Raw genomic sequence first — 144,179 nt, 5'->3', positions numbered from 1 at the left:
AGTCTCCTTAGACTCAAACAATATTCAGAAAGGGTAACGGAGCACAAATTATTTGGTTTCAGTTTTGGATTATGCTGGTCTTCGTTCTTATAGTGTGGCTGTAAAACTCAGATTTTGGTCTAAGACTTCTAAATTTTAAGAATGGAAAACTCCACCATGTGTGGTTTGGTTTGGTTTTTGGTTTGTTTGGTTGGGTTTTTTGTTTGTTTTGGGTTTTGTTTGCTTGTTTGTTTGTTTGTTTTTACTTTTTTGCCTCTCAAACTACAGGAAGAGCAAAATGAAAGGACTGAGTGAAAACAGTTGTTCATTTGAGGTATATCCAGCAATATTAAACACTTCTATTATTATTTAATATTCTGTTAATTTTTGCATAGGGTTGGTCAAGGTCTTTTCATAGTGCATAAAATTGAGGCCAAAATGATATGGGATTGACTGGAAGCCAAAGGAGAAAAAAAAGTGTAATCAGTATTAGATGTAAGCGTATGGAAGGCAGAGCTATGTGGAGCAGCTTGAAGATGACAAAGATACTAAGCTCGAAGTAGCCAAGCAGGGGAGACAGAAAGTAAGTCAGTAATAAAACTCTGGAGTTCACGTGCTAGAAGTGGAGGGGGTATCTCTGAGGTCAAGGAGGCTCAGAGGGCAGAATGGAGATGACCAAGAGCAATGTAACCTGGAGAGCTGAAGATGATGGAAGATACAGCATTGGCCAGATATTGGAGTGTAGTAGTGCCAAATAGTTAATTAGAGCTGTAAATACACTGCAATGTTTGGAGTCTTAAGCTGACATTTGATATCACCCTTAAGTTTTTAATAGTAAATTCTATATCCTGTTTCCATATGGACGTGATCTCAATGTTGTAACATAGCCTTCCTGGTACCAAAATGTGAAAATCCGTTTTCAAAATTAAGCTCAAAAAAGCAGTAGGTAGTGTTACCCACATGCTCCGTCCTATCAAGTGCACCATGCTTGTTAGCTCAACAGCCAGATAAAAGTTCCTTAGGCATATATAAGCCTATATGAAAAGTGTCTGCTCCATATGTTACATATAGCTGAACACTCAAGGGAATAAGGTCTGTGTCTGGGAACCGGATAGTACAACTTTCTATCCTTGACCCAGTGCTTGCCCTTTCTAACGAACAAACAAAAGCCTCCCTCAAAGAAATGTGGTTTATGAGCTGTTTTTAGCTCTAGAAGCAAACAAAACAAAACAAAACAAAAAAAGTACTCCATATGTTCTTATTCCTACTTATAGCAGCATCAGCTTTGGGTGCTGCAGGATGAGCGCGGTGCTTTGTTCCTTGCAGCTTTTGGCAGCCGTGATCCCCTGGCAGCCGCAGGGCCAGGGCAGCCCGTTGTCCACTTACAAAGTTTTGCACTTGGACACAACCAATCAGTCTGAGTTTATAATCTTTGAAATGACAGTATCTGAGATATTCTCCCTAAATGCTGAGGCGCAGCTGCCTGATGGGGGAGAGGGTGCTTGCAGGATGGGGAGGTTGTTAACAGTTGTCTTGGCTCTGCTTGGTTATTGACCTGTCCTGATGGTCTTAACTATACGACCTGTCTGTGATGGTTTTCATTCTTTTGTCCTAAAGGAGTATTTTGATATGAAAGGCAGAAATTGTGTCATGTGAAAAGATGTGAGGAGTTTGGCGCATCAAGACTGAGGTAATACAAGAGCCAAATGTAACCTAATGGCAGTAAACTCCCTGCTGTCCTCTTGGATTACGGAGGGGAGAAGGAGTCTCCTCTGAAAAGCAGCTTGGGGCAGTTTGATTCCTCCTCCAGAAGGCAATCTGTGGCAGGACCAACTTTCCTGAGCCAGTGGAGAGAGATAAAATAAGATCAGCCTTGTTAAACTGAGGTTACTCGTGTGAGCATCCCCCTGGCCCATGCTTGCTCTGTTTGTGCTCGTGGTTTCCGGCATCTTTAAAGATCAACTCCCCTATATCTGACTTCAGATCAGCTGCAAGAGCCTCCAGCTCTCAGAGGACCTGTGATGTGTATTTTAGTTCCTTTAGTTCAAGTAGTCCCTTTGACTCATCAGCTGGACAAAGCCATACTGTGAAAGACCAGTTTCTGGTGGTGTTCCAGTGTAAGACACTGAAAAAGAGCTGTTGTGCTACAAGCAGGAGGTAAAAGAAAAAAAAAACAAAACCAAACAAAACCAGCAAGCCTTGTAGCAGATGGTACCACCTGTGTCCATCTAAACGTAGCCAAAGCAGTATGCAATTTGAGTGGAGAAACCTGGAAAATCTGATGACTCAGTCTGAAGAAATAAGGAGACAACAGTGAGTGAGATTTCTGGCTCATGTCCCAAGCCTCTTATGAAAAAGGCTTCCTATTTTATAAGACAGAAAACTGAGTATAGTTTGGTGGCATAATTCTCTGGCATTGCTGATTACCAGCTACAGACTAAAATGCCTGGTGTACCCATGTGAGAGCTGACACTTCAGTAGTCTGATGACTCTCTGCCAGTTCCCAGGCTATGGTTGAACCTTTTTTTCCAATAAATAAGTTTGTGATGTTATTAGAAGGGGCCATACCTTTATTACTGGAGGCATAACTGGATGGACACAACAGTCAGAACTGACAGCATTCAGTTCTTTTTCCAGGCTCAGCCAAATAGTTGAGATGTGAACCAACTGCACATGATGTGCCGAAAGCACGGTTTGGCTATACTTGCAAAAATGCTCTGAAGGAAAGAGACAATATGGATGTATAAAGGGAATTCCTCTGCAGGAAGGAGTCTTGCTTCCTCGCTGACTGCCTCCATCTCCTTTCTTCTCAGCTGTTGTGGACAATATAATGATCTTTCACATCCGTTTGCACTTCCTTTTACCTCTGTATTTCCTGTTCCTTTATATGCTTAACTTGCACCAGTTCTGTTGTTTTTTCCCTTTCTCAGCAAGATATAGGAAGAAATCTGCCCTTTCCCTTGATTCTAAAGTCTAAAATTTTTGTCTGTCTCTTGGGTTGGCTGCTGTACTTATACTCCCTCCTACGACTTCCCTCAGTCCCAGTCCAAACCCACACTCTCCAGTTAGGCTGTATCATACAGCTGTGATCTAAACATCTCACACAGATCTTCTCCTGTGTCCTTCATATCACAGTTTTACTCATCTTTCACCCAGTGAGAGTGCAGGTTTGTTCAGAGAGCTTTTCCCTGGAATCTCGTGCAGTGCTGAGCCATTTGTATTATCAGGAGGCTGCAGGAAGAGATGAATGTCCATAGTCTTAAAGGATGTGTTACCACAGCAACTAGATATGAGCAATGAAAACAATACATTAAATCTCATCAAAGATTAACAAAATAAACTTAGTTTAGTACTGGGCAGCCTCAAGGAACACGAAAGGAAAATAACAGCCCTGCTGTTGTTTGTGTCTTACCTCTCCAGGGAGCCAGTGTTAGGCAAGGCTCAAAGTCAGTGTCAGCTGGGATGAGATGGCTTTGGTGACAAGGTGGTGGATTTTGCTGGGTGTTTGAGTCTCTCTCAACTGGGAGCTGCCATGTGATGATCTTTTAGTGTGTGTGTGTGTGTTGGCATTCACTGCAGACTGTTTGACTGGGCATCGTGTGTTTTACTGAAAGCTAAGTAGAGAAATATCTGCGGGTAAGGAATAGATTGGGGCATTCAGTCTGTTGACAGGGATAATTTTGAGGGCACTTATCCTCTTGACATTCGTGGTGAACAATCTACATGAACCCTTTTTTATCACTTTTTGGCATATATAGTGATGTTAAACGTTATCAGATGGTATTATATCCTTCCCTAGAGGGACAGATGCTGTTTCTCTTCCATTCTTAAATGTTTGATCGTAGGAGGTGCTGACTACTGCCATTGATATGAGCATGTTCAAGCTCTAGCTAAAGAAGCGCCAAATCATACAATACCCCATCTGTAATGCCAGGCATTCTTTCTGGTAATATATCAGTTGAACTCTCAGTTCTTCGGTAATTAGTTGTACATCTGTGAGCAACTGTCCATCTGATTTGTTATCCGAGCAGCTATTGAAAATACAGAACATTGCCCCATTTAGCCTCAGGATTTCAAGTTACGGTGTGCTAAAGTTGTGTTTAAAATGTAATAAAATTGATGATACATAAACACATTACAAGTTTATGGGACACTATAGACAATCTTAAATCAGTATTTTAAAGTTCATAAATTTAAGGTGATTGAGCATAGCTTAATGCTTGTGAATAGATTTTTAATTGCTGCCTTCTTTTATTTAGTAAGAAGATTAAACACTATCCTGGAGAATAACTTGACTGCAGTGAAGAAGACTTAGTGGAAAAGTGAATGTAAGTATTTTACAGCATGTGTCAATTATTTATGTTTGCAAACCATTGACACTGATGATATTATAGATGATGCTAAACTGGCAGCCTAATTTACCAGAAAAAGCCCTTTCAGTATGGTGAGAATACCAGATCTCATCATTTTGTGTGCGAGGTGTAAAATGTCTATTACGTGTTTTTTTTAGTATGGGTCTGTAGGCTTTAAATACCTAAGTGCTTCAGGGCCACATGCTGTTAGTGATTTGTGTGCTTATGAACTGTTTGCAGGAAAAATGTCAACATGACATTGTCACTGAGTGCCCTTAAAAGGAAAGAAAAAAAACCAAAACACCACCACTACCCCCTGTATAAGTACCCACAGGAATCCTTAAATTCTGCATCATGGACATATTTTCCATTTCCAAAAGAATTTAGTCTAACTTGGAATAACACAGCTAGGATAAAATGTTTTTCTGTATGCTTGCACCAAATACATGAGTTTATAGTAGAAGAAGATTGCAGTGCAGATTGGCAATTCAATTTAGAGTGAAATACAGCGGCTGCAAGTTCTAGGCTAAGTGCATCATTGCTCACTTGAGGTCACTTTTTCAAACCTGGAGTCAATAGTTCTCTAACAAGAAGAGCTTTAGTTCATTTTCTAGACCCTTTTGAAACTGTTACTTTGCTGGCGAACACACAGTTATTTTTTTTTTTTTTAAAGCAATTGCTTTCCATAGCTGTATTTCATAATATCATGAACTCCCTAACTGTGTGTGTGCACATGTATATGCACATATATATTTGTGTGTGAAGCAAAGCCATATCTCTGCAAGTCATACCCCAGGAGGCTTCGAGTGGCTCTGGTGTGCGGGGCAGTGATAGCCATGACTTGTAGCTGCCACAGATTTGTTCCAGTATTTTTTCACATTACATTTTTCCCACGATCTCACCTTCCATTTCCCAGAGCCTGCATGATGAGTTTGGAAGCAGCCATCTAAGCCTTTCCAAATGCTGGATAAAGTACAGAATTAATGACTTACATGTCAAGTAGGACGGTGATCCTGCCTTAAATGTCTAACAAGCTAAGAGAGTTTTAATTTTAGCCTTTGGGCTTTTATAAACTTGTCTTCTGAAATTACTAACTGACCAATAGTACTGAAACAGTGAGATACTGCAGGAACGTTGCGAAATGCAGTCTGCTTTATATAGAGCTGTCTGCTGATATGGGGTTGCTTGAAATAAAGATCCTCAGATTTGACAACATTGTACCGAAACTAAAGATTTACATATGAGGCTGTGTATTGACACTCTACATTACTTGTATCCGGCTCAGTTTGAAACCTGTATGGGCTTATGTGACATAAAATCAAATTCTTAAAACTTTCCGGTGTGTATTGAACAAAACAGAACAACATTTGAAGGCATTTACTGGGACCAGTTACTTTAGTTGCTTCAGGGTCCTAAAAGTACATCTCAAGTGACCTTGTTCGGGCCAGTGGCAGTTCTTGAACAATTCCTTATGTGTGTGATGAGTTTGTGCATGTAAGAGATTTTCTTGAGTTAATTTCACATAATTCTCACCAACTCAATCTTCAACGGTTTCTCCTGGGAAATTTGGGAAGAGGTACTGTTATCTGCAGTTCTCAATTTTTTTAGAAATAAGCAGAATATTTTGGCAGATTTTGTTTGGAATTTTTAAGTGCCTATTTAGCAGGGGAGCACCATTGGGTTGAAGTATGGGATGAATTGTTAAAGATATCTGCCTAGTTAAAATGTCATTTCATATAAGTATGTGTGCAAAAACAAATAAAAGACATGAAGTAGAGCTATATTTCAGCGAGTAGTAGACTACTGACAACATGATTATTAGCTGGTCCTGGAACTGGCAGAGGTATAAACACATCCTTGTGGAGAGATGGATACCAGCACTTTGCCCTTGATGTAAAAATAAATGGTATCTCCAATAGATGTTATTTTTCTGATATTTAAATTTTATTCATGTGTAGACTGAGCTTCTCAATTAAAACCTTCTTGATCTGGCTCTTGCAGCTATCTGACATTAAAATTATAGATTTACTCTTCTAAACTTGAATAATTTTCAAATTTAATTTGCCTCACATTGGCTGAGATTTTTGCAGTAACACCAAATTTAAAAGTTTATGTGGAGAGGAAAAAATACCTTTTAATATCTACTGCTGTTATTGTATCGCAGAAGTGGCTACGAAGATATTATAATACAAAAAGTGAACAGAGCCCAAGAGAGAAAACAAAGCACTTAACAGGACCCAAGAGTAATAGTGGCTCTACTTGTACTCACAAAACTGGAGGTAGAGCCCTGAAACTATGTAATCCAGTATATTCTCTTACGATCATCCTTTTTTATGTGTAGTGCTTCCAGAGGTATTTATTACATTTTTTTCTTTTACTTAAAATTGAAAATTAATTCTGAAACTTGGGTTCGAAGTACATTGAAGTGATTTGATAGGATAGCTGGTAGGATTTTGGCTTTGGTTACCCATAAAGCCAGAAAATGGAATAAACTTGCAGAAACTTCCTCATTGTCTTCCAGCGCACTTCTGGACTGACCTTTCATAGAGCTGGAAACCAAAGTTGAGGTGCTGGAGGAGTCCAGTGAAATGTTGGTTTGCTGAGCTTCTTTACCTTGTCGAAAGGCCAGAGGAGATGGGAAAGTGATTTTTTTTTTTTTCTTCCCCCCACAAAAAAAATAGGGAAAGGCTGGGAAAAAATGTAAAATGGACTAGTGGGGTTACTAAGCTGCTAATTTTATTGCATTAGGCTGATGATACATCAAAATAATCTTGAGGTAGTGAGTGCAAGGAAAAGGAAGGGGAGCATGTACCTCTGGGCGTCAGGAGCAGGCACCGGCAGGTAGAGCGCAGGGTGGGGGGAAAAACACCCAGCCCTAATTAGATACCAAAATTAGGTTCTTGCTGCTCATTTTGTAATCTGAGATCCCTGCAACAAGTTCTTAATGTAGCATCAAGAATTTTTTTCACTGTTCTCAACAGTATTTCTTATGTAAAAATGTGCGCATTGTCACTGTAAATAGCCTGGTTCAAACACCCTTGTGAAGGGTGAGGACCACAGCATGTCGTCATGTGCTGCCTCTAATCTCTGCTTGCTGATAGGCAGGTTCTTTCTGCAAAGTCTACAGAGATGCTTTTTAGACTGTTAGGATTAAAAAGTAGTTGCTCAAAACCAGTGCCCATCCCAGAAGTGCCCACCTTAGTTTCAGGATCCATCTGGGTATTATAAAATTAATTATTGTTTATAAGAACTTAGCTTCTGTATTGTGGATGCTATAAATAATTCTCAGCAGCCTTTGGATAGCATGGTAAATAAGGCACAGAGCCACACTGGATAATGAGGAGAAAAATAAACATTGAAGAGTTGCTAGTTCATTAAGTACTGTCTATGCTGTGCATGAAATGAGGCAGGGGAACGGGTGGAGTGTCCCCTCGTAGAGACTATCATAAAGGATTTGCATAAGGAACTTTAATTCTAGTATTTTCTAGATGTGACAATCAGTCAGACTTGAGTCCCCAGCATGACCTCTAAGACTCATCTTCAGATCCATAGGACTTTAGTCATGAAAATGTTTGTTCAGTATCTTTTGCATGGGTTGGGCAGCAGGCGAGAATGAGACATGGGCTTTGCAAAATGTTCTCGCAGAAGTTCTGCTTTCATCACCCTGAGACCCTAAAAGGCGTTCAGGAGGACTACACAGGGATTGCATTTATCTTCATGCTTGTGCTTTCTGGCATGTTTTCCAGTATCTGTGTCCCATTTCTTTTTCCTTCGACCAGCATGAGTAGCCTGTGGCAGCAAGTGGGGCTGTAAGCATCAGCAGTAGCAGTCACAGCAGAGCCCTATGTCATGATCTCCGCGGTGTGCAGAGCAGCTTACCTGGAGACTTATGCTGCTGTTTTCCCATATGCTACAAAGTACCATCTTTTATTTCCCTCCAATCTGGATTTATATTCACTGGGCCGTGTAAAGGCCAAATGTCATTCCTTTGCTGATAGACCTTTATGACAAGAATGCCCGTGGTGACAGTCCTGCCCTTACTATTGAGTGCGGAGGGGCTGGGGGAGAGTGGGCTCCCCAGGTAAACTGTGGCTTCCATCTTTTTCTGCAGCAACCTACATGGGTGACCCGTCTAACAAAAGCATCATGCAGCTTTGGACGTATTTCATGTCACTGGCTGCAGATGGAACTGGAATAGGGTTTTGCCCATATGTTGGCACCTTTCCCTTGATGGTGAAGTGAGACCGCGCTTTATTCGTAGATGCAGTACTTGAATATCTGCAATGTGTTATCAGCTTCTCATACTTCACTTTGAGACCTGCCATGTAAAAATACTAGTAGGTTAGTTTTACAAAAAGGTGGTTTATTGGGGGGTGGGTGTATCTGTTCTCCCTAAAATCAGACCTAAGTCTACAGGTCTGGCTACAAGACCCACAGAAGAGAAGATTCTTGCAACAAAACACAACTTTTTATTTAGAGGTATACATTAATCTTCTTTGGGAAATAGATCTGCATGTCAATCTCTCTCTCTCTCCCTTTCTCTCTCTCCCTTTCTCTCTCTCCCTTTCTCTCTCTCCCTTTCTCTCTCTCCCTTTCTCTCTCTCCCTTTCTCTCTCTCCCTTTCTATCTCTATTTCTCTGAAATAACCTCCTGGGGAATACATAGAAAAACAAACAGTAGATTCTTTGCCATTTTAGGAGAGGAATGGAAACAAATTCAACTTCAAAATACTAATACTGGCTATTTTAAATGGAAAATGATCCTTCCTTAATTAATACTTGGCAAAGCATTTTAAAGATCAAAGTGTCAATATTAGCTAATTCTCATGACACACCTGTCAGGTAAGTAAAAATTATATCCATTTATAGCCCAGGAAGCTGAAATACTGTCTAACATCAGCATTTTCACAGTTGCTACCTAGTTAATTTACTGAAATAACTAGTCTAATTCTCAGAGGTTCTGCATATTCTTAGTTGTCCTAAATCACACTTGGATCTTGAGAGTATTCACACTTTCAAAACTGAGTGCAAGTATTTTGGTATAGAAACCTGGGTATGGCAGCTGAACCCAAGGCATCCACATTTAAAGCTTTTTCCAAATTTAAGTATCTCTAAAAAGTTTGTAGAAGGTGGAACTGGCATGCAGTTGATTCCCAGGCTGGACTTGGGCTCCTGCCCTGCCCAGCTCTCACAGCTTAAGGCACAGGGTTGTTTCTCAGTGGAGCTGCAAACAGTGTGAGATTATAGTTGGGTCTCCAAAACCCATCTAAATCCTTAGACTTTTTTTGTCAGGAAGGTGGGTATACAAGCAGTGTTTGGAGAGGGTGCTGGAAGTGGAAGCAAAAGAAGAAAAATAGTGTGTGATGGCAGTTAATTTTTCTACCTCCTCCTTTTGCTTGTTGCCTCATTATGTCTCTCATGGCTCTTTCTCCTTTTGTTACGTTATCAGCAGAGTGGTATAATTGGGGCTGGAGGACACATTTTTTTTACTGCCTTGTTGAGCAGTGACCAAAAAAGAAATACAGGATTTTAAACAAGTGCTGTCTCCTCTTCAGTATGCAGTACAACTTGTTTCCAGGTGGTGTTTTAGTGGGAGCAGTGGTGGTTTTCAAATGCCTTGCTTTGTCTGTACAAACAGTTTTTGTAACTCGTTTGCTCTGTTCAGTGTGGCAATGCCCAGCCCTGAATACGGCGCAAAAATAAAGACAGCGTCACTCCATCGCAGTCTGTTCTCCCTCTTGCAGGAGCAGGTGGGAACGGACAAAACCCCAGCCAAAGGCTGTGGATGGGTTGGCATTTAAAGGAGGGAAAAGCTAAAGCTACAAAAAGGGGTCTGAGGGGTTTGGACAGCCTGGAGCAGACGTGCACGGCTAAATTAGGAGTTGGAATTGCCCGACTTTCAAATTCAGAGGACTTGTTTGCTGTCTTAGCCCTGCAAATAGTGAATAAGTGCTACTGCTAATAATAAAGCCCAGAACAGGAGCAGTGAAGGATTAAAACCCAAAAATGATGACTCACCCTCCCCTCTACCCCCTCCCCAGTTTCAGTCCTCACTAAACCACTTTACCTCAGCAAAGCCCTGGTGGCTTTGCGTTTATAAATAATCATGTGTTTGAAATGTTAAAATGTGTAGGCAGGGATTAAAAGAATATGTGATGCTACAGTATTAAAACAGTGCAGACCTCTGCAAGGGAATTGTGAAGGAAAATTAAAACGTAGTTATTTTTGGCAAGGGCTCCTGCATCCCGGGGAGATCAAGAGGAAGCAAAAAACAGTTTACCCAAGCCTAACAAAACTGAGTAGAAAAGTTAGGTGCAGTAAAATAGGACTTCACATCGGTTGGTTGTTAAAGCTAAATTAGAAGTTTTGGGGTTATGTCAGTTGGGGTGGGGAAGCAGGGGGGAGATTCACGGGAAATTTCCATCAAAGGTACCAGCCTAAACTGTCCTCCTGTTCCTCATGTAAGGGTTGGTGAATGCAACTGCTTGGTTGTCACTCCTGTCGGAACAGTTTTCTTTCTTCTCCTAATCCATGGTGGGACTGAGAGGTGGATGGACACCTGTAACACTCTCAACTCAGCGTGTCAGCCCACAGGATTTTACAGAATAAGCAGGTTGCGGTGCCCGTTTGCAGTATTATACTGGAACCTCACAGAAGTGAGAATATTTGCACCAGGTTTCTTGTGTTTTGAAATGAAAATTGAGAATTGTTCCCCCTTAGAAATGTGTTACAGACTTGGAACTCTTGCAAATTAGTTGTCAGCATTGACTCTAACATTGATTCTGGAGTTTGAATGTAGTTTTTAGTGTCATTCTTGGATGCTACCTTAGCTTTATCTCCATAAACCTTTGACTCCTGGTGAAAACGAGCCCTTTTGTGGGACTGTTGATGTTGGAGTCGGTGAAATCAGCCTCCTCATCCCCCTTCTTTTTAATTTTAGGCGAGTGAATGTTACCAGTGTGAACAGGCACAGATAAGGGCTCTGTTCTGCTGCTTTTCTTCCTCCTGATATTGCTGCTGTTGCCTGCTTGTTGGTACAGGGGAAGCGCCTGAATGCTGTGTCTGTAGCAACTACACAATTACTAATAAATGAACAATTTTAGGAGGTCCTGTTCACTTCAGGTCAGATTAATTTTTGAGACACTCCAGAGCGCAGGGAGCAGGGCTTTGGGGGGATCTCCTCGGGGTTGCAGGGCACAGCGCCTTCTGCTCCTCAGGCTGGAGCAGCTGCTCCCCACATCCCCGCACAGAGCGTCCAGACCACAGCCTGGCTTCTGCAAAAGCCCACGTGGAGCTTCTGATGGCCCTGGGTTTGGTGCAGGAACAGCCTGGCTGTGACGAGTCTCTTCAGACCTAGCGGTCCAAGGGCCACAGGCAGGACTTGTGCTTGGTTCCTGCCTCACATCCTCTTGTGTTGTGGCAGCAATGCTGTTGTTTGAGCAGTTGTCTGGGTGAGCTGGTATGTCGCTTTGCTAAATGGAACCGGTTTGCGATAACGTGTTGATTTGTATGGACAACGGCACCTCCACTGCTCTTAAGCTTTGCTGTTACTCTTGTGCCAAACATGAAAAGGTGCCATGTGCTCTCTTTTTAAATTCTGTTTATATGAACCTGTTTATAAGCCCAGCTTGTGTTCTTGTTTTGTTTTTCTCCCTGCTTTAATACATTTAAATGTGTTAGTTGAGAAAAATCTCTGTAATAATCTGTAGTTCAATTAATGTGATATTTAATTAAAGGATTTAACAAGGATAAAAGCAAATATTAAGTACTTGTCTGCTTATTATTTTAGGGCTACATTCAAGGCAATCCTCAGCCTTATTTCATTCAGTTAATGCAATACATGCAAAATACATTATATTTAAAAATAGCTGTTCCTTTGGTCATCTAGACAATATTCTAGTGTCCTGTTACCGCAGCACTCAATTTGATCAAGCACAATGTCATGAAGTAATGTCAAGACATAAAAATAATTCATAGCTATGAAATTTCTTATTATCTGTCAGTAAGCCAATGACTTTGTAAACAGAAGTCTTCTGGGGATGCACGAAATAAAGTCTTGTTTATCCTTGCTGGTTTTCTTTAAAATTACATCAGTTTAATTTGTGACTAGTTAAATCAGTTGGATTAAATTACAGTTCCTGGGAACTTCTGAGTTTGCAAAACATTGTAACTCTCATGTTTGTACACAGCTCATGTTTTCTTTAAAATGTGCCTGGAAATTTCCAGACAACTGAAAGGACCTGCCAGGATTTTCTTCAAAGCTCAACCTGTGTTTTCAGAAAGCATGTGTTTCAGAGCTTTTTCTTTTTTTCCTTTGAACTTGGAGGAAGAATGTATGGTGCTGGTTGCACTGAGGAGGCAGAAGATTTGCATCGCTTTGAGAGCTGTGGCTGGTTATTTTTTGTACATAAACACAGAGATGTGTTTATTTCTTAAAAAAAAAAAAAAATCCTCCTGTGTAAATGATGGTTTCACAAATTATAGTACCTGTTACGGGCAATGTTATAGGGATTTATACTCCGATACCTTCGTCTTCCCTTCCATTCTTGAGCTGTTTTCTGGTGAGATCCTCTTAGTGCACATCAGAGAAGTCCTGCAGGCACCACAGTGGATGACAAAGGACCCTCACTCAGAACAGAAAGCTGGGGCACAGTTTTGACTTTGGCATCCTTTGCATCAGTTCTGTATACACAAATCTCCTCCATAGGCCACTGGCCATTTGGCTCTTCAGGGTACTCATAGAGGGACAAAAAGGGTCACAATACCGTTTCTGTTGTAACAAGCAGAAACATAGAGTGGAGTAGATGTCGGAGGTGGTCAAGCAGATTCTTGAAGCCCTTTAGCACTTCTTACAGCCAGTGTCTTTCGAAAGAGTGAGCCGTATCATTCTGTACAGGAGAAACTTCTCTGGACTAGTTTGATCTCTGCTCTGCAGTGGCATTGATTGCAAGTGCTTCATCAGAAGTGTCCAGAAATGGAATGACTAGAAAAGTCTGCTTGGTCACAAAGCCAAGGAGATCCTGTTCAAAGGCCAAGATGATGCTGGGAAGGAAAGGTGTGTGTGGTGGTTAACCCAGGAACGAGCTGATTAATTGCATTCCCGGGTTTTTCACACCCTTGGGTGAACTCACGTCAGGCCATCCATCTATATGTGAATTCTTTGGTTGATTGACTTGAAAGATATATTGGATAGTGTTTGTTTATAGCAGTCCAAGCTGCAGGATATGGATTTTAACTGGCATATAAATATTTGTGGTGCTACCCTGGGTTAGCTTTGCAGGATGTATATCCTTCCTTCTTGAGCTGCAACATATGGGAACATTCTACCTGTTTGCGTGATTATAGATATTGCCTAAAGGAGCTCTATGCAAAGAAGTTACCTCCCTGAGGAGAGATATATGTGAGCAAAGATTTTACAGCTGGGGGCAAGCTATGCTAAGAGAAGTTGTTCTTTGAAAATATGCCTTTGAAGCATATATAGGACCAGGAGGAAAAGAACAAGTAAATGATGTAGACAGGGAGTAGAAACAAAAAAAAACTAAAGAAAGGAAAATGTTCCAAATACATCTATTTTGCATGACTTGAGTAAAATTCAGTATGTTAACATTATTATAAGCAAATGCGGTACCGTGAAAATAGTCATCTTATACAAAAGTGGGCATTTATTCTCACAAAAGAATGATGAACAGAGATAACATCCTCTCCCAGAAAGCCTGTCTGTTGTCTTTTACAAGGTGAGGGGCAGCATTTTTTTCTTCAATTGTAGGAAACCTACTGGAGGTGTTTTACTTAAATTGTGTCAGGATGTGTTTATACAGTCACTTTAGTGGTCCATGCTGTTGTTGAACCAAGGTTGTTTGGTTCTCCCATCTCTCCTAGCTGCTCATTTGTGCCACTTCCATGGGTGACGTAAGTATGGGTGCAAACAAACCTCAAGCCCAAGCAAGAGCTGAAAACTCACCCGGCCAAGAGCTGACAAATGGGTAGTTCCTGCTGGAGCAGCTCCATGAATGTCTTCTTACCACCTCTTGCAGGCCAGTACTAGCCCAGGCTAGGGACTACTGCACTTCGAGGCAACATAAACTCTCTCTAGTGATGAAAGAGGTATCAACTGATCTTCCCCTATGTTAGGCAAAGTATAACATTTGCCCCAGTTCTTTCTTTGAAATGAACAGCAGGACAACCAATGGAGACGGGGACAAGCTGCTTGCTGCCAGATTCACTAGATAAAACTGGAACTCTGACTTTGTGGGACAGCAGAGGAAAAAGGTGTCCCACAAGAGGAATTAGGCGTGCTGTGAACTTCATGCATCTGTTAAGCAGCTGAGAGGAGCCTTTCCTGTCACTCCAGCTGCTGAATAACTGGGGAGAGGAAAGGGAAGATAAGGCATATTTGATGTTTCGTGACACATGGTTTTGAGGAAAGCATCTCTGCAGTGATACTTTTTGACTTGTTCGTCCAACTTCTTTACTGAAGTTGAACTACATTTATTGTCTTTGGCATTAATCTAATACATCAAACATTCTTGGGAAAGGTAAATAACTGACAGCCCATGTGTAGTTAATTCATCCACATGCTTAAAAGATTTGCGGTGTCCTTGTAAAATGTTGTCATACAAGTAGTGGGTGGTAGAGTGCATGCTGTTATAGTACAGAAAGTAGAGCCTTTCAAGTAAATTCCCTAAGCAGATGCACATTACAGCATACATTATGTTTTCTGGAAGTGGCTGAAATTGCACAGGGGTCTTGATTTTTCCATTCACTGGCCCTGGAAAAGGCACCTAAGAGATGGAAATTAGTACAAATCAATCTCATAAGTGCAAATTTTCTTAAAGTTCTTGTCTGTCAGTGTGTGAGTGATCTTGATAAATTAGATTACTAAATGATTTTGTTCATGACAAGTTTGCTTTCACTATGGGTGAAATATGCAAAATACTATCTAAATAAAGACTAAGTCAAGCTGCTAAATGCTTCCGGGAGTAATCAGAAGTTTTCTGGCTTGTGCCTTGATTTGAAGGCTGTCTGTCAGCCTTGATCTTTATTCGTGGTAAATAAAACCTCTTCCCTGAAGAGATCAAGCTATGAGCACATAAGGACCATAATATTATGCCTCCTGCAATCAGTGATTTTGTAGGGATCTTGTTAAAGTTCAAGTTCTTTCCCTGCAGTAGAGCAGAAATACCAGTTTGTGCTGGAAATAAATCAGTCACTGTTAAAGGGGATCAGGAAAGCTTAAAATACAGGGAGGAGGCTGCTTAAGGCGAGTGTCAGCACCCTTTGGGAGAGAAGGAGCTGAAGATAAAATGATAAATACCGAAGATTGTAGTTGGGTCTCTCCCGCAGCCCTTCCTCCAGCCACAGCTGTTGGTCCGTGTGATGCCCAGGGAGGTGGCAGCCTGGGGGGAGCACAGAGAATTCACACAATGAGTGGACAGCAAAGCAAGACAAACCAAGGGATCCGAGTGAGGAGTCACACATGCATTGAGTAAACTCTTGTGCATCATACAGATTAGGGGAATTTACTCCGCCTGACCCTTTCTCTGTCCATTGTCAATGGGACTGTGAGAATGTGAATATGCTGAAGGAACCAAACCTCCATGAAGATCCTCTCAGCAGGTGGCCTTCCACAGTGATGAGTATCAGGAGCCAGTCCAAAGGCAGCAGGTAAAGTGCTGCCTGTGGCCATAAGCAACAGATCACACACTAAATTTTTTGAGCGGGGACGGAGTGAGTCTTTGAAGCAATTAGTGCTGTACCAACCCAGGAAGGTTTGATGGAAGTTAAAGCGGATCTGACTGAAAAGCTCCATGCTCGTTCAGGAGGAGGCAGCTTTTCGTAACATGATTAAGTAGGTACATTAAGATCTCATAGGTGATGATGTAGAGAGGACTAACGAAGTCTGTTGTAACAGTAATAAGAAGCGCAGGTCGAAACTATCATGTATTTGGGGAAAAGAAACTACCATATGCAAGTGGCTGAGAATCAAGCTATGTGGGATTAACCGATCTCAGCTCTTTTAGGCACTAAAGGGCCTGGTGTTGTTTGATAATAAGCTCTGACTGAAACATGCTGCCTAATGGCAAAACATTGATTGACTCTCATTTAGTAGTATTTCTGGACTGTGGCGTATCTGACATGGACAGATTTTGAATGTGGAGTCTCCTTTTGCTGGTTTATTTCTGTGTGTATGACCACTATAACACAGCACTTTTGCAGAGCAGGAGTTAAAGCACCATACAACAGGTTTCTCAACTATATATCAAGATCGTACATCACTTGACAGAGTGTTGCTTTCACATTCGCACGAGTGTAATTCCTTTTTGTTGAAAATGGAGTATGAGAATAAAACTACCATAAGGACCAACAGATGATATAAAGTATTTGGTGACAATTTGAATTGCTCAGATACTTAAGAATTGTTGAATTAGATGTTTTCATGAAATAATGAAAAGTAGTGCTCTAAAAAGTAAATGTTAGATTTTAGTTATCTACTGAATGTTGCTGCTCTACAGTGTTAGATTATTAAAGGCATCTCTGTTTTTTTTAATCTGCTTAGTTATTCCTTGTCCTCTGTTCTTATTGCACAAATCAGGATTTTTGCAGTACAGTGGCAGAGGATTTATCCTGTGCCAAATAGCAATCCCTGAGCTGAGACAGGGTTAGAAATTCTTGGTTTTATTCCCTCGACCACCCCGGTTTAGAGTTAGGACTGTGGATACTGTGCTTCTTTCCTACAGACCTCTCAGTTCTAAAAATATCTGTTTTCCAAAAGCTTCTGTTTGCGAGTGCGTATGTATGCTTATTACACATAATTTCCCTGTTGCTTTTGCTTGGGTGTCATTTCTTTGTCCTGCTTTGGTTCCCTCTGAATTTTGAGCTGAGCTCCCAGGGGATGAGTGTGCTGGAGATCACCATGGCAACACTCCGAAAACCACACACTGCAGGCGCCCGACTTCGCCCCGTTATCCCTGCGAGAGCTCTGATGATCTGTGGACTTGCAGACTTATTCAGGAGCTGCGAGAGGGACGGAGTCAGTGGCTGAGAGCTGCGGGTACTTCGCTTATTAAAAACATTTCCTATGTAAATTGAGGAACTCTGGGTATTGTTTGCTGATGTACAGCACTGACATCCAGCATTTTTGTAGCTTACCACTGAGATTTCCCTTAGCGGACTGTAAACCCCCCTTTTTTTTTTCTCCACATAATTCTAATATTAGTCTCTTAGGTCTTCTCTCTCCCCATTTTCACTCAAGACTACTCTGGGAGCCATTGCGAGGGCAAAGATTGTTATCGTGGTAAAAGCTTAAAGATGGTTGATGATAAAACATGTCATAAAGATTATGATGATGCAGAGTTTAAAAAAAGGTGAGTGCTTATATCCCTGCTGTTCCCAAATCTTTTCTCAGGAGAAAAAGACAACATTCAAGGAAGAGCTATTTTATAGATTAGTATTTCATGGTAGTGGTTGGGAGAGAATGGATTCTCTCTAGCAGCAGGAAATAACAGAAGCAGGATAAAAGTGTATTGCCTTCTGAGACAAGAAATAGGAGCTCTAGGTTGTGTTCTGACAGGGTAAGTGTGACATTAGTTTTGTTTTGTATTGCTGAATAAGTAGTACGGTGTATCCTAGCACATTGAGGGGGTTTTTGTGTTTTTTCTTGCTTTTTTCCTTTCTTCTGTAAGTACTATCTCAGCCCACCAGCTGTAAGGCTAGACCACCAGAAAGATGTGGACTTGTAGTGCTCAGAGCAGTGACTAATTCAAGTGTGATCAGTAGCCTTGAATAAGGTGCCTCCACTTCTAGTCATTGCATGGGGAGTGCTAAGCCCATCAGAGCACGATTCAAGAACCAGCAGGATGCCAAGCAGGAATGCCCAAAATAGTTGGCAAGGACTGCTTAGGAAAAAAATGTTTTTTGATACCTTCCTTATGAAGGGTTTTTCCAATCACATTTGTGCACACATAGAGCTCAATACCCATGTTAATCTTGGTTTCACAGCTCAGACTCTTGCACAGTGAGGTCTCCAGTGCTGTTCTTTAGGAGAAAATGGAGCAAGGCTCACTCTCACTTCTTTCGAAATGCATTGAACGAGGAACATGATGCAAACACTGGTGCTCTTTCCTTTACATCCATTCTCAAGTGTAGGATCTGGGTTCGTTGCATTCCTCAACTTGAGAAAGCAGGGGGGCTGAGGCATCAGAACCAACCCCCTTCCCATAGGGATAACTAAGAGGAGGCTGTGGTGGGTGTCCCCACTCCTCCTTTTCCTCACCCTTTCTAACTTGGCAGAAAAAAGAATGGAAAGCTCCTGGCCCAGGGTGGGAGTGTGTACAGGGAGCAGCGGGGGAAGAGAGGAGCTCAGATTCCCACTCTGAAAATGGGTTACACATTCTGTATTAATCACTGGGTTAAATGCATAAGCTGGTCCTGCGCCAGGAGCCCTGATCACCCGCACAACTCACTGCCCTAGAAGTCAGGTTTCCCTCAACCCGTTGCTATAAACACCTAAGTGTTTCTTGTACAGCACCGGATCAAGGAGCCCCACTTCAGGCAAAGGCATCTAGCAGCAAAGCATCAGAGAGATGGGTGCAGATGCAGCACTCAGCAGCCTGAACTGAGATTTCCCAATTCCTAATAGTAAGTGTTCTTGTTACAAAGCTGCTGTACAAACACCGCAGCATTATTCACGTGCTCCCAGCCTCCACTCCCTCCAGCCAAGGGTGTTGGTTCTTCTTGAAAGTAGGTGGCTCTGGCATATAAGTGCAGAGATCCCCACTGCTGGGCTTAAGTGCTCAAAATCCTAGATTGAGCTTCTACTGGAGATAAGTATAATAATGTTTAGTCTGAGGTTCCCAAACAGGCCTGGAGCATGAGAAAAAGAGCAGAACTACTGACTGCTGACAGGGTGAAGGCAGTTCAAATTCTATAGAATCCAGAATTCTGGTGAATTTGGGGGAAAAAAAAAAGAAAAAACTAACAGTATACATAGGCAGAAGTTATGAGAACAGCACTCTGGTATGACAAATAAACCTTAGGAATGCTACTTTTATTTTTTTTGTTGTTATAGAACTAAGAATGGCTTATTTCAACATGTAACCATTAACGTGGAATAAATTGGACAATTTCCTTCTAAGGCAAATTAATTAAGTAAAATGACACATGCCTCTTTGAAAGAAGCCGTAAAAGTGATGCCACATATTTTAACCAGTTTATAGAGCAGAACTTCATCAGCTCAGGAGGTGTTATAACTTTCCTATAAATGCTGACCAAAGAGCCCAGCACTTTTTAAGAGACTCAACTGAAGAGGAACAAAGTTCATGGGTTATTTTAATTTCCTGTTTGTCTATTTAAAGTTCATATTTTAAAAATGGGACTGAAAAAGCATATTCCTGCATTTTTGAAGAATCGCATTCCCCAGATTTCATCGAGATAAAACTTTTAAAAACTTAATGTTAAAAAAAGAATTTATTGGTGGTGATGTGGTTCTAGGCAAGCCCTGAACTCCAAGTGCAGTTAACAGGGATGCCGTAAGTAAAAAGTGTTATACCTGAGCCCTATTTTTTAACTGTTAGTCTAAGATGAAAATGTGGAGGTTATGTGGGCCAGCACTCTGCCAGAATGCATAATGTAAACAGGATGAAACAAAGGGGAGCTTATGGAATCTCAGCATGGACAAAGTTTTAAGAAGTGCTGACTTCCTACTAAAACTTTTAGCATCAGCATTAATTGAATCCAATGTATTTCTTTTCCTTTGCCATTCTTACTGAAATAGGATTGTTTATATTTTTTTTGAGCAAGCTAATGGCACGGTTATTTACTGCTTACCCCTGCTAGGCAGAAACAGCATGTTAGAGAACCAGCCTCCTCCTTTCACCCCTAAACCACAATTATTAGAATAATGGTGAGACTATTGATGCTTTATAGAAAAGTTTCTTCCAGATGAGAAAGCGAGGGGTTTAACTCAAAGAGGCTTCTGATTCCTTTCCTATGCTGAGATGTATAGCTCTCTTGAGGTACGCAGTACTTGATTCTGCCAGTTCCGGAGGGCTCTGCAGAGAAAGGAGGGCAAAAAGATCTTCAGAAGCTTCCCCAGAATACCACTTTTTTGTGCTGACCAGGATTAATACCCAGTACTGTTTGTTACACGTCTCTTCCTAAAAATGTAAATTTCTTATCCTTGAGGTTCTTGCACTAACTCATTATTTGAATGTGTCTTGACTTTGATATGGAAAAGCAATTTCTTCTGTGTATAAACCATTATTGGGAAAATACATTTTGCTGCTCATGTAGTGAAAGAATTCTTCAATTCAACCCTGTTTCCCCACCTCAGCCCTGTTTCTAATGATGCTTTCACCTAGCAAATCCAGGCCTTGAAGAGAATAATGCAGTAGGTAACACTTTTAATCAGTGTAGGAAATATGAAACAGCAGGGAATGGATTTCCAACTGTGCAAACAAGAAGGAGGAAAAAAAAAAAGTGAAAGCTGTTTTTTTTCATTTCTTTCTCCTTAGATTGGTCTTACCCGTGGGGCTTTTATTGTGCCACAGTTGCATGCTTATCAATAATTGTTTCCTAATTCTGCTTCGTTTCTGCACTGATGTAGTATAAAATGTTGAGCTCCATACAGCCAGTCAATTTTCAAGATGCCATGTGGACAACAGAAACCAGTGTGCTGTTAGTAATCTGTTAAAAGGATAATTTTCCTCTTGTATCGGTGTTTAATTGGATGGAATCTCTAGTCTTAATAGCACCTACATCACATAAATACCATTCTTGTTGAGGTGTGACAATAGACAGGGAAGGGCTGCTCATTTGAACAAGAAACTTCTCTCTAATTATTCCAAGCCATACCTGAGCGGGGAAAAAGAGGTTTACCAAAATAATTTCAAAAGTCAGAGCTGGATACTTGCTTGTGGCAGCTGTTCATTTACACTGGGGTGTTATTAAATGACTTGTAAAGTGAACGTGTGTTTGGGAAGGCTCATGCCGAGGGGTGTTTTGGCGGGACAAGGGATGTGGCAGTTGCTTGTCAGTCACAAGCAAGCTCCTGCAGACTTCACACCTCAGCATCGGGCTGTGTCTGTCTGTTCTGAACCTCAGTGGGGCCCCTGTACCTGATCATGATGTAAAAATAGCGGTTGTCTGAAGCTGCGTCACCCAAGGCCGGAGCAAAGGCCAGCACTCAGCTGAAGCCAGGCTGTAGGACAGGCATGGTGTCCTTACAGCAGCTTCCATCTTTTCTATGGTGTTTATTTATTATTATTTTTAATTTCCAGCATGTGCTGCAAAAATTAAATATGTCGCGTATTTGTGTTCAGTGTATATGGAGGAAGGTTGTTGAGGAGCAGGGAGAGTTAAATTCTTGGAGGCAACTGGAAGACTGGTAGCTCTGGGTGAGTGAGTGGTTCTATCAATGGTTGGGGTGGGAGCGACAGGTGGAGTATCCGTGGTGTGGGTCAGGGAGGCTACTAGAAATGAGGATCATACATATGATCATACATCATACACAGCGAACCCCAGCTGGGGTACTGTGTCCAGCTCTGCGGTCCTCAGGACAGAAGGACACAGACCTGTTGGAGTAAGTCCAGAAGAAGGCCATAAATATAGTCAGATGAATAGAACACCTCTCCTATGGAGAGATGCTGAGATAATTGGGGTTCTTCAGCCTGGAGAAGGCTCCACGGAGCCCTTATTGTGGCCTTTCAATATACAGTGGGGGCTTACAGACTTTTTACCCAGGCTAGTAGGGACAGGACAAGGCATAACAGTTTTAAACTGAAAGAGGGTAAATTTAGATTGGAAGTATGAGGAAACTCTTTTTCTGTGAGAGTGGTGAAACACTGCAACAGGCTGCCCAGAGAAGCTGTAGCTGCCCCATCACTCGAAGTGTCCTACGTCAGGTTGGATGGGGCTTTGAACAGCCTGATCAAGTGAAAGATGTCCCTGCCCATGGCAAGGGGGGTGGACTAGGTGGTCTTTGAAGGTCCCTTGTAATCCAGGCCATTCCATGATTCTAAAAAGCTGGCATCCTCTCCAAATGAAGAAAATTAGAAGAGATTTTTAACTCCAGCAGGTTGAATACAGAAGTTTCAATGCAATAAGGCAGGCTAAAAAGGCTTTTGAAGAGTGACTTACCAGTAGATTAAACTAATACTCAAACCTCCTTTGGACATGCCAGGAACAAAAAGCTCAGTGTAGGGCCAACTGGTGGCTGGGATTTGAAAAGATGCTCAGAGAGGATGAGGCCCTTACAGATATTACGTTCTTTCTTGCTGTATCCTGTTCCCTCTGGAAGAGGCACGAGAATTTTCATAGGTTTCATGAGGATTCCTCAGTTTACAATGGACCACAGCACTGTTTCTCTTAAAGTAAGACTGACATTGCTCTAAAGTGTAGTGTATAGTTGTATAAAAATACAATTACCACTTCCTGTACCCCTTTATATGCATTTTCACGTATGCTGGATCTAATATTGTGCATGTATATTATTCTGTCTTAATTTATGTTTACAAGAACAGTAACAAAGGCTTTTCCCATGTTCTTTGTGGTTACATGGCACATTACACACTATCGCCTCCTCTCTGGCATTGTCTTCAAGGTAAAAAGCAAAAATAGAAATGAAGAAGTGAAGCTGCTCTTATGGTAACTCTGTCTTATCTTGCTATTGCTCAAAGCTGAAGTCCTGTGGGGTGGGTGGCATGGTGGAGTGCTGGCACAGGCTCGCTTGAGAACCTGTCTCAATGGGAAGTGAACATGTCATATATCTCATGTCTGTGCAGAAAAAAGATGAGTTTAAATACACAAAAAGGAAATATTTTTGAGTATCCAGCTCCACACAGAAGAGCTAAGACCTTTCCTTCTTTCTCTGCTGTTACTGGACTCTGGCATTAAGGCTTTAACATGCAGAAATGTAGTTTTTAGAGTAATTATTGTGGAGCCATTAGGAAGTGACTTATTTCTAAGTTATCTCTCGCTGTTATTCACTGTCCTCTTTCTTGATCCTGCTTTCCTGATTCCTTATTTACCTTTTCTTTGTTCAAATAAATAGGATCCATTTAAGATATAGGCAATTAGGGCTAAAAAGAGACAGGTTAGAAAGCCATTTCATTCCAAACATCTTTTTGAAAGGATCAGCTTTGCTCAAGACCTCACGACTGTCACCCACTGTTGTATGAAGGGAGCACCAAACACTTGGATGTTTCATTGCTGGATGCAGTACAGTGCAAAGCTTCTGAAAACTTCCAGTCATTAAACTTTGCTAAACAACATAAAGCTCCTTGCAAAGAATGGTGCTGCTACTTCAGTGAGCTGGCCACCATCCAGCCCCAATAATTACCTTCTGCCTATCTAAATTGCTCTGTTTATTTAATTGGACAAGGTCATATGTCAAAAGGTGTTGGGTAGGGTTGGTGATGTTAGGACAATAGGTACTGTGTCACCCGACTCATTCAGGGCTGGGTGAAACAATTCCTATGTGCAGATCTTAATGGTTTTGTGCAAATCACTCTGAAGCTTGCAAAGGACTTCATCAATCAACCAGCAGTTCCAGTAAGTTTAAATAAAGTATTATTAATGAAAGTACTGATCCCTGTCAGGCTATCTAGACCACTGTAGGAGTTGTATGAGTATTGTTATAGTACTCCAGAATGTATATGAGTGTGAAAGAGAGAGGCCTGGCTTGTACTGGAAATCAGGTTTCTCCATAGGCATCTAGCAAAGGTTTATGGCCATCACATACTGACATTGTGCTGGAGGGGAGAAGTACCATTGATTGTTCTAGACAAAAGGTGGTTCTCTCTTCCAAGTGTTTTTATTTTGTTGTTGTTTGGTTAGTTTTGTGGGGTTTGTTTGTTTGTTTTTGTTTGGTGTGTTTTGTGTTCTGTTTGTGTGTTTGTTTCCTGTCACACTGCTGTTTAAAGGCTAATACAAACCTTAATAAAGCTTTACATTTGTGTCATTAGTAAGATACCCAGTGCACTTCCTCAGGCTCTGTTAACCGTGCTTGCAGTGCGGAAGGGACCCCTCCCGCAGCTATTGGATTCAGACCATGGTGTTTCAGGTGCCTGATACACTGAAATCAGTTGTCTAACACAAAACATGGCAGACTGCTTTGTCAGCAGTTCTTAAACTTATTCTCAGGATTTGACCTAGACTGGAAGGATGTGAGAAAGACACTACAAGTTGAGGAACGTTTTCAAATAAGCAAACAACGGTCCTGCTGAGCAGAGCTGTTTTGGAGGGGGAAGATGTTTGTCTAATCACCTAATGGAGCTGGTGCATTTTTTCCAGATATACTCAGATGGAACTGTGGCTTCTGAAATCAGTGGTGTAATTGTCTTACTTTTTTTTCTTTTGTGTATGGAGGTTGAGATCCAGCCCCCTCCCGCAGCTCTTCCTGTGGTGCTGAGCACGCTTTACATACTGGTGAGACTGGGCAAGGTGACCTTGATTTGCTCTTTGAACTATAACCTCCTCAGTTTGAACTTCTACAGTGCTTTAATACCAAACCACTGCCTCCCTTGCTGGATGCACTGTGCAGTGGGAGACAGTTCAAATCCATTGCCAGAAAGTGAGAGAGGCTTCATTAATGTCTGCAGCATTTGAATCCCACCAGTGTTACTAGTAGTGTTACTACTAGATAGTGTTACTATCTTTAGTGTCAGGGATCAATTATTTCAAAGAAATAACAAATGCACCCAACACAGGCAATTCTTATCCCCATTCCACTTAGGAGGTAGTTTCCCCATAGCTGTGTCATCTGGGTGGTTGTACTGGGAGGGGGGGGTGTCCCAGAGGTTGACCAGTTTCTCAGGAGACTTAAAAAGTAAATGACTTCTCACCATCTTCTCGTTTCATTCTTTCTGCAAATCTTTGTGCACTATTAATGCTTTTACTTTTCAAAGGCTTGTTTGAATTCCCAGGTTGGTTTAATGTTGCTGAATGATTATATCAATTTAGCTGAATACTCGTATTTGGCATAAACCTAACTATGTCTAAATTAATATTTATACTCAGTCTAAACAAATCTAAATGTTAAGTATTGACTTAAAAGTATTTAAGTGCCTTATTTGAAAACCCTATTTAAAAACCAAATGAGACAAATAAGTATAGGTAAAGTTGAAAGCTAAATAAGCGTGCTCACCTGACTGCACTTTTACAGCCTACTAGATATCATACCATAGGAAAAGCACTGCAAATCTGTGGATGCTGGGGCTAAAAATGTGTTGTCTTTTTTTCCCCTGAAGTCTGTTTAGTGCTTTCACAAAAATCAGAGAGTAGGGTGGCTGGGCATATACTGGGCAACGTGGAATAATTTGCACAACAGTTTCCCTACTGCACAACTGTAGCTCTTTCTAAATGCACAGCAGTAGTGCTCTTGCTTACCATTTTTTAATGGCCGTGTATTGCTAGACCCGAGGCCAGGAGACCTTCACTGAAAATGTATTACCCTTGCTTTGCCTGCATGGAAATCCTGCCCACCATGACACTGTGAAGCAAGCACAGTGGCAATGGAGACCAGAGTGAGTGGCAGAGTCCTGGCTCCATCCTTCTGAGTGTGGGCTGGCAGAGCTGTGGGACGGTGCTGGACTTCAGGCCTTCCCTTGGCTGCTGTGAGCAGGGACCAGTGAGAGCTCAGTGACTGTCCTTCATAGACACTCTGACTGGAAAACTAGACGGAGACACACATTTCTGTCTGAAATGCTTATCAGTTTTCTGCCTGAAAAAGTTTACCCGAAACTTTAAGGAAAGTGTAATATTGCAACTAATTTTACCAATGTGCTGGAGATGTCTGGATGCTTGTATTGGTTTTTTTGAATCTTGCCATGAGTTCTCGTTTATATAGAGAGTTTTTCACCTATGTGCCACATGCGCTTTGCAAACAGATGAAGACATTGTACCCAGTGTTGCAGCCTGGGAACGGAAGCACTGTGGTTTCACCTCACTCAGCTTCATGGTGGAGCAGCCTCCTTGCTCGAGCCCCTTGTCCAGCTTTGTTCCATTTTTCAGCACCAACCCTTCTCTGTGCCACCTTTCTTGGAGTTCGCTTGCCAATCCCGTTAACTGTATCAGATGGCATTGTACTCAGCCTGAATGAGCTCTGGCTTTTTACAGATGCTGATAACAGAACTGCTCCAGAGACCAAGCCTTGGTGAGTTACAACGCCTTGAACTCTCAGAGCAAGCAAACATGGATTTCAGAGATACTCAAAGAACAATCTTCATAATCTCAGACATCCTCACATTTTAGTAGTTGAAGTAACTAATTTCTGAATATCTCTGTAATGTCAGTTGCAGTTCAGACCTGCTCTTCTTCCGTCAGACAAATGGGGAATAGTGTAATTGAGCTTCCTACTGGCTTTTCTTTATGTTATTGTTTAAGTAGTATAAGAAGGCTAGTGAGAGAAAGTTGTGCTCGGATACACATGTGCAACTCCTGCTGTTTTTTGTGAAAGATGGTGTGTATTTATTTGGCAGCAGATTGTACTAAAAAAATCATTTGCAAAACATTGTAGGATATACAAGTCATTGATGTCTTGGAGTGAAGCTTCCTCTGATGTGACTCCACAGGTTCTGTAAGTCTGCAGCTAAAACCTGTCGGTAATTTGTCTCTTGTTGTGACTCAATCATACTGCGATTTCCGGGTGTGGAAATGGGATTTCTGGCCACCAGGATGGATTTCCATCTTTGTTTTGGAAGGGAAAACTCCTCCACAGGGGAGTTTCCAATGCTTCAAAGCCTTCCTGTGCCCAGCGGGTTCCAGCCTCGTGTGTTTAACAAACCTCCACGTTTACCTTCCTGCCACAAGCTCAGTGGCGGGCATACTGAAAGCCTGGAGATACGACGTTGCTGATGGCAGTCCTAAACGCACAGAATATTAGCATCTGAATATCTTTAGAAATTCACACTGAAAAGACCAGGCCAAGGGGTAGGAATTTTTAGATTTGTGTACCAGTCTGTCATGGCTACAGATTGCTGGTACCTCACGTCCAGGGCATGCGGCAGGAACGAGCAAATATCTCTCTACTATGGTGTGACTGATAATACTCTGTAAGCATCATACATTTCCACTAATTGGATGCTATTATTACCTGATGCATAGGTCATTATTCCTAATTAATTAAAGGCCAAGAAGGTACTTACTACTTTATTATACAAGGTGCAGATGACGTCTGCTTGGAAAATGAAAATGTGGCAGTTTGAGGATTTTATATAAAACCAGATCAATTCTACAAATCTGATATCTAGACAGATCCTAATAAGCCTGATGAAAATTAGAGGAATTAGATCAGCTTAAAGCTAATAAAATGTGATAGAAATGTTCAAAGTTGTCTGCAAAAATGCTTTCAGGCAGAAGGATTAGCATGAAGCGTATTTTTACAAGGATTAGGGAGAATATTTTACACAGTAAACTAGCCCATAAAATTTTGCCTTTTTTCTTAAGCCTATAGGACTTCACTTATGAAATACACAGCCTGAAGAAAAAGTTGCAGTCTTTGGCTATTGCAATAATAGTTTGTTCTTTTCTTATGCACCATATGTAAAACCCTGAGTGCTCCTGAAACAACTGAGCTGTGCTATCTTGTTATTTGGAAATAATACTATCCAAATCAATACTTCGAAATAAATATATTAAACACTATAATTCTGACTCTTCTTCAGTTGCTTTGTAAGGGAATGTAGGTTCTGTTTTCAATGATGTCATATTTGGAGGCATATTTCCTATTATCCATACACATCAGTGCTATAAACTTAATGTTTTAATGTAGCCCTATAAATTTTCAACTTATTTGCTTTCAAACAGTTAAAGGCAAGTGTTTATGCGTGATGATCATGTTTGAAGACTTTTCTAGATGTTTATTCGCCATTAGAAAGGTTGCAGGCTGTGTTTGAATTTAGAGTTTATCTACTGTAAAAGATTCTAAATAGAGCAGCCACTGTAAATTCAAATTTGAAATATATATATATATACTGAAGTACCCCACATACAAAGCAAACATTGTAAAATACACTTGGATTAGACCTTTTAACCACATCAGTGAGTGCCAGGAAAGAAACATTTAGCCTAAGAGCTCAGAAGATACATGATGAAAGCTGCCCAACAGAAGTCTTTGGAGGGTGCCTGAATAATTAGGGTTGTGGGATGAGACTGGTCATGCAAGGAGGAGGATTTACACTGCTCTCTGTTTGCACTCGTATAGTGTAGCTGGCACTTGTGGCTTTCCTAACTCATGTGTCCAAATGTGCTTACCAGTGAGAAGAAAAATGTTCCCCCAGCTGCTGAGCAGTCTCGCAGTGGCCTCCCTGTCCTGCCACAAACACACAGAAAAAAGATCTGACAACCAGAATTCAACCATGCTCTGTGGCAGCAGAGGCTACAGCAATGGGGAGCAGGTGGCCTTGGTCTCATCACCAGGACCACACCTGCCATTTTATATCAGGTCTGCGGGAAGCCCGTAGTTTTGATGGAGACCTCTTTTCCATTTGTTAGCATTGGCTGTTTTGTGGGGCGTACTTTTGCGTTTATTCAAACATCAAAATGAAGTGGGGCTGAGAAGTGAGGTCACCATAGGCAGGACTTTGTGTGAGGCAAATGCTGTGTCCAGCCTGTCCTGCAGCTTCTCTGGTTAGAAAGTAGTAAGTTTGCATGGCTTTACCCATGGGTTTGCATCTTCTGTCCTGTGTTTTTTCGTAGGGATACCTTGGCAGCACTTATTTAACCAGCAATTTAAAGGTGCACTGTGCTGCCAGAAGCATGAAAAATGCTGTTCCTTTATTTGAGTGTGGTTAGCCCAGCTCATCAATCAAGGACCGAGAGGGTTTAGAGTTACCAGCTTTTAGGAAGAGTCAACTTTGAGTGTTTAGAAACTGAAACCAGATGCTTTATTCACAGCACAAACAGGTTCTCCCACCCACCTCCTTCCCCCCTCCCCCCCAAAAAAAACCCAATTTGATAATTGTTTGATTGCAAAATTAACAGGCAGATAAATAAATCCCCCAAGCCATGGGTTGTTATTGGTAGGACTGGAAGGGCCAGTCTGCTTGTCTGGTGCTATTTACTTGCATGTATCTCAAATTGCATCCTCTGATCTTTAGGAGCATGACTTGTGGTTCTTGAAAGCCTTTGAGGAGACAGGAGAAAACTGTAAATCTGGGACCAGTAATTATAGGGACAAATTCTGGGACTTAAGCCTATGGGTTTTTTCAGAGCAGAGGGGTAAAGACCATATGTATATGTATGCACTTACAGCACAGCAGCATTTCCCACTAAAAATTGCAGCCCGCAGAGGGGAGTCCTGTTCAGTACTTAAAGGGGGCGTATGAAAAAGGCTTTTTACCAAGACCTGTAGTGACAGGACAAGGGGTAAATGTTTTAAACTGAGAGTTGGTTTAGATTTGACATAAGAAAGAAATTCTTTATGATGAGTGTGGTGACACTCTGGAAGAGGTTGCCCAGAGAGGCTGTGTATGTCCCATCATTGGAAGTGTTCAAGGCCAGCTTGGATGGGACTTCGAGCAACCTGGTGTAATGAAAGATGAACCTGCCTATGGCAGGGGATTGGACTAGATCACCTTTGAAGGTCCCTTCCAACCCAAACTATTCTATGATTCTAAATCCCGTTAGAGCCCTCAGGCCAGGCCATAAACAGTTTCTGGCCTGGTTGGCAGGTTCAGCAGGAGTGAGTCTTCAGCCTACCTGCATGAACTGCCTGGTTTTATTCATATTTGTTCCACATACATTAGAGCTGCTCTGCAGATATTGTGCTGTGTTTAGTATGGCTGAGAACTTCCAATTTTAAAGGACAGACCTCTATTTTGGAGGGCTTAGGCAGGGACTGGTGTGAAATGGCTGGTCATGTATTATATTTTCATCACGCATTGGATCGTGCTCCTTTTTTGAAATAAAGTGCTTCTGGAGATGAAATCATGTTGGGCAGTTCTGAAGCTAGGAAAACACATTTTATGACTGTGTTGTGCATCCATAAAAAGGGGATTTTATAATGCTTTTTGCCGACAGGCCCTTAAATAGCCAGGCACAGGAAGGTGCTGCTGTCAGGTCCATGCAAATTACTGGTTAACTGGCTATATAAATTTGGAGTGAAATGTAATGAATAGAAACATAGAAGAGGTGCACACAGTGTCTGTCCAGGAAGATTCGATCAGTGCGAACCAGCGCTGCTCTGTTAGAGCCAGGGACACTCTGTTCATTTAGATGAGCCTCTTGGGTTTATTTTAAAAAAAAAAATAGAAAAAGGTAAACACAAGTCAAAATGCTGCAATTCTGTTTTGTCTTTGCTCGCCTGTGGTAGCCCAAAGCCACAATGGATAAATGAATAAGCACAATCAAATGTGACTTGGTAACACACAGCCTGTTCTATATCTGTTTGCATCTCTGGTGCTTAACCCTTTATACTATGCATGGTGTTTATTTTAGCATGTTCCATTTCCTGCAAGCCCTCTTTCTTGTGGATTCTGTTTCACTCATCTTCCTACTACCTTAAAAGCCTTTCCAAATATTTACTACATGCCCTTTCTTGATAAACTTCTCTGAACTCTTTCTGCCCTGTTGTCATGTGTCTCTCCATCTTGTCCTGCTCCCCTCGCAGCTGCGGGGGTTACCTGTCTGGGACAGAAGCAGCCCCCCCTGTTTGTTGTTTCTGCTGGGGTTGCTTCACCTGCATGAGGTACCGCTGCCCCTCCTTGGCTCCCTGCAGCAGGACACCAGTTCACCCAGTAACGTCTCTTCTGTACATATGTTCCCTCTTCCTCCCCAGGCTGCAGTGAACATTAAAATCAGCATGTGCCACAAAGTTAGGTATGTCTCGCTGCATTTTTCTTCTCTTTGAAAAAGCAGGAGGAAACAAAAGAGGAGGAAAAAGCAGTCAAGAAACAGGTGTTTCCAGGTGAGGGTTGAAAAGAGATAGAAAGTCAATAAGGCAGTGTGTCTGAGCTCCTCACCAAGGACTGAAAATCACCTGAGGTTCTTGTTTTTTGGTTTTTTTTCTTCTACCTCCCACTTTGTCATCAGAGACTTCCCATTAGAGTGGTCAAGCTGTAGTAGCAGCACCCACAGGAGAGGAAAACCTAGAGGCTGTGCATGAGAAGAGGAGAAGGTGGGGGGAGGAGCTGTAAGAAGACGTGAAAAGATGTGTAAGGGAGGAAAAATAAAAGGGTGTTTTAAAAACTGTCATGAACATTAATTTGAAGAGCAGAGATCAAAAAAAAACCCACTTTAATCTCAGAGCAATCAAAATGAGCAACACCAGCATGGACATACATATGGTCCAAATGAAAGCTTAAAGAATTTTGAGAAAGATGAACCAGGCAAACCCTTGTAATTTATCTCCAGCAGCAGAAGCCAGAAAATTCTCCATTCCTCAGCTATGTGTTTCTTGGCTCCCAGCATTCAATAAACTTTCTGTTTCAAGAATTTTCCTCATCCTCCTCTGCCTGTCTCTCTTTGTGGCTTTCATGATCAGCTGCCTAAGTACAATATATGTTGTAGTACTCCATTTAGTGTGGTTGACAGCTTTCCATTTTCATAGGGCTTCTGTCCCTCCTCTCAGAAGTTATGGATAAATCACTGGCGTAGCCAGATAACTACATTGAAATGAAGAGTACAAGAATCTGTTAAGCCTAAATGGGAAAAGAAAATCAGGAGAAATAGAAGAATAATAAATACGATGAGACAGGGAATTATGCAACAAACATCGTCAAGCTAGGGTTAGAATTAGGGATAATAGATCTTGTTTCACAGGGCTTTTTTTTTTACTCACCATATATTTTTTCATTGATTTATGGGTTAAAATTTATTTATCCCATTGATTCATGGGATAAATTTCATGCAGCCTTATTATTGTTGCATATACATGATTCTTCTATTAAGTCCCATACCATTGTAATGTAACAGGAAGGAAAAAAAAAATATGGCTCTGCCTGATGCCAAAATGCTGCTTAGCTTCAAAAGTCTCTTTGCTGTCCTGTGCAGCCATATCACAGCAAGGAAATTCCTGGCTCTTTCCAGCTCTCCTCTCGCTGCTGTCAAACCAGCAAAGGGAACGTGCAGATTTGAGCTGCTGCTGCTGACACGGGCTGGTGCTGCTGGAAAAGGCTGCGGCTGCGCTGAACGCCCGAGCGTGATTTGGGGCTTCTGTTTTGAGGAGGAGGGCAGGCCGAGATGGATCGCCTGCCTGTGACCTCCCAAGTCCTGTTTGTGCAATTTGAAGGGAAAGTGAAGCTTCACACATACTGGAAATGTCGTCCTTTTGATTTGATTATTTTTTGTGCGTGTGATTAATGTTTAATTGCAAGGGAGAACCGGTTCTGGCAAGGAAAGGGACAGAATAGTTTCTGTTTGTTTCCACATGGTCATGCTCAGATTCCCCTACGCTGGAAAAAAATCCGCCTCCTTTCTTGTGTCTTCCAGGGGAAGTCCAAAAACAGTCCTTGAAGATGACCTTAGCACTGAAAACAAGCAGTTCATTGTTGTAGCGTGGAGCTGGTGACACAGACTCCTTTTACTATCAGTATAAATGCATTTTTTTCCCTGTGCCGTAATACCCTTATTAGTGCAGGGAAAACCAGCAAATTAAAGCCATCCTAGCTCCTTCAGTTTTCCTTCCTGTGCTACAGGCTCTCTCTCATTTTCTGCTGGTCCCACAGCTTAAAAGAAGCAAAAATGTTTTCCTGAATTGCAGAAGGGGTAAAATAGCGCAGGTTTGCGTGGGGCTGGTGGGCATGCGTGGGCCGGTCACTGCTCTCTGCTGGGCTGCTCTGGCCAGCCCGCACAGTGGTGGCTGCAAAGACTTGTGTCCCCACAGAGCTCCCTCAGCTCACACACTGTGGTGGGCGTTTACACTGGGGGTCAAATTAGACTCGGACATTTGCAGGATCAGGAAGTGCAAAAGTGTCTGTGAGCGACTTTGGGAGTGTCTGAAGGAGCCTGTGGTGCTGTACTGACTGCAGACTGATGCAGCTGGATGTTGGTCTCTAGGGCGTCATTTGACTTAGCACTCAATGAGGTTGGAAAAGAAAAATAAAAACCTGAATTTTTTTATTTAGGTGACCTCATGCTTTTAACAAAACCACAGAGCAGGTCAAAGAGGGGATTCTGTGGGTTCAGATTCCTGCCGAGTCAGCTGCTTGCTACTAAACACGTCACTCGGCTGCTTTTCTTACAGATCAACTACATCTTTGTAACACTGAGAAAGCAAGTCCTCGTTAAAATGGGCACTTCATTTCTACTGAGAGAATGCAAAAAAGATGGAGGGATGAATGTAGAAGCCCCCAGTGAAAGGGAGATGTGGGCCAGGAGCACAGGTCTGCTCAGGCTGCTTCCCCTTCCCCATGTGTGCTCCTGCCTGTGTCAGAGGGGCTGGACTGTGGGTAGGCAGCCCTCTGATTTGAAGTGATAATATGACTGCTTGTCTTCATAACAAACATTACAGTAATAAAAATTGGGATTTGAAGAGACCTTTCTGGCACAGGCTACCTGTGTCTCAGAGTGGTTTATACCCTATAATTGCTGGTAGCCAGTGCTGTGGAATGGCATCTTTCCACAGCAGCTATTTTTATCGACTTTTTTTTTAAGCTACTTGGAACTATGAACTCTTGAAGATACTTTCACTTAGAGATTTTTTGTTTTGATTCCACAGAGCAGCAAAAAAACAAGCCTTGGACTCTGGCAGAATCCACGGTATAAAAGATTTTCAAAATCAAAACACTGCTAGGTCTGACTGTAATAAACCAGGGAATTCATTAGAGTTCAGCTTTGTGTAGCACAGCTCTGCTTCTAAGAGTTCATATAAATCTGCAAAGCTCTGCTCTTCTTTTTTGTTTACCTGCTGACGTTGCAGAGACAGCACATTATTGCAAATTCTTGAGTGGGATTGCAAAATCCATAAGTATGCATTTTCTGAGTCTTATTACCTGTTGTTAATGCTCTTTTGAGCAACTCCTAGTTGAAAAATTAAGACTCATGTTGCTCCCTCTTGCTCTGAATTTGGATCTAGATCAGAATATTAAATACTTTGGGGTTCAGATGTGCACAGATGAAAGGTTTTGATTCAGATTACTAATAGTGTTATTAATTTAGCTTGAAGCTAATGACATAATAATTAACATGAACTCTGGATTTGCTAGCTGTTTGCCTCACTTAAACTTTTGATTCAACCCCACCAATGTTGCACCAAGTCTATAAGAGTCCTTGGTGGGGAGACACTGGGATGCTGGTGGGTCCAGGACCTACTGTGGAAAGCAGTTGTGCTCCACAGCTTTTAATTCAGTTACAATGGAGAAATTCAGTTACAGCAGATAAACCATTTCCATGTTGGGACAGGAAGACATTTCTATGTGTGTTGCTGGACCGTTTGTATGTGACAATACTGTTTTACTGTAGTTGCAAGAGATACTGTGGCTGGATTAGATTCCCTGTTTCATCTCCTCCCTCCCCACTTGGAGACTGGGAGACACAGGAAGGTGGCAGGTTGAGTGATCTTTGGTAACATGACTGGTACAGATTCTCAAAATTTATCTTCTGCCGTTGTGGGAACCTTCACAGGGATGACCTTGTAGGTAAAGCCTTCGGGTGGCCTTGTGTGTGCCATATCGGTTAATCCTTTCAAACCTGTCCCTTTGCCCTTCAGCTCCAGCTAGCCAGGCTGTGGGATGCCTCAGCATCCTCTCTGGTTAATGGACTCTCTCAGGGAGTGAGTTATCTGAGCTCTACTTGCAAGAGCTGCTGCTGACACCTCAGGTCTTCTGAAAGATGAGAGTCTCCAGAGTGATGTGAGGATCTTCTTCCCTGTGCCCCGTTCCCGGGGGATCGTCCTGTGCACTCTCCTCTCGCAGCCACCACTGGCCTCTGCTGATGCTACGGGCAGGAGCGACAGGTTTGCTCCTCTTTGGGCTGCACAGTACAGCTCATTATTGGTAGATGAAACCATGGTATAGGAAACCCTGTTTTTTGGTAACTTGGGTTTGAAGTTCAATGTGTCTTCCATATTTTTTTTACCTAGAGATTGCAGAAAAACACCCATAGAATGTGCAGAGTGAGGGCATAACGTTAGTTATTTCCTTGGCAAATCCAGTATTTCAAACTGATTCTTGTAAAAGAAGATCCATATCAACATAACTGTTACATGTCTATGATTATATGTTAAAAAAACCCCTTACATTATTGAAAATTACTCAAAATATTTAAGAAAAACAACTGAGAATTTGCCTTGTGAAAGCAAGCAAAACTTTGGTCTTTCACATCAGGAGTAGAATCTATATTATTTGTCCGTTTTTTGCCACTTTTCCAGCAGTTTGACCAGATGGGATGGTTTATCCCATACAAGGACACCCTGTATCTTAGCGAATTGTGTTTTGAGGAGCAGTACAAGAAAAGTAAAATTACTCATTTTATGTTTGAGCACTACAGGCTATCACAACTTCTGATGAAATGGATGTTGGTTTTTCATTCTCTGCAAAGTGACCTCCTGCTGCTCCCTGACCTACAGGTCCCATCTGCTAACAGCAAAGTGTCACAGCTGAAGGGATGGACACCCAGCACAGGGATTGCTCTTCTCGGTGCCTCTACTCAACCCATTTTGGAGCTATGCCATAGTCTACAAAGGAAGTCGCTCTCTCTCCAAAGCCTTTCTAGCGTGTGGCCATGCTCTTAGGAAGTGGGCTTGAATCCTATGGAGTATTTTCCCAGGTGATTCCTTTTCTGAACCAGCAAGCTCCATCATTCGTTTCAGGAAACAGTAATAGAAGTTGTAGCTGGGGAGGAAGTGCTCACATTTACCTACAGTTCTCACAGAAGTAGAAGCTTTGAAATCTGAACGGGAAATTTGCTCATCCCCTGCTTAACACGCATTCTCCAGTTTCTGGAGCTTAAAAATGAAAGCCAAAAAGTTTGGCAAAAAAAAAAAGCAAAGTTACTCAGAATGAGGGAGAAGAGAAATATCTTTTCATTCCTCTTCCACCAAATATCTGCGCCATTTGTATGCATTCTTTGGATTTTTCCCTTTTTTGTGTTGCAGATTTTAGGTCTTTGTACCATTTTTTTTTCCAGTTTTAGGGTCTTTTGGATCTTTTGGAGCCTTTTGGAGAGCAAAGTTTTCAGAGAAAACCACAGTTTTCTGTATCACTTACTGTTAAAGCATATCAATATCTGTCTCTCTTGGCAGAAGGTTTTGTCTGTAGACCCAGAATTTCAAGTAACAAAACTTGGAATGAAGTAACAGAGTTTAATTCAGTATAGGTATTAATATATGGCTAGTGAAGAACAACTCTGCAAAAACACCACAGAAGCTAAACTGGTGAGATTATTCCTTTGCTGGAGGCTTTCTTGTCCGTTGTTTTTGGGAATAACACTTGTTTTAGTTCTCAGTTATTTTTATTTCAGGCAAAATTTGATATTCTTTCACTTCAGCTGAAATGAATGTAAGAAAATCAAGTAACGTAAAGCCAAAGTTATATTGAAGGCTAGAGAAAAATGACTGGAGATGGCTGAAAAGTTGAAGGTTCCACTATACAGGTACAGCAGAGGATTGTGCAGTGAAGGAGGAAAACACCTGCCACATCCATGTCAGCTGTTGCCAGTGTTAATTCTTGAGGGTATTTGTAATACTGTGAAGTCAATTTGAAATTCACTTTGCACGGGCAGATTATAGATGCTCTTTTTTTCTGCATGCCTTTTGAACAATTGGCTGTTACTTAAGGTTCTAACATAAAGTTATGGGTACTTAAATTAAAATTGATTTAGCAGTGGGGCAGAGCGCCGGTAGCTGTGTCATTGCAACACGGTGTCACTTGATGGCACTTCCCCTGTATGAAGTGTTCTCTTGGATGCTGTGAGTTTCTTGCACTTAACTTCTAGAGTTTTGAATTTCTTGTAAGTGGCAAGATGCTTTTTTTCAGTGGGTTTCTTTTAAAGTACTTGGTTGCTGCCATCCACTTTCCTTGTCACCTCTTGAGTCTGTAAAACTGGGGAGGGGTTCCATGTCCACATTTTCTTTTTAATTAAGACACACATTTTTAAAAATACCTTTTTCTGCTTTTGGGGTGTATTTATTATTGCTGCCATCCTTTTAGGATATTCATCGAAATCACGTTCAGTTATCTGTAAGCTATATGAATCAGAAGAGGAGTATGTTTTGAGATGGGGGAAGGGCTAGGGAAGGCAGTGATATAAAAGAGTGATCCAAAAAGGAAATGACATTGCAATTCAGATAATCTTGATGAGACAGTCGTAAAGATGATTCTAATGATATCACAGGGCACAGGGACCAAGAGGCAGGATGGAGCCAAGACTTTGAGAGAGAAAAAATATGTGGTCATCTGCTCTGTTGGGCTTCTTTCATCCTGGGACTGCCAACGGCTTAAAACTGAGTGCAAACTGAGGTCAGAGGGTGTATGTCAGCTCTCAGGACCAGAGCATGACTCTGAGTAAGCCACACAGGCCTGTGTGTGATTAAACTTTGTGGTGAAGCCATTGGAAGTACATTTGCTGTGCTGAATATCTCCAATTCCATGCTCCAGTCTGGGCTTTATAGTCATTTTCTCTTGCATTTTCATGACTTGTTCATTTAAAACAGAAGTTTTTCCCAGCAGGAAACTGTTCCTTGATACATTTCCATAGCACCTAACTCAGTAGGGCATCTGTGTTAATAGCAGCTCTGTAGGGCCTACCACAACAGCTGCCCGTAGCAGAATTCCTCCAGCTGCTACTTCCCAATAACGTTGAGATCAGGTGAGAATGAGCTGTAGTTGTAGTGCATCTCATTTCATTTTGTTTGCTTTTGTCTTTCCTTAAGTCTGGTATTTGATTGAATTTAGTTCTGGATCTTTTCCATAGCATATTTAATTTTTGTTTACTGTTTGCTTGGAAGGGGGAGGAAAGGGAAAATGAAACCGATAGGTATGGAGAATGAAGAATTGTTACCTTGCATGGAGGTCTGAGATAGTCTGATCGTGTTTGGCATGAGACCACGATGGCAGGGAGTAAGTGCCAAAAAAAAAGGGCAGAATTAGTGGAGAAGGCATGTAGTTCTGAATAATTTAAGCCAAAAATTTGGTAAGTAAACAAGACTGCATATAGTAGGGAGGAAGCATTACCAGTGTTTGTACAGAGAGTTGAATTACTTCTGTAAGAGTCTCATTTAGGGGTGCAAAATGTACTTTTCCTTAAGCCAGAAAGGCTCTTTGCTCTGTCTGTGGGACAAAGGCAGGTGTACTGCAAGTGCAGCCTCTGTGTCAGACACTGGGTGCCACGGATAGAAAAACATTTTTGTAGCTCACTGAAATAAATGGATACGGAAGTGAACCGAGTACAGAAATTAAGGTACAGTAAATTACTTTCCATTCATTTGAGGCATATTTTATAAGGAGAGCTATTTATGGCATTTTTGACTGAGAGCAGAGATGATAATAATCTGGCAATAATTGCTTTGTGAGAAAAACAGGAACAAATAAATCCGAGTTCTTTGGTGCTTGATCCTTGTGCAGTAGATAGTAGAATGATAAAACTTTTATGAAACAACATTGCAGTAGTATGTCAAGCTGTTTTTTTATTTCATTGCAGATAACTGTAAGGGAAAATATTTGAAACTAGATGACATGCATTATGACATACCGTTTAGCCACGGAGATATAAGCTGGGATCAAAGCTTGTTTGAAAAATTGAGGTCCTTGGGAGCAGGAAGAAAAGAAGAGTTTCTGACAAATAGTATCAGAATTCTTCTGGATTCCTTAGAGTAGGTCTAAGGTTGTTGTAGAGAGGTCCAATACTTCATCACGTTTCAAGGCATGTGCTGAAGTCATGTGTCTGAAGAACAGGTTATAATTCTTAGCCTTTTCTTGGTCACTGTCATATGAGGTCAACCTCTCATTAGAAGTCAGGCTTGTGCTGTCAGTAATGTACTGTCTCATCTTTGACCTCATTTTACAGTTAGCTGCTTGATTTGGTACATGATAAGAGCTTTAGCAAAACAAGATTAAAGTTGGCCTTTTGTTCTGTCTTCATTATTTTCCTGAATTACATTTAGTAGGTTTTTGGGGTTTTAGAACTTAGAATCACTCTGCTTTTAGAAAAGCTGTTCTCACCATTACATGCACATTTTCTCCGTAGAGGGGCAAAATGCAGAAGTGCTGGAGGGCAGGAATTGTCTTTCTGCATTGCTAGTGACACTGGGGCAGTTTGAGACTCTGGCAGATGTTTGTGCTCACAGGACTCCTTCCCTCCCCGATCAAACATTTGCAGCCTGGTTGTTGACGTTTAACCTTAATTACCCAGTATAAATGATGATTCAGGCAATTCTCTTCACATCCCACTAGAGTTTACTGCTGCTACCAAAATAGAAGTTACAGCTGACACAGGAGCATGATTCCTTTATTATTATTTTTTTTTTATTTTATTTTTTCAGTTCTCATTTTGGCATTCTCTGCCATTATCCTGCTCCTACAAAGCTTTTGCCTGTTAGACTGTTTTGTTTCTCTTGTCTTTTCTGGTTTTGGTTTTGTTTTTTGTTTGTTTGTTTATTTGTTTTTTCTTTCTGTTCACAGTTCTAGATATTTTCAGATTTAACGTGAAAGTCCCCATAGGTTTACAGGTTCTCTCCTTGACAGACCATGGAGTCATATAGCTAACTTTGAAAATGCAAATACTGTGGATCATATTTGGTTTTCAGTACTTCTTCCAAACAGTATTTATCTTTTCTCCCTAATATCAGTGTGTCCAAGCATGCCACCTTCTGTTTTCTGCTCTCAGAGCTAAACACTTGTAGAAAACATTGACAAAACATTCTGTGCTTAGGAAGCCTGTTGGGACTTGCCTCCTCATGGCACCTTTCAGGTTAAAATTACAGCACTTCTTACAAGTTTCAGAAGGTCTTTGTTCTTTGTCTCCTTCCAAACAGCCAGGTAAAAATTCTGAAAAAAAAAACCAAAGTGTTGCAGAATCTTAATCCCATCGAACTGTAAGTGATATTCTTAACACAGATTTGAAACTATTAAGTTGCCGTGCTCTAGTGAACTGAAGTGTTGGACTGTAATGCACACCAGCAGTCAAAGGCAGTGTTGCGCATTAAGGGCTCTACCACCTTCCAGCTCTACATGGATGAAGGATTAGTGTAACGCCTTCTTGAAAAGCATCAGCAGCCAGATCCAGACTCACCTGTACTTGACGGAAGGTGTTTTTCCTTTGTGGAAACAGTTCTACAACACCAAACGTCTCAAAATTTTTTATGTAAATTATCCCCTTTTATTAAGGAGGAGCTCCCTGAAACCCTGGGATCCTTCAGCTTATTTTTAAAATCTCAATAATAAATAATTCACAGAGTATGTCTGGAGAAGCACTACCACTTCTTGGCACTCCATGTTGTTTCAGATTGTCTGTTTTTCTCATTGTGCTTTAGCACAGAATTGATTATCTAATTGGTTATATGATAATCATTTAAACATATGACCCTGTTTAATCCTTCCCCAACATATTAAATTGCTAGGCAGTAAACAGGATTTGAGGCTTTCCGTAATCTCCATGATGTCTCCACATGCATAAGGATAAGCGTATTTGTGTCTGAAATAATGAAAGAAAAAAACCCCTTCACTTTGCTGTATTTTGTGTAAATTTTATTTTTCAGAATGTTTCATGTTCTTCTTTTCTTTCCCTTTTTAGGTATTAACATAGAAATGGCTTTATGGATCTGGACACTGAGCATTTTGAGCTGTTTCTGTGTCACCTTATCCAGAAATGAGGAACTGAAATTTTTTCAGAGTGCTACAGAGCTAAATCATCTAACAGTGGATAATGACACTGGGATAATCTATTTGGGAGTGGTAAATGCTCTGTATCAGCTTACAGAAAACCTGGATGTAATAAGGTCTGTAGAAACAGGTCCAAGAAAGGACAACAAAAAGTGCACACCTCCCATTGATGAAAATCAATGTAAAGAGGCAGTGCTGACGGACAATTATAACAAATTGTTGTTGCTGAACAAGGTGGATAAAACAGTTGTGGTGTGTGGAAGCCTTTTTAAGGGAATCTGTGCCATCAGAGATCTAGAAGACATTAGCAATGAGAAGTATTATGTTGACAGTAGTGGGGAAAAGTCTTTTGTAGCAAGCAACGATGAGAATGTATCAACTGTGGGATTAATCACTTCCTTGAATAACGACCGAGTGCTGTTTGTTGGGAAAGGGAATGGACCAAATGACAATGGGATAATAATCAGCACTCGGCAGCTCTACGAAAGGGATGGAAAAGACATTTTTGAAATGTATACGGACTCAGCAGCTGTTAAGTCAGCTTATCACTCATCAAGCACACAACAATTCGTGGCAGTCTTCGAGGATAAAAATTACGTTTATTTTATTTTTAATCAGCAAGAGAAACAGCCCGTCAATAACCGCACACTGATTGCGCGTCTGTGCAAGGATGATGCCCATTATTATTCCTACTTTGAGATGGACTTGGGTTGCAAAGATGATGATGATGGTGCCTACGACCACTGTCATTCTGCTTATGTCACTACCCCGGGAGAAGAGCTGGCTGAGAGCATGGCTCAGCAGAGACAAACTACAGATGCTCTCTCAGATGACAAAGTTCTTCTTGCACTCTTCAGCAAAGTAAACAAAGATAATGGCTCCCTGAAATCTGCTATGTGTGTCTTTTCCTTGCGGCACATCAACGAAAAGATGGAGAAAAACCGCAACGATTGCTACACTAAAAAGAATACCAGCTCATTTTACAAACTTTTCGCAGCAGAAAATCCGTGTGCATCACATGGACTGGTAATATTTTTAGAATCTGTGTTAGAATTTGTGGAAAATATACAAATGGATGTTTCGGGGTGGCTTTGAGTTAAACTATAGTGAGATCAGATGACTGAAAACTCAATAGCTGGATTCACTATAGAAATGAAATGTGGTTGGGGGGGTTGCAGAACAAGTCAAGCAAGAAGTGGCAAGATAGTCTTAATTTTGAGTCTTTTAAAAAAAGATTTGTCTTCTGAAAAGTGAATATTGATTTCATAAATGCATTTCTTTTAAAAGGTTCCTTCTGGTATGGAAATTACCGAGTCAAATGCAGTGCTTTGTTTTGCCCATGGTCAGCTTCTGGATGATCACTATAGACAATTCTAGTCTCAGCCAACATATTTATAATGTTTTTTAGTGGTATTAAGAATCTTGTAGGTGGTATCTGGATTTTAATGTTGTTTCTAACTTGGATTTTGAATTTTCAGATAACTGGAGATACTCGTTTCTTATATTCACGTAGTGGTCATATTTTGCTCTGGCTTGAAATACTTCCATAGCATGATTACTATCTTCTTTTTATGGCTCATCATTACCTTGACTATAAGGTTTTTGAAGGGCTCTGTTGCACCCCTCCAGATACTGTTCTTCAATTTATGACTGTCTCTGAGAGGCAGTTTTCAGCATCTTCGTTGACTTGATGCATTTTCTGGCCGCATCGCCCTGTTCCCGAGCCCTACTCGTGCATGGCATTTGTTACTGCAGCCAACCCTAAGCTGGGTTGAGGATTTGAACCATCTTAAAAACAACTCAGCCAGCTTTTAGGAGAATGTCTTAATTCCCCAACCCGAGCAAGGTGCACACTTGCATAAACAGCTGTTTGAGCACAGCTTGAGAAGTGGTGTGCCACCGTCTGGGGAAGAGGGAACAGCTGAAGAGATGGGCATGGGAATACCTTACGTTGGTATCGACTCATAATCCTTCATCTCAGGAAAGCACAGCCATCTCTCACACAGTAGGTCGCCAGGATTGGTAAGAAGCCAAAAGAATACTTTTTGCTTCCAAACGCCAGTGTTACTCACTGCAGTACCCTGTGTCTGAGGTGAGCATCAAACACAGAAATCCTGAATGTGACAAGTGGAGCAGCCCTGGCTTCCGGCAAAAATGAGGTGTGGATTTCAGATCAGAAAGACAGTCTTGTTACCAAATATAGCAGGAAAGGCAAGGTGTGAATGAACTTCCTTCTGGTGGCACTCCCTGCAGCTCGGGATTAAAGCACAGTGAAGAGGGAATGTGTTGATGTGCATGAGACGGTTGCCAGTGAGTTTCTTTTCTATGGATAGCAGCAAATTAAGAAACAAAACAGCATTTTAAAAACAGTCTTTGACACAAAACCGGTCAACCCAATCTGTATGATGTGTTCATTTTAATTAAACAAACTGTTTACTTTTTAAACTGTGCTGCTACAATGAAATAGAAACAAAAACTGTTCTCTCCCCCTGTCTCCTGGAAAGCAAAAGCATTGAAGAAGTTTGCAATTAGCAGGCTGCTTTCTGATTAATGCCTCTTGTCTGGTGGGAAGCGGCTAGACAATTCATTTCTCTCTTTCTACTCTTCTATGTCTGAGGGGTATTATACTGACTGGTAATAGGGCTGCACTTCATTCTTAGCTGGGAATTAGTGATCTGAATGTTTAACATCGCTCTGTATTGCTATTCCTTATTAGAATGCAAGCAAAAATTTCCCCTGTGGCTCTGAACACTTGCCGTACCTTTTGGGAAGTAAGAATGGTGTTATAGAGAAGCCGGTACTGCAAAAAGAAGGGATGAATCTCACGGCTGTCACTGTGGCTGTGGAGAACGGGCACACCGTGGCCTTCCTGGGAACGTCAGATGGTAAAATTCTGAAGGTAACAAACTGGACTTAAAAGACTGGAAGGTATTTCAAAGGTCATGAGCTGTAGTGATAACAGACTTCTACTCTGAAAGTAAATGTGATTGAGAGCAAATTCTCTTGGAGCTTGATTTTTTTTTAATTTCAAAGAAAACCCACATTATTTCTGATGTGCCTCAGCTATCTGATGCACATATTGAATTAACATCACTTGAATGACACTTTTCCCAAAGGATTAGCTACCTACTGAGAGGTCTGTATTAATAGGGCTAGATAATCTAGATAACCTAGATAATCTAACAGCTGCTCTAGCCTTATGTCTGTTCAAGCCCATACTAGTTTAAGAGCAGCTTTTCATTTTGTAGTCATTCTGGCCATTTGGTGAATAGAGATGGCAATACAACACCCAAGCTGGAGCTCTGCTGAATTCTGCCTGTGTAGTGTGGGGCTCAAGGGTTCACGTATTTGTGGTGTTAAAATGTCAAGACTGCAATGCCAAATACCTTCTTTTGCTTGAAGGGGTATGGTGGCCATGTGCAACTATGTGGTTTGAAATTTGAAGCTGAAACTGCTGGTTCCTGTAAGGGAAGAGAACAAATTCGAACATCTTCAAGTGCAATGGTTCTGAGTCGAGTTTCAGTTTTACAGTGCTAAAATAAATCACTATTTACAAAAAACAAAAACCAAAAACAACAACAAATATTAGCTATTGTGAGCAGTGAGCAATTTCTTTTCATGACTTTTATGCTTTGCTTGCTGCTTTTGATGCCCTATACTTCAAATTGAAACATTTTCCCTAATGTGATTTTGTGAACTTGAGTAAAAAGAGTATTTTCATTAATCATTGGATCATAGAATCATTTAGGTTGGAAAGACCTTTAAGATCATTGAGTCCAAACATAAACCTAACACTGCCAAGTGGCACCAGACCATGTCCCTAAGTGCCACATCTACATGTCTTTTAAATACTTCCAGGGATGGTGACTCAACCACATCTCTGGGCAGCCTGACAGTCCTTTCTGTGAGGAAATTTTTCCTAATCCTTTGTCAGTACGTTTCCCTTTGCACTCAATAAGTGATGGAGATTCTCCTTAGCCCTCCTTTTGTTGTTAATGTATTTATAGAAACATTTTTTATTGTTTTTTTTACGGCAGTAGCCAGATATAATGATATTTTCAGGGAAAAAAAGCAACATCAACCACCTTTCTTTTTTCCTTGAAACAGGTGTTCCTGTCATCCACTGCAGCTGAGTACAGCTCTCTTGCTATTGAACTAAACAAACCCATAAAGAATGACCTGGTCCTTGACCACACCCAAGAAAATCTGTACGTGATGACCACAGACAAGGTAATGTGTCTTGCATTAAGGACAAAGTCTGTTTTCCCTTTCTCTGCAACTTTACCTGAGATTTGTACGTTTATCACTTGTTCCTGGAAGTTGCCCGATTTGTTGGGGGTCTCCAAGTCTAAGCTGATGGATTTGATTGTTGTGACTTGGAGAACTGTTAAATTCTTGATGCTTAGTGGTTGGGAATGGGAAGTTGAGTTCACCTCTACAGATGTCTTATAGAGTCTGTGAGAAGGATGAGGTTGAGATGTTTGGCACCATCATGCCATGGGGTCAGGCAGCCCTAGTGCTTGGTGTCGTGTCTGTGAGATACCAGTGGATGCTCCAGCTGCTGTGGGTCTCTTTCAAAAGTACTTCAGGATTTAGGTTGCTGGCAACTAGCATAATATTATAGCATTTACACATCTTTAAGGCTGCCAGGAGTTTTCATGGGTCTTGCTGTCAAAACATAAGAAGTAATGGAGAGAATTACAACTTTGCAGAACAGAAGTGTTTCCCTAGAACTGAGCAAGGGCAGCAGAAAAGGTTGGACTTTGCTATGAAAGGCACAGGCAGCCTCTTCTAGGTTCCCCTCTTCTGTGCTGGCAGGTGAGGCAGAAGAAAAAGCAAGCAGCAGACAAGAGGGACGCCAGATTTCTCCTTGTGGTGCTGAAGCTGCCAGCCTCAAACGCATGGTTCAGCGGCTCTCCAGGACGGGGCGGGTGACAGGCTGCCACCGTCTGAAGCACTGACAGTGACACAGAATGGGACATGGGAAACACTCTGGCAGCAGTAACACGGGGAGAATGAGGGGGCTGCGAAAGGAGAATATTTGGGGAAAACATTGCGGGAAGATGTTCTTTTTCTGTTTTATAAAAGGATTAAATAAATTCCTGCTGCAGGAATGTTATATTCTAGCTCAAGGTTTTCAGGCTAGAAGCCACATCGGAAGAAGTGCCAGATAAGTGACTGATAAAGCATTTAATAATATGACAGTGTGTGAGAGAGGTTACTTCTTCCTTTTTTTTTTTGAGTAGTTGGTATTTCTCATTTGGCTTCTGTTCAGATTTGGAACAGAACTCCAAACTTCAGCGTTGTCCACAAAAGCCTGGGCAGCCTGGCACCCTGTTTGACAAGCTGGCATGTTGCTTAAAAGCCCTGAGATCCCCACCAGGCGATGGTGTGAGCTGCTGAGCAGCATAAGGGATTGCAGCAGCTTTGAAGTAATACAAGTTTTCTGGTGACAGTCTGCTTGAACCGGTAGAATTTAGGAAGGCCACAGACAAATTCTTCAGGAAAATTTGCAAAAAAAATGATTCAATTTCTACAAAGTGTTTTCGTTTAGAAAGCGGCAAGTTTCTGCTAAAGAAAGGATTTCAGTTTAATCTTTTCTAAGTAGCTCTCATAGACACTGCAGCTTCTGAATAATGCAAATAATAGTTTTCTTTTCTAAAACCTGTTCAGCTTAAATATGAATAACTAAAGTTGGGAGCTCTGTAATGGAATTACATTACTGTCATCTCCAGAAGTTGATTACAATGAGCAGTCCCACCCACTTTTAGAAGCAGATAGACAGGAGGAGAATGGAGGCCTTTGGAGATGGGAGAAATGAAGCGACGTAAGTGAGAGAAGAACAAATGCTGAAATGTGCACTTCTGGGTTACGCACGGCTGGGAGTTGTAGGAATAGAGATATCAGAACCATGCCCTGGGAGTTAAAATGGTTTAGAATTGTTTAAAATAAGGTAAACAATAAAGGGCAGGCTAGCTGCACTGCTCTGCATCCTTATTGCTAAGCTACCTGGCAAATGCAGCCTGCCGCAGCATTTAGAAGTGAATCGCTCGGGCTCTGTAGGCACTTGAGCAAAGTGGAGGTGATGATGTGGTGGATTATAACTTGAACCTGTTTTTAAAAAGAAATGAGACTGAGAGAAATACAGGGAAGAATGATACAGAGGTTAAGAACCACAATGAGAAGTAAACTCTTGCTTTCCTGTTTCAGTTCTCCTCCTGCTTCTCCTCCCAGCTTTTGCTGCTGTGTCAATAGGAGTGGGTGGCTTGGAGCAGATGCTGTCAGAGATCACCCCCTTCCTTCCCACTCTGCTCCCAGAGCTGGGGCAGAGAGCAGGACAAACCCCTCGCAGCTTCTCGGGGGACTCGGAAAGCAGCGTAGCAGCCCTGCTGTGCCCGTGCTGGTTCGTTACACGTGAACAGCACTGGCAGGTCCCAGGTTCCGTATGGTACACACCACACTGGGCAGAAAGCAGAAGCCTGTGGCAGCCACTTACCACAATCACTAGCTTGTTTGCTTGTTTTAGCTTTTACCACTCTCTGTGATTAAGAGTGCCAATTCAAAAATCTCTAAAATTAGTTTCTCTGCATTTTGAAGCTGGCTGTAAATGGAGCTGCTGTTTTTTCTTCTAAATTCATTAAGTTTACATAAAACTTGCAGAGATGACAATCTCTAGGGCTTGTTTATGCCTGCCAGAATTATGAAATAAATATTTTGTCATTAAAAAAACCCATTCACTTGGATATTAAATTACTCATGGTACCAGTTAGTGAAACAGAGTGCCAGTAACTCAGCTCCAGTTAGGTAAGAATCTGTGGAAAAAGAGAATGCTGAAAAGGTAGACCTCTGTATTAATAAATGCAAGAAAAGTACCCAATATTGATATTTTCTGTAACTGAGTCAGACTGAACTCTCCAAATGTGAAAAAAAAGGCCAAACTCAAAAAGTTTACATCTCAGAGTTACTGTTGCTGGAGTTCTTGTGCTCTTTAAAACATAGTCATCAACAGGAAGATGTACGTGTTGTTCTCCTCTTGCATCATTTCAGCAACATAACTAAAAGGAACAGTTATGTGCTGGCTCCTTTTTCTGTGCACCAAAGCAAGAAAAAATTGTTTGTTCTCAGCACCAAAGGAAATCAAACCAGAAGCTGTATATTTATTGGGGTATGGAGACATGAGAACTAATGATGCTCTTTTCCCTGCTGCTTATTTCCATTTTCTTTTGATGAATGTATTGCATGGTGGAGGGTTATAGAGGGATAAGTACAGTGACCTGAAGCGCCTTGGCTCTCTCACACTTGTAAACTTTCTGAGATGCCTTCTGGCTAAAAGTGCCACCAGTGATCACATTTCCAAACAACTTCATCTCCATGCTAGAGATATGGAGGGGAGGATGTTCTGTATAAAAAAAACAAAGATCTAGCCAGTACCAAGTATCCATCCTGCAGTAGCTATTTCTTGAATTTGGAGAGTTGTTCATACACTTGCTGTCTGCAGTGGCTGCTGTAATGCGGATTTCCACAAGTAATGTAGCTGGAAAGACTGAAAAGCTCAGTTTTTGGAGGCTTGCTTATGATTCTTGATTATAAAAATGTCCTATGTTATTTAAGGGAGACATTAGAGAATATTGGAGAGAAAAAGAGCAGGAAAAGTGTGTAAATTTAGATTTCATTGAGGGAAGACAGTCACACTGGTTTTGTATGGATTTTCTTAAAATCAGACTGGACTCTTCTGGTGCCACAGGCAATAGCACCATACAACCCTGTCCACAAATATCTCCTTGTGCCTTCTTCAGATCCCTTATGGTTTGCCTTACTCTTGGCTCTCCAGGTGTATCGACTACCCGTGCAGGACTGCCACAAATATTCGGACTGTGAGAAGTGTACTCAAGCGAGGGATCCATACTGCGGCTGGTGTGTGAGAGAGGGCAGGTGAGTGCTGCCGGTGTTTTCTCAGGGACAGGCAGTGGAATAGCTTGATTTGGTTTGGGAAAATATATACTTTGCTGCTGGTACTGAAAATCAGTATACAACTCCTAACACTCTCTGAACTGTACAGTCAAATGTTCTTCCAGAAATTAAAAGAGTACTCCCTATTTAAAATTCGGAAAATTTCTATTTTAAGTACAGCAGGAAAGTGTAAAAAAGAGCCTGACAAAACCCACCTGCTCATGTCTGAAATAAAATATAGCCCAAGTCCTGTTTTGAAATAAACATCATCTATCAAGAAATGTAGCTACATTGCACCCTCACCTGACTGTAGGTGAGCAGGAAGTGGCATTTGGCTAATTATCTGCAGAGGTTAACTGAATTAATATTCGAACACATGTAAACTAGGACAGCACTGGACATCTCTGGAATATCTCTTTTTTGCACTCTTCATTGATTGGAGTGGCAAGGGGGAAGAGTGGTCCTGCAGCTCTGTCTTTGACTACTAAGTTAATTAACCCTTTGGCTTGAGTGGTTGGGAATTCATAATGCTAAGTACTTGCTGTTGGAACAAAGGGGCTATTTAATTATAGTATGCAGATGCATTTCAGGCTTCTAGCTTCCTATCTGAAAATGTGAGCTATCACATTAAGTTACCTATCAGACTGATGTATAGCATAATATAGAGCACTGCAGAAAAACTTATGTAGTGCATGCAGGTTTATGTAATATGCTGTAACTTGTCCCACCTGGGCTTCAGTTGCTGTGGATGAAACCTGGGGATTTGGAATATACACCTCAGACTCCTCCTGGGCTGCTGGGAGTTGAAGGCTGTGTGATACATCGTACAAAAGACAATTTTCCCTAGATTTCCCTTCAGGTTTCTGATATGACCACTGACCTCAATATCTCAAAATATTAATGGTCTCAGAACAGGCAAACATGAATTTTTTGCATTTGCTAGTGGTTTTTTTTCCAATGGAAAAAAATGCACTGAATTTCTTGTGTTTTTCTTATCTGCACCAAATTTTGCATAATGAATACACTTAATTATGTGGTTAGGGATATGTTATATGTCTATGGACTCTGTATGTAAATGTTATCTTTAAGGATAGGGTTGTGTCAAGGTTTAAGGAACAAAACCAGGACAGGTTGTTAAAGCCTCTGATGAGTTAATAGTCTTCTGCTACAGCAGCCAGAGATCCTACAGTATTTTCTCCTAAACATTGCACAGAATGGAAAGAATCCGGATGAGTCTGTCCCCACACACACTTCAGCAAGCTTTTGTAGCCACATACACAGCTTCTGCACTGCAGCATCTCTTCTTTTCTTCTTGCACATGAGCTGGGAAAATCTCTCAGTATTTTTGGTGAGGCTGCACAGCCACCGTTATCTTCCTGTGATGGTAATGGTGGCCTGGCATGGAGGGGTTTTAAATAGTGTCAGGAGTTTATTAAAACATTCACTACAAAGTTAGCAGTGTGCCCTCAGCAATGCTTCTCTATTGCATTTTACTCTTATGAGTGGGGTGGCTGATTACTGGTAACACATAGGTGTCTGCCACTTGCCCTGCAGAAAAGCCAAGGTGGGCACACTCACTCAGGACTTTGTTATATGTTATGATGAAGATTAATCAGCCTAGTTTCAGATGATCAGGCAATGGCTCCATTACCTGATGGCTCTTGTGCTAAATAGTACTCCTTCTGTATGGATTTGGGTTGTCTAATCCAGGGTGTTGTCCAAAATAATATAGATACATTTCCCCACTTGCTTTTGACATCTCAAACCATCGATACTTATTTCACTGCTTATTCTACTAAAAATTCTCTAATAGCAACCTGAGTAGTCAATGTTAAAGCAAATTCCTTGTCATCTCGTATTGTAATTTCAAGCTCTAATCCTGAAATTGTGTAGTTCAGAGAAAGCAGAGCCCAGCTATAATATTGCTTTGCTTTGGTTTTTGTTCCTGTTTTGTCAGGTGCACAAAGAAGGCAGACTGTGGAACAGCTGATAAAGAGAACCACTGGCTGTGGAGTCCAAGTGGCACGTGCATGACTGTCATTAGTGCAGACCCTCTAAACATGAGTCGCAGAGCCCCTGCTAAGGTATGACAAGAAAATGCTTTCCCTATATCAGGAGCATCAAATTCATCTTCACCGGGGCCGCATCAGCCTCGTGGTTGCCTTCAAAGTGTGGAATGTAATTTTAGGCCTGTATCAATGTAGGAGCAGTTACATTTATACAGTCCTAAAATGACATTTGGCCCTTTGAAGGCAACCACGAGGCTGATGTGGCCCCTGATGAAAATGAGTTTGACATCCCTGCCTTACATATTCTTAAAGCACATTGATGTCACTACCAGGAAGATGAATATCTCCATTTCTTTATGCACAGTGAACACTAGGATAGAACAGTGTTTCGAGTCTCTCATTGTCTGGCATTTCTCACAGTGCTTTTCTTTGCTTGCTTTTTTTGCATGTTGCAGTTCATGTTTTCCTCTAAGAAATGCTCTTTTTGACCTTCTCTGTAACCAAAAATGATGCACTGGTATGGTTGATAAAGCATTTACACTTAAATTAATATTATAAAAGTGTTGCACAATGTTGTATAACCCATAAAAAGTAATTGATAGGGGAGATTTCATGCTGCCCTTTCAGCTTACTTGAGCATAAACTGAAGTAAGCAGCAAAACCATAAGCTGTTGCTTTCAAATCAGCCATGGATTTGGCTACCCAGCGACGCCTGTCTGGGTACATGGAGAAGGTAAATTCAGCATGCAAAACAACTCTGTGGCAACAAAACTGAGTGTTCAGAGTGTGACCAGGTTGTCATTGCTTGCTCTAACTCTAAATGGAGCATGGCAGGGCAGACTGAGGGCTTCCCAGGCGTGCTCAAGTAAAATCAGCAAAATGGCTTTTAATCCCTCTTAATCAGAAAGAAAGAGACTTTCATTCAAGTCAGTTTAAATCCATTCCTATATGATGTAAACAGCATTGTGTTGAAGGGCATTTCTATGTTAAATGAAAATGTTAGTAGACTGGAGCTAACCTGCTAAAAATCCACACCTTCTTTTAGTACAGGTCTTGTAAATTTGTGTTGACAGGTGTCGGGTGTCTCATATCAGCATCTGAGGCCAAAATACCTAAAAGCCAAAACCAAACCTGACTTCAAATGAGTGTTTACCTGCTGCCTGTAACATCACTAATGCCACTGTCTCCTCATGATTCCTTTATTCACCAAAAAAACATTGCAGCTCATAGCACAGTGGACCGGTTTCAGAGAAAAAGGGATGATTGTCATTTCTACTGGCAATAAAATATAGGAAAAGTTAAACTGTATAAAGAACACACCTGAAGCATTAAATTAAGGACAGCATCCAAAATTTAATTTTTTTTTTTTCCCTTCCTTCCTTGCTAAGTTTTCTGATTTTACTTTACTTTTATTTTCTCACATGTGCTCTGAACTGGTAGTTTCCAGGAGATTATGATCTCACCATCAGTCAGAAATCCTTTTCCAGCAGTAATGATTCTTGCACGTACCTTGAGTCTTGAGGAAACCACTTTTCTATTCAGCTCTTTCAAACTCCAACTTTTCCAGCCCATCAAGCCTTGTTTTCATTATTCACTAGTAACCCCTAAGGTTAATGTAATTTTAATGAAGTTTGTCAGGCTTAAGTGTTAACCACCCTTGTTACTGTAGCTAAACTAGATGCTGAGGACAAGAAGAAAAGGCTTTGGGTGTGTCTGTACAGACATTTTTTTTTCTGATGTAATGCATTGACAGGACAGTAGGTTTTTGTACTAGTCTAATTTAACATAGACCCAGCATGGAAAAAAATGATGGAGGTGTAAGAAGAAAAGATTAGCAGATGGGAAGAAATAAAAATTGAAAAGGAGAACCATCTTCTGTGATATTAGCCAAAATATCACCACTGTCCAAAAAAAAAAAACCAGCAGTTGAAATGCTCTGGCCATACATTTTATTTGGTCTTTGTTTCTTTCAGATATTTTACCCTTTTTATTTCTTTTCCAGGTGGAACTGACTGTAAGTCCGTTGCCAACTTTGACTGAGAGTGACCAGGTTTTTTGTACGTTTGGTGAAACAACCCGTTATGCTCAGTTGAAAGAAGGGGTTATTATCTGTGATCCACCTGATTTAATTCCTCCAACACCGAAAGGTCAAGGTAAAGAAGTACTGCTACCCTCCATGTACAATAAGAAGAAAGAACATAGCCTGCTGCTTCTAATGTGATGCTCTTATATGAGCTGCATGCAAGGTTTTTTACCCTCTTCAGTCCCTTTGCCCAAATAGTCTACTGCTGAACTTTGTCCATTCCAACATTTTTTTAAAAAAACAAGGTTTGCTCAAACTTTCTTCATTGCTGTATTTACAAACTGTAGCATTCCCAGTGTTTCTACAAGGAACCTGAAACAGGAGCTTGGCAGAGACAGACAGGGAGCCAGAGAGGTGCTTCTCTGTGTCCCAAACGAACAAAACTCACCTCACCTAATCTTACCTTAGTGACTCCAAGTTCTGGGGCCAGAAGAGCCACCTATGCACTTCAGATTTGATATTTGTCATCTCTGATGTCTTAGTTTTGCTCTAGTCAGCTGTAGTTCAGTGACTTGTTTTCTGGTCCATGTCACAAGGTTGTCCTTTTCTCTCATAAAGCTTTCTGCCTCTTCTACTCTGTGCCCTCCAGGTTCTGCTGCTTTTCCACTCCTTTCCAGTGGAAAAATATGTGACTGTATAATTAAAGGCTGTATCATTGTTCTGAACTGCTGATTATATGCTTAAGGTCTGTTGCCAACCATAATTCTTGTGCTGTTTCCTAGGTAGTGCTTTATTCATACCTTAAGTTCATACATCTTGATGTGTAAGTACATGGAATAAAACCAGTTGGACAGCACTGTTTATTGTGTATCAAGTTTAAAAAACTAAAAGAAAAAACCCCAAAAATGGTTGCTCTTGCAGCTTGCAGAATCACCCTGAGGATAACCCTTCTATATGTATCACAACAGCCATGAGCTCTCAGACTGGTACTTGGAAGCACTTTTTAAGATAAGTTTAAATTCTCTTCAGGCCAAAAAAGATCAAAATCCAGGTTTAGTTACAGGAAGAGTAATGATGTTAAAATCCCTCTCTCAAGTTTTAACCTAGCTGGGGTGTGTCACGATATCAGATTATGTGAAGTGTTAAAGCAGCACTCTGTTATTTATGGCCAATTCACATTCCCTAAATATTTTGTAAAGCGGACAGGTTGATAAACATGACAGCTTGATGTCTTCCGGCATAAAATATGAGACTAGAACCCTGTCAGGGATGGCATCAGAGTAACCAAGTCACCTGGAAATAATACACCTCTCTGAGTTGGTCGTACAGGGATGCATCTGTAGGATGTTCAGAACTGTTATGAAGATGCTCAGTAGCTTGGCAGACACGTCAGCAGGAGGCAGGCGGTTAGGGACACAGGTGGTGGTACCTGGCACCCTCTGACAAAGTCCTGAGCCATGCACTTGCTGTTAAGAAACCCTATTGAGTCTGGAAAAGTCTAGGTTATTTTAGCTGTGGTTGGTTCCAAAGGGAATAGGACATTTCTAGAAAGAAAGGATGCTTTTTGCTGTCCCGTTGTTAGGAAATCCCCCTGGCATTCCTACTAGTCTGAAATATTCAAGAGGACCCAGTGCAGGCAAAGGTGACTTCCCGCCAGGCAGCTGATGGTCTTTCAAGAACCTGTTCAAGGAAAGCAGAGTTTGAAATTGCTCAATAGTTTGTGAAATAGCTTGTCACAGGGGCTTAATGATTTCTGCGAAAGGTATTTCAAACAGCTCCACTGAGGAAAGCACCAGTTTCTGAAGATAAATTTTCCACTCTTAGTTCAGTAATGATCCAGATGAGAAGTACATTTGTGGAGAAATCATGTACAGCAAACAGAAGATCACAAGGTCCTGTGGTAACCTGGTGTTGCAGGCACTGTTGGGCATTAACCACAAAGCTCACTTGTTTTAATTCACATGAGGATGACAGTTTTAATCCGCAAATGAAGCAAGTGATTTTACTTGCAGACATATTCATGTTTAAGAAAACGTTTTATTTAATATGACTGTTCTTGTGCCAGTTTTCATGTGTTCAATTATCTCCTCATTTAGTTTTCCTTATTCTTCTAGACTCTTTAAAATTCTAGCAGATGATAGCACTGCTGAGAAACACTTTTGTAAAACAAAGCTTTTCTATAATTTTGCTTCTTCCCTTTATCCCATCTCTGCTTTTCTTCTGACAACTATGTACTGAAAAATTTGCAAAGCTTAAAAAGGAAAAGCAGAGCTTACAGACCTGAAGTACAACAGGTCATGAGATCCAGAGTGTCCACAGTAGAGTTAAATATTTGCTTTATGTCCTGTAAAACAATAAAAGTATTATCACTGTATCTTTCAGCTTAAGAACAAGCTAAAGAATTCAACAACCACTTAGATACTTTTTTTCTTTTGTGACAGATCATGTTTCAGTTCCACTTCAGTTAACCTTTGGAAAGAACAAGATATTTTTTGCATCACATACTTACCCTTTTTATGACTGTGAGGAGGCAATGAATCTTTTTGAAAATCAACCGTAAGTATTTCAGCTCCTTAACTTAGGTGTTCAGATCCTGTTGCATTGTGTTTCAGGTAACTGGCAGCTGAGTTACTCAGTCATTTCATCATTAAAGCTTTCAAAGTCTCAAAATTTGCTGGTGCGTAAATCCTTTTTCTTACATTTTAATGGAGTTGAAAAATGGTTGAACGGCTCCAGGTGAGCTAGTAACGTAAACTATGTGGAATGGGAATATTCATGGCACGTATAAATAAAGGCCAGTCCATTGTATTGCCATTGCAGTTGAGCTCCATGGATGTCTGCTTACCTGCTTGTTCCCTCAAACGTGAGGTTGGTGCTTTGGGTTGCAGCGTGTTCAAACAGGATGATCGAAGCTGACTCTGCCCCCACCATCTGCTCTGCTCGAGGTGCTGCTGCCCCAGGGCAGGCACAGCCAACCCAGGCCCCTCTTTGTTCAATCTTATGTATGAAGGTTGATCAAGATCATTTCCAGTGCTCATAGACTTGATCTCAAAGTTTGTGAGGGATGCTGTGGATTTCTAATCCTTGTTCAAATATGTAAGGGAGAAAACAGCTTTTTGGGGTTCTTGAACTGTTCTTACTATGTTTTTTTTTAGCTCAGTATACAGAGGACACTGTAACAGATTGATCTATCCTCCATGAATAAAGATGGAATTTAATTTACTTTTTTTGTCAATGGGGGGGAGAAAGCCTGACAGTTTGTCATGACTATCATGTTATATTTGTAGATGCTATTCCTGTGCAAGCAATAGATGGAATTGCCAGTGGGACTGGAAGAGACATATCTGTGAAGAGTCCTCTCCAGTACAGGATGTGATTAAACAAAATATGGTAATGTTTAAAAATAAAATTATTAGGTTTTTATTAGAACACTTCAATATTTTCTTAGCTCTTTCTCTCATATCAGTTGGTTGCATTAGGGATTTTTAAATTAGTCTAAAGTTAACTGCAAAAGTGTGAGATATTTTTTTAGCGACAGTGCGGGGGTGGGAATTTAAGGGTGTGATTGAGGAGGGGCAGTGAGACTGAATAACTCCTGAAAGGTTATTTTTGTTCCTTTTACTATTTTGCTTCAATGGGAGGAACAAGATTTCAAGGCTGGGAAAGATAATCACCCACAGCTTTGACATATGCTGCAGTCATTTTTAGCATGTCTAATTTGAAAGGGTGTAATCAAATCTGTCACTGTATTTTAAGCTTGAAGTTCTTCAGAACAATAATTCCATTGTCCGAAGGCCATCGGAGCTTGTTGTGATAAGACTTTTTATTTGGAATAACGTAGAAAATATTTCTCTCCCCAGGAAGAAGAATGTCCGCAGTTTCTAAGCCCAAACCCTGAGATAATACCTATGGAGTACCGAACAACAGTGTATTTTGAGGGAAGACATCTAGCTTATTATCAGGTAAGCAGATTAATTCAAAGCTAGCTGTCATTTGAATTCCACTTAAACTGCTGCCACACCCCTGAACTAAAGCATTAGTATTCTTTGGAGATCCTTCTCATAATTGGTTTTGAAGAAGGAAAAGAACTACACCTTAAAGTTTAATATAATATTGGTTACTGTGGTAGAGCCTCTAAATGAGAAGTCATCACAAAGACAGAATCAGAGCTGGATAAAGTAGTATAACTATTTGATGTGTTGGATTTTTTTGAAAAAATATAAGCTGGACCTACTGAAACACCTTGACAATTATTTTTCAACTAATGAAATTAGGGGAGAATTTGGAGTTGTGAATGTTTTATATCTTTTTTTTCTGGTTAAATACTTGCATTGTTTTGGTTCTAGAATTACATCAGTCAGTGTGCTTAATTCAATTTTCACTTTTCAAAAAAATGCACAAAGCATAAGATGTTATTGTTAGTTTGATAAAACTGAAGTTTAAAAACCATTTCTTTAGGTGATAGCTCAAGTATCGGTCCTAGTTTCTGTTGTTTGTTTCTGTGTCATCTTTGTGTATAAGCGAATTGATGATAGATACTCTGGAGATTGCATTGATTGCTTTAACTACCAGCCATCTATCAAAGGAAAGAAGGCTCTTGTTTGTAGAGGATTTTTTTTTCCTTTGCCAAATTGAAGTACGGTATAGCTTACAAAGCCCTTCTATCACCTCCGCTACACAAAGGCAGATAAATCTTGTGGATGGAACGCTTTGCCATAGGCAGCAGCGTTTAGCAGTTTGCCTACAGACTAGACCTAGTATGCATTTATTTAACTTGGAACTGAGAAGTCTTCAGTGGAATTCAAGTCTCTGTAAGAAGTAAGATGAATGCATAAGACCTAGACTGAAAAGATGCTACAGAGCAATGACTGTCAAATGATGTCAGAATATTTTTTCTTAAGTGAGACCTATAAGGGAACATCATCTCTATCGTGGGAGTAGTTATATCCTGGTAGAGAGGTGCATTTTTAAGCCAAATAATAATGCCTTCAGTGCCAGGACTTGAACAGGCACATGCAGTGACTACAGCTGTATGCACCGATGTCGAAGTATCTGTGAAAATAGAGAAATAAGGCACGAAGTAGTTGTAATCATCCAGGCACAGCAATAACTTTGGTTACTGAAAATTCATTTGAGTAAGGGCATAACTTACACTCAGCCTTTGGTAAACATCTCATGGAAGGCAGAGTGGCTCAGGAGAAGCCATAGATGGATATTTTGTAGGGGTTGGCCTGCAGCCCAAATGCAACATGGCATGTGGCTTCTCATGTGGAACAATTTTGCAACAGGATATGCTGAGTATTACGGTGTGTTTGAAGGTAGCAGTCATGCAGCTATGAGCACATGTAAGGTCTTTATTGATTAGGACATTGGTAGATATTAGTTTTCCTCCTATTTTCCTTGCCTAAATTCTTGCTTAGAAAAGGCAAAAAATTATGTTCTGTTGTCACTTTGAACTATAGCTCTTTTATTTTGTTTTAATCTGTGCTTTGCCTAAAAGGACGATGCACAACCTGCCTTATCATGGGTGGCGAAATATACTAGCCAACCTTAAGCATTAAGCATCTCTGTTTCCAGGTGGAGTTTAGCAGTGAAGGTTTGGCCTTAGCCATTAGGAGAGGTGGGTGGCTTCTAAAACTGCTATTGCAGAACTGAGGGTGGAAGAATAAGCTCATACATGTTGCATGCTCTTCTTAACTTGTGAACACTTACAGCACAATGAATAAATCTGCTCGTGAGGTCTTCCACTGGAGGGAAATGGAGTAAAAGAGGAGAAGCTGTTGGCTGTTTTTCTGCCCCTCCTTCCTCTGACAGGCTTTCAGTAGAAAGGAGAAGTAAAGCCAAGCTGTTGTCCTTCTCTTGGGATTAGCTTCATCCAGGACGAGCAGTTGAGAGGAAAGTTTAGTACTGATCAGTCATGTTGCCTGCAGCTTCTGAGAGGCATTCTCCAGCCGAGTCCTTGAAAGACTGACACAGCAGAAGAAACAGATGTACCAGCATCAAGACAACCTTATTAGCCCACCAAAGATTTTCATTAAATGTAATTCCCATTTGGATTTGTCTTTGCCATGTGTGTCTGATGTGTAACTCACTTCCCAGTGTTTGCTGCACGTCTCCTCTTGCACCCAGACTGCTGAATCTGAGCTCTGTGGCCTTCTGCTCGAGAGCCTGGGATAGCAGCTCCTGATTTCAGTCTGCTCCAGGTGGCAGCTGTCACATACACTGAAGGTCCTCTCCCAGCACCTTCTGTTAGGCGTGTGGAAAAGCCTTACGCAGCAGCAGCAGAATTCAAATGCTTTTGAAAAATACATGATATATCAAAATGTAGAGTAAGTGAAGTGAGGCAGCGTTCCTCAGAAAAGAGGTTTGTGACATGCTTTAAAACTTGGAGTAAAACTTAGAGACATTTTCTGTAAATCAAAATGGGCTCTGAAGGTTCCAGAAAAGACTTTTCAGAGCTCAGTCAGTAGCTTATTTTCTATACGAAGCTTCTGAGAAGGTGGAAGAAAAAGGTCTGTTCCCTTCTATAGCATAAAACTTCCCAAGACTGGAGGCAGGCCCTTTACCTGGTTCTCTTCAGCCTCAAGCCTTGGTGTGCTCTTGTGTCCGCTATCCAACCGGCCACAGTCAAGGTGCAGTAGGAAAGGTTTCCAGTGCCCTAATTAGATAAACCTAGTGGCCTGTGAGTTACCAGTGATTCCACCATTGAAGAGGTAGCTACAAATAAATAGGATAAGATCTTCATATATGAGGCTTAGGTGACAGCAGGAGGCAAATTAACTAACCATTGGAGCAGGAAAGAGGAATCAAGAAACCATTCTTTTTCTTGCCATGTACTCCAAGACTCAAACAGTTCTGGACAAAAGTAGGGACTAGTTGTTTACATCCACAGAGGGCATCGAAGTGAAGTTCTCACAAAGTTCAACAAGGTTGTGTGCTAGGTCTAGCACCTGGGTCGGGGCAACCCCCAGTACCAATACAGGCTGAGTAGCCCTGTAGAGAAGAACTTGGGGATACTGTTGGATGAAAAATTAGATATGAGCCAGCAATGCACACTTGCAGCCAGAAAGCCAATTGCATCCTGGGCTGCCTAAAAAGGAGCATGATCAGCAGGTCAAGGTAAGTGATTCTCCCACTCGACTCTGCTCTTGTGAAACCAGTACTGTGTCCAGCTCTGGGGCCCTCAGTACAGGAAGAAGGTTGAAGAAGGTCCAGAGGAGGCCACAAAAATGATCAGAGGGCTGGAGCACCTCTGCTGTGAGGACAGGCTGAGATAGTTGGGGTTGTTCAGCCTGGACAAGAGAAGGCTCCAGGGAAACCTAATATCAGCCTTCCAGTATTTATAGGTGGCTTATAAGAAAGACAAAGAGAGACTTTTTACCAAGGCCTGTGATGACAAGGGAGAACAGTTTTAAACTGAGAGAGCATAGGTTTAGATTAGATGCAAGGAAAACACTTTTTACAATGGATGTAGTGAGACACTGGAACAGGTTGTCCAGGGATGTGACTGCCCCATCATTGGAAGTGTTCAAGGCCAGGCTGGATGGAACTTTGAGCAACCTGGTCTAGTCAAAGTTGTCCCTGCTTATGGCAGGGGTGTGGACAAGATAATCTTTGAAGGTCCCTTCCAACCCAGGGCATTCTATGATTCTAAAAAGGTGAAGGTGGTCTTGTCCCCCAGTGGACTCTGATTTCCTAAGTCTTTACAAACAGTACTGTCTGAAAATGTTCTTGCTACTTATTTCTTTCTCTGGTTCTTCTGGCAAAGCTGTTGTGCACTTGTGCTGTGGGGCAGAGCACGAGAATGACCCAACACAGAAACAGTCATGAGTTGATGTGTTTGGTTTTTAGCCAGCACAGTTCCTCAATTGAACCACAGAACAGCCAAGCTGAGAGTTTTGCCAGTGCAGCGTAAGTTAGTATGTGCTGCAGCCGAAAGGCAGGAATGAACGGATGTAGGAACTAGGGAGAAGAGAGGGGAAAGAAGGTGTCTAAGGAGGCAGGAATACCCAGCTGGTACTGTCATCAAAACCTGTCCTGTGAAACACAGCTGGAGTCATGGTGAGGCAGGAGAAACAAAGCCAGCAAGGTCTGAGAGATGTTCATTCCAGTTTCCCATATAATTCTTGCATTTCTGCTCTGCCCAGCATCTCTACAAAGAAAACATTAAAGGGCAGAACTCACACAGCTCTGTTAATGACACATCTGATGTGTGAAGCCACCCAGTATTCACATCTCAAGGCATTTTCTTATGAAACAACTTTCACACTCTGAAACAGTGTACTAGATATGTTCTTGCTTTGTTGGTACTGCTTGGTGCTTCCACCTTCAGCGAACATTGGAGAGATGCAGCAAAGTAGCAGATTGTGCTGGCTCAGTGTTTCACTAGCTTTGTTTTCAGATGACTTTAACTGGTTACCGTTCTTCACTTAGTCCTATTACTTCCTGTACTGAACAAGGTATTGCTTGGTGATATTTTATTGTGCTTGGTAATGTTATACAAATTCTAAGCTGAACTTTTCTCTTCCATAGGATAAAAAATTTGTGGTTGGAAACAGTCAGTTTGAATTTGAAGCTCCTGTTGATGAATCAGATGAAGGAAAATTTTCATTCATGAGTAAAGAGGTAAATGCAAAAATATGATTCACCTACTAAACATATTCAGTTTTTGTAGACCTGTTCCAGTATCCACATGTGTCCAGAAATACACAGGTAATATTGGTTTCCTTCAGAGAAGAAAGTCACCTCTGATGGAGATTCTTCTTTGGCAGTAGCAGCTTTGGCTCGGAGCTCCTGGGGTCTCCTCTCAAAGCCCTCAGTCTTTCTCTTTGGTTTCTCTAACTATGCAATCCATAAATTCATTGAACTGTCCCTGGAGGAATTCAGGACCATTATTCTTTCATTTTCACTTTTTATGCAATCTGGTGAAACCGCTGAGGAAAAAAAGATGAGAATTGCAGAGCTCTGCCTCTTCACATGCCAGTTCATTATCTTTTGCATTTTATATCTGTAAAAAGGGGAATGGTAACAGTATGTTGTTGTTTGGCTACTTACTAGCTATGCTACTTTCACTCTGGTTTGTTTTACAGAGAAAGGAAATAATATTAAAAAAAGAAATTCAAATTACCAAGCTCAAATTTGGACTCACAAATGTTATGTTGAGTTTAGCCTTTATGTCTTAGAAGCTTACTAACAGAGTAGTTTTGAGAACTAATTGGCATTTATGCAGCATTTGAGCCTAGCACAAGGCATTTGCTGTATAAAGCCATTGTATTTTCCTTTGCTTTTTTTCTTTCCCACCAGTTGTTACTTTCAACTTGAGCAGAAGCTCCTGTCTTGGAGCATGTGAACCTTGTGCTTTGGCTATAACGAGGGGGTTGCACTGCAAAAGATGCAAGAGATTTCCCCTCCATGTGGTGTGAGTCTGCGGTGGCTATAGAAGTAATAGAGCCAGATGGTGTGGGAAGGGAGAGCTCAGCAGGGGCAGCAGCTATACTTACTGAATATGAACAGTACCTGTGCTACTTGCAAACCCATAACCAAATGTAAATTAAATTAATGAAAAGCAGGTATTCAGATATTGCTGTCCCTTGGTACTTGAAAATTCTGATTGTGAAAGATTAGGTTCGTTAAAGCATCTTTCTATAAATGTATTTCACCAGGATGAAAAAAAGACCGTAAGTTTTGGGATATTTTCTAAAACCTTCACAGCTCTGGTTACTGAGAATCATAGAAAATGCATGAAATCAACCTTCCCAGATGAAGGTACAAATATCTCTATTGTGTCATCTTTTCCAGTTCTCCTACAGTGCAAATGAGACCCTACAACTTAACTTATCCATAAGAACGGATAAGGTCAAGATTGACAGCAAACTGATGGGTAAGTATGAAATACAGGATTAAAGGGAGGTTAAATACAGTAAACAGAAAACTATTCCTTTATAATTTGGAGTCATGTGAATGTTACCTTTTTAGGTTTCACTGGTTTGGCCGAAACAACTAAATCTGACAGATCAAAAGTCATTAATACAGAACTCATGAATTAAACATCAGTGTTGTATATATTAAAGGCTGTTTTAAATATCCTGCCATTATTTTCAAGTTTGCTTTTGCTCTGAGGGGCAGTCCTAATGCAAAACTTCACAGTTCAAACTTACTTAAGTAGTTTGATTTTATTTTTTCAGCAGCCATTTCCCCTCCCCAATGAACCTTCCCCCTCCAACAGCAGAACAGGGATCCTTTTCGCTGCTGCTCCTATGGGCTGCACCTGAAATCTCAACTTTCAGCTGTGTCTCAGCTCAGACAGGTTCTGCAGTCTTTACATCTGCTGACAATCAGCAATACACAGAAACATTCAGTGTGCTTTCAGCTTGTTATTCATTTATTTCTACGGCAACAAAAAGTATATTAAGTGTTTTGTAGCACAAAGGCTTGGTCTCTGATATAAATTCCTGTATAAATATAAATTTCTTTGTATCTTTCCACATACAACGATGAAGTAATTATGTCTGTGAGCCTACTGCTGAGGAGATGATGCTCCATCTAAATCAGTGGAGCAGTGTCTTGGAGCTGGGACATACCTTACACTCCTTTGGACTGAAGTTTAAGGCATAATCTTGCAAAAACTGAGGCAACACACTTGTTACGTGTGCGATAAGTTAACATCAGGAAAACTAATTCTGCCCCCAAGTAATTTCCCCTGCAGATTAAATCTTCAGACCGTATTTTTCCATCTGTACAATATTCAAATTTATTCCTTTTCTTATTGGTATCATAGAAGTATGTTTTCAGAAGATTTTCCCTGTGGCTCTGTGTACAAGGTTGAAAGCACTTAAAAGAGGACCTGGCATGAATGTTACAGGGAGGTCATATTACAATCTTACACTGTCTTAATTTCCATTCCAAAGGCTGTGGTGTTTAAAACTGCAGAATTTTGACCAAATACTCCCAACGTCTTTTTTCCTACTCTGGGAAAAACATAGGTGGGGGGAGAAACTAGCTAAATTATTAAAGAAATGGTATCATTCAAATTGAAATATTGAACCCTTGCAAGAGGGGAATTGAAAAATTATCAACAAATGTCTCTTTATTATAAAAGGGATTTTTTATAATCCAAATTTTCTCCTGCTTTTAAATTTCCTTGCCATATAAAATCCAGAGTGTAATTTTTTTTTTTTTATGCATCTTGAAAAGAATTGGCTTTGGGTATATGGTTGCTGCTGAGAAGCACCTTTGAACCTGCCAGTGAAAGAACCCTTTCTTTGTATAACATTTAGTGAATACTAAGTTACGATAGCGTTTTTACATCTCAAGCCATCAGGGGTTCTGAACAGTATGAAATCCAATATATCCCTTTTATCCTTTGTCCTTTTTATCAATGATTTCACAGCTGGTATCTCAAGGTGATGGATAAGAGTCTGAATCTAATGAGTGGCTTGCTGCTGGTACATTTAATGAGCTGATCAGTGAACAGGGGTATTGTTTAATGCTTTAAGGCCGTAGCTTTCTGCATTGCATTTATGCAACTGGATGTGAGAGGCATCAAGACATTGCAACACTGACATTGTTTGCTGAGGGATGGGATGAAAATCCCTGTCCAGCTGAGAAAGGATAACAAACAATTCAGTAAGCATATTCCTGTGCCCTGCGGAGTGGCCGTGTGGTGGTGTGGGTGGATAACAAAGGGTTTAGGAAGGCAAGAGGAAGATTTTTTAACAATATTACCTGCTCCAGTCCCTGTGCAGCAGCAACCTGCCAGAGCGCTGGATTAAGAAAGCAATCTGGTTCCTGCAAAAGCAATTCACAGCATAGACACAAGGAAACTTTTCCTTGCAGCTGCCCGCATTGTCTCTTCTGCTTATCAAGCAAACAGCAGCGTACCAGGGCTGTCAGTCTGGAGCTTCTCCCTGGCGCTACGTTCACATCCAACATACAGAGTGAATAGTTAACACGCAAACTGTTGAAAATGTTCCTTGGGTTATGTTTTTTGCTCAGTGACTTCCATACTGATGCGCTCAGTATATAGGGCAAATGATGCTACTTCTGCTTTGTGCTCATCGACTCCTTGAGAATTCAAGATGGGGTTTGAATCAAATGGATGGTCATTCTCATTGATTCATTGTAGCAAATGCCAAAGTCCATCAGCGTTGTGTATACCTCCAATGATGTCTCAACTGAGTTTGTGCTGGTAAAGCTACTTGAAATCAAGTGGATATGTTGATTAGATGTAAGAAGTGTTAGAACCAGGCTTCATCATTGCATTAACTCTTCAGTGTAAGGGAAAGAATAAAAACGTGTTATTCTGTTAAAGACTAGCTGTGAAACTGAATGCTGAGGTTTTAAAATATGCAGCATTTAGAGAAAAACCACCCTCATGGGTTATATGCTCTCATGAAAGTGGCAGAGAGACCGTAGCCAAGTTTCGGGCATCTGTAATGTTGTTCATGTCTAGCAGGAGCATAAGAGCACTGCTGAAAAATAATGAAAAAACAGCATTCTCCTTTTACTTTTTCATTTCCGTAGGAATCTGACATGGCAGACTCTTGGAATTAGATTTTAAAAGCTACTGCTGTTGCTGTTATCTAGGAAAATATCAAGTGTATTGAAATGTTAGTGACTGGAGGGTGGTTTTGCTGGTGTTCTTCCTAGAGTCCTGCTCTTCTGAGAATAAAAGCTTTCCTTAAACAGACTTTTTTAATGGTCTTTACCATATACAACCTCAAAGGGATTTGTCCTAGTCTCTCTTGCCCACATCTGATCACCTCTGTTTACTTCAGTTTGCTCCCTGTATCTTTAAGGTTGAAACTCCTTTGAAAAAAACACAGTGTCATGAAGGGTACCATTTCTTGAGACCTAATGAGCACATAAACCAGCTCATCGCTACTGGAAAGGGGAGATGTTGACTCTCTGTCTTGCTCTCCCCATTCCCTTCTGTGAGCACACTGAACTCCTGAAAAAGCACAGGAGGAAACCTGGGTAGCTTTCTGCTGTTCTGGTAAGTGAGGTTGATTTACAAGAAGAATCAACAACTTCCAGAGCCTTGGTGGCAAAGGGTGAGGTTGTATGGCCAGAAAAAGAGCAGCCCAAACATAGAGCAAAGGAGGGATGAAGGGAAGGAGCAGAAGAGGAGGGAGCGAGAAGTTTCCCTCTCTAAAGTAATCAGCTTTCCTTCCAGGGAAGCACAGCACTCACAGGCTGAGTGATCCCTGTAACTTCCACGTTTCCCCTAGAGAAACGTGTGGCGTCCTTTCAGTCTGTTTTCTTCTGGGCTGGCTCTCAAGTGCATCTCCAAATGTCTCATTGCAAGCCCAGGCTTTCCGTATGGTGCTGACCCACCCAGCTATGTCTCAAGGCTTTGCATCTATTTGGGAAAATTAATTTTGTTCGGTGACCGTGCATCATATTAGAGATTGATGTGGGCCAAAACAAGCTTAGTGTCTGGGACAGTTGGTGTGTGGTTCATCAGTAAGAGAGGCATGACTGTCAGACTTGATTTCTTGGCTCAGAAAAACTAGAATTAAACCCCACTACAGAAGGAATAAAGCATACATCAGAATGGCAATTCAAGACAAAAGGGAAAACAAAAGCAAGAAAATGGAGAAGAATGGAGTAGTGAATGAAGTATTAACTTGAACAAAGGATAACATTTCATTAAGTGTTAACTTTCTATTCATTTCAGGCTTTAGCAATGATTTTGGAAAGGCCCGAATGTCCTGGAAACAGCCAACAAAGGCAGCTCTCTTCCTTTAAATACGCGACTGGCTGAAGTCCCATGCCAGCTGATGTCTGTCCCCCCCTGAGTTTATATACCCTTCCACATCTGACTCCTGGTGCGCCAGGAGGACCCGTTTGTTTGACCAAGTCCGTGAACAGTTGTATAGGCAGGTTCACTGAGTACAGTCAAAGAAAGGACTTTGTACTTAAACATTTCAACGATGCTCAAGTGACAAAAATGCGTTTGGGTTCTACTTGGAATTTTATTCATGCTCTGCACATAGATAGATTGCAGGTTTTTTCATATAGGGAAAAATAGAGTTTTCTCTCAGAATCATTCAGGGGTTGAATACAGAGCATGTGTATTCTTCACACAACTCAACTGAGCAACAGGCAGGCTTTGTATTTAGGATTAGTTTTCCTTCCTATGACATACTGAATATCCTTAAAACAGAGGAAAATGTCTAAGTTCATTTACTGCTCATATTTCAGTGACTCTGTACAACTGCTCTTATGGACGAAGTGACTGCAGCTTATGCCTCGCGGCCCGTGACGACTATAAGTGTGTCTGGTGTGAAGAAGATGGCAAGCCCAGCAAGTGCGTTTATGAAAAACTCTGTAATGCTCCTCCCACCGACACATGTCCTCATCCCGAAATCACTCGCGTAAGATTGCTTTTTTCTCTCCCTACCAGTGTATTATTTTTCAGGAGAAAGCATCCAAGCAAGCTCATACTGAAAGGCATTTTTTGGCCTAGGGTGTTAAGTAAGCCTCTGAAATAGCTGCAAGGAAATAATGCCAGTAGTGATGTGTGTGAGAGATTTGTAAAGACTCAAAATAAGAGACTGAATGGAGTCTTTGAGACTCCTTCTTTTTCAAGCCTTGTCCTCACTGTGCCAGAAGCCAGGCTAGCAGTGTATGCCTAAATGTGGCACTTGATTCTTGGGAATTAGCATGGATTTTTTTTCTCTCCCTAAGTCCTTTCTACCTGAAACAAATCTGTGAGAGAGGTTCGCTGCTCCTTGAAGTACAAACACTTAGCAAACTCATTAAAAGGCTTCAAACTAGACTAGTATTTAATAAGGGAGCAGGATGAGTTTGGCCATGATGGTGTGTCTAAGAAGAAAATGGCAGTTAAATAGTTGAAGCCTGCCAAGGAAGGAAAATACCCTGAAATGTTGACAGAAAGGGTAGAGGAGAATGCCTGTGTGATAGCTGTGCCCAGATAAGGATTATTTGAGTGGGAACAGGAAAATTAAGAAAAATAAAAGCAGCCTTATAGCAACCATCCAGTACCTAAAGGGGACTTACAAGAAAGCTGGAGAGGGACTTTTTTACAAGGGCATGTAGTGACAGGACAAGGGGTAATGGCTTTAAACTGAGGATAAATTTAGATTAGATATAAGGAAGAAATTCTTCCCCATGAGGGTGGTGAGGCACTGGAACAGGCTGCCCAGAGAAGGTGTGGATGCCCATCCCTGGAAGTGCTCAAGGTCAGGTTGGATGGGGTTTGAGCAACCTGGTCTAGTGGAAGGTGTCCCTGCCCATGGCAGGGGAGTGGAACTAGATGGTCTTTAAGGTCCCTTCTGACACAAACCATTCTATGAAAAGTGGTTTTGCCTGGGATAGCATTTGTACGTCATTGTGAATTAAATACTAAATACTGAAATATCATTTTTTTCAAGCCTTTTGTTGGCTTCAGATTTGAACTAAATATTTTGAATCATCTACATGAAGAGTTGAATCATTTTTCAGCTAGTTTATTTATGGGTTGAGTGCAAATGAATGGCCAGCGGCCAGAAGTTTTAGGAAGTTGAACCAGTGGGAAAGTGGAGCAAGTGATTCTGGAGGTGGGCTGGGCAGCTGCAGCCATGTCTCTGTGCTCAGACTTGCTTAGATCCAAGAAACTCTGATTTTGGTGGAGCATACGTTAAAGTCCACACTTTCAGAAGCTGTATTTGTTTGGCTTCCAATCACTGCATTTGGGTGTATGCAACCTCCCTCTTCTTGATGGTAAACATGCAGCCCTCTAAAGGCTAAGACCTGAAAAGGTCTTGCTGGAGATGCTCCAAATATTGCATAGGAAAGCAGGTTAGTCTCCCAGTAAATATTCAGAATTCAAGTGCCTGTTCGGGCCGTATTTCAACCAAAGAAGCCCACTCCAACTACAGGATTTTCTCAGTCCTCATTTTAATTGCAAATTATTTAATTAGCATCAGCCCATGTACTGCAGCATCCTACCATTTGATGCAGTAAGATCAGGGGACTAGAGGAACTGTTGAAGACCCTCTGTGGGGCAGCACTGTGTGTTAGGAAGGTGTGAACCTGAATGGAGAAAATCCTGGTAAAAATTCTGGAAAAGCTCTGTGGAATGATTGTGAGAGGAGCCCAATCCATTTGCTTTTCCAAGTCACAGTGCTTTAGTGGAGGAAGCAAACTTCAAACAGAGTAAACACCAGGCAGGAGTTTTGTACATAACAGTCTGCCACAGGAGACCTGGAATCTGCAGCTGATGCATTCTGGTTCTGAGCTGGCAAATGATTAATTAACATTAAAAAGTTACATAGTGTGTTTTTGGGGGGGTCCTACAAGGAACATCTTTTGCATTTCAAGTACAAGTAAGCCAAATTAGCTTTAAATAATATCAAAGAACAGTGTGGTCACTGCAGTATTTAATGTTGCTTTTCTTCGCTTACCTTCATGCAAACACAGATTGAGCCAAAAACTGGACCACTAAGCGGTGGAATTCTTTTGACCATAATGGGATCTAATTTGGGAATAAAATCAGAAGATGTAAAAAATATAATAGTGGCAGACACGGAATGTCTTTTCAGAGAGGAATTCTACTCTGTTTCCACAAGGTAAGTGCTGGATATTTTTCACAAAGGTTTAGAAGGAAAAAGGAATTTCTGTGCATTTCCAAAAGAAGATTATATTCCTCAGGTTATAAAATATTATCAATAGAAGAAAGAACTAGTGTGATATACCTGCAATATTTCATAGTAACATGCCTGAGTCTTTATTTAAGATTCTAATACAGCAACAAGTTTACAATAGCATACAATCACCTTGCTTCTGATTGTTTGAATTTTTTTCCTTATTTGTTTGAAAAGCTTCCATAAACTTTTTCTGCAGATATCTCAAGACTGTTTTTTGTTTTTAAATTAAAGGCATCATAGGTGTTCATCTAATCATTAAAATCTTCTCTCAGTCTGAACCACAGTGCAGCCAAGCATACAAGATTTATGGGAAAATAGGCAAAGCAAGAGGAAGCTTAAATCTTTTTGGTTGAGTCCAGCCACAGTTTCTTTCCTGGAGGCAGGGAGGGTGCGCAGAGCTTTGGTGTAGCTTTAGATGACTAAGTTTCATCACAGAGCCAACAAGTCCATGGCTGTTGAATTGCCTAAGCAGGTTGGTAGTTGTTTTGTAGATTACTTGTCACACTCTTAAGCAGTGCCAAAAATTAAAACTAAGTGCCTAAATTCTTTTAGGCATCTAGGTGTTTACTACAGATTATATCAAGCATCTAATTTCAAGAAGGAAATACCCTTTTGATATCAGCTGATAAAAAGCAAAGCATAAATGTTCACTAGTAATATTTAGAGTAATGACATATTTTAAGCAGTGTGATTTTTCTTTAATTCACTTTTGATATTTAAAGTTGCAGTTGAAACCTTGGCTTTTTTTCCTCTCAGTTAATTTAAAGTGTAATAGAGTAACTTTATGCTATTTCCATGTCATGTTTTGAAAACGATTTTGAAGATACCCAAGTGATTTTTTTTTTTTTTGCTTTTGAAAAATGTTTAGTCAGTTTGTGGATCAGGTATTTAAAAGCTTCCCAGGCCCCTAGGACTTAAGAGTGTACATATATCTGTGTATCTCTCACTGCTTCCCAAATCCATTGCCGTCACTCATGCATTGACATGTTCATCATCATCTACAAAATTCCCAACTCTTTTACAATCATCTTTTCCCACTCCCTATTTTCAGTGTTTGCAAAAGCTGCACTGAATTGCAGCATAGCCTTACAAGAATTTCCCCAGCCTCTTGGCTTTTTCTAAAGCTTTTTGATATTTTTAAATACATGGAAAGGAGCCAGAACTGAGATGACTGGTTCCTTGTATCATAGCAACATTACTGGTTTTCTAAGATTTGCCAGTGTGGTAATGGGTGAGAACAAATGCCACTTGCATAATGTCATTTATCAGTTTTGAAGGATGTTCTCCATTAGAGAAGCCTTGAAAAAAAAACTTATTCAAAATCTCCAAATAGGTATCTATAAGTTTCTGTCTTTATCTGCCTCCATTCTATTGTTTTATTATTACCTTCTTTTATTTAATTGAATAGTTTAAAAAAGAAAAAAGTGCCTAGTCTTGCTTCCCAATCTTTCTGCAGTAAAAAGCCAGTCATTTTTAGGAGACAGTTGTTCCCATGGGCAGGAGAGCAGCGAGATTTAAGGCACTTAAGGCTGCTTTCTGGCTCTGCGGTGATTTAATTGTTGGCCTTGGAGAAGTCTGTTCTCATTCTTTGTAGTTTTCCATTTGTAAGGTGGGGGAAGGGAGGCAATGCCAACGCTGAGGAGGGGAGGGAACTTTTCTCAATTAAAATCCCTGCTGACCACGATATGGCATTCCTGCCACACACACTCCCTGGCCCCAGCCCCCCACTGCTTTCCCTGGCTTGACATATGGTAGAAATTCCACCAAAGGCACCATTTCCTGTTTCTGCCTGACAAGAAGATACAACTTCCCAGAATACAGTAGAGAGATGATGAGGAACAGACTCAGGCAGCCATACACATGCCAGGACATGCAAGAATTTAGAGAATTTTGTCCATTTGCCAGTAGCCAGGCAGAAAAGTCTGGAGTCATCTGCAGAAGGGCTTAACAATCCTTTTATTATAAGTCACAATTTAAGTACATTATACCCAGTAATTTGGGGGGGTTGTGTTGTGGGTTTTTTCCTATTTGAGTCTTTTTTTTTTTAAGCAGTGGTGCACTGCTTAAGGAAGAATAGCAATAAACCCGGAGAGAAAGAGCGAAAGAAATGAGCAGCGATCCTCAGGGTGTGTCCTATATGAAACTCTCTGCCTGCACAGGCTGCAAACATTATATACCTCCTTATCTGACTGTATTATCTGCTCCCCATTAAGCATTTGTCCTAGTTTTCAAGTGTGCTGAATCCTTACTGCATTTTCATGCTTATATTCTATGGATCACCTGTCTGAAATAAAAATGTAACCATCCCAGCTACCACTCAGCAACTGCATTAGTTAAGGCAGTGTTTTCTTGGCCGGTGTTACTTGACCTCTGATTTTGCATGTGTTATCTGAGGATTTATTTTCAGAGAACAGTAATTCTAAAGGGATTTTGACTGTAGGTGTGAAAATACTGTGGTTTAAAATTGAAAGACAGCAGGATACACAACAAAAGTATCAGCAGCTAAAACACAAAGTGATAAGATGGCTGACGGTCTCATTCTTACATCAAGGGGGGAGTTCTTTGTTTTTTTAACATCACACGGTCCAGTGAAAACCTTGTGTAGGTTTGGAGAGGTTCATCTCTGACTTCTTGGCTGAATTCGAGTCTTATATAGAAGGCACCTCTGTGAACGGACTGCTGAAGTAGCTGCTGTGTACAGTGCCCAGGTTTCAGTTTTGTCTACCTTTAAATAGAAGAGTCAACTGTTCTTGGGTGTTTTTACTGGGAATCTGAGGCAGCATTCAAGTATCTGGTGTAGGATGACGTGAAGTTAGTGCTTTTGCTGGCAGTGTGTGTGGTAGCTCACATACATTACATTGCTATTGCAGCTGTTACTTCTCACAGATAAACTTACATTCTTTCTTGCTAGGATTGTATGTCAGGTTGGACCAATGAATGAACCCAAACAAGGTCAAATTGAAGTTAACATCAACGGAAAATTGGGAAAATCACCCAGTGAAGTGCTGTTTACATACCAGGTAAGTGCATTTTTTTCAGAGACCTGTTTTATACCTTGCCCATGGCTTAAGCTAGAAGTTCACCTGTTAAGCACAGAGTTGCTTGTGTTTGCCTTATGAACTTTGTTTCTTCAATAGCACTGTCATTCAAGTATATTAGAAAACACTTAACTTGAGTGTTTCTTGATACAAAGGGTGTACCAAAAATCTATTCTGATCAATAAATCTAGAGTCTCAAAAGAGGATGATGTTGTTTGCACTTCTAGTTAAAAAGATGTGGTAGAAAAGAAACCATAATAAGTTTATTAAATAGTGACATATTATCTCTTAAGTGCCACTATTGAATAAAAAAGTATCAGCACTGCAAAAATTAGGTATTCTTTAGATGCACTGTTGGTGCACTATTTTAATCACAGTATTTAGTCTAGCCAGTGTTCTTAATTACAAGAATGGATGCAGAGCAGCTGAAGAATAAGTAATGAAGGTACATTAATTTTTTAATAATTTATTTCATTCAAAAATACGGCATGCAGAGCCACAGACAGCATAATGTGTGTTCGTATTACTCATGTGCTTTGTTTTCAGTGTCACTACGAAGGAGAATTTCATTTGTGTCTGAATTGCTTTACCCTAAATGTTTCTCTAGATTATAGCTGGTGTAGCCTGTGGTTTTAGCAGCACGTAGTTTTATCTCTATCTATGAAGTCTTCAAAATTTATAAGAGCCTGTGATAGTTAAGACATTTAAATAATCCCTGTCCTCATATTGATATTTAAAATTACACCTATAAACTGTAAATCTATGAAACATAAAGAGCTTTTATCTTCTCTCTTATTTAAACTTCTGTCTCATTAATGCTTGCTATCTTGTGAGAAGGAAAAGAAAGGAGTCGGCAGTAAGCAGTGGAAAAACTCAGGAATGGCATTCAACTGAGAAGAGGATATTCCTGTTTTTGCAAAACAGGCTAGAAGTGTTTTTGCCATAATTTCTAAAACATACCTTCTCTTCTTCTAAAAATATCTCTAAAAAAAAAAACCACCACACATAAAACAAAACAAAACAAAAACCCAAACAACACCCTTTTTTTGCTTGAAAATGTCTCTGTTCCTTTGTGGAAATGTAGCTTATAATTAAGTCTCTCTCCACTGATCTCAGTCATCCTTACCAGAAAACAACAACATAATCTCCTGTGTTGATGTGTTTGTGGTCTGTAGGACAGAGACTATGGCACTAAACCCTACATGAGATGAGGTTTTGACATGAGTCTGTTTTGTTGGGTATGTTTTACACCAGTTCTCCTGTGCTTCTCCTGTGTGTAAAGATTCTGCCATGGTTTGCATGAATACCACATGAAGAAGTTATGGGGTGTGCTGAAACGTGATCTGAAGCCCCTGTGTAGGCTTCAGGGCCTTTCTGTGAACTTGTTCTGGTGCGATTTCCTGCTCAGCCCATCTGGGAGGCAAGATACGCAGCCACTGATTTTGGCTGCTCAAGGGAAAGATTCGTGATCACCCGTCAGTGAGGCTTGGGGAGAGAAGCCACTGTCCACAGGACTCATCCAGGAGGACATTCTTCCTGCAAGCCCAAGACTTTCTCTGCGCCGATCTCTGCCTGCAGGTTACTGAAACATCGGATACCTAATTTAACTGCTGATAAAGAGCATTTTTATTTGCTGCAAAAATCTTTCCATTTGGACCCTGTTTGCAAATTGCAAAGCAATGGCAAGTAATGCAGTTCATGCCTTAGAACTGGTGAAATTGGTTTCTATTTTCTTTCTTCCATGAGAAAATGAAGCCGGCTGTGGACTGCAATAGGATTAAAGTCAGTACAGGGGTGTCGCATTCACATGCACCTCTACAAGTGAGACACAAGCGCTCTTGGCGTGAGAACAGACGATCAGAGCAGACAGTTGCCTCAGTTCATGTTGTCTTAAAAGCTACAGTCTTGTTTCACTGCTGTTTTCAGGCAGTTCTTTGGTGAATTCTTTCAGCAGACATGCAAAATCTGTGCTTTGTTTAAAACCTCTTCTATTCAGTATATACAAAGGAAAGAAAATACTCTTGTTTCCAAGAGCCTTCCTAAAATAAATTTTCTATTATATATTTCCCCCTTTATTTGGCACATTGTCTGACTACCCTCCTGCTGGTAATTATCACTGTTTTTACTGTGTGCTCCGATCACCCAAAGCACAATAGCTTCAGCTTTAGCAGGGACCACTCTGAACACGGTGTGCAGCGGCACAGGGCAGACGTGGGCAGGCAGCGCACAAGGAGACAATGCAGCCGCTCAGCCCCATTGGTCTGCATAGACTCAAGGTGTTACCATACTCCCACAGGCTCAGCCTTGCACATGTGACTAGTGTCTACCACCAAAAGCACGTAGTCATCAAGTAGATTAGATAGAAGGAAGAATTTTTTTTAATGATGAAGGTGGTGACACACCAGAACAGGTTGCCCCAGGAAGTTGTGGCTGCACCATTATTTGAAGCATTCAAGGTCAGGTTGGATGGGGCTTTGAGCAACCTGATCTAGTGAAAGATGTCCCTGTCAATGGCAGGGAGGGTTGGACTAGATGATCTTTGAAAGGTCCCTTCCAACCCAAACCATTCTATGATTCTATAAGTGCTACTACATTTGGCTCTTTTTGATACCTAGTCTGAACAATGAGATGCGTTTTTAAAGCTGGATTGATGAGGATCAATACTCGGCACAACCTGGGGCTCAGAGCCATGCCTCTGCCCCTTCTGCCAGCACAGTGTATTTCTGAGCTGAAGAACACGTAAGATCTCCATTAAATGGGTCAAAAATCCAGTTAAAAGGGAAGCCATGGTTTCAATTGAAAATTATTTCTGAACTAAAATGCCCTGTTCCACAAGAGTCTGTGCTGTGCAGCGAACACCTCATCTGTATTTCCTGTGTAACAGGGGAAGAAAGTTCTGTTTCTCCCTACCCGTCACAATTTCTCTGTCTAACCTGAGTGCTGTTCAAGCCCAGCCATTCCAGCGAAATTAAATTCTGATAGCCCAGTTCTCCTCTACTGACATTACTGTTTTTTCACTATAAGCATGATCAGGCAATAACCATTCTCCTGTTTAGTGAAACAGAAATGAATTGATGCTAAATTTTAATATCTAGCTATGTGGTACATCTGGAGCACTGAGAGCTTGGCTGGTCTCTAAGCAGGTGGAGCAGTAATGCAGCTGAAGGCCAGTCCCCCTTCTTTGTTTGTTGTTCATTTTATCTGATCTGCTTGTTACTATAGCAGTGAGAAGTCATATCAAAGGAAGGAGTTAAGCTTTTCCTAGGTATATGGCCCAGATTTGCTGATCCCATACAAGCGTGATTGCTTTCTCAGAATACCTCATATTCAGACTCCAGCCACCAGAACCAGAACTTGCAGCTTGTTCTGGCATCTTCCAGAGTCTGTTTGCAAGAGCAATTATGTGAGTTTTAGGCTGTGAATGTTAAAAAGATTATATGGTTTCAGAAAGCTCAAATAAATGCAAGATGGTGAAAATTAGAGGTAGAACTTTGCAAAAGTGTAATATATTTCTGAGGTGCTGAAGGCAGTTTAAGGACTGGCTTGGAAATAATGTCTTTTAGTAAATCAAGAAGTCTGTTTACCTAAACAAGATGAGTAACCAAGAAGAGGAAGAATGGGAGATAAATTGGAGTCTGATCCAGAACCAAGCATGAATATGACTATTCACCATACTAGAAGTCTGAATGTGAACATGAACAGCACAGTTACATTTAACAAAGTGCACTCTTCACCTCAATCTACTCCCAGCTTGGCAGTTTCCTCTTACCTCCATCCTCTGCTTTCCTTATTGATGCTTAATGCAGTGGCTCTGGGAGCTCTCACCAGTGCAGTGCCATTTGTGCCATAAGGCTTTTGTGTAGGGTTTTAGCTCACTCCTTGATTTTTCTCTAAGTCTTTACCTCAAGACATGCATTTTATACTGTAGTTGGAGGCTTTGAGCGGGTTTTTGCAGTGGGGTATGTATTACATGCTTGCTGCCACTATGATTGATGGTGATAAACCACACATCTGCAGCAGTCTGGAATTGTTTCCAGATGATCGTATATTATTCTTGAGTCCTGGAGCACATCTTGTTTGTGTGTGAGCCTGCGCAGGGGCCAGGAGAACTCCTGGGTAGCTGCGAGTTTTAGAGAAGTTGTCTCTTCCTCATGTGGATATTATTAGACTTAATTCTCTGTCATCTGAGCTATGCACTTAAGTCCATGTCCCAGCATCCAGTGCTTGTGGTTCTGCTTGAAAGCTGCCAGTGAACATTGGCTGTATGATAATGCGGACTTTCCAGTCATGCATGCTTCCATTTCTCCATCTAACCTGTCAGCAAAGCTCTGTGGTCTTTTCAGAAAATCATGTGGTGTCTGCCTCACGATAAAAAGATGCTGCCTGCAGTCCAAAAAATTAGTTGTTTAAAATACCAACCCTTTGCATAAGCATCCCATCCACAGCCGACAAGCACACAGCGTGCGCTGCCAGGTAGGTGCTCTGCCTGGGCACCTGGAGTGGCTGGAGTGTTTGATCAGCTCACACGGCCTAAGGTTTGGACAAAGCAGCCCCAGAAGGGGAGGACTCAGCACGCTTCTCCACTGTTGCAGAAATAACCCAGGAACTGAAGCCTGATTTGTGTTGTGGAGGCCAAGAAGAGGCGAGCTGTTGGGTCAGGTCAGCCACTGCGGCGAACACCAGGCTGCCAAGAGCGCGCAATGGAAATTCTCTGGTTGAATATCCTGTGAGTGGGTGGCTTGTCTGAAGAAACAAGAAGCAGGCTCCCTTGAGTCTGAGAAAGGCGGGAAGTAGAGGGGGAAAGAGCGGTTTCTAATGACTTGCATGCCCTGTTCAGAAGCTTAATTTAGCTCCTGTGGTTACCTTTATAGTCCATGAAATGACATTTTGACCTCCAGGAAGGTGGCTGATGTCTACAGTACTTATGCCTTTAATGCCTTTAATTTGTGTGTGTTTTATATACAAGGGTTGGCAGAATAATTTGGCTTTCAGTGTGTGGCAGATAATTTTGGTAAAAAAAATTAGTTGTTCTACAGACCTGCTTCAAGACCCAGAACTTAGTACGGCTGGGGCAAGGATGAGGAAGGGGAAAGGCTACTTGTGGAGGCAAGATAGATGCAGAGCAATAATATGCTCCATACATTTGTGAAAATCTTATCCACATGTGTGTGCACTATCATCAGGTCTTTGACACAGCATCCCTGTGCTCTGCTGGTGTGGAAGCACAAGAGCCCATTCCTACTTGTGAAGATGTGCACTTGGATCAAAGGCAAAGCCCCAGCCGGAGGTCACTGCCTACAGGAGCTGGCAGAGGGGAGCTTAGGTGGCTTTGCCATTTGCTGCCCATCATGTCCATTTGAACATATCCATCTGTTGCTGCTTCCCCTTGTGCTGCAGCTGGCGTCTCTCACAGCATCACGAGGATATACTCTGCCACCATCCTCTTTTCCCTTGCCAGTTGTCTCTCTGCTTGTGGTCTGGCGCAGTTGTGTTTTCTCCAGCATCCCCCTCTGAAGCACAGTCTTCATGCCAAGGTTTCCTTGCATCTCCATTAGGCTTCCCTCCTCTGCTGCCTTCCAGCTGTTCCTGAATTTCCAGCCCCTTTTTGTGAGCCACCAGTAGCCTCTTTGGTGGCTGGTTGTTTCTCTGTTTGATATTCTGCATTAGTGAAGGTTAAAGGATAACCACTTTTATCTCTGTGGTGTAGTTCTTGGGCTAGAAACTGCCTGCCACAGATTAATATTATAGCAGATAGTATCCCTAGTCACAGAGTCATGCCCAGGAATATAAAATGTTGAGGATGTGCTTGGTGACAGATGAGTGGAGAAGTAGAGAAATGGAAAAAGATGACACACAGAACCTGGGAGATGCACCACAGGAGCACACTCCTGCTGTTCTTGAGTGCTGTGCAAGGGACCAGAAGTGAGTTGGCTGGACATGACAGTGTAAATCAGGAAAGCTGCAAAGCAAATAAACTGAGTGAAAAAGAACATGAATCAGCCTGGCAGATCAGATCCTAAATGCAAGCTGGGTGAGTGAAAAACAGGCTGGAGGAATGGTTCTCTTTTGCACCTGCATATCTTTAATGGGAAAATTGCAATGAAGCTGGATAAAAAAGGGGAATAGCAGTAACCCCTCTGTCAGCCAGGTAAAAGCTGTGCTTTGATTTGTCACCAGCAGACCAGAGAGATCTAAAATGCTGCGAGCTCTTTGAAAGCATTTTCAGCCTGTAAAAAGGTATCTTTTTACCAAAATTGTAATCAGAAACCCAGAGAAATAAGAGATCACCTTCCTAACTGTGCAAAAAGACTAACTGCAAGTCATAAAATATTAAAGATTAAAAAGTTCATTCTAGATTAATAAACTGGGTGAAAAAATATAAGAGCTGAAATGCGAATTCTCAGAGGGTCTGCAGTAGCTGTGCAAGAGCAGCAGTCGTACATTGCTAATAAGTAAGTTCGTGTCTAAATGTGATTATAAGTGGAACAGACGTGGAGATAATTTGCCCTCTAGCACATAGAAAGCATGAAACTACAATGAAAAATATATCAGCATTTCTGTGAACAGATTTGTAAGTAGGAGGTAAAGGATACAAACAGAGCAACCAAAGGAAAGACTTCTGGCTGGGATGGAGAAAGCAGCACACTGGACGATGGCCTGAGTGTGAAGTCATATACATACCTGGGTCAGTGCAAGCTGGGTTTGCCAGTATTTTTTTCCAGTTCCTCTGTGCTGAAAAGCACAGAGCACCTCGGACAACATACTATTGCAAGACTATGACATTACTGGGAGGCGAAAACAAAAAATACAGTTTGTGAAGCTCACATTAGTCCCTGATGCACAGATAAGGCAGTGGCACACAGGAACACAAATGCCATGTAAGGGAATTCATTAGTATTACAAAGAGAATAAATGAATTTGCTACCAAACGAACTAGTGCTATTTGAACATTACGTACCCATAAGCAGAGCACAAGGACTTAGAAATTGCCATTGTCTCACTGTTTCAAATTTCAAATTATTTTTCAGGATAAACCATGCAGTAGGGAGCAAGATACACCTGTTAACAAGTTGGACTAGATGATTGTTGTAGGTCCCTTCCAACTGAACTTTTTTATTCTATGCTCTGGTATGTTGTGCTGTGCTAAATAGAGTAGTTGTGGATGTGCATGTGTTTTACCAAAACGGCAAATCCACTTCCTACATGACATGAGCATGGAAACAAGGCAGTGGAGAGTTCTAGTGGTGAGTTCTAGAGGACGTCCCTCCCTTGAGAAATGACTTACCAGACTCAGCAGCAAATGGGCCACTGAACAACTGATAGACGTTGGAATAGGCTTTTTAAAAATTAGACTATCAAAAATCCCATATAATGAGGTAAGCTGTTATTGCAGAAAAGATTTAGGCTCAAACACCAAACTACCTGGAGGACACAAACAATATTTGCCTGGTGACAAAAGGAGAAGCACAGAGCACTTAAACCTGAAAGAACATTCCTCCATTCCAAGCAAAATAGGAAAAAGACTGAAATATGTATGAATTATGATCTTCTACACTACAAGGAATTATAAAACTAGGGTTAAATTAGTGTTTGCAGGGTTGTTTAAATTTTACTGTGTTCATGAGAAATGAAGTCTCACCAAATCCTCACAAGGGCTGACTTTTCCAGAAGAATTATTATAAGGCTGCTACAAATTCCATATAGGACACATGAGCAAGTGTTCTGCTTAACGTTATAATTGCACCAAGCACTGCGATGTGATGTTACAGTGGAGCGCTGCGATGTTATAGAAAGTGTGACAGTGAGCAAAGATCCCGAGGCGCAGAGGGCTGAAAATGAAAGTGGAGTATTTATGTTGACAGCAGGTGTGCTTCTGATTCAGAGACTGAAATGAGAAAAGGGCAGAAGAAAGGAGAGAAGAAATCCGTGGGGGGATTTTGAAAAGGTGGCATCACTGATCTTGCAGCACTTGAGGTCCAAGGTTTATCGGTGCTGTTTGCAATGGTTGAACATTCGGTATCGCTCGAGGTTGAGTCCAAATTAAAGGAGCTTGCCTCTTGGTAAAAGCAGCACTTTTATTATCCCTCAGACAAGGTGTGCAGTGAAGGGTTTACCCTTTGCCCTGCATTTTCCTCTGCAAGGAGAAGGAATATCATGCAGGGCTGTGTTAAGTAACACAATGCTGCATAGGATAAGGCTGTATGAGATAAGAGTAGACCTGGTAGCATCCAAGGGCCTGAACCTCTCTATGCCACTGGTGAGTGCTGTCAGCTGTGGGAAGGGGCTACCTTCTCCTTCAGTAGGACGATTCTTGTTGAAGGCTTGTACCGCCACTGATGGTACTTTTTCAGATTATCTTGGCATTCAGCAAAATACTGGAATCCTGCTGATCCTATCTCCCTTATTGCATTTTGAAAAGTGCTTTCTGGTTGAGAATTTAGGTGAACAATTTTTTTTTTCCTTTATTAGTACTCCTAAGAAGACTACCAGGTGGGCCAATGTAGCTTTGCTTTTTGAGTCATCCATGAATACTTTAGAAGAGCACTAAAAGTTGGCTGTAGCACGTAGGTTTTGCAATAAAATGGTTATTAAAATAGTTTAAATTCTTGATAATTTATTTTAAGTACTATTTATTTCTAGCAGGTCCTTAAGAGGAAGGAAAAGGGGAAAAATATTAAACAGAAAATATCAAGTTAAAATTAATCAAATCATTTCCTTGACAGGTTTACGGTAACAAACTGTTACTATACAATGCTTTGTCTTAGCACTCATGCTGAAGAATTCCTCTGCACACAGAGCACAGTTCAGCTTCTCCTTATTAGATCATCTTTATGAGGCGTCCACATTATTTGGTCTCTGGAGAGCTCTTGGTATTCGCAAAATTACTTTAAATATGTTAAATAAGAATACTTTGAATTAAGCTGTTTTAAAACAGTCCTTTGAGGAGCTGCTGTAAGACCAGTGATTCAAGAGAAAATAAGGGTTAAACCATCCTCCTGGGCTGCTGCCTGCTGTCAGTCCCAAAGTGGTTCTTGGCCTTCGCTTTCTGTTCAGCCCGAAGTGAAGCTGAGATGTGCCGACCCCGCGGTGCGGCTGTGCCATGGCTGGGGCGAGGTGCAGGTGGCATATTCTCCCGTCCCGTGTCACTGGGCTTTAGCTTCCAGCAGAGCTGGAGTCTTGCTAACTAAAAAACAATTTCTGGGGAAAATGGAACAGATACTTGTTTCACTTCCCTCTTGCTGCTTTGTTATTCAGAGATAACTTTGCTATTTGGTTACCTATATATTCCTGTTCACATGGAGGCAAATGCACATTACCACTGAAGGCTCCCACACGTAAAATGGTACTGGATGGTCCTGCTTGAAGTTTGTGGCTCACTCACTGTTTACTGGTTGTTCGCCCTGCCGTAGTTAGCCATCACATAGCCCAGCAGAACTTTAACGGGGCAAGTATTTCGTATTTACAGTAAAAAAGGAATACAGCTGTCTAGCAGAAGTTCTTAGCAAACTTCCATTCATTTTTTTATGCTGAGGTTACAGAGAGCAGCAGTATGTTATGATTCAGAAACCTTTTCTTGTTCCTTTCCTTCCTAAGTTTCTGCTTAAAGGCTTGACTTTAATTGGTTTCTTGTGCCTTTCCTGTTACATCTTACACAGTATCACAGTATCACAGTATGTTTGGGATTGGAAGGGACCTCAAAAGATCATCTAGTCCAATCCCCCTGCTGGAGCAGGAATGCCTAGGTGAGGTCGCACAGGAACATGTCCAGGCGGGTTTTGAATGTCTCCAGAGAAGGAGACTCCACAACCCCCCTGGGCAGCCTGTTCCAGTGCTCTGTCACCCTCACTGAGAAGAAGTTTCTTCTCAAATTTAAGTGGAACCTCTTGTGTTCCAGCTTGATCCCATTACCCCTTGTCCTATCATTGTTTGCCACCGAGAAGAGCCTGGCTCCATCCTCATGGCACTCACCTTTTATATATTTATAAACATTAATAAGGTCACCCCTCAGTCTCCTCCTCTCCAAGCTAAAGAGACCCAACTCCCTCAGCCTTTCCTCATAAGGGAGATGCTCCACTCCCTTAATCATCTTTGTTGCCCTACGCTGGACCCTCTCCAGCAGTTCCCTGTCCTTCTTGAAGTGAGTAGGGGGGGGAGAGCCTAGGCTTTCAGTAGAGGCAGTATTTAGGGAAAAGGCTGCGAGTTTTAACCATTTTTTGTGAGGTTCAAGGATAACTAATTTGCCCATGCTGATTCTTTGGTGGTTCTTGGGGTATGTTTTCTCCTGAAAGCTATCCCAGGCATGTGATGCAGCTAATCATTGCTGTGGATTTTTGCTGCAGATGACAGTGGTCCAATGCACATAACAATCTATAGCAATCAAAATGTAATTTGAAGTCGATAAATGGTATGGTTTTCTGTCCATGTTCTGCAGTTACCTTACAATGTTTTGTACATTTTTATAAGCAATTTATTACTGTGTATTTTATATAAAATTTTGATCGTAATTTTTTCAGCAAAAAAAAGTGTACCAAAAAAGCACAAATGAGACTTTCTCTGAGGCACATATCTGGACTCGAGCTAATTTAAACTTTAAGTGTGATTTTTAAAATTTACCCCCTCAAACTTTTTATTTACCCTCACATGCTTTAGCTTAAATCAGCAAGCAATTAAATCCAAAAAAGAGTGTTTACAAAGAGGGTTGTATAGACCTAAGAGAGCAAGTTTTAGTCAATTCCGTTATATTGAATCAAGGCTCCTTTTTGCTTAAAAGATGCTTAAATCTGACTGTGAGTCACTTCCCCACATAAAATCTTGTAACCTGAATGATATATTAAATTAAAAAGAAATCAAAGGTTAGCATGTGAGAGCAGTCATATGCTGCAACAATGTACATTTTGAGGAGTGAAGGGTTTACAAACAGTCTTCTCTCAGGGAAGAAAAGCAATTGACACCCAATTAGTGTTAAAGCATATTCCTAAAGCTCAATGACTTGAGAGCAAATTACAGTTGTCATTGTGGATTTGTGAAGTGTGCTGAACCATGATGCATTTGTTCAGAAGGAAGTTGCTCAGACATGAAAGTATAAAACAAGCACAGCAAGTACGAGTTCTCTGCGTTCCTATAGTATCTGTGCTTCCATAAAGCAAATTTGTAAAGTAACCATGAGGTCCCTGGGATGCATTTTTGTGGATTCCTGCTGCTTGTTAAAAACCTGTTGATGGCTCACTAAGCTTTGAACCCAACTGTGGTACATCGGCCCCCCTCCTCCCCACCATTTTGTGGGCCCGAGGTTTGTAGCTGTAAGCTGACACAGAGATGGCAAATCTGTGCCTGCACAAAACAACACAGGGGAAGGGTTTTGTTGCATGACTAGTATAGTGCTCTCTTTTCGAGCAGGGCTTTTCCCCCTTAGAGTGGGGGACCAGTGTGATGGTGATCAGGAAAACACTGATCAGTAAGGGAACTTTTCAAACTTCTTTGCTCTTGCTTTATTTGTATATGCTTCATATGAAATAGCCCCAGACCTGGACTTTATTAGGTGGAGGAGAGCAGATGTCTTGTACAAATATACATGAGATTATGAAATAAGTTTATTGCTTATTTGACTCATTTAAGGAAAGCTTGTGTTTGAATATGGATGAAGAAGCACAGTTATACATCAGAATAGGCATTACCTACTCCCAGCCTCCCTAAGCTGTTGGTCTGGTACACTCTAGCATGAGCAGGGTCCTTTGTAGCTATGGCCCTGCCACACACTTGGACCTGCCATCCCCTCTGTGTGTGCCGGGTGGCCTGGGACCACCCCACAAGTGGCGCGGGCCACGGCCTCTGTCCCGGCACGGGGACTGCGGCACGTCCACAGGCACAGCCAGGCCGTGAAGTCGGCTGTAACCCACCTCATGTGGCTTGCACGGCTCAGGACATCCTCTTGATTCAGCAGCTCCAGTGCTGTCCTGAATAAGGATGCTTTTCTCAACTAGAAGCAGGGACTACTTAGCGATGAAGTAATTAAATCACACTGTTCATGAAAAGCCCTCACTGTTAATTTACAGTATTTGTCATAGCTCCCGGAATACAATCACAGAAACAAAGACGGAATTGAGAACAAAAGGAGAGAACTTATTTGAGAAATTTAAATTTTCAACAAATTTCATAACAACTGGAAGCACATCTGCTTGTTTCAATTGATTTCAAGAAATCCTCTCTAAGTTTCTAGGTGCATAAAGAGTTTACCATTTTTGGATTTTCTTTCTTTTCAAGCTCATTGCTCAATTTGTTATCCAAGTTTACTGCATTTAAAAACCTCATAGAGAAAGGCAATCTTAGTATTCTTTCTGTTCAGTAGCAGTTTTGAAAACCTTGCTCTGTCTCTCCTGTAGCTGATCCAGAATGTAGAAAGGGCAAGGAAACCTGAAGGCAAAATCAGCCAGCCATAAGGAAGAGAGAACTCTTAAAATAAGTATGCAAACAAGAAAACCAATGGGAATCTCTCATAAACTTAATGGCAGTTAAGTCTACATTGTGTAAATAGGGAATTTAAATTAATATAAAACCTTGTAAAATACAGTACAAGTACATTCACTTCATCTGTTACTTCTTCCTTCAGCATGAATAATGAAAGGTTTTGTTTTCGTTTAGGAGAACTATCTGTTATTATTTTAATTTCACTGTTTTTTCAGGTAGTAATATTTAACTTCAATTAGCCATTATAGCTTTTAATACTGGTGTAAATGTTGTTTTCATTTTCTTAATTAGTTTGACCATCTTCTCTCTGCAGGAACCCCATCCTTCTGGAATAAGACCTGAAAGTGGTCCCCAAGCGGGTGGAACCACACTTACCATCACTGGTACAAACCTGGCCACTGGTTCCAAGAAGGATGTTCGCGTTTCAGTTGGTAGCCAGCCTTGCAATGTGTACGTACCCTGAGCAACTAACAGTGCAGAGCTGTATCCTAACAAAGCACAAACCTCTTCTGGCCTTTAGAAATTACACAAATCCATTGTCTGTCTCTCCGTGACTCATCCTATGCAATGGAGCTCTGCACGTAATGTTCAGACAGAAACCCTCCCAGATGCTCCAGCTGGAAGAAGCTGCAAAAACACAGAAGTGGAAGAACTCAGATATTAAAGAATTTGCCAGTTTTTACTTTCTCTGCTTGACTGGCTGCTCCAGATCCATCTATGCTTTCAGTCAGCATTTCCTCAGTGATTACATATAAAATCTTGATCTTCTAGTGTCCCTTGTCTTCTAACTTCTTTTTTTCCTTTATTAATTGGTACACTTCTCCACAAAAAAGGAAAAAAAAGGGAGTGACACAAATCATGCTGACATCACATTGTTCTTGTGTTTGTTTTTATGTCCTGTACCTTTTTTAAAAACCCTAGGTGATCTGAAGTGTTGTCTCCTCTCATAACTACTCAGTGCCTAGCAAAAATAGAACGCTTTTTTGTTGCTTCTGGGACACTAGAGTAAAGAATTCAAATCACCATAATGTTAGTAATTGAAGACATTTCCTCTTCTTTTTCTTCTCCAATCTAGCACTGAATTTGGAGATGAGATCGTCTGCGTTACAGGACCTAATAGCAAAGTAGAAGCTGTTGAAGTCACGATGAACTATGGGGGCACGCCAATTAGTGTACCAGGGCTCTTTTCATACAGTGAGAATCCTACCGTCACCAAGTTCCTGCCAGTAAATAGCTTCAGCAGGTAATGAAATGTTTGTCGTAACTTCATTTGCTATTGGGTTAAAGTATGTGTAATTTATAATAAACCTGTTACATATACAACTGTATAGAACTCCATTCATGCACATGTTTAGCTATGTAGAATTTGTGAACTTTCTTAACCAAAGATGATGTTTGAAAGTATTCTGTTTACCTCCAAACTTTAATCTCCACTTCAAAGCTAAATTCCCAAACCAGAAAAGGTGATGATCTTCTTTTAAATGAAGATGTCTTAAAGAAAGAGGTTTGAAGCATTTCAGGATGTCAGACAACATGATCTTACTTACAAATCCTTATCCTGTGAGGATAACCCATATAAAAGGTTTCAAATGAAAAGGTTTGTAACAGTTCTTCTGTTCAGCTTTTAATTACTAAGCTGGAAACAGTGGATGGTTATGGCTTGTCACCTCTTTGTGTCCTGAGGAGAAAAAGACAAAAAAAAGTGTCTTTTTAGGAAATCTAGATCAGACTGCAACAGGGCTTTGAAAAGGTATGGTCCCTTCTGTGGCGGTACTCACACCCCAACTGGTAGCTGTTCCTTCTGGAAAAAAGCTCACCTAGGAGTAATTGTGAAATCAAATAAATGTACGCCGCTTGTATATATGTAGCAAAACAGCAAATTATCTGTATAGAGGTCCTTGTAGCATGCGTCTGGTTTTGAGAGTCATTCTGTGACCGATACAGGGACACACTTGTGACCTTGATTCACATTGGTCTCTGCTGTTACCTAATGTTCTGGTCTTTCTGCTTAGTGGGGTACAGTTGGCAGAGACAGATCCTGATGTTTCCACTTTCAGTAAAAAGAAAAGTAGCATCGAAACCTTACAAATAGGACACTAAGTATAAAGCTGGCTGTGACTTCTCTTGGATAAACTGGTACCTGTTTCCTCGAATATTGAGCAGTCACTTACATAAAATAGGATTTGATTTTAATATTTGCTTTTGATTTTTGGTTTGGGTGGTTTTGGGGCCTGGAGAGTTTTTTTGGTAGATCAATAGTGATTTACCCCAGAGGATTTAAGAGACTTCTTTTTTTTTTTCCTCTATATAAACTAAAGCTTAATTTAATGGATTGCCTTGAGGATTGCTGTCCTTCTAAATCCCTGTTACTTTGATGACTTTAGTTACCACTGGCAACTTGCATCCCTTCTTCTTATTATTTGAATGCATTTTTTTTAAACACTGTGTTGCAAATTAAAGGGAATAGAGAAGTTGGGTCCCTACAGACCTGTGGAAAATACACTTTCACCTTTGTGTGTGTGTGGTAGGTGGAGGGGTTTTAAGAAAAACATTGGAGAAGTAAAGCACACAAAGATAGGCATCCGTGAAAAGCCACAAATACTGGCAAAGCAATTTGTACATCTTTATTCTACTGGTTTAAAACAAGTTTGTAGTTGACATTGCTGCTTTTAAATGTTGTGGTCATCAACAGCTTTAACAGAAGCCACTTGTGTAGGATATCTAATTGTCATATAGGCGTTAGGTAGCTGTTTCCAGTGGAATTAGTAGTGGTGCAGGATAAAACAGTCTACAGCTGTGATAGTTTGTCAATGACTTGACTTCTTTTTTAATTCTGCCTTTCAGTGGAGGGAGAAATATTACAGTAACTGGAACCGGTTTTGAGCTCATCCAGAGTTTCTCGTTGGTGGTGTATGCAGAGCGTCCAGAAGCAGGGAAAATGAACCTCAAAAGGGTAATTTTCTTTCTTTCTTCTCAAAGGAATCACACTAGATGCAAAACATATAATCTGTTCAAAAAATGCATTTAAGTTTGTCCACTGGGCTTGGAGTCAAGAAAGGTTTGAACAGTTTTCTGTATCTGTTCAGGGTTTCTGTAGAAGAGCTTACTTCTGCTGTCTTGACTTACACTCACTTGTACCTTGCAGTCTTCTACTTTAAAATTATTTTAATTTAATATGGGTAAGGATAGAAGGATTAAGCTTTGAGTGGTAAACTGGATGTATTTCAGAATTTGAAAGTGTTTGTTTTTTCTTTATCTTTCTTCTTCTTCTACCCCTGCAAGCTTTGTCTGAAACAGGACCCAGACCCAGACAATGCTGAGTACTCAGCTTTGCACAGTCAGTGCCTTTTATTTTCTCACACCTTAGTGAACTGAGTTGTCTTTTCTTTCTTGCTTCATGCATATTCTGCCTATAGCATGTTCACAAAAAGCTGAGAAAAATAAAGTTATAAAAAACCCCAAATCCTTCTTTTATCTCATGTTAAGAACTGACATTGCCAGTAGTCTCCATTTCTCACTATACTGAATGAGGATCACAATTAATTGCAACAATTGAGGATTTAAAAGTGATCTTCCAATAAGAACGTTATAAGACTTTTTCTCATGCTGGCTTTTCAATTTAAGACTGTCTTGTGATCCATAAAGACTTGGTAATATGCGTGTTTTGTATTATATACATGAGCCAACTTTTAGAGTATGCTAACGCCAGCTGAATTTGGGTCCATCAGAACCCTATCCTTAAAGAATTTGAAGAGGAAAACTGCCTATATTTCTTAGGCCATAATCTGCAAGTTGTAATTATCTTGATAACCTTAACTCCCAGGACAATCCTGAAGTCTATTTAGGATTCTCAGCAGTGTTCATCAACATTTCTCAGCACCCTCCTTATCTATGCTTGGCATCTTCTCAGCATATTTGCTTAAGTCAGCATTATGTACAGCACCCATCCTTGGTTAAGACTAGAAACTTTTCTAATCTTTTGTTTTGCTTCCACTTACACGGCAATATCAGAAAAGTGGGGGAGAAGCTATCAAACGGCATTTCTCAAAGTGAGAAACTGAGGTGGCGATAGAAATGTTGAAGTGTTGTTGGCTATAGTTCATGTTACTGAATGATTGAAGGACTTTCTAGGATAAAAACATCTGCGTAATTGGGCTTGGAAGACAGGTTGAATTGTTACCATGAGCAGTTGATTGACAATTGGTTAATTGATTGACAGTTGGTTAATTTTATTCTGAAATTTCACTTACTAATTGTACTGAATTTCAGCGTATTTTACAGTGCCAGTAGGAGAGAATCTACCTGAGATATTTAACGGTACAGAAGATGATCTAGATTTGTAACTGCCATTTTAACCTCTTAATCTTGGAGCAATTTGATGATATCAGCTTAGTGTGGGCCAGGGCCATAGAATTTGGTGGCAATGGAAACTGATTGTAGCCTAAGCTTTTTCTTCAGGCAGCTGCTAGAACATAATGAATCAACAAATTCCCATTAACAAATTAGTTTCAATTTCTTTTTTGGAAAATACCTCATACTGTGTTATTTCTGCTGTATGGAGAGAATAAAATCCAGTGGGTTTATTTCTACAGTCTAAAGTTATCAGCAGTTATGTACAGGAATGAGTCAAACTATAAAATATACATGTTCTTCTTGTCTTGTTTCTTACAGTTTGATGGAAAGGATGTTACAAGACTCAATGAAACTACAGTGGTTTTTTCTTCCCCACCAATACTGGAAGACCCAGAAAACTATAACATTACCACTATTATCCTAATGGATCATTATAATTTGGTTGTAAAAAATGAAAGCCATTCCTTTGCCTATGTTGCAGACCCAACCTTTGAAAACTTCACAGATGGCATCAAAAAACAAGTCAACAAACTTATCAATGCAAAGGTAAACTTGACAAGGGGTGATGGTTGCTCAGTTTGTCCTTGAAGCATATATGGCATTTTTCCTTCCTTGCTCGAACCCTTAACAGCTGTCAGGTACCATACCCCAAATGCTTGGCAGACTCCCTTACCTCTGCTAGATAATGAACATTGTCAGTTCCCCTTTCCTCCCCACCCCCGCTTTTCAGAGGTAGTTGCTATCTTTTTAGCCATACTTAGGGTTTCCCGGGGATGCCCTCTCCTGCTGGGCCTGACATTTGGAAATGCCCTCTGCCACAGAGCTCCCAAGAACTGGAGAGGACATCTCACACCAGGAAGGAGTGGAATTGTGTAATTCCCAACCACTCTGCTCTTCTGTTCACTGCAGTGCAAATCACATCTGCTGCTAAAAGTGATCCAAATGGAAAGCTGCAACTTGGAACTTCTTGTCTCCCAAAACTTTGCAATGATGACTTAGCCTTGTATTTTCTGTCTAGGGCAGTAACCTGAACAAAGCCATGACAATAGACGAGGCCCAGGCTTTTGTGGGTGACGAGCCTTGCAACATAAAAACACTAACTGAAACGGACTTATATTGTGAGCCACCAGAAGTACAGCCTCAACCAAAGAAACGGCAGAAGAGAGACACCATCAATAACCTTCCTGAATTCATCGTAGGTTACCTTTTCAGTAGAATTTAATATCATGTGTTGGTGGCATGGATACAGTGCTCCTTAATTGAAGTTATTTGTTCTGCAAAGTTGTTGTAGTACCATGAAGAAACTCCTTGCAGTTCTTTCTTCCCCCAGCTTCTGCCTGCTGTCTTGAAGATGTCACACATAAAGAGCGGTCCCAAGCTGCCAAACGCCTTCTACCTTCATTACAGAGGAATGTAAAATTGTAGCTAGACAGGCTGGGGATTTTTCTTCCTCTCTAAGCAAAATAAAATTGCTTCATGGAATAAAGTGCTAGTGACCTGAATTCAGTACAAAGTATTCAAAAATGTTTCCTTTCTTGGGCAGTTTGAGCTAGAAATTCACTTAGTAAGAATAACTAAAAATTTGGAGCACAACTGAGAAGTGGAGCACTGTCCATTTGCACTTTTTTAGACAAATGTCTGTGCTTACCTCATTAGGTGAAATTTGGACTCCGGGAATGGATCCTTGGAAGGGTGGAATATGATACACGTGTGAGTGACATCCCACTGCATCTTATTTTGCCACTGGTACTCATTCCTATGCTAGCAATCATCACCATTTCTATCATGTGTTACAGGTAAGTTCCTTTAATTAGGTGTTTTTTCTGTCCTAAAGCTTTCAAAGTACTACCTGATTCTTTTCAGGTCAGTCTACAGAAATTATCTTAATCTTTTTTATGAGCCACTGAGTTAAGAAAGACAATTACAGCTGGAAATATGTATGAGCACCAGTTTATTCCTCTCATGCACACCAAATTCCTTGGTGTCAGTCAGCCCAGGTCCATCCTTTATACATAAGCACAACAAATGGTCCCAGGCTTGCCAGGTGCACAATTGCAGTCTGAGTTGCACACATACATTCTTGAAATGGCAGCTAAAGTGCCTTTTGTGAAGGAGATAACTTATGCTATATACATATCCATCAGCATTTACGCTGCCTCAGTCAGCACTGTAGGTCTGAGCTGGATGGATTTGGCTACGGGGTCATTTTGGCCTTTCCAGCTGAGGTAAGTGTTACCCACACACAGATTTCATGATTCACGGTGACATTCATGCTTCACAAAGGGCCAGAACAATGTCTGTATTTCACTTAAGACCTACTTAGCCCGATTTTAAGGTTAGTAATGAGGGCCTCACACTGTCCCTCAGGAGGAAGTGCATTTCACTCTTATGGTGCCTATCAGTGCAGCCGAGGCCATGCTGACGTACATGCTGTACAGCACTGATGCGCTCATAGACCTCCTGCAACCTTCTCAGCTCAGACCCAGACACACTCCTGGGCGGCTCAGCGCCAGCACAGGACATGTTGCAAGTAATCCCTGTTCAGTACATACAAATCGAGCTTCTGTACTTAATATGTGATTGATTGAAAGCATTTGTAACTACTGCTTACGGGATTTTAAGTCACTGGCCCAAGTATGCTTTGAAGCAGCAGACCCGTGATGGTGGCAGGTTGATTTACATGGAATGAAGACTTGGTCCACTGTTGCTGTTCTTCTCCTCCATTTTCTTTCTGCTGCCAGTGTTTAAAAAGAAATACCAGGAAAATGTTCTCCAGTCCTTTGGCTTCCCACTCAGAGCTGTTGCAAAGTAATTTCTTTTGCAGTTTATAACTTTTAAAATTCTTACCTCTATTCCATAAAGACGCCAGAGCCAACAAGCAGAACGCGAGTATGAAAAAATTAAATCACAACTTGAAGGCCTGGAGGAGAGTGTCAGAGACCGATGCAAGAAGGAATTCACAGGTAGGACAGATATTTGCACACCTGTGGGTCCTCTTGAGCAATCAGAAGATGGGCTGGAGCAGTGGTGCTAGCTTGCTAAAACTGACTTCTGGGAGTAAATAATTAGATCTTTTAAGTCTTGATTACTGGCATTGACATACAGCAGATATTTTGTTATTGCATGTGAAAGCTGTAAATAAAATAAAACAGGGACCTGAGGGTATTAAAGAAAATTGATAGTTTTAGTCTAAAGGAATCACAGAGTTAACAACTGGGAAATAGAAACTAGTTGAGATTGAGGCTACAAGCCATTAATGTCAGCAGCCATTGATATGGGGGAAAGAATGTTTTATAGTGACTAATCATGCACTTAGTGTTTAACACAATGGCTGTATGTGCCAAGTATGCATATTAAAAACTGTTTTCAGAGCTGCAAAATTTATTTGCAGCAATCAGCATACAAAGGGATAATTTGGCAAGCTTGCTGCAAAGAAATAACATTTTGCCTTGTTTATCGTGGGAAAACCTTAAGCCTGATTTGAGAAGCTAGCTAATTGTTCTGTGTAAATGTAGAGGCATCATCCCAGGGAAGGCAGCGGGAGGTGTGAAGGCTCAGCATTTCTACATGTTGAACTACTCATTGTAATGCTTAAATTAGGCATCTGAGTGCAAACATTGCAAATATTGGCCTAAATGATTACCATGAAATGTCACCTCATTATCTGAATTATGCTTGCTGTTGGGTCATGTTAAAATAATCTCTACCAAAAAACCAAAACAAAATACATTTTTCTTTCTAAAGAGAAATAGATTTTTTCCATATTGACGGATGCTAAAATGCAGGAATGTATTTAACAGCAATTTCAGGTTAGAGAAGATTTGGGCCATGCTGGAAGCCACTCCCAGTCTTGTTTTTCTGGCATTTCTGGGACAGGGTGTTCTTTTCTCGTACCAGCTTGCTTTCTCTGGAAAACCAGCTCCTTCCAGGTTCTGGACACAAACCAGAAGTAGATATTTGAATCAAGAACTATTCCCAAATAGGCTTCATTTCAAAATGCATTTCGAACTATGAGGGCATTGATCAAGGTTAACAGCCCTCTCTCTCCCCACCTCTCCCATGCAACTCCATACCGATTTCTGAAAGGAGAAGGTGCTGGTCTCTTGCTGACACCCCTCGTAGGGGCTACAGGCTCCTGATGCCTGTTTGGTTGAAGGCTTCCTCTCTGCTCCACCAAGGAGAATGTGCATCCCAGGAGTCATCCATTTCCTAAACTGCATCCACCTTGGCTGACAGTAAAATGAAACACTGAAGCCAAAACACATTCTGGATCCATACTGTGAAACTGTTATGTCAACAGCACAAAGTGCGGACAGACTAAAACACATGGGACCAAAGATAGCCAGGGAAAGGGATGTCAGGGGGACATACAAATTCCGCAAAGCTGAAAACCACAAGGTGCTTTCTCCCTTAGCTTTGCTGAATGCTATAAAACGAGGTGAATGAGTAAGAGAGAGAAAATTGCCAAGACAATAGGTCACTATATTAATTAACATAGTATTCTAGTCAATTGGCAATATTGGGTAATTGGAAAGCCTTCAGCTAGCATAGCAGCTCTAAAGGACGATTCCCTATTTGTTACCCCTTTTAAGAACTTCAGGGCTTTTGAGTCTCACAGAAATGTTTCCATCACTTCCAATGAACCATTTAACCTTCTTCCTTCCAATTAAATTAATATACTTTACACTTTGAACCTTTCTTTCCTTGATTGCTGTGTGTTTTTAAAAAGTACTTTTGATACTACCTAGACTCGGAATAGAGTGTGCACTGCAAAACAAAACAAACCAAAAAAACAATATTGCAGTGTCTTTTTTTGGCTCTGTGCTACAATCCTACATTAGTGTATATGAACTCACCCAGATGTCCATTAAGGCCCTTTTTCAGGTAGGGAGCAACAAGGAAACCATCTGTGCTAAAGGCAGTTATCCTCATGTCGCCATAGGATTACCTGTGGACATAGTTATCAGGATAATTGGTAAAAATAGCCAGGGAAAATGTGAAGTAAAGTAGAGTTTTTGGTGTTTGAGTTGCTTTTTCTCCATTACAAGGCATCTAAAGAGATTGTGTCGCCTAAAAAAGCTGTAGGCTTTTGTTTAAATGAACCTTTAAACTGTATTGCATATTCCAGATCTAATGATAGAGATGGAGGATCAGACAAATGATATCAATGAAGCTGGAATCCCAGTACTGGACTACAAAACTTACACAGACAGAGTCTTCTTCTTGCCCTCCAAAGACGGAGAGAAAGACGTGATGATTACAGGGAAGCTGGATATTCCCGAGGCCCGACGGCAGACGGTGGAGCAGGCTTTGAACCAGTTCTCCAACCTCCTCAATAGCAAATCATTTCTCATTAATGTGAGTACTGAAGTAGATTCACCTTGTCTCTTAGCTGGGCATAGCTATGTGCAAGACAGTAGGTTTGCAAGCACAGCTGAAGCAAAACTATTAAAAATACGTGATTTTCATATGATTCTGGTTCCGCAGTAACCACTGCAGATATGGGGCATCAGAGCCAGAGCTTCCTGGTGAGGCAGAGAAGCAAGATCATATTTCTGTGCCAGTCACATAGTATGGAGTTAGTCAACATTGCAGTGGCTGTAGGAAAACAGATATTACCCAATCTGGCATAAAAACTGCTGTTACATTTGGTTTAACCTTTTAAGAAACGTGATCAGAGAGCGCTGATTCCATCCTGGGAGTCACCTGTGGGCAGTGTCTGCTGGGTCTGTCCCAGAGAGACAGAAGCTCCTCAAGTGGCCTCTTCATCAAGATTGATGAGTGCTCACAGCAGCTCTGAAGAGACTTCTAATTGCTTCTCTCAAAAACTGAGGCTGATTGTCAGACACCTAAATATAGATTTAAGCTTCTAACTTTTTCTTCTGTCTTAAATGAGGCTCCTTTGCCGCACTAGTTAATGGCAGCATTACAGTTTGTGGCAGATGAGAGCACGTTCCCAGATGTACTTAGTGTCTTTGTAATTTGATGTGAAAGGACTGGGAATTTGGGGGAGGGGGAAACTGATTTTGTCTTTTAAAAAATTGTCACAGAACACCTTTTTTCATTTAATGAAAGCATCCTTTTTAGGTAAGGTTCCAGTTAAAGTATATAAGCATTCCTTGACTTAGTCCAGTGCACTGTGTGTGTATCTAAAAACAAATTTTAGGCAGCATTTTCTTATAATTAGTTTTTTCAAACTTCTGAAAACTTTTCCATTCTGTGCTTATATTAATATTAAAATAATATTGCTTGTCTTCTTAGTGCAGACAAGTGTTAAGGTTCTTCAGAAAGCTGTCATCTCACTTGGTTTTACATTTGTTCTCTGTTTCAGTTTATTCACACGCTGGAAAACCAAAGGGAGTTCTCTGCTCGAGCTAAAGTGTATTTTGCATCTTTACTGACAGTTGCTTTACATGGAAAACTAGAATACTATACTGACATCATGAGGACGCTGTTCTTAGAACTGATGGAGCAGTATGTTGTGGCCAAAAACCCAAAGCTGATGCTAAGAAGGTCTGAATGATCATATTTTTTGTAGTTCTTTGTTTTTCTGTAAATATGTTTCTTTTTTAATGTGGCTGTATTAAAATGCCAGCTATCTGTGAAAGTCAGAAATAACCTGGTCCAAGCATCCTAGGAGGACAAGCTTAGCAGGGAAGGCTGTCGAAGGCACAGGCAGGACTGCTGGCTACGGATTTCCTTATTCAAATACTGTAGTGTAGAATGTGTATTGAGATTACTGAAATATCTGCATTACTTCAAAATACAATACTGAACATTTAATTTACGTTTAAATCTAATTTTATTCCAAATGATCTAGCATTTATACCACACATCATCTCCGTAATGAGTACACATAATCAGTTTGCGTCAGGGAACGCTCTAGTGTTTTTAACCCTATTGTTATCCCAAATAAATTACTAGAGACGTGGCTCTATGTATGTTGTAGCTTTGTAATCTCTAAGTTATTTCCCAGTAACTGCACAACTGGGTTAATTTTTTAGCTCTTACAGCGTAGACCCAATTGAAGATTTTGCATAAAGGATGTGTGCTTTTCAGTAATGAGCTGAGGTACCCAGGAATGATGAGCAACACAAAGCACTTATCCTAAAGCAAGTACGTGCTCTCAAGACTCTATAGGGAAATCATTGCATTAGGAGAGTGCATGCAGTTAAGCATGTAAAAATATTATATTTCAAGCAAGCAATGTTTTTCTTTAAAACTTTGTCATTAAGTACCCTTACCGTACTTGGGTTGTTTTTTTTTCAGATCTGAAACAGTTGTTGAGAGAATGTTGTCTAACTGGATGTCTATTTGTTTATATCAGTACCTCAAGGTAAGAGTTGAAGTCTGTTGCCTGTTTGGTCTGGTTTTTTTTCATCAATAATACTTAAACATGCTGCATTGAATATATCTTTTGGGTTTACTTTATTTTATTTCCTTTCCTTTAAACAGGACAATGCCGGGGAGCCTCTTTATAAATTGTTCAAAGCTATCAAACATCAGGTAGAAAAAGGCCCAGTGGATGCTGTACTAAAGAAAGCCAAGTATACGTTGAATGACACAGGCTTACTGGGAGATGATGTAGAGTATACGCAGTTGGTAAGTGAAACCTGATTAATATATTATAAAATATTTTTTTCTTTTACAATTAAATCCTGTAGTGTTAAGTCTGTACAAACTTTTCTGGACTACTGTGAGCTGCATAGAAATCCTGGTCATGGGCAGGACTGTTGACAGTTTGACCAAAGCAGGCCTCCAAGCAGGAAAATAGAATTATGGAGTGTCTTCTAAGTGTTAAATCTAAGTCCTCCCACTATAGAATCCATTTCAGTAAATCCCTTTCATAATTTTCAAGGTCTGTCTAAACAGTGATCAAGGTATCTGGCTGCTTCCCTTTTCCCATCTAAATTAACTGACAACTGATTTTTGCAGAATTTTTTCACTAACATTATGCTTGAACTTCAGATTGTTTTTCTCCCTTCTTGTTACTGCTCGACAGTGTATCAAACATCATTGTGGAGATCATTTTACTAGTACACCAGGATGAGCTCCTCTGCAGTCCTGTGAGATGGCTCTGCAGTCTTCAGAACACCTTATGAACAAATTTCTGCATTTGTTCTTCTCTGAGTCAAACTCTCTTGAACATGAGCAGCCCAACTGGCATTGGAAGGGGGTTTTTCCATCTAAGGAAATAATTCCCTACAGTGATGAGGGCAAGCTGCCTCTGCAGGCAGCTCTGGAGACCCATGTTAGGTGCTTCAAGTAGGATGAAGTGGACATCCCTGCCCCAGGTGTTCCCCTCTGAGCTCCACCACTCCCTGAATCTGATCGCCAGTGCCATGGCCCAGTTCTGTTGTGAATTCTGCTTTCAATTAATTCTGTTCACTGCCACAAATTTCCAGCACTTTTTCAACCAAACTCCAGCACATGGAGTCACTGTCTTTTTAAAAAAACTGAAGCAGGCAACCCTTTAGCTGTTTAGGGAGCATAAATTCTAGTTTTACTCTGACAGTCTTGCTGATTTAATTCAGAATACAGTGTAATCAATACCAAAGATGCACAGACTGTCCTTCAAAAACCAACACAGGATTTTTTTCCCTCTCTGGTTTCTCTTTTATTGACATATTAAGAGCCATTTGTGGTTGTCTCCAACAGAGAAAGATGCAGTGACATATCTGCAGTGTGGGAAGAGAAACTTAATAAGAAACTTTGTTAAGTCCTGTTTAAAAAACAAACAAATAAAAAAATCACAGTTTTGTGTATTCTGAAGGGATGCTGATGGGAGGGCTGACGTGAGAAGGTTGCTGTAGGACTTTCACTCACAGAATCACTAGACTGTGACCTAGACTGCCTCGAGGAAAGGGTGTGCTGGGCAAGAAGAAATATTTTAAGTTCAGTTGATATTTTGGGGATTAGTTGAGTTGTCATCTTCATATCTGAACTGAAAAGAGCTACCCATAGAAACCACGCTGACTGGCAATTCTGGGTTTTTTTTCTCTTATGTATGGAGAACAAAATTTACTTGCAGTATACATCGTGTAAGACTTAATGGCAATAATTCTTTATTCAGTCTGTTTCTTTTCACAAAAAAAGCCAATGCCTGCAATTAAGCTAAATGAATGCAATGTGAAAGCAGAAAATTTGTGTATGCAATCAGATGTGGGCACAACAAGCTTACTAGCTAGATATTAAACATTATAACTTTGCACAGTAGCAGTGTTTGGTCCACATTTACAGATTTCCCCTTGAAGATTTTATGTGTATATATGCATGGAAGATGATGAGATATATGTATATATATGCATGATGAAAGATTATGAAGGGGATTACTATAAATTGTTGGGCTCTTTGGCATGATGGGGCATTGTTGGGGTAACTGTGAACAGATAGGGAGCATTTGTGCACCAAGGTAGGTTAAAGCATGAGTTAATCAGTTCACTTCTGCCTGAAAGTGAGACACAGTGGGAAAGTACGGTATAGAGCAGTTGTCTGCTCTCTAATTGTTCTTATTTAAAAGATGAATCTGTTTTGCATCACTGGTTACAGTGACGTGCTGCATACTGAACCAGCAGCAAAATCATGTCTAATTACCATAAAGCTAATAGGAAAAGGAAGGTGAAATCTCATGATTAGTTTGTGAGTTCTGTCAAGGGACAGCGCAATCATGTTTAATTTGACTGCCGTATGGCGTAGTTTTTCCTCGCTGTTTAAAAATACCAGACATGCAAGTTTATTTCTGAGGTTTGAGATGATAAATCCAGGCATTATGGTTGGCAGGACGGTACATATCTGAGAGCTGCAATGCTTAGGATGTGCCTGGCCTGCAAAGCTACCTGGCTGGGAAAAGGTCTGTGAGGGCTCTGAGCTGTTGTACTGATTCAGCCAGTGAAAAAAAAAATAGAGGCTTTTCATAACATCTTGATGGTTTTCTTGCTTCTGGGGATGTTTCCTGGCCATCGTTTTCTCATATGCTTTTGTCTGTATTAAAACTGACACTTATTTAGCAAAGCTACTTTTTAAAAAAATTACTCTAGATTTAGCAAATTACAGCCTTTCAAGAAATTCTGTTTTACATTTAAAAAAACACGTCAATAATATCAGAAAACAGTAATATTTTAGAAGTAGTGTGGACACTTGGGTATGTTTCCTGGAGCTATTAGAGTTATTGTGACAACAGTAGCAGTAAATAAAGTCTTCAAACACACAAGATTATATAATTGTCTTTGATATATGTATACATGTGTGTGCAGCTATGTGTATTTATATATATCTAATGAACAGCTGGTCACAGGAGGTGAAGTTACAGGAGCTGAACAAGTCAGTACTCGTCACTTGAGTGGCATTAAATAACCATATGTACAGACCTTGTCCGCTCGATTTGAGAAGTAAAACCACAACCCTGAAGACAGCTCAGCAAAATGCGGTTCAAATGATTATTGAGAGCTCCTTAAATGTGGGCACTGCATTGCTTGTGCTTTTCTACGTTCTTGGCTAAATGAGAGGCATGTAACTAGTCAGTGATCTGGCTGCTTTGTTCTTGTGCATCCCTCTTTAATAAATTCCTAATACTCAATAATAGTAGCATATTACACATGAGTAAATCTATTCTGCATCTTTGCTGTTTTGTCATAGTGGAAGGAATTAGCTAGAATTTATGATAGCTGGTTGGCTGATAACAGCAAAGGATCCCTCAAACAATCCATACTCCCATTGCAAATATATGCCGCTGTGCAGTAATCATTGCACAGTTAATTTTAGATATTGTTTGCATTTAAATCACTGAGAGGAACATATTGAGGTAATTCAGCATTTATTTGTCTTAATAACCATGTACATTCTTTTTTTTACAGACAGTAAATGTATATGTCCAAGATGGAGGAACCGATTCCATACCTGTGAAAGTGCTGAACTGTGATACAATATCACAAGTAAAGGAAAAGATAATAGACCAAGTCTATCGAAATCTGCCATGTTCTCAATGGCCAAAAGCTGAGAGTGTAGTTCTTGGTAGGTAGTTACTCTTGATACTATATTGAGCAGGTGAAATGTGTTGTGTGATTTTCTGTTTCCAAAAAAATGTCTATAAAAGCCTTTTTTTTTAAGTTGAATTCATGTTCAACTGGATACAAAAATGCAGCATTTTGAAGGAATCTTAATATGCATTAAAAATTAATGCTTTCTTACAGAGTTCTTTTTCCTGACTTTTAAAGTTTTGGTGTACTGTCATTAGTGTGCAAAGAGCCTGTTAATGAGTGTTAGCACAAATGTATTCATGTTTGACAGAGTGAGTTTCTCAGGTACTAATTAATGTGGCAATGACAGCATGGACAATTAACTGATGGAGAAGTAATAATGCAATTTCAGAAACTCGTACTGATTTTGACTTACCTTTATGATGATTATTCAAAAGAATTATAACTTATAGGAGCTGCACTTTTAGGAGATGATGAGCCACCCAGCCTCTGAAAATCATCTTCCTTGAAGGCTTTCAAAATTGCTGTTCTCATCTTGTGAAGAAAAAAAATTGATGTAACTTCAAAGGCCTAATAATCTCATAATAAAAGCTCCAATTAATAGTTTTGCAATATCTTCATTACTGCCTTAATGTGAAAGTAGAGGATGCAATTCTTGCCCTTCAGAAAATCCTAGTAAATTACCTAAAATTGCCTTTTCTATTCCATACAAAGTCCTACTCCTCTATTTTGGACTGATAGCAGTTCTTATGAAGTATATTTGTAGTATTCTGTGCAAAGGAATTTATGTGGAAAATAATCAAAAGTCATGTGCATGGTTAGAAATAGTTCATGCAAACTTCTGTAATAAAACCCAAACTATTAAGCAATAGAAAACACACATCGTGGCATGTGCCAAATTGCTTCCTTTAATGTTCCACAATGCGTCAGTAGGTCTCTAAACTGAAACATTCTTGGAGTAGTTATTTTTACACATGGTTAAAAACTGTTTTTTCTCATTTTAATTACCCCTTAGAGTGGCGTCCTGGTTCTACTGCACAGATCCTCTCAGACTTGGATTTAACATCCCAAAGAGATGGCAGATGGAAACGCATCAACACACTAATGCATTATAATGTAAGGAGGTGTTTCAGAGTGGTTGTTCGCATCTGTTAACTGTTCTCTAGTAATAAATAAAATCTTTATTTGTTTTTAGAGAAACTTCTGTGCTACATAAAGAATTAAAAAAAAATAAAATAAAAATAAAAAGCCTAGCTCTGGATCTTGGCAGTAAAAGCTTGAGAGTATGAAAGGCTAGGTCTAGACATATGTCACCTACATGCCAGGGCTTTGGTTTCCTCATCATTACAGTGTCCAAATCCAAATTCCCCTTTGAACATTCAGAAGCTCGTTTTGCTGGGTCTCGTATTCATCTCTCCTTTTCTCTACCACTTCCTACCCCTGAGAATTATCTTTGTCCTTGTTCTGTTGCTAAATAGATTTTGGGTTGGTCTGGTTTGTTCAGCAGCCCAGTCAGGAGAGCAGATGTTGATGTTTTTGTACTGTCTGTTTTAGGTTTCTTCCTGTGCACTCTACCAAGCACTTCCAACCCACTTATATTCCCTTTGTATGCTCTTTATTGTTTTCTAACAACAGATATCCTGATTAGAAAATATAGAAGTCAGTTAGTTTTTCCTCAGAAAACAGACAGGTCCAATTCCTCATTATAAACCCCATTTTTGTACAAAAGGGCACCCACACTGGATTGAGGAAACTCTGAAGTCTTGTAGATGCTTTTAGCATTTTCAGTGACCTCAGAGGAGGTGTTGATGTGATCTCTTATTAAAGGAGGAGGAGAGGGTCTGTTCTGGATTGCAAAACCCATTGCCCAGGAAGCCTTTGAAAAGCAGCATTAATCATAGGTCCGGATTCCTTGCTAAGGATTACAGAAAATGCAGTTTAGGTGTTAAGAAGGAGGCTCAGTAGTGCATACTTCTTTCAAGTTTTACTTGCTTAACCAACCTTATAGCCTTTTATCAGGACATAACGAGGTGGATAGATGATGGCAAAGCAGTGGATGTGATCTGTCTTGATTTCAGTAAAGCATTTGACACAGTCTCCCACAGTATCCTTGCTGCTAAACTGAGGAAGTGTGGATTGGAGGGTCAGGTAGTGAGGTGGAGCGTGAACTGGCTGAAGGAAAGAAGCCAGAGAGTTGTGATCAATTGGGCAGAGTCCAGTTGGAGCCCTGTGTCTAGTGGAGTGCCTCAGGGGTCAGTACTGGGACCAGTACTATTCAATATATTCATTAATGACTTGCATGAGCAAATAGAATGCACTGTCAGCAAGTTTGCTGATGACACCAAGCTGGGAGGAGTGGCTGACACGCCAGAAGGCTGTGCTGCCATCCAGAGAGACCTGGACAGGCTGGAGAGTTGGGCGGGGAAAAATTTAATGAAATATAATGAGGGCAAGTGTAGAGTCCTGAATCTGGGCAGGAACAACCCCAGGTTCCAGTATAAGTTGGGGAATGACCTATTAGAGAGCAGTGTAGGGGAAAGGGACCTGGGCATCCTGGTGGACAACAGGATGACCATGAGCCAGCACTGTGCCCTTGTGGCCAGGAAGGTCAATGGCATCCTGGGGTGGTTAGTAGGTCCAGAGAGGTTCTCCTTCCCCTCTACTCTGCCCCGGTGAGACCGAATCTGGAATATTGTGTCCAGTTCCGGGCCCCTCAGTTCAAGAAGGACAGAGAACTGCTGGAGAGGGTCCAGCATAGGGCAACATAGATGATTAAGGGAGTGGAGCACCTCCCTTATGAGGAAAGGCTGAGGGAGCTGGAGCTCTTTAGCCTGGAGGAGACTGAGGGGTGACCTCATTATTGTTTATAAATATGTAAAGGGTGAGTGTCAGGAGGATGGAGCCAGGCTCTTCTCAGTGACAACCAATGATAGGATAAGGGGCAATGGGTGCAAACTGGAACACAGGAGGTTCTACTTAAACTTGAGAAGAAACTTCGTCTCAGTGAGGGTGACAGACACTGGAACAGGCTGCCCAGGGGGGTTGTGGAGTCTCCTACTCTGGAGACATTCCAAACCCGCCTGGACATGTTCCTGTGTAACCTCATCTGGGTATTCCTGCTCCGGCGAGGAACTGAACTAGATGATCTTTTGAGGTCTCTTCCAATCCCTAACATTCTGTGATTCTGTGAAGTAACATCCCTGTGTTTGTCTTTTCAAAGGTCCGAGATGGTGCCACGCTTATCTTATCAAAAATGGGAATTTCGCAGCAGCCAGAGGATAATCAGCAAGATGTCCCAGGGGAAAGTAAGTATCTTATGGCTTCACTGCCTCCCAAAGTAACTGGAAACCAATACCCACACAGAGAATGACACTGCTGTCCTGACTGTGTTTATCGAGCATGTCTGCGGAGCTGGTTATTCCCCACCAGACTATGAAAAGCTTATTTGTTGTGCATTACCCACTGCACGCTTGTGATGGTTTTCTTCATTCTTATTATAAAAGCCTTAAATAATGGGGCTTTAACCATAATTGCTGTGAGTCTATAGCCCAGCTTAATAGAAAGCACTCTTACCAAATATTTCCTTGTATACTTTATTTCTTAATCCCGCTGCAGCTACAGTCAAACCATACGTTTCATCTTTCCAAAACTTAATCTCTTTTTCTCCTTCTTTCTTCCTATTTTTACTTTCCTCTCTAAATTTCTTCCTCTTCTTATTAGACTGAGAATTGGATGCAGTTTTCTAGAAGAATCACAGTAGAGACGAGCTCCCCTCTGTGGCATAATGGATCTGTTGTAATTTTTTTATTGCATTTCTTACTACTATGTTGCCCTGCAAACTCATCTCTGTATGTTCATATTTTGTGTTTCCCTCCCTTTGAGCCATATTTCACCGGCTACGCTAGCTTGGTTTTTCCAGGGTCCGTTGGTTGTCTTTGCTCATTCCATTCATGTCATCTCTTTAGATGCAGCATTTTCCACAATTCCTTTGTTCATTTTGAGGTTTGCAATCCACTGTAAGTTGGTGTCAGGAGTTTCTTTCTAATGTTTCCTCTCTTTCACATCACTGAAGGAGCTCTTGCATAATTCTTATATTGCAGTCTGCTACAGTATGCTGGACTTCTCAACGTGAAAGACAACTTGTTAGCTTGCAACCCATCTTTTAAAGCTTTTACTTCTTCTGTTAGCATTCTGTCTAGACCAATTTCCTTTATCTCAAAACCTCTCGAGACACAATATCCGTTACTACCTAAAATGCAATCAGATTTTAATGGAAATATTTACTTGTAAATTGATGTTCTTTGTCACATGTATTTACTTTACTTTTCAGATGTTCAGTTTCTCTATTCTTTTATCCTTATATTCAGTTATTTTACATGAGGTAGAAGGTAGATTTATGGAATGATAATTGTTGAAATCATTCTTCCTTCTCTTAACTCATTTGATATGCTTTTCTGTCTAGCACTGATTGCAAAAGCCATTGCTTCACCTAATAGTTTCAGTACTTTAAAAAGATTTACTGATCTTAAATTTAACAGGTTTCAAGGGCTGGGCAGTCCAAACAGATTGGAAATAATATGCCAGAAATGTGCATTTTTCAAGAAGATGGGTCTCAGCTGACAGCTCTGACGTATATCGCTATTTAGCAAAAACGTGCAGACTTCCATTTCATTTGTGTTCAGTGCTGGCCAGGGAATTGGGACTGGCAGAATTACTTGCCATTTACTTCTTACTCCCTCCTCCCGGATGCTTTCTGTTGACACTTTTTCCAGCGCCCTTGAAGGGTCTTCCAGTGGTCATGGCTGCACCCTGCTGCCATCCTTTCACCCCTTTAGTGCAAGTACCTGCCACACTTGGCCAAGTGCTGACTACTCTGTCACAGCAGGTGCCAAACCAGCACGTCAGCTGAAAAAGCCGTTCAATTTAATACAGAGGACTGTGAAGTGCAGCCAGGCAAGGAGCTGATTCCCGGTCCCCGTTCAGTTTGGATGCACCAATTGCTGAGATAACTGAGGCAGTAATCACCTCCACTCTGAAGAAGCGAGTGGACCGTGCAAGGAGCCCGCTGGTGTCCTTAGCTTGCTTTGCTTTCTTAACACAGCGTGGCGGCCAGTCTCCCATTCTGGGGTCCCGGTCTTCATTCTCCCCAGCTCGCTGACCTTCTTGCAGGCAGTGGAGGACCAGACCCTGAGGTTTTCTGATTTTGTTGTTTTATTTTCCTTTCCTCCTTCTCTACAATTCTGTCTTTAGCTGTGATTCCATGTGATGAAGCTCTTTGAAGATACATGATCTGTACTCCAAGATTAACTCCTTATTTGTTATGTGTGTGACATATAAGGAGTTGTAAAGGAAAAGCAGACTTCTGAGGACACTGCTGTCACGTAATGTCTCTCATACATGAGAGAAAAAGAGTGCAGAAGAGAGTTTGGATCCCAAAGTATGGAGTGAAGACAGCTTCACATCCTGTCTTACATTGTGGTAGTGTACAAATTTGGGAAGAAAGCATTTCTTTCCAGGCGAGCCCATTTTCTTAAGTGCCCAAGGGTCTTCAGAGCTACCCAACGCCAACTTGTTCTTTCAGAAAGCTATAAAATGTTACAAAGCTTGTACAAAGTGAGAGCCTGCAGTGACAGTGATTTGTGAGACACTGTAGGTATTAAAGGGAGAGGACAGGATCAGAGGCTTCCCCTCCCACACATACACATTTATATGACGCAGGGATCTACAAGGCTGGAATAAATAGAAATCCTATCCTGGCTCTGTGAATGAGGCTTGTGACGAAGTGGTTTTCCTTTTGTCCAGAGTCTCTCATTAACTTGCACCTTTTGCATTCAGAAATGTCAGCTGAAGCCATTGACTCTCTGCCAAAGTAGCAGGCCTTGCACGGAACAAAAATATAAAACCACGTTCAGAGATGTTGCACTAAAACCTGGCATTGCTTCCATGCTGCTTTTGATTCACAGCTTCTAACAGGAAGACTCTAGAAGCTGGACGGTATGACAAATTAAATGCAGCATCTTTTTCTTCTGGAGATAATAAATGCAATTACTAATTTGTATCAAGATGGAGAACGGTTTCAATGATTTCATGCTAGTATTTCTGTACTGAACTATAAGCCAAAACAACATAGCCTGTTATTCTGGGGTCTTTCTCTGGGTTTGTTTTTGGTTTTTTAATTCAGAATATAAAGAGCAGAGGTTTGCAGATCAGAAACACTGATTAGCAGAACTGTGTAGGGCAGCCCTTCATTCACCTCCATGGTGCGGGGTATTCACGGGGGAAGGAGACTGGAAGCTAATTTGCTGCATGCCACACAAGGGGAAGGGGGCTGTGTTGCCTGTCACCATCTCACTTGTCTCCATCATGTTTACATCACGGTTCATGCCACTATGATTAGTCAGTATAGTCAATATTTGGTGTTAATCCCTCCAGTGCTATTTTATACTTGCCCAAGGGCCAAGACAAGGAGTTTTGGGAAAAGCATTTGACCCAGTGGGCACAGTCTTCTCCTCGCTTATGACTTGGTGCATAATGTGGCTACTGCAATAAAAAAGGAGGTCTTTCCCCATCTTTTTATTTTCTTCACCTCCTACTTTTCCATTGGGGAAAATATTATCTCACAGAAATGTTATTTTCTCTTAGCAACCGTACTGCCAACATGTTGTGTTGCCCTATGTTCCTGAATTTCTCTTCCTCTTTCTTCCTGCTATTTTTAGCAATGAATTGGGATCTTTGTATTGCAGAAGTTCATCTGGTTGAGCTGTAGTCCCTACTTTCCTATGAAATAACTAGTACTTCACTAGTAGGCAATTCTGTTGTTGCTAAACACGCACGGGCCAAATTAAGCTGCACATAAGGGCCACTAATTTCAGTGGAAACCCCTTTGGTTGTTTCTCTTCTCTCCAAAGTTAAATGGGGCAATATACCATCAGGAGAGCAAAGAGGATGAATTCCTTTGCATTAAAGGAGGAAGCAGCAGTGTACCAAGTGACTGACATAAGGCTGGAAAATAGTTTCTGCTCTAACTGCGTGATTTGATCTATTAATTTACAAAAGTAAACAACAGGCATTGCAAAAGAAATTCCAGGCTCTGGGCCCACCAGCAGTTCTTACTGTATGGGTGGGTGATTGCTATGAATGGTATCGATTGTGAAATCACAGCTGCTTCAAAATAAAGTGATAGCTTTTATTTCTTACTTGCTTCACATGAACTTCCAAGTCAAATTAAAGACTCTCAAAGGGCAACATGATTTAATGCGAGATTTTTTTATACTTACCTGGTTAAAAAGAAGTAAAGGCCGCAGAAGACTGCACAGCTAATGCTTTTCATAAGGATGTATAAAGTAGATTGAAGCAGAAATGTTGGTTTGGCCAGATTACATATAAATGTTATTTTCCTCTGTAATTCAAAATATTGAACATACATGCAAGCTGTCAAACTCAATGTAGTTGTTGAGGAACTTAGTTAATAAACTACTATGGCCAAAAATTTGAAAGGACAAAATTCACGCAATTGGAAACTGATATTTTCTGCTGTAACTGGGATTTGCTTACATTAGATACATATATTAAAGCATAAAACTTAGCAGTGTTGCAAAACAATTTGTGCAATAGGGATGAATCACAATTTTATGGGAAAAATAACTCACATTTTAAAGACGTCAATGATTTTAAATGCACTGATTTGGTAACTTCCACTAGAAAAGCTCCATTGATTTTAGGGACTGTGCCAAGTATATATAAAAAATGAGAAACCAAAGAAACAACAAGCAAAGCCTGGAGGTTTGAAAAGAAGTTTGTGACACAGAATCTTTTTTTCGAGGCATATTAACTGCAAGTTAAAACAGTTGTATAATCTCTTCCAGATCTGTTCATAACAAAAGATTCTCAAACATAGAGTTTGTCTGAACATTCATGCAGATGTTGAAATGCAAGACTCCCTTTATTGCGCTGCATGATTGTTGAACTAAGCTTAGGGACTGTGGCATGACCTTGGTGTGACCAAGCCATGGACACACTATAGCGGGGCACTCTGATAAGATGAGCTATCATAAGCATCCAGGAGCTTATTCTCATTTCTGCTATATGGTAACAGAGTTGGTGTGAGTCTCCTTGTCTGGTTTAAGCTATGAATACTGACAAACAGATTCTTAAAATCTCATTATAGTGGATTACGAGTTTGCTGCAGTTGTTACCTCTGTCTCTGGAGTTCACATCCTTTCAGTGAAAGGAAACATTTTTCCTCCTTTCAGCTACAAAGTGCTGCTGGTCAGATGCTGATAAAGTGAGGTACCATACTTTGAATTCAGCAGTTAGGGTAAAAAAATGTACATTTTAATGTTATACCTAGAAAAAACAATGATAACATGAATTCTTAAATTGCCATTGCCAAATTCACCAGAGCCGCTACAGCAATCTCTTGCCTGGCACCTGAAGCAGGCTACAGTTTCCCTTTCTGTGGTGGCTGTTGGGTCAGACCTAGCTGAATTTCTGTAACTTCATCATGGCTCCGAGAATTCACAAAGGAGTAGAGTATTGGACCTCAAAAAATATACATACTGTGCATCCATGACTGAACGGGGGTTTCTCTATTGTGTGACTCCTTCCTCTCTCTTTATTCTTGACAAAAGCAAGCTGCAATCCTACTTCAGTGCTGTTTCTTTCAGCTTATGTATTATGGAACATTTAGTACTTGAGTTGTTTATGTTGGACAGGAACAGAGTCATCTACATCCTCTCGGCAAGATAAAAGGTAAATTAAAGCTAGAGAACAAGGATCTTACCTGTATATGATTATTTTCATGTTGCTGATTTGGGTGCAAGGTGTTTTTTGTAATTATTGCAATTATTGTTTCTAGGGCATGCACTCCTGGAAGATGAAAATAAGGTCTGGCATCTAGTTCGGCCAGTAGATGAAATAGATGAAGGTAAATCGAAGCGGGGCAGCGTGAAAGAAAAAGAGAGGACCAAAGCTATTACAGAAATCTACCTGACCAGACTTCTCTCTGTGAAGGTAGGGCTCAGCTGTACCACGGTTACACCTTACATCTGAGATTCTGAGGTACAAGTGAAGAAAATGATGCAACTATTAGTCATACATTTGGCTGCAATGTTGAATTTGTGTCATGTACATACAAGCTGGTGTTCAGGGCTTCAAGTGATTAATATGCCCTGAGGAACATTACTGGGAAAGACATAAAGTATAACTCCTGATCAAAGCTGAGAACCATGATTTTATGCTCGTTAAAGAAAGATTTTTCTTGCAAGACAAAGATGGATATTCTTTTCAGTGCCACCTGTTTAGATAATATTGGTTGGGTTTTCTTGTGAACCAAATACCTTATAAACTGCTACAAAGCCATATATTTGTTTGTGACGCATGCTGTGGTATAATCTAGAAAAATAATCAAAGTGTTTTCAAATAATAGTAGTCTCTTTAGAGTATTTTTGGTGCTGATACTGCAGAATGGATCACAATCAAAATAATTTTGTGAAGCACTCCTCCTTGCAGAAAGAATTTAGGATAATGTGTTTAATGACCCTAAAGTCAGGCTCCTTGTGAAAATGAGGGTGATCTACCCTCAGCTAGGGCCATTTGTCTGAGTATGAAAGTGGATGTGAAGGACAGTCTGTGTATAGATGACAGGACAAATTGCCAGAAAGATGTAGCCAGCCCTTTTCTATTCCCAGTAGCCAGTTTATGGATTATTACCAGTCTGGAGATTTCCTAACTCATATGGAGCTGGTGAAGTGTCATGGCTGGAACCACAACCACCCCTAGAACCCAAGGACTGTCAGTGTGTCCTTGCTGACAGCAGAGTGGCACAGGGCTCCTTGCCTTCTCAGTCCCTTCCCTGTTCTGGGTCCGGCAGCTGGAGTGGCAGCGAGAAAGCAGATGCAGCCCTTGAAGCTGATGAAGGGTCTGGAGCACAAGTCATAACGAGGAGCATATTATGGAATTTGGGCTATTTTGCCTGGAGAAAAGGAAGTTGAGGGCAAACCTTCTCACTCTCTACAGCTACCTGAAAGGAGGTTGTATTGAGGTGGGTGTTGGTCTCTTCTCCCAAGTAGCAAGTGATAGGATGAGAGGAGATGGACTCAAGTTGCACCAGGAGAGGTTTAGATTGGATATTAAGAAAAGAAGTATTCACAGAAAGGGTTGTCAGGCATTGGAACAGGCTGCCCACAAAAGTGATTGAGACACCATCCCTGGAGGTGTTTAAAAGATGTGTAGATGAGGTTCTTAGGGACATGGTTTAGTGACAGTGTTAGGTTAACAGTTGGATTCAATGATCTTGAGGGTCTCTTCCGACCAAAATGATTCTATGATTTCTAAATATGTCCGTAGGGCCAACCAGCTGAGCAGGGAAAAACTTCATGTGGCCTCAACAGGGTCATCTCTAAAACAAGGGGACACTCTCTGAGGTCACAGTCTCTAAGGTCCAGGCAGATGCAGGAATCCAACCAAGCACACTTCACTCCTTGGGCTCAGTGGAGCTGGGCCAGACTGGCAGTATGATGACAGATGGGTGCTTGCCCTTAAACAAAAGGTCAAGTGCTCATTGGTACTTTTTCTTCTTAGTCTCTTTCTACAAATAGCATGGTGCTCTGGAGTCTGAGAAACTGGAGGTGGCAAGTGGCAAATCCATTAAAAAATGGCTAACAATTATTTTTTGTGCAAAACAACCCTGAAGTGTAAATGTATTGTATACTTAGCGACCAGTTTCTGCTTCTTTTGTCAAGCAGAAAGCACACCTTTCTGTGCAAACAGTAGAATAGTCGATGAAGTCACAACCTTTCAGGTTAGAACATAAATTTGTTCTCTTGAAGGCCTTTATTGTGTTGGCAGTTGGCAAGGCCACTGCACTAAGTTCCTTGTTTTTTGTCACCCGTTACCCTTAGCGCTCAGAATGAAGGTCATCAGTGACTGCAACTAGACTGGGCTGTTAGTGTTAAAAATAATAAAATATTCTAGGGTGGCACTGAGTTCAGCCTGCAACACAAATGTAATAGATTTTTTTAAATTTTCCTTCAGGGGACACTTCAGCAGTTTGTAGATAACTTCTTTCATAGTGTGCTCAATTCGAACCATGTGGTGCCACCAGCTGTGAAATACTTCTTTGACTTCCTTGATGAACAAGCAGAAAAACATGACATCAAGGATGAAGATACCATTCACATCTGGAAAACAAACAGGTACGGTATGAACAGAATAATAATTGCATTACAGAGAAATGAGAGTGTGATTCCCAGGTATGTACTGGCACTCTTAGCACAAATCAAAGTAAATTTCATTTATAATTCACGGAATCATTTTAACTGAGATAATATGTTTATACGACCAAAAGGATTCCCCTAAGCCTAGAAGCTGCAGAAATGAAACCAGCCTACCTCTGGGGTTTTCGATGGCAGATTTACCGCTTTACTTTTTGTTTTGCTTTGCTTTTCTCTGAGAAGAGGAAAGCAAGAAGCAAATTGGACTAGATTTACCTGTCAAAGCACAAAATCTCGTAAATGCTACTTGGGTAGTTTCTCTAATCACACAGACATGTTCTCTTGCTGTTCTGGGGCACTCGAGATTTTTCTCATATGAGTTTTTCTGTAAAGGCTTGGCTTTCAGGCATGGAAACCAGACACAAGATAGCTTGTATAAATGTTGACATAAAATTAAGCTTCACTGTTGTGAGGAGGCAGAAATGCAAAACCCATACTTAATTTCATGTGATGTGCTTATTGTAGAATATTTATTGTGTAAAAAGGATTATTTATCTTCTTTCTTGCTTTACAGCCTGCCTCTTAGATTCTGGGTAAACATACTGAAAAATCCCCATTTCATCTTTGATGTTCATGTTCATGAAGTAGTGGATGCTTCCTTGTCAGTCATCGCACAGACTTTCATGGATGCTTGCACAAGAACAGAGCACAAATTAAGCAGAGTAAGTGATTTGCATTCTACATCTTGACTGCAGTCATGCCTGACAAGACAAAGGGCATCCTCATAGACAATACCCATTCTCTGAGGAGATACAGCCTTGATCATTTCTTTTTTGTTTTATAATGAAGTTAGCGTTTCACCACTTAACAGGTTGGTGAACATGTCAGTGTTACTGTGTCATCTGCCAATTGGTATTTATAAAAAGGAGAAAATACCAGCTTCTTTCATAAAAAGCAAGTTTAAGAACTGATTAATTCATGTCCATGAATAATATTTAGTATTATCTTGCACTGATATATTTGTAAAACTCAACAGTAATGCTGTGTGTAAGCTTTATCCTTTTAAGACAAATCATCCCACCCATGTACCAAGGTAGATGTTAATAACAAGCATCCAAATGTTAATATCTGTAAAGCTCAAGTGCATGTCAATGTAAAGCTTGATCTTAGATTCTTGCCTTTTTGTTGCTTCCTACAAAACAAATCAACACAATTTCTCTCTCTTATAAATTTTTCAGGATTCTCCAAGTAATAAATTACTTTATGCAAAAGAAATCTCTAACTATAAGAAAATGGTGGAAGAGTAAGTATAGACTCTTTTCATGTTTATTTGGAGTTGTTAGGGCCTTAAGCCCATGTGAACGTACTCAGTAAGAGGAAAGGCAAATGCTGAGGCAGTCATAGTCAACTGTCAATTGTTAAAAAATTTACACCTGAATGTTAAAGTGTTCCCTTGGTGGCGACGATGGCAGGGTTGAAATGGATCACCGTTATGACCCAGCCCGTGCTCATGTCTGTGCAGACAGATGGATAGATTGATGGATACATTTATTCAGGAGAAAAGGTGATGCTGTTTTCCGTGGCAGTCGCTGTCACCCATACGATCTGTCTAACCAATGCTGCACTTCCATAGCTCAGTCGAGATCAAATCCTGAAAACATTTTCACAAACACCTTTGTTTTCTTTTCCATCTCTGACTTCCCCCATTTACCAATTGGAAATTCTGTGAATACCACAGAAGTTCTGCCACAGGACAACACTGTTGCTAGCTGATGACTTCAAAAGTTTGAAGACCTAAAATAATCATCAGCTGCAATTATAAATAGATTTATTTCCTGTTGCTTGGCCTTGTACAATCAGATGCAATGTGCTTCTGTGGCGAAGGCACTAATGACTGCTGGGAGACAGGATTACTGAAGGAATCATCGGTCTGTTGTGGCAGAACATCTCTTGCATTATTAGGAAGCTTGTTTAAAATAATTGCAAAATGGAAATATGGAATTACTAGAAAGCCAGAGTGTATTTCACCTAATTGAAAGTTTGTTTTCATTTGTTGCAGTTACTACAAAGGTATTCGTCAGATGGTGCCAGTTAGTGACCAAGATATGAATACCCATCTAGCAGAGATTTCTCGGGTAAGAATAAATTTCATTTTCTTATCCTGAAATTAGAGCCAAGTATAGCACTGTTTTTCTTTGTCTTCTCTTTCTGCCTCAACAATCGGGTTTATTTTATGTGCAAACATCCAGTGAGTTATTTCAGACATCTCTGAAACACTCCTGCTTAGTGTAGTCATGCCTTTTAGCCCTTTGAAGTGTTGATTATTGAATGGAACCAAGAATGGTTATCATCACTCATCTGTCCGAGTGATGTAGGTGCCAGAGCGAAGTGTTTGGATTTTTTCACACCTGTTGTGGAAAAATTATAGCGCTCTTGAATTGTGTTTTCTCTCCACAGCATATAGAGGATTTTTAGCATTGATCATACTGATAACAAGTATTATAATAATGGAATAATAATAATGGAGTGCTACCGCCACAAAAATTAGGCTCCAGAAATGAACAAGGCACATACGTTAACTGTAGCCCATTTCAGAGCTGTCTGTATGAGGGCAATACCTCTGCTTTATGCTGCATGTGAGAAGATCACCATGTGCTCACGTAGAGGCACTTTTTCTTATTTGCATTATAGGTGACTGGGGGTCACCTCTCACAGAGAAGAGCAAGGGGGGTGGTTGCTAGCTGGAGAGTCTAGTTGGAGACTGGTGGAGCAAAGACACCACAAAATCTGCCTCAGTCTTCAAAGAGCCTGGTCTGCTCTGCAGCTCAGCTTAGCTAGAGCCTGGTCTGCTCTGCAGCTCAGCTTAGCTAGAGCAGGCTTCTGCCTTCGCAGCACTCGATTTAACTGAGAGAATCAGGAGAGGCCCTCACCAGTGTTAAAAGGTGTTATTTAGCATGAGCAAAGAGACAGTGTATTTACTGGCTGCTTTGCTCATTTGCTTAGTTTAGTTGAAGAGTTCTAGAGCAAGGAGGATGTTTGGAGAATTTTTTGTGGTTTGTTTATTTCAGTGCCCTTAGGACCTAACATTTTGCAGATCAACATTCTCATGAGAGCGTTTCTATTTTCAGTCATTCACTCGAAACTCATCTGCAGTGACATTTCATTTTCCAGTTCACTTTTTTTATTACATAAATTGCGATGTATATAAAATTAAAACATTTAGTGATTAAAAGTAAATTCGAAGTAATGTTTTAATATCAGCAGCACATGTTGTTCCTTTCTGTTTACGTTCAAAATTATGATAAAAATGAATATGGAAGGATTGATCGAACATTGCAAATTTTGAACAGCTCTGGAAGTGAATTTTATAGAGCAAGGAAAGATGGATGTATCTGTGCTGTTTTATGCCTTGGGTAATCATTTATGCCAGTAGCAATATTTTGCAATTCTTCATTTTCTTAACTAACTTGAAAGACTAAAGATGTTGCTAGAGATTTGAATCTTACGCGTTTGAATGAAAAACATCTGTTTAGACAGGTAGAGCACATTCACTAAATAAGTTAAACGTCAGAGGAGGAGGGAGGAAGAGGTAACTGAAGGGTTATTTCCTGCTCCATTTAAAGTCTTTTGTCTCTGTCTCTCTCTCTCCCCCCTTTCCATCTTTGTGATTCAGATGGCTTTTTCATAACGTACATGCGCTCGTGATCTTGATGGGTTACACCTTTGCTGAAGTGAGGTGTGAATAATTTCAAAGAGTTAAAAAGAGCTGGAGAAAGGATTTCAAACAGCCATGACAGTGAGAGAACCAATGTTTAATATCTCTACAATACGTAGATTGTACTCACTAAATGCTTTAGTTATACACACCCATGTTGTTAACAGATGTTTCAGCTGTAGTCTGTGGTTTGATGTTCACAGTTCAAAATACTTTCCACCTCCAGTGTTAGACTTGTGGATAGGCTGGAAAAACACCAGTGGGAAAGTCTTGATCTGAAAATCACCAAACAAAAGTTTTCTCACCCCTTTTTTCTGCCCCAACTGTCATTTAACAAAAGTTACAAGATGCAGAGTTTGCATTTGGAGATATTATGTATTGTATCCAGCAGTCGTGCATGTGCGTAACTTTTAGCTGTCTGTGATCCTATTTTGACATGTCTGCTGCTCGCTTGTGTTGTTTAACAGGCACATACCGATTCCTTAAATACGCTTGTGGCTCTACACCAACTCTACCAGTACACTAACAAATACTATGATGAGGTAAGTTGCAGCTTCTGTTTTTATTTTTTAATAATATTAATGGTGAAAAGTTATGAAGGCTAACATCAGTCTAAAGGAACAACTTCTGGAATTCCGTGGATAATCGGGTAAAATCAACGCTGAGCAGAAAGCTCTAACTTTGCAATTATACACCTTGCTTGGCAATTACAGTGGTCAAAGGTGTGTTCTTATAAATGAACAATTTCATAATGGGCTATCTGGTTTTGTTAGTGACAGTTTAAGAATAATTTCTCTTCAGTTCTACTGTATTCATTCCTAAGAATTAGGACTCAAGAATGTCACTGAGCAAGAAGCACTCGTCAGAGCTGTATCAGGTTTCAAGCCAGTGCTTTTTTAATTAGGAACAACCCATTAAACTTGTTTTGTTTGTAGGAATGGAGCCGTGCCTTTTTTATTAGTTAAGATGCACTTATAACTGCCATGCCTGCTACCGTCCCTGTTCTGCTGTGCCAAATGAAGTGTCTGCCCAAGGCAATCCGAAGCAGAGTGACTGTTGAATATAGTCTGGTTCGAGAGGAGGCTCACAGATCCAGTCCAAAACATTTCTTAGGTTATTCAGGCCCTGTGGAAAGGGAGACAAAGAATATCCCAGTGTAGCTGGGCTGTGGCTGTGGCTCTCCAAACTTAATCTGAAAACAAAAAGAGAGAAGGGAACTTTTATTCAAAGGTTTCCATGGAAATGAATGCCTCCAGAAAACTCTCAGAATTAAATCAAGGCAAGTAAGAACAGATGCTGAATCAAAAAGGAGTGCAGCACATGTGAGCTCTCTTCGGTTTGTCTTGTGCCTCAGCACAGTTCGTGTTTTCACTTACATTTAGCACTAAAGGCAGCAAGTCTTGTCCTCAGCTCCACTGCAGCTGCTCTATACAGGAGCAGCCAGCCTGGCACAGCTTTAAACAGATGTAAGCAGGGAAAATCAAATCACCCTGCGAGTCCTTGCAGTGGGGGTCGGCAGGGGAAGCAGCCAGAGGAATGCAGACCAGCCCCACGGCGCTGGTTCCGTCGCCCCCAGCGCTGCCCCAGCTGACGTGCATCGCATTCCTGCGGGCTGAACTCTTGCAGACCCACTCAGGGACCCTGGGTGACACGTGAACCACAAAGCCTCTGTCCCTGCACAGCCCTGTGTCCCCGATTTCACAGGTGGTGGCAGGCGCAGCTGGAGTCACCGTGTTGTGGGATTCCCAGTGACAGCCCAGCAAACCCCAGTGCGCAGCTGCAGCTCTTCCCTTCGCGTACATCAGTGTATAACAACAAGGTGCATCCGATGAAAAGGCTGCTAATTCAGAGTTATGGAAATAATCTGTCAAGAACCATTCCGTAAAATTAATCGCGCTTATTTATTTTCCATGAAAATGTTTTAATTTGCATAAATTGGAACGTTTTGCAGCTGCCCTTGTCTTTATTACTGACGCAGTGATTCCCAGCATGCGCTGTACCTTCTGCATCTCTGCAGGGCTTGACAGTGACTAAGTGGGTACATTCTAATTGTCCACATTTATATGAAGGATATATTCACCAGCAGAGATAATCATGAATTATTTAGTCTAGATTTGAGGAGTTACAGCTAGGTGTAATTGTTTAAATTAAGGGAACAATATCAAATTAAATTAGGCTCAATTTAAATACTGTAGTAAGTGTTTATTAACTCTGTCTTGTAAAAATACTTTCACGCTTTAAAAACAAATCCATTAAAATAATTATTTCTTAATAAATTTGCTCCCACGTTTGAAACTCAAATGTTATACCAGCCCTTCAAAGTGAAATTATTGGCTAGATTAATATTGACTGCATTAATCTCCATTGTCAATGATGCGCAAGTAATGAAAACCACAGGTAGTGACAAGCAAAGTCTATTTCTCTAGTTCTTGTACTTGCAAGTTTATATCATATTTAAACAGAGCTAAAGGTTTCTGCTTGATTACAGTGTCTGACTTTTATTAATAAAGCCAGTTCTAGAAAAGGAATGGTTTTGCCGTGTAACACATTCTTCTAATGGAGAAATCTAATAGTTGGTGGAAATGTTTCCCTAAAGGACGGTGGAGATGAAAACCTTTCGAAACCTTTGAAATTTGATCTTGAGGAGCCCTAAAAAACTCTATTTGAAGAAAAGCCTTCTCATAACAGTTGACCTTTTCTAGCTCTTGTTTCCAAATCCCTTATGTCTTAGAGTTGTACCTTCCTATATATATATATATTCTGTACAGCAGAGGCTGCGTGTGGGATGCTGGGGGGCTCCTCTAATGAGCTCTTTGCTTCCTGAGCTACGTGGTGCTGGGCCAGAGTCCCGGCATTTCTTGGCGGGAGCCGAAGGGAAGCTGCCAAAGCTCCCCAACGCTGCGGCCAGGCCATTTTCTTCCTCTTATTGGCCACAGACACCAGGGACCTGGTCCTGCTCTACCTTGTGCCTGTGCATGGACCACCCAGGAGCTTCTCACAACCACAGCTCCTGGGGATGGGCCTTAATTACTGCCGGTAAACAGCCCTTAAGCCTCGTAGGGTGCATTGTAAGTACAAGCACCCTTTCTCAAATAGCTATGAAGACGTTTTTCCCCCTGCCTGCTCCATCTTGGAATGTAATATTTCACAAGATAAAGTACCACCTATTAATTTGCTTGAATCCCAGCATAATGGGAAACATTACAGCAACTCAGATAAAGTAACGGACACGATAATTTTTATTGCCTTTGTGTAAAAATACAACATGGGGCCTATTAGACGGACTTTATCTTTGGTGCAGAGTAAATGCAAAGGACTCTTTACAACCAAAACAGTATCAGACACTTTGTCCGGGAACTATGTCGTATATTTTCAGCTAAATGATTCTAAACATTCTGTGTTTACTTCTTCCAGATTATAAATGCACTTGAAGAGGATCCAGCTGCGCAAAAAATGCAGCTTGCCTTCCGTTTACAGCAAATAGCAGCTGCATTAGAGAATAAAGTGACTGACCTTTGACTCAAAAGCCGCAATAAAGAAATCTGATCTGAAGATGTTCAAATTCATTCTTCCTGTTAAGGAAATAGTGTTCTATTTTTTAATGTATAATTACAACTTTAAATGAAAGATTTCATGTTTTTTTGATAGCAGAGGTGTAATGTAAAAAATTTTTACTGTAAATTATGCTTCTCATTAAAAGCTGTGTTGTGTGTAAATGAATCTTCTGTGGGAAAGAGAGTCCTTTGGTTGGGGCCAGGGTGGGGGGCGGAAGAAGGAAGACCTATAGTTTGTTTAATTTAGTAGAATCTGAGTCATCAGCATTTAGGATTCATTATGCAAGTAAATTCAATACTATAGCATCCATTCTACGTTAAGCAATATTTCTACTAGGAAAACAGTAACACAGAGACACATGCAATATCCCCTTTTATTTTGATAACTGGAAATTGACTTCCATACAGTTCTAAATCTTAGTCTATGCTCATAACAAACATCATGAATAATGTGTTTGATTTCCCTGCGAGATCTGAGAATGGGATTTGCTACCACACACGGTTCTTAATTTAATTATGTATGTCCATGGTGATGCACAGTACTGCACCCACCACAGTTGGCTGCGACAGAAATAACAGTAATGTCCATGTAGGAGGGTTCTACTTGGTTCAGAAATCACTGCAAAGAAAGAATTAGTCCTTAAAACTTTACAACTCTTTGTTATTATTGTGAGTTTTATGATATATGCTAATGTGCCTTACTTGTACTAATTCTGTGAATCTGATGAATGGTTTTGTAAAAAGAAACGGATCAGAAAAAGAAATATTTATGTGCTATTGAATGACTTTTGTGTGAAAAACATGACCAGCAGAATGCTTGTAATTAGCTGCTTGCCGAGAGTGTGCTGTTTAACATGATTTAATTATGTATAGTATCTTATTTTAGAATGGTTCTGATGATTTTTAATTTGAATCTTGGAACTGTCCTAGAAATACCATCACTTGTTTTTATTGTATTTGTGATGTAAAATACTAGTATGATATTGGAAAAATCACATACCCGTCTAGTGGAAACCACTCAGTCAGTTTTGAGCCTTGGAATGCTGCATTTGGTTGAACACACACTGTAACCCATAGCAAAGAAAACGGAAATAACTTGTTAGAAAGTGTGTGTTTACAATATAGGTAAGCTCCATACAAATCAAAAAGTTAGGTACGTCTTCTTAAATTGCTGTATTGCACATCAGAAAACTTTATTCCTCTTTGTCTCGCAAGCTTTTGGCAGTAAAGTAGCATTTTAATGAAGCGCTGCCATCTGTACTCCTTCGTTCATTGTCCTGCCAAGCGCCCGGACTCTGCTGATTCTCAGCAAGCTGACGCGCTGTCTGCTGCCCGACCTCCCTGCCTGGTAGGCTGCCATGCAGTGACTTCTACTGTTTGTTGATGTATTTTCCCCCCCCTTTTTGAAAATGTTCCTAGTAATTGTCAGTGGGCCTTACCTGCAGTTTCTGAAAAGCCTCACCAGAACTGGGTTCCTGCCCAGTACGCTGGGAGGAGTTTTTTCGTTTGTTCTGTACTCAACTTCTTGCATTTGTGTATAACCATTCCTGAACCTGCCTGGGCTATAAGTTATTTTACACTGCTTAGGACCGAGGTACATGACTTCTACATAAAGGTGCTTTGCCAGCTACTCCTTCATCAGCAGAGGCATCCTAATTTCATGGCTAATCTGTTTCTTTGTCATTATTTGTGAATCCTGTTAATTGTAAATCAAATACAACGTTGTTTTTTTTTCCACTAAGTGTCACGGGATCTTTACTGAAACGGGGGGCTGGGGGTGGAAAGCGGTTTGTAATGCTTCCTTGGGGGGATAGAGCAGCAGTGTCCGTCAGTCTGCGGTTGGAAATGGCGGAGCAGAGCACATCCTGCAGATGGTGTGCCTGACACCGTGACCCTTCTATGGGCATTTGCTCTGAAAAATGAGAGTACTCTTGAGAAGAAAGGATGTAGCGCAACATCCCGTAGCAAGGTCTTGCCTGATGAAAAATCTGTCTTGGGACCTGAAAGCGCATTAAAATGCAGGCTCAGCAGCGTCTCTCCAGAGAGATCAGAAAGCCCGGCTTGAGCAAGTAGGTGCAGAGGGAACATTATGTGTCCCCCACCATCAGTGACTCGATGCAGAGCAGCTGCTGTGGGCTGTGGCAATGCTGCAGCAGGACCTTTCTTACCTGTTAGACAAGCGTGAATATTTGCCCGAGTGTGTCAGGTTGTGATGGGTCCACTGGTCGCTTTTTGGTGCCCTTTTTTCCCACCCTGGGAAATGCACAGGCTGCAGACAGATAACCGTGAGCAGCTGCAGCTACAAAGGAGACTTAATGCCAGTTCTTCAGTTTCTCCAAGTCTCCTCTCAGAGGAGTTTAAATTTGAATTGAAGAACTGAGCTGGTTTATTTTCTTATTTCCCCTTTTGGCTGAGCTCCTTCAGTGCCTTTTTTTTTCCACTCTGGTGCTCTGTTTTGTCCAGGCCTAGTTTTTGGCTTCAGTTTCCCTACGTTTTAGCAATCTGATTCTTAAAGGCTTCATGCTCCTTCTTTGGTTTCTGCTGTTCCCGCCATCTGGTTCATCTGCAAGATAAAAGAAAAAAGCTCACTGGGGGTCTCCCTCCTTTTCATCCCGTCTGCAGCCCCTCCAAGGGGCACTCCTTTGAGCACAAGAACCTTCTCTCTGCATAATAGGAGCCACTCTACCCCCCAGCAGCAGCTGCGCACAGAACACCCTGGCTTGGACACCTCCCAGCCACGGTTCAGAGGTGGGTGCCGGCTGTCAACCACCAGCAGCAGCTCTGAATCACTGCTGATCGCAGCCTCGCCAAAGGCTTTACTGCTTGTTTCCCCACCAGCAAACAAGTAGAGATCTCAGATAACAGGACAAGGTCCTTGCCCGATACAGAGTAACTTGCCCAACTGAACTGGAATTTGTTTTTTTGTCTCTGGCCAGGAATCTACTCTGTATTCCTCACTGACACGTTTCTCTCTGACTCCTTATCAGATCCTTTTGCCATAAAGCTATAGCTTTATAGACAAGTAGTTATGGGCAGAGGGGACCTTGGGCACATGGGAGGCATAGTGCTTCCTCAAGGTGGTTTCTGTGATCAGTCTCTTACAGCCGTACTGGAGCCTCCCCTTCTGCAGGCTGCTGTGCTGGACACATGCTTCTCAGCCTGCTCAGGCTGAGCTGTGCTTATGCTCCAAGACCGGCTCTTCTGGCAACTTTTTGAAGACCAGCAGAGCCATCACTATAGACAAAAGCACACAGAGAGTTCAGAAAGTCAAACTGGAATTCATCCATTCTCGTAAATTCTCACACTGCCAAAACATGTGAGGATTTTTAGCCAGCTGCAAGCTCCAAGTTTGAATTTCAACTGTCCTGGACTTACCAGCACTGATGAGATTTTTGTGGCCACTCCTTCCCTATTCCAGGTTCTCAAGCCTCGTTAGTAACACAACCGTTTTCTATCATATTATGCCCTGGTATCATGCAACTGCATGGCCTATAAACAAACCTCTGAATGGGATCCAGAAACATTTATTTCACATGCTTCCTGTGGCTGCAAGACCTCAGTTTATCCTGATAAATTAATGTTGTAGTCAGGTTTCCCATTTGCACCTAAGCATGTGACTTAACAGTTCTCTGAGGTCTTCCTCTCTAAAGAATTTGAATTTTGAGGAAAGATTGCCTTCTCTTAAGATTTTTTCCAGGTCTGTTGTCTTCTCAGAAACAAGCTTATGGGGAAAGTTGTTTGGTTTTTTGCAGGTTTTTTTGTTTGTTTTCTTTTTTCTTCCTCTGTCTAGAGAGGTTGTGGAGTCTCCTACTCTGGAGACATTCAAAACCCACCTGGACACCTTTCTGTGTAACCTCATCTGGGTGCTCCTGCTCCAGCAGGGGGACTGGGCTAGATCATCTTTTGATGTCCCTTCCAATCCCTGACATTCTGTGATTCTGTGATAACCTATCAGAGCAGTGAGACAGCCAACTTCAGAAGTTTAAAGGAGGATGTCTGGTTGCCATTCTTCTACCAGCCACTGGCAAGTCCTGTGTAATTCTGCTTTACACTCGGGTTGAAATTTGGCACTTCAAGTCACTAGAGTTGTTGTACTGGAAATCTCAGCACTGTGGTCCTTGTGACTTTCTTTCACCCTTCATTCCCAGCTCAAGGCAGCCAAGCTCAGCTCCTGAAGCTTTCCAGCCTCCCTGTTCCACAAGCTCCTCTCAGAGGTTTGCTTTGCCTGGAGCATGGGATTCTCCAGAGAAGGAACAGCAGCAGCAAACAAGCTAAAATGATCAGTGATTTTGTTTTCTTAGGTCTGCGCTTACCTAGTCTTTGTTTCTGTCTTTTTTATTTTGAGAGACACTCTTTCAGTTGATGAATGATTAATTTGAAAGGTGGACTTGTAGACTAGAGTTGGTCTTTTGGCCTTCCTCTTTTTGTCTTCATGGGGCCTAAAAATGATGGTGGAAGCCTTGATGTTTGATGATCCTTGCAGAAGAGAAGGGAGTCTTTCCAGACCCACAGTTATCAGGAAGTTTTTATGGGTTTTATTTTCTACAAATTGTGTCCTTGTATGGCTCAGTGGCAAGGAGCATTTCTCCGTCCATTAGAGATGAAAGTGGCGTCTGCTCCCCAGACTTGTGATAACCATCCGTGCCAAGTAATGTCGCTGCCGCTGTACCTGTCCTCCGGGGCTGACTTTGGTCTTGCCCGCGCATACTGCTGGATGTCTGTCCCAAAGAGGACAAAATCCTACTGTCATTCATAGCCAAGCAATCAAAAGCTATTTCATTTACCCGAGTATTCCTGTTTCTTTGCTGCTTTTCAGATAATTGCCATTTGAACCAGAAGAGAGTTTGAGTGCTTTGCTTCATTTTTTAAAGCTTTTAAAGCACCTATGTGTCTTAACAGATTGAACACTTCAGAAAGAAACTATTTCTTCAGTGGGACAGAGGACAATAGTGTTCATACAGCTGTGTATGGCTCGTCTTAAAAGGAAAGATTCCCACCATGAACCACACACTGTGTTTTTGAAATCCTTTATTCAGTACTCTAATTCTGAACAATGTTTTTGGCTTATTTAATTCTCCTCAAAATTGAATGTTGAACAAAACTCTCTTTTTTTTTCCTTTTAATCTACTGTAAGAAGAAAGGACTGAAACTAAAAATGTATTCCTTTGATACCCTTAATCTTTCCTCTCCTGTGGCTATGCTGCTATTCAGTAAGAGATCATACTTGCTAGTTGCAGAGCCTGGATGCCAATCCATGGGATATAAAACAAACTGAAATCCATGTTTCCTGCAGCTGCATCTGGGTCCATAGCAATGCTCACAATTCTAAAACTGCCTCCAGGATGTTATTTGGAATTTTATTACTGTGGGTCTGGCTGGTTTCCTTGTCCTCCTTCATGTGATCGTGTGGGTTTTCACCTTGTGTTTCAGTGGCACTTGCTGGACCACAATGCTACATTCCTCTGAGAGCCCAAGGAAGGAAACAATCGCTGTCTGGATCAGTCATGCACTTTTCATCCTCAAAATACCCCATGGGCACTCAGGCCCTCCCAGGCTCAGCTCACTGGAAAACGACAGAAGTGGATTTTTTTATGCTAGAGTGTCTGCCTTACCAAAATACAAAACATTTCCATCTGTCTAAACTAAGTCATGTTTGTTTTGTTAACAAAAACCTGCTGATTATGTACAATGCTATTCCCATCTGATGTACAAATGGCCCAAGTTGATCTAAGCTCTACCTAAAGTGTGTAGCACCCTCTACCCTAGACTGGCAGCTGCACCATGCTAGCCCCAGACTAGAAAGCAACACAGACATCAACAGCATTTAACCTTGACATGAGGATAAATACTCACATCTTTTTAGCGTGATCTGGGTATTAACCTCATCACTGCTGTTAGTGAACTGAGGCTTGTCTCGTGAGGCTGCTGTATGGTTATGATATCCAGAAGGCCCACAATGAGGCCTTAAAATCCAGCTAAGAGAACAGAAAGACCACCAGCAGTTTCAGCAGCAGCAGGTCTAACATCCTTCATTCTGTTCAGACATCAATATATGTTCTATCCTTTATTTTTAACATGGTCTTATCTTGCTTTCCGTGTGCACTTGAAGCACTTGCAAGCCTGTATTTGTATTCTGGCACATACTGCGCAGGATGAGATCATCCATCTGGGTTTTGTGCTATTTTGGAGCTACAGGTTTGGTATTTCATAGGGTCATACCCTGGTGCACTTACCCCTATTACAATAATATTCAGTAGAGAGTTGTGTCAAGTTATGTTTTTGCTCACTGTGTGTGAAGATTCATATGCTGATTACTTTGACCTGGCTATCTATAGTAAGAGCCCGTAACTGCCCAAGTGCTATTACGGGTTTTGATTTAGGTTATGGTTGTGATTTTATCTTTCTTTCCAGCAAAAGGAAGATTAGAATCTCTTTGTTTGCCATTTAACTGGAAAATGCTAATTGTTTAGCTGCATCTCTGAGAGAAGAGAGGATAAAGGGGAGGTGATGTCCTTTCCCTGGGAGGTGGTTTTGGACAATTCTTTACTGAAGTTAGCTAAGACAGTGACGACACTGTCTTAGTGCAGTGAACACAGCTGTAACTCACAGACTTAAGTTTCTTTGTGGTTAATCATTCATGTGGATTAGCAGGGCAAGCTTTTTAATACAGAGCTTGAATTTAATTTCAATCTGCGCTGTCCATCATTGTCCCTATTGCTTTTTTGAGATGACAGCATACACAATGTATCTAAGATTAGATTCTGATTTTAAATATTTAGCGTCTGAATAACATCCATTTGTACTTCATTTCAAGGTTGATGCGACGTGGCAGGACACACATTCTCTAGTAGTTAAAACTCACAAATCAAAGGAGTGCTGAATTGTTCATTTTAAACTTCTAAGCAATTTCTCTTTGTGGGCCTGCACCCAAGTGCTGCTGGGGGTGAACTGCAGGATGGCCAGCAGGGCTGCAGCCTTGCCAAGCTTTGAGGGAGGAGATGGCTGCCCCCATAGGCATTTAGCCCTCAAGACTAGAAAGAGCAGCTCCGAGCAATGGCTGCTGCAAGAGTAACCCCCAGGCTACTTCTCTGCCCAGTTGGGACCACTATGAATGCACCATTTTCTGCCTTGCTGGCATGCAGGAAGCCAAAAGGCAGGGTCACTAGCACGTGGCAAACTGGGAAGATGCCTCCAAGATCTCCATCCTCTTTCCACTGCCAAGGATCTGAGCCTGACATGAAGTGCACCAGGGCATGGTGCAGGCAGCATTGCTCACCCGAGTCTGCTCCAGCACTCAAACAGCAAAAGTGCACCTCTGGCACTGGCCATGCACGTGGCACAATAAGCAGACCTTGGTCAAGCGTGGTCCATCGATCTATGTCCAGTGCTGCAGCAGCAGAGCTGGCACCAAGAGTCACTGCTGTGCCCAGGTACCCCTCATGGTGCCCTCAGCTCCTGGGTATGGGTCTGGAGACAGGAGCGGTTTACAGGGCTAATTGCTAGGAGCAGCTAAATTAAATACAGCTTGTTGAAATCCTGGTTCAGAGTATAGAAAGTCAGAACAACGCTAAGGTGAATAAAGACACCTCAAAGTTCAAAATTAAGTCTGAACTCTGGAGGTATAAAGACAATCTAAAAAACATCTTGGAAACAACCCAGTTCACACCTACTCTTTGCAGTTACCAGCAGCTCCGAGAAACACTGGTCCGTATGTCGATAGCTGAAACTGTAGTGCATAAATGGATCGTTTGTGAAATATCTGTACTTTTACAGCTCTGACCATTGTGGTGCTCCTGCAGAAATGTTGAAAAGGCACATGTTAAAATGTTAAGGAAATACAAGTTTCCTGCCCCCTTTTTATTCCTCCTTACAGCTTTGAGACCTTTTTAGCTTCATTGATGAAAGGCTGCACCACAGAGCTAAGTCACATTCACAGCCACATTACGCACCACAAGAGCTGAATTTCATAGTTGCCTTTTTTTTCCCCCAATCTTCACAGTGACTCTTCTCTGTTTACAAGCTTCTTCACAGAGGCTGATGTAAATAGATCTTTTATTCCAGCAGTGTATAGTTGGGCTCTGTTATGGGCTATCTATATGCACAAAAAATTACATATCAGTTCTTGATAACAAATACAGATGCTTTAAATTCTCAGTGGCACTTCTCCCTGATTCTTTTTGCTTATTTTTTGTTTCTTTTAATGAGTTGCTTGTTGCTTGTTTTGTTGTTGTTGTTGTTGTTGTTGTTGTCTTTTTACTAAAGGAAATTCCTTTACTAAGGAAATTTTAGCCTTAAAAGCCTGCATATTTTATTGTTGCAAATGGGATTGACTTCTGTTCTCATTAGTACTAGAGGGCATTTTGCTTGGATCTAAGATCCAAGAATGTGACACAGTGCAGTTTTAGACACTATTCATTAGGCTAAAAAACTATTTGATTGCATGGTAAACCAGACCGTTTTTTCTTTAAAGTTCATTTAAAATATTTCACATAACTAGCAACACAATCTTTTTCACCACCATTTATTGTTCAAAACATGGAAGAAGCCAAATTCTATTGTGTGAATGTGGACATTATGATACTCAAGAATGATCTTGCTTGTGTCTGTCTGTCAGCCATGTCACCCACACCTGTAATGACAAAATAAATGGGCCCAAATTGCTAAGCAATGAAGCAGCTGGTGAATGGATCGAATCAGGTCCATCTGCATTCCCTTATCTTTTCAACATGGTCTTAAGTATTAACATAGTTGGAACACTGATCTGGCTATTACTATGCTGTAAATGTTGCTCCTGCTGACCCTGGAGCCACCAAAGAGTATGTGAGGTGCCCAGTTATTTAAAAGGACTCCAGAGCTCTCCTGCAATCTCCAGGTGATGAAAATCAATTACATTTGCTCTAAAATCAATACAATTAGTGCTTTAACAGGATCAGCATGAGAGAGGAAACTGGAGGTTGATGCAGGTGGCTACGGTGGGGAGAGAAGGGAGCCAAGCAGATCATACATCAGGTCGGTGCCCTTGTCCCTGTCCCTGCTCTGCAAAGGGAGGGCTGGCACACCCTGGACCTGGTCATCAGAAGTGGTGATTACCGTGTGGGATCATTCCAGTCTTCATCCTAAAATCATTGAAATGCTTTACAAATGTTAATTAAGCCCTGTGAGGTGGCAGCCTGTTTCTGTTGACACAATTAAAAACAAACAAACAAACAAACAGAAAACCCACCAAAGCCCACTCACCTAATGTTAGACAACAAGTTAATGGCACAGCTGGGAATAAAACTTAAGGTTCAAGATCTTTGGCCCCCAACTCTAACTTGCTGGCAGCGTCCCATGTACAGAAAAATGAAAATTGATCCAGTTTAATGGCGATCTCCAAGCTGACAGTTTTCCAGGGCTTTGTAGAGAAAAAAAATCATATGCGAGGTTGGGACAATAAAAAGCTGCCTGGCAAAGGTTATCTGTGTTCAAAATCATAGAATTATAGAATGGTTTGGATTGGAAGGGACCTTAAAGATCATCTGGTTCCTACCCCTCGTGCCATGGGCAGGGACACCTTCCACTAGACCAGGTTACTCAAAGTCCCGTCCAACCTGGCCTTGAAAATCTATCACTCACAGAAAAACTCCTCATATTTGTTGAGGAATTCATTGAAGAAGTCTGCCCAAAATGCAGACTGAAAACTATGGGCTTTCAGCATCTATGAAGGGGAGCGGTGAGTCTTGGTTTTTAGTGTTTCTGAGCATGTGGTCTGACCCATCCTATAATCGTGGGCAGCATCTGCAACTGCCTAAGATGTCCTCATTGGTGTGGACATACATGTATAGGTGATGTGTACTCCCAGGGAGTGGGACCTGTGGCACAGAGCTCGGTGCCACCTGAGGACAGGGGCAGCTCACTTCTGGCCACATCTGCAGCCCCACCGCAGTCCCCAGGCCGCGGCTGCCCTGTTCTCCTCACTAAGCTGATGTTTAACCAGACTGGGCACACCTGGGCTGGTTCCAGAATGAAATATAAGATGTTAGAAAAAAGCAATACAACTCATACGAAGAATTATATAGTATTTTAAAGATTTTTTCCCCCTTTAAATAATCTAAAATGTCATTTAACATGGGCAAGGAAATTTGATTTTACAGATACATAAATATATATGTAAGCATATATGTGAGCAGGGAGTGTTGTATAACTATATTTAACACAGCATGCCTTTAATAAAGCTTTCCTGTGGAAAACTCCCAGGGATTTTTAATCCAAGCAGCTAACCATAAACTTTTCCCTATAACAGTAAATTATGACAATTTTGCCCAAGGCTTTATTATTCCTGAGTTTTGCTCTCTGTTTTGAATTAGATTGTGATGATCAATATTAATAGTCCCTGATCAGATATGGTCACTGTAAAACCAAGATGAAATCCTCTTTGCCTCTGAATTTTACTGCAAATGTGAACATTTATCAACAGTTATCCAAGACATAAATGAGAAAGAGAACAGCTATTGTATATCATGAAAGAGCTTAGTTAAAATTTAACCTCCAAGTCATGAATCTAGAATAGTTTCCAGAAGCAAAAGCAGACTTTATGTTATTGCAGGAAAGATGGTAAAATCTGTCAACATTTGTGATCAGCATAAACCCTATCCACTCCTAACTATACTGGAGAGTAAGAAAGTATAATTTTTCCTTTGGGTGATCATAGCTTTTTTACACTAATTCTCAGCCATACTCTCACGACAGTCTTTCTGTCTCCAGCTGTCGCTGTTTAGAATACAAAAATTTCCTAACAATCTATTTACAAGTACCAGCAATATAGCCCCAACCAGCCACAACTCCCAGCACAGCGTTGGTGCGGCTGGCCGGTGCTGCTGCGCTGCCACATGAAACAGCTGCCACCCCATGCAGGGGCTGCCCAGGACCGGTCACGATCTGCACACCCAGGATTTCACTTCCTGGCCTGACTTTCATGCTGATCTAAAGTTTGCCAGTTTGACAATAATAATCTCAAAACCTTTTGGCTGTTGTCTTTGATGTGGCACATAAATGTATGTGCAAGGCATGGCAGAAAAGGTGTTTGTCCAAAAGAGCTGGCAAGGCCAGGGGGAATCTTTCAACAAACCATTGGTTAAAACAATAGTTTAGCTGTTCGAATATAAAGCAGTCTCAGAGAGAGGTGAATAGTTTTTCAAACAGCACACAGAGCTACCGGGGGCAGGAGGAAAAAGGAAACATGAATTTTTAAAGCAGATTTTGTACACCTCAAGTCACACACGTTCATCATTGGAATCAGTATGAGGAGCTTGCTGCACTAAAGACCCTTCAGAGCTGGGGCACATCATGTTTCTCATCTTGTCCCCTCAGGGATGACTTACTACAAGAGGATAATTTTGTCCCGTCACACACCTACCAAGCCAGTGTCTCTGTGGGGCATCTCAGGTGTCCCACGCCTGTTTCTCAGTGCACCTCACACTCACTCCTTTGTACCATCTTTGTAGGTCACCATGTTGGTGCATCAAGCCAGTGACATGAGAGAAGACAACCTCTGGTAGCTATTTCCTCCAGTCCTATGTCATAGCTATGGTGAAAGCAAAAACCTCCTCCTCTTTCGCTGGCAGAGAACTCCTGAAGACCAGACAGGAGACGGACACCTGGGCACTGGACTGCCACTAGTGCCCAACAGCCCAGCTCCTGCCTCCTCCACCATCCGCCCTAGCACAGGTGTGTGTCCACAGCTCCAACTATCAGCAGGTAAAGAGAGTTAAACCCAGAGATGCCATCTCCCATGTTCAAAACAGGTTTGCCTGAACATTGTATTCAATCATCAGTGTCCCAGGAGGTACAAATGCTGTTAGGGTGGCCAGTTTGACCAACTGCTCCTGGAACTAGGGGAAAAAAAAATGAAAGAGAAAAGTGTGAAACAGAGGCTTGGCACCATTTACTCCTGGGCCCTAAACCTTGCAATGTCCTCAATCTTTTCTAGGTGTTCTCTAAAACCAAAGGCCTCACTTCTCACTTCCAGCAACTGGAGCTTTAAGAAATCACAAAGCATCCTGAGGCTCAGGATGCAGCCCAATGTGGTGGTGACAAGCCTGGTCTCCAGCTCAGAGGAGCAGAATGGTTTCACTTGTTGCCCTCCCCTTTGCTTTCTCATGTTCCCTTCTCAGCCAGGAGAAGAGCAAAGGCTTTTGCCAGGGACTGCCACACTAAAGCATGCCCAGAAACCAAGAAGCCTGCAGGTGCTCTTGTATCTATTTCTTCCTCCGAGTGTTTGCATTTGAAAGCAATAATAATAGAAAAGAGACCTTAAGTGAGCACAAGTTCCTGCACTATCTTATACCCTAAAATCACTACGTTCTCTTTCCGGAATTTTCTTCTGATGTTAATCACTTCATCAGCTCCATTTGCAGAAGATTGCCACAATTTCCAGCAAAACTTTGGACTCTTTTACTGAACTTTTGGAGGTGAGTTTTTCTAGTATTATTTATTGTGACTTCTCCCTTGTTTCCTCAACAGCTTCTAACCTGTAACACACATCATCTCTTCTTCACCCCACCCAATCACCCTACATATCTCACCTACTCTCACACAAAGTCTATTTACCTCCTGCACCCTTATTACCTTATGCCTCTTGGACCTACTAGGCACCACCCATTTCACAGGATTATGGGATAATTCAGGTTGGAAAGGGCTTCAGGAAAGAATTATCTGTCTCTACTAAGAAGTTGTTGGACCTCATGTAGAGTACTGTATCTGGTATGTCGGTCCCAATCAGTACAAGAAAAGTATCAATCAAATGGAACACGTTCAGGGTAGGGCCATGGTTTGGTTGGGTGCTGGAGCATGTGCCCTGGGAGGGGAGACAGGAGGAGATGGGCTTGTCCAGCCTGGCTTCAGGCACACCCAACGGCAGCCCCCAATGCTTAACAAGCCATCAGGAACACAGAGCCAGGCTCTTCATAGTGGGGCACAGCAGGAGGACAACAGGCAGCAGGCATGGGCAAATGCCTGTTTCATGGACTTCCAGGATGAGCTTGTGGCCAGAAGGACACATAATTTTGTTTGTATGGCACTCCCTGGCACTGTTTAGAAAATCGAAAGATTCCTTTTTAAGTCTATAAATCTATACATGTTAATGTAAAAATATCTGTTACTAACATGTTACATCAGTCATCTGAAACACCCCCCTCCCAGCCAGTAACAGCATCAAAGACTTTATTTCCGCTGTTATTAGGCATATTATTTACAATAGCAAAGAAGACCACAGAGAGAGTTAAAAAGATATTTGCCATCGCTCATTAGCAATGTCAACACTGTCTCTTGGGTAAAAGGATCTTTGGGTAAAAGGGTAAAAACTTCCATCTGGAAGGTCTGAAAGTCTCTCAGAGTTTTTGTTCCCAAAGGTTTTGGTGTTGGATTCCTCTGTTGTGGGGGGAGGGTGTCTGTACATCAGTTTCTCTTACTGGAGGCAGGATCTGTTTTGTGAGTTCTCTGTTTTCCTCTCTTTTGCAAAGGGGCAGTTACAAGTCATTCACTCTACGTTGTTTATAATTTTCTGTTATTTCAGAATCATTTTCAAAACACTTTGATTTTCTTTTCAGCTGTGAAAGAATAATCCAAGACCAAACATGTTATTCTTTGAAATTAACTCACTCGCTAAAGCTGGTGTCCCTATAAATTATACTGAAGTAGATGATTAAGAACTCTTCTCTACAAATAATGTTTCATGCAATACAGCTGTAATGAGACTACAGTCTTATTATTTAAATGGATGAACATTTTTATTAACTGCAAAGTCACTTCTGGCATGCTCTATATTTAACACTTAATGAGACTTTGATATCACAATAGTGGTTTCACACATGGTTAGGGAGGTTAAGTCCAAAGGCTGGCTACCGGTTGACTCTGGCCTTCATGTTCCTCTGGTTCACCAATTAAACCTAAAGGACAAGCTTACCAAGAACCTGAACTGGAAGTTAGTTGCCAGATACTCCCTGTTTTCATCACCTGTGCAGAGCAGACTCAGGGCTATTTGGCCCTGGTGGATTTCTGATGTCCTTTAAAGAGCAAAAGGCCCACCTTGAATGGTAGTCACCCACACACAGATGCAAGTAGATGAAAGAAAAAAAAAAGGAATATAACAAATACATAAATAAAATTAAGACTGTTATGAAACAACACAGAATACGTAAGGTGAAATGCTTTGCCTTTGTTATATGTTCTATATACAAAAGTCAATGAAAATTAAGTTCTAAAGAGTCTTCTTCCTTAGCCAGCACAAGGCAAAAACAGAGCATTTATGAAAACCTCCTACCCCACAAAGTTACTCTCCAGCACTGGGCAAGCTACAGCCCAGCAAGCCAGGAGAAACAGGTCAGAGGGATCCAGAATGACATCCCCAGGGACCACCATGAAGAACAGCCTGCTTGGGAGACACATGTGGGAAACAGCGCAGCTGTGGGATTCGGAAGGTTTTAAACATAGTAAGTTCCACTAAGAGACACTTGGCTTCTATATTTCTCTAGCAGAAATTTGAATTGAAGACACGTGGTAGGTGCTGGGTTGTCTTCAACAAACTGATATTGTTTTAAGTGTGCTGCAACTATTTGTGACATCTCCTTTTCTCTGAGGCCTAGTAAAATAGTTCTTCTATTATCTACTACTCTGAATTGTTAAAAAGGACCCTTAGGATGGGCGCTTGTGTGGTCTAGCATCTGAAGACACGTTATTCATTTGAGTACAGCCAGATGTCCCTATGGTGGTGGCACTAGTTTGAACCTGCATGCTGCATGGCAGCATGCCCAACCCACCCTGTCCTACTTCTCAGCATTACTTTCTCTCATTACTACTCTGAGCTAGGTATGCTGCTTTTGGTGCTGGGCTTGCTGTGGCAACAGACTGTGAAATACAGCCTAGCCAGAGCTGTATGTGCAATTGTACAACATGGATACACCCAGAAGCACTTTCATTGCTTGCCTCCAAACTGTGGTACCTTAGAGGTTGGCAGACAATTGTGGTTTGAATGTTCCACATTAGAAAACAGTCAAAGAGAAAGAAAACTGCCTGGCAGTACAAGAGTGCTGGACTGAGAGTCAGATATTTGCTGTGTTTTCATGTACTGACACCAGTGAACCATAACTATACCCATGAGGGAGCTATGTGACAATCCCAATGTGTGGTTCTTAGAGTGGTGGTGTCTCCTCTCCTCCTTTAGAGAGGGATATGACCAGACTGGAGTGGAGAAGGAGAGGCCTTCCTAGTAGATAATTTTAAACCTTGCTGATTGATTGAAGGAGGAGTGTGAAGTCTTTAGACTGGCACCTTTTCCTTGACTTTGACCTTACACAGAACCAGGGGCCCATCAGCAATGTCCTACTCAGAAAGGAACTTTCTCACATTTCCATGATTTTTTACTTAGTTTTGTGAAGATGTCTTTTTCTCCTATCAAGTTCTCCAGCTTAGTGCACATGAGAGGGAAAAGATGATATGGCCCTGAGGGAGCTGCACTCCACAGTAGTTAGCTGAAGGCTAACTGTGGTATTTGGAAGGCCAAGAAGTCCTACATGACACAGGTTGTTGTGCAGAAGAAGAGAACTTACTAAACTTCTGAACAAAACTAATTTTTTATGATAAGTGTGATGAGACACAGCAACAGGCTACCCAGGAAAGTTGTGGATGCCCCCATCCCTGGAAGTGTTCAAAGTTAGGTTGGATGGAGCTTTGAGCAACCTGACCTGGTGAAAGATGTCCCTGTCCTTGGACTAGATGATCTTTGAAGGTCCCTTCCAATGCAAACCAGTCTAGGATTCTGTGATTTGTGAAGAAGTATTTCAGCCTCCCAGGTAACAAGCCAGAGAACTCTTAATATAAATAAACCATGTTCATTTCCTGAGTATTAGCTAGTCCAGAATATAAATGTACTGAATGAACCTGTATCTGCATAGAGATAAAAAACAGATGTTGTGTGAAGTTTGAAGTGCAGAGATTTCATAAGGACTTTTTCCTACGGCAGAATAGCGCCATCAAAACTTTTAAACTGAGGATAAAATAAACAAAACCAACCACACAGGTAAGCACTTAAAAGCATCAATGGAGGCTTTCATTTGACAATTACTCCTTTTACCCTTTCTTTTTACTTCAGAAAAATTATATAAGGCACCATCTTTCTCCATTTGGCAACACTTGAGATGGTGATAAAGATAAGAGTCATTGTCAGGAGATGGTGGGGAGAGTGGAGAAGGGGTAAGGGAAAGAGAAGGGGAAGGGTAGAAAGACATAAGCTGGGAGGCATTTTGCTTTTTATCTGCTGGAGTCTGATCTGGCTTTCCTGAACACAAATTAGAGAAAGTCACATAAAAGAAAGGGATAACAAAAGCATCCTGTGTTTCTGGTGTAACTCTCTGCTGAAGAATGACAGATGCCTGCATATCCTTATCAGTTACAGATGTGTACAAGCATCAGGTTGTTTAAAGTTTTTCTTCTGGTTGCCTTTTTGGCCATAGGCTTAGAATAACATTGCAAAGGATTCAAGCTTAGTCAGCTGAACCAGACTTCCATTAAAAAAGAAGGGATAAACAACCAGATTAAAAAAAAAAAAAAAAGGAGAAGAAAAAAGAAAGGGAAGTTGAAAAGGGGATATTCAGGAAAGACACATTGGATGTGACCTAGCCAGGGTCTGGCTGGCTGAGCGGGTGACACCTCTGGGCCTCTGGAGGAGCAGGGTGGTCATGGTGGGTCCCACAACCCCAGAGGTGGGAAGGTGGCAGTCATCACAGCAAAGCTTACTCCTTTCAGTCCATCTGCTCTCCTGTCATTGATATTTACAGCCCCACAAACATGGAGAGGCCCAGCCAGCCATGCTTCATTATTAGACCCAGCATGCAGCACATAAAATTTTCTTCATTAATTCCCAATTTCACATTTGTCTTAGTTATCAAACACAGCCTTTGGGGGATAACAATGAAAATCTTGGGTTTTGCTAATCTGGTATCTTTTTCTTTAACCCTTTCTTTACTTGTATGAACAATTTTAGATAATGGCTTCTGCTTCTTTTATTATTATTATTATTGTTGTTGTTGTTGTTATTATTTTGGAGACTTGGAATAGAAACCTCTCATCACTATACTCTCACCTTCTTTAAGTGATGTGGAAACTTAAGTCCTTCTTGCAAGCAGCAAAAAGAACCAGAACAGGGGTTGTTAAAGAAGTATTGTTATGTTTCCCTGTACTAAAACATCAGTGCCATCTTGCCCTTATTCCTGTACCATGAGCATCCACTTACCCGGTTCTGTGAACTTCTTTCTTTTACCTTCCTTATTGAATCAGTAAATACCATTTTTTGGTTGTTCAACTTTAAGATTAAGAGGATAAGAATGTAATAAACCCTCGTCAACATGGTTTTAGGGAAACAGCTGTTGTCAAATAAACCTGAATTACTTCTAAAATGATATTACAACTTTGATTAAGTGTGCCATAGCTCCACAGTTATCCTTGACTTTTATAGATCTATTGAATTAATACAATATTACACTGATGTAAAAATTGGCGCTGTATAACATAAATGCAATAAGATAGAAAGTTGACTCTCTTTGTGGAAAGCATCATTGCAAACAGACTATCATCAGTGACTGTGGGAAAACTTCACTAATCAGGACTTTCACTATTTTCATAAGTGATCAAGGAGTAAATCGTAATTCCAGTGACAAAGACTGAAAAAGTGATAAGCAGTAATGGAGAACAGAGCAGACAAAACCCTCTGATTGCATGGTTATCTGAGCCCATTCAAAGAAGCTGGGATAGCCAAAGGATATTCTTCCTTTTTTAGAAGGGTAAAGGGAAGGCTACACTTGCCGAATAGGGGAAAGGATGCAGGAGAAGACTGAGGGTATGGTACACCAAAACTGTAGCAACAAAAACCAGGTTAATACGTTAGCTAAGGGGAGGTCAAAGAGGATTAGTAAACTGATTAAGTACTATAGGTGTTGGTGAGTGAAGATTGAAATACTATGTGTGGTTTGGGGACTATATTTAAAAAAATAATATTAACAAACTGGAGAAGATAAAGCAACTACATTTTTGGAGAGCTGGAGTGACAAAGATAACAAGCCCAGCCTCTTTAAGCTCACCAAAAGGAAGACCAAACAATGGTTAGGTAAGTACTTTCAAATGAAGAAACTACTAAGTAGTAACACAGTTTTTAATTCCAGCAGTGAAAAAACTGTCAAGAACCAGTGGTGAAAGAAAGGAAAGGAAAAAGAAGGGGAAAGGGAAGAGAGAAAAGCAGGGATGAAGCGGGGGAGAGATGAAGGGAGGGAGGCAGACAGGGAGGTAGATCAACCATAGAACTGTGCTTGAAAAAGCAGGTGATTAACCACTGAAACAAACTACCAGATGAAAAGGTTTACTCTTCATCATTTGGGGTTTCCAAATTAAGTTTGAATGCTTTCTCAAACACAGCTTTTACTGGAAAACAAAATCTGTGTTCCTGAAGAAAATATTATCACTTCAATACAGAGTATCCTGAATTGTCTGTGACATGTGGGAAGTCACACTAAATGACCTAAAGGCCTCTCCTGTCCCACAATGTATTTGTAAACAGTTGTTGGTAGTTTTGATATCAATGGTTAAGTTAAATTTGCTCAAAACCTTGTATTGGGCACTATTTTCTCCTAGTTGAAATTCTGCTGGTTGAAAAAAAGACATGAACTGAGTATGTGCTTCATGGTTCTGTTCTTTATAGTCACTCCACGCATGGCAAAAATGGTCTGGTGTTCTCTTTGAGTCGATGTGCTGAGGAACCCTGTTGCCTTTATGGTCTAGTGCTAGAGCTTGAAATATGGCACAGGAAAACTGTCTTCTGCTGGCCACGGAACATCTATATTTGACCAAATTGTACACTTTTGAGAATCAACAGCTGTGTATTGTTAACACGGAAGACAGGAAAGGTAATTTTGAACAGAAAAGGCCATCCCACCACACACATTTTAACCATGATGGTACCAAGTGTCAGAAGGGAGCCTGAGGCGTGACTGCGTGTTTGGAGGGAGCCAGGGCAAGGTGGAGCCGCATCCTTTTCCTCCTTGTTCTTTCCTCAGAGGTGCAGCAGGACGTGCAGTGTCTGGTCTCTTTCCCAGCACGCAGCTGAGGGGACACGGCGAGGGCAACACTCACAAACTAAATTCTCAGACAGCACTGGCACAGTGCTGGCCAGGGCCAAGAAACACTCCTCAGCAGAATGCCTGGCCATAACTGAGGCATCAGCATACCTCTCCCAAGAGGCAAACTGTGTGAGCTGACCCAGTTTTGGCAGATAAGAGAGTTTAATGGCATGGACATAGCCTGTTTCACAGCAGTGGATCTGTGTCAGAGACCAGCCCTGGGCACACTGGACCTGCTATCGATGACACACCCACACCGTCCTCAGGAATGAGCCCAGCTGAACAAACATGTATTTGCATTTATAGGTTAATAAAGTTAGCTACACCCTTGCCTGGCATTAACCAGTGTATTTAGCTAAAGGCAACTGAGCAAAATTGATTTATACCAGTTTATTTTGGGCTCTTGTGGAAACACTCTACCCCTTTCTAAGCTCCACCCTCACAAATTAGTGCTAATGGTGAAGCACTAGTAGTTAGGTTTAAAATTCAGAAGTTTACTAAAAGAAAAACCCTCATGTTTATTTTTGGATAAGTACCATAACTTCAGCCTATTTCCTAATTTTTTTTGTCTTGACTGAATTATTAAAGTGCTCACCAGGAAGGCCCTGGGAAGCTCACTTTCAGTGCTGTGCTTCAGAAGTTTCCATCATTCTCCAAAAGCTCTTTCAAGAGGTTTTCACCCCGACATAAGGTGGCATGGAAAGTACAGTCACTAAACCCCAGTCGGATAAGGCACAGCTATTCCTTGGAACTAACTCTGTCTCTTAAATTGTAATGGTTTTAAGCAAAAAATATTTTCCATTTTTCTAAACGCTGCATGCTGTTCTTGTTGAGCTCAATGAGTCATTTAATTATCAACTTAAAATCTGTTTCTTTATTTTCAGACGAAAAAAATGGTTTATTATAATTACTCTGAGAATTGCTGCATGTATTTGTGGTATATAATTTTAAATGTTGCCTTGAGACTTTGAGAAAGACCACATGTGCTTGCTTAAAAAGGCACTTCTGACATGGGTACAATTTAAACAAACAGTGTATGCAAATAAGTAGTAATCAATAGAGTTCTCCACTAATAAGAGCTAATATTTATTATTATTTCTGTCACCATTCCTGAAGCCAGAAGTTACAAAACTAGATTTCCTAATTTGACTTACTCATGAATAAATAAAAAGAACTCAAGTATCTTTTTTCCTTTTTTATCCGAATGAATAAAGTCAGGTTTGTTCCCATCTTCCACATTTCTTCTCCCAACTGAGCAGCTTATTCCACTATCAATGGAATGCAACAGATTGTGAAGCAGTCAAGGAGACGTTTGAAAATAGATTTGTTCAGTCATACACTGCAAACAGCACATCTGTTATTGACAAAGTGGAAACAGAGCCTGCAAGGAGTTAGCACTAAATATAATTCAGACTCGCAAACAGCATTCTTGCCTAGGTTTTACTTATTCTGCTAAGGTAAAATTGTCTCCAACACAACTGCAGACACAGAGGGCCCATTGTAAAGGTCCTTAGGCAATGAAAGACACCATTCAAAATCATATATCACAATCTCTTTTTACATCATGCTTGTGACACCTTCACAAATGTGAAAAATCTTTGTTAAAAAGGACAGAGAGATTGCAGTGAGAACAGCTCAAACTGTTGAGTCACTGAGGTTATCAAGTCTCAGTGGACATGCCTTATTTTTTCACCTGGAAATGTTACATTAGAAGAAATGGAGCATTTTAGCACTTTTCTGGTCTCTAGAGAGTTCGTCTTTCTGTGCAGCCTGCGTGTAAATCATTTTGATGCAATCAGGGCACTGGTGGACCCCTTCCACGTGCATCCAAGGAATCTCTTGAAAGAGCTACAGCAATCTTGGGAAATACCAGAAATCAAGGTATCCATAACAGCATTAATTTGACTCCTGGGATGTAGTACTAATTCATGTCATCCAATCTGAGTGATCTAAAAATGTCTTGCCAGCCTTATCTACTCTTCTACAGTCCCTCTACAACTGAGGGGGGTGGAAGGAAAGGATTGGGGGATGGGCATGTCCAGGTGACAGAGTTCCACGCTGGGATGATAAGGAGTTAGATTAGACTAGACATCATTTTCTGTATGGCTCAAGTTAGGTAAAAAGCTTTACAGCTTTTGTATACAGACATTTTGCACTCCTGACATTCACATTCCACATATTTTATGTTTGCATTTTTTCCATGGACCCTCCTGCTTCCAGAAAGCGCAGCCTTTGCTGAACAGGCACCTGCATAACATATTTCCCTAATCCTTTCAGAAAACAGGTTTCTTGCCCAGGCCTTCTTGGCTGCACACCATCTAAACCCACAGTGCATTGGGTTGTTTATGTTCCCATTACTGGCACTGTTGGCATTTTTGAGGGGAAAAGCTAGAAACTCATGTGTCAGGTGTTCAGCAACCTGCTAATGGAGCTCTTGTCTCCAACCTACAGCAGCTGTCACAGCCTGTTACCAGCTGATGGCAGAATGCTGTTCCCCACCACCAATTTCCAAGCATCCAGTCAAAACCAGCACCACAACGAACATCCCTGAGAGCAGGCTGAGCACAGGCAAGATGCTGGGAATGTTTTGTCCTGCCACAAAAACACATCTGACCGGGTGTGTGTCTGCACAGCTGTCGGTAGCAGGGTGCTCTGGTTCTGTGGATCAGACAGAGGACTTAACTTGCCTGTTCGGCTCTTTTTAGGCATATCACATTTATCCACAATTCTCAGGCCAGCACCAGCCTAGCAGATATCTCCAGACCTGCTGAGACCTGGAGAAGGTTTTTTTTTTTATTATTAAAAAATTAGATCTCTTTAGAATGTAAATGAATAGAAACTGCAGCCAGCCTTCAAAGAGAAAGCAGGGTAATTACATCGCTGCAAGGCAGTAGTTGAATTACTGGTGTAAAGGAGCACTCGTACATGTAGCTATCCCAAAGGTAATGTTATTATCAGGCTATATGTGATACAGATGCTTCCCAGGCTTACTGCACTCTCTTTTAATATAAGTAGTCTTCTTGTCTTCCTGTTTTCACTGACTTATTTACATCAGGATTTTTAGTCACTTTAGAAATGAATCACCTGCAAGGCTAAATACAAGTCCCAGGGTGAAGGGATGGAGAAAGAGGCTTTCAGGAGCACAGCTGCCCCTGATCTCATGATCCAGAACACTCCTCCCCACAGCTAGGTTTTATTTAAAACTGGCAGTTAAACTGATATTGTGAGGTCTTTCCCAACCTTAAGTATAATTTGCTTCAGTGCACAAACTAAAAGTTTCACAATGATGATGCTGCATCTCTCTGGTGTGGTATTTCAGTCATGGATGCACTACTGTCAGGTAAACAAATACCACCTACTTCCTTCTGTAATGTGTAGCTGACAATTCTTCATTCTACTACTTACCATATGAAAATATATATATATATATATATATTTAGTGTTACAGCTATGGAAGAGTAACCATGGTAAAACCAAAGTAACAGACCAGGAAATATTAAGGAAAAAAGGGGTAGGATTTCAGTTTTTCTCCACCTGGTAAGTTTTGTCCATGCGTTGCAATATCCTGAGTTTCCCCCAACTGTTGTATTTTATTTTCTGTATGGCAAAATTCACAAAAAATATTGGAAAAGAGCTATCGTATCTATCCAGATAAAACAAAATGAAGAGTAAGATATTCTCAATGGAGAATTTAAATTGTGTCCTACTACATTTTTTAATGTCCTTTGTAGTTTGACTTCCTGGATCAATAAAAATCATTCTGTTCTCTATTCTGTTTCTCTAAGGGGAAAAAAAACCCAACTCATGTAAGTGTTTATCATGAGCTCATACAGACCGAAAGTAAGGACATCTTGGGTAGGGCCCTTGTGGGGATGGTTTCATCCTATGAACAACCTGAATCAAAGGCTCATCACTGTTGAAAGGTGGAAAGCTTTTTTTCCTCCACTTGCCAGGTTCCTTCCCTTCTGCTTTGTTCCTTCTACCTCTTCTCTGCATCCCTCACTCCAGCTGTAGGGTTCATCTGAGTGTCAAGTTTTCATGGCTTGTTTCCATGTCACTATATCAACTCGGAGATAAGCTATTATCACGAGAATAATTTTATTCCACATTGGGCAGTACTGTATTGCTCACCTTATCTGTTACACAGCACTCAATCCTGGCATGTTAGGTAGTCAAATCAGTCTATCATCTTAAAAGGGTTACTGCTTTATTTCCTTTTCTTTCTGCTTAAACATCAGGTTGCTCTGGGTTCTTTCAGTGCATACTTCAGTGCTTGCTTCAGCACAGGGCTCACTGCAACAGCAGGACCATGACTTCAACAGGACAATTAAATCAGGAGCATGGCTTCCTTTCTTAAAACCACAATCAAAGAGTGACTCAACCCATGTACTGTCTGACTTGTTCTGCAAATATGGCTCTTCCCCTTTGGTCACAGCAAGAACCCACACCAGCATCTACATCAGGCTCCAAAGTTCACCAGGATGAACATAAGCATGTACCTGCAATGAGAGGAAATACTTCTGGAGACTGAAATAATAGCACACGATAGCTGGCAACTTGATTTTGCCACAGCTGTCAATCACTGAAGTGCTCATTTCAGTTTCTCAACAACTTTTTGAAATGGATTGGGTGGGATGGAATATGTTTTAAATGTTCAGATTGGCAGAGCTTGGGCTTTTATCAGTAATGGAAGAGGATATAGGAAGCAACTGCCATAAGCTCAGCATACTGCCTTTTGAGTGTTTGTACGGAGCACTGATTTCAGATCAGCTCACACTGCTCACCTATACACCATCTAGATTTTTATATTTTCCCACCGATTTTCTTAGGAGAGGAAAAGAGTTACATGCACCTTGCAATATTGTTTAGCTTCATCTGCCAAGTTACGGATGATAAAGCAGATGCAGAGAGATGAGTCACTGTGTCCAGAGGGTATGTGTCATGGAGACGTGAAAAACCCAGCTAGCTGCTCTTGCACTGCACACGAACCCTGAGTCATGCATGGGTCGAATGTTGTGTCCTCCAAAAACCTGTGACACTGCATTGGTGCTTGTGCTTTCAGACAGGGTTATGCTTTTAAATGCAAATGCAAACCTTTTCCTGAAGTAGAAAGGGAACTGCTAACAAGTTATTTTTTCTCCCATTTTTCATGCAGTGAACACTGAATTGTGTGTGTTTGTTTTTAACGGCCTCTGTGAGGACAAGTGGAACTGGAAGATCCACCATCTCCCATGCTGGCTAGAGTGACCAGAGGTCACCCAGGGGTGGTAGTACAGAAACAGCTCCTTGTTAATGAGGTGAACTGCGATCAAACGTGCATTTTGTGAAAACTTCCAGGCTCAAAAGAGGCCAGAAAGTAGCCCTGAGAGTTGCTGCTGAATACTTCCAGGGCAGAAAGAGCCACATGGAAGAGCCACTGGCCAGAGTGAGAGCTGCCTACAAATCCACATCTAATTAAGCTGAATGGAAGTCAACAACACTGCCTCTAATTACACCTACCTAAAAGGCTTGTACAGTGAAAACAGGCCACATGCCCTTTTCTATCTTGGCAATAGGTTAAAAGTTGATTTCCTTCTTCATTGTAAGAGACCTCTGTGGCTGTGTTTCCAAAAGCCATGGGGAGGAGGCCAACAGCAGGGAGAAGGATGGGGAGAGCTTGGTGCTGAGGCCAGATATATCACAGGAGCCGTGTGGTGCTTGGGCCAGACGCTGCACACAGCAGAAATAATATCTTTAGTTTTCAAGCTGAAAAGAAAGTTCCAAGCTGACAGGTCCTCTGCTGCCTAAGTGTTGTCTAAGAAACATCTGTCCTTTCTTTGATCAGGGAAAACACTTCTGCTGGTAGGAGCGTGTGGACAACCGGGCTGAGCTCCGGCAATGCTTCCTTCCCGACTTCCAAATAAATTTTTGAGTAGTCAAAGCGAGGCCGGCACCACGACTGTTTTACCACAAAGATATGTTTTCCTGAACAGCTGTTCCTAGCACTGTTTAGGAGGATGCAGCACTA

General features: G+C 41.1%; 1 protein-coding gene across 1 annotated transcript; it reads left to right on the top strand.

The window, feature by feature from the left end:
• Positions 1–41,007: 41,007 nt before the first annotated feature.
• Positions 41,008–118,995, top strand: PLXNB2 (plexin B2; the record flags this gene model as incomplete). The annotated part of the gene is made up of 35 exons (XM_080352641.1): positions 41,008–42,108; positions 43,799–43,981; positions 45,190–45,312; positions 48,914–49,014; positions 50,990–51,116; positions 53,044–53,194; positions 55,506–55,620; positions 56,352–56,454; positions 56,925–57,026; positions 61,597–61,689; positions 62,863–62,944; positions 67,270–67,442; positions 69,490–69,638; positions 72,628–72,736; positions 85,533–85,669; positions 86,295–86,462; positions 88,064–88,172; positions 89,891–90,118; positions 90,591–90,767; positions 91,229–91,368; positions 92,435–92,535; positions 94,701–94,930; positions 95,904–96,085; positions 96,842–96,908; positions 97,028–97,174; positions 100,426–100,582; positions 101,564–101,664; positions 103,769–103,853; positions 109,406–109,560; positions 111,583–111,743; positions 112,336–112,483; positions 113,000–113,064; positions 113,821–113,896; positions 115,944–116,018; positions 118,891–118,995. 35 exons carry the CDS (start codon positions 41,008–41,010, stop codon positions 118,993–118,995), a joined length of 5,526 nt encoding a protein of 1,841 aa, XP_080208767.1.
• Positions 118,996–144,179: the final 25,184 nt, after the last annotated feature.

Source organism: Nesoenas mayeri (assembly GCF_963082525.1).
Source record: "Nesoenas mayeri genome assembly, chromosome: 1".
Classification (NCBI taxonomy): Eukaryota; Metazoa; Chordata; class Aves; order Columbiformes; family Columbidae; genus Nesoenas; species Nesoenas mayeri.
Note: the sequence above shows the minus strand (reverse complement) of the source record. Positions and strands in the feature narration are given on the sequence as shown.